We start from the raw sequence: 143,154 nt of genomic DNA on the forward strand, positions 1-143,154 counted from the left end.
TTCATTTATTTTCAGGTTCACAAACATTGAACCCGCCCGAGTAATATCATCGGCGTTTAAATCATCGATGGAGATTCCATTGTTTCAATGGAGTCAGATATCCAAGCATCCTGAATGGATGCCTCAAATCAATACATGGTTTAACAGGTTTGAGGTTGGTATTAATTTATAATTTTCAGCTTATTAATATAATTGTAAATAAATTATTATTTTTATTTAAACTTGTTTATTTATACAAAGCACAAATTCTGCTGGGACATTGAGCATAACGCTGTTGTGAGGAGGGTGTGGGAAAATCACGCGGCAACTAGGTAAGATCGAAAACAATACAGGATTTTTTTTAGACAAAAATTTATGTTTCGAAATGTAATTTTTGGTTGCGTGAAGCAGGTTGCGTGATTTTTGGTATGAAGCACAGAAAAAGGCAAAAAAAAACCGCGAGGGATAGGGGTTTCCAAGGCTGGAACGATGTTGCGGTTTGGAGGGATTTCAAACCGATATACATCCTGGAAGATATACGGCCGCACTATCTTGAGCACGTGACGTCTGAGCGGTTCACACGACGCTCACAGTCCGGTGCTGGCAACCGGAATCGGCCAATTCATGGCGGGGTGACAACTCACACTGGCGGCTCCGTTCCGTTTGCTGCACATGCGAAACGGATGGTAAGATTAATTTAAATGAAATATATCGTTAAATTCAGTTGTTGTTAATATATCTTTTTTCATTATAGGCTGCGTCTCTTGGACGTGAGCCGAGCCCGATGGAGCTGTTTGTGGAGATGCACGTGCGGAGTCAAGACCGCCAGAAGGGGGCGCAACAGTTCGTTGATAACCGTGCTCAGTATTTCGTGGTATGTTTGTTCAACCATTTTATTTTGTAAGTTATTATGTAAGTTATTATGTTTATTGTATTGAATATGATGATTACTTTTTATTTTTATTTTCAGGAGACCTATAATAATCGGTTGAGGGAGAGATACGGGGACGATACTTTGACCCATCCGGAATTCGATCCGGATTTGGGGATGGCGGTTGGCTCGTCAGGTGGACCCGATAAAAATTGGGTTTACAGGCTCTCCAACACTACGGCCGACAACTTGCGGTCGACCTGTAGTTTTTCAACCGTTGGGAGCTCCCAATCAATATCGAGCTCCCAATCTAAGGAGTTTGTGGCTTTGCAGCAACTCACCGAGAAATACGATAACCTACAAGCGGAGTACGCACAACTCAAAGCGTCTCATGCACAACAAAGAGCGGAACAAAGAGCTGAGTCTGAGCAATTCAAAGCGTCTCAAGCACAACAAAAAGCGGAGTATGAAGCGGCTCGGGAACAGCAAAAAGCGGCTTATGACCAGCTTTACGAAATGATTATGAAATTGTCAAATAGCGGAACATGTGCGCCTAATCCTTTTTGGCCGTATAACCACCAGCCTCCGCCAGGATCTCCTCCTCCTCCTCAAGCTCCATCATCTTTATATTAATTTGTAATCAACATTATTTACCTTTAAAACTTCATTTATTATTTTTCTTGAAACATATTCAGTTTGTAATGAATATTATTTAACTTTGTTTTTTTTTTTATGTTTAATAAAAAATTTATTTGCATAATTTGTTTGTATAACAATTAATTTATATAGTTTTATATTATATATCCTAAATAATTTTTTAAAAACAAACTAAGAAAAAAACTATTACCAAGGATTTTACCGACGGATGAATTCGGTCGGTATTTTAAACTTTCACCGACAGACTTACCGACGGAATTAATCCGTCGCCATTTAACAGTAGCTTCCACCAGTACCGACGAATTTACAGACGGACATATTCCGTCGGTATTTCATACATTCACCGACCGATGTAACGACGGATATTTTCCGTCGGTAATTTCAATGTCACCGACGGAATGAAAATCCGTCGGTATATTTCAAGCGGGAATCTTTTTTTTTTGGCGCGCACGTTCCGTCTGTAAAACCGTCGGTAAATGGTTTTTTTGTTTTTCCGACTGATATACCGACGGAATGGGGAATCACCGACGAAGGTAAAGCCGACGGACGTATTCCGTCGGTGATGACGTCGGTAAAAAAATCACCGACGAACTTCTAATCACACACCGACAGAATTTTTCCGTCGGTAAAACTGTGAAATCTTGTAGTGAAAGTCCAAACGATACCATGTATATCGTTTATGATTAAAAATATAAGATACAAATTAAAATTGATATTTATTCTAATATGTTTAAATTGAAAACAAAGAAAAAACATAACATAATATAAAAATTAGAAGAAATAAAATTAAGAACACCCCAAATGATTAAAACCTCAAAACTTAGAAGCAAATTAATGTTCACACTCGAAGAACGTGATGAGTGCTTGACTCATCAAAGAAAATAAAATAAAGCAGCTATTTTATTTAATGAGCTCCATAGTTTAAACTTTATCTTTGTATATACTTTTTAATTAATTTGATATGTATTATATTATTTTTTATAAATTATTTATTCATATTCTTAAATATAAATGATTTAATACATATCAAATTAATATTCTTAAATATAAATGATTTACATGATATTATTTAGACCTTTTAATCAAAATTAGAAGATTTTATCTTGTTAAGTCATTTACAAAAGGTTCTATTTAATAAAATTTTAAGAATCTAGAGTCTGAAAAATTCTATTAATTGATTCAAGATTAATTAAAAGTCCAGAGGGGATAATTGATATAATCAAAACCTCATAAAAGAGAAACTAGATTAATCTCAAATCTTAAAAAAAAATTAAAAACATATAAGTTTATTCTAACATCATGGTACAATTAATAGTTATTGGAGGGCTTATGCATCCAACATTAATTGAAGATGAAAGCTTACCATATATATATATATTCTGGATTAATTAGTAGTTAAGACCTGAGACCATTAAATTATTTTATAATTCACTTTCATTGTTATGACATAGTTTTTTAATTTCTCCAATGATGCTATACATTCAGAAAATAAATCTTTTAAATATTAATTTTAAGATTCGAATTCGGAAAATCAAGAGATAGAAAAAACTATTACAAGAAATTTATCCAATTTTAATGAAGATAAAAGGTTATTTTATACAAATATGTGACATAAAAAAATTAAAAACAAAATCGTGTAGAAAATGGTCAAGCATGAGTTAATTTTTTTTGTGAAAATTACTTTCTGCATTTTCTCTATAGCAAAAAAAAAACAAAAAAACAAAAAAATTAAGAGAACATCTTTCAATCAATTTATTAATAGTACTCATTAAAGAAGATATTTTAATATAGTGGAAAATAATTTCCACGAAACTACGTGCCAACTGATCATAATTTGTTGTTAATTCATTGCTTAATCACCTCAATTACCATTAATATCACAGCAATTACCTTCTCATTGCTAGCTGTCATAATTCATACCACTGTTTTGTTTGTTAAAGTAATTCAGATGAAACATAAAAGGAGGCTAGAATTCTCAATAATATGTTTATTATGAGTACTTAAGTTAACCTAAATACAAAGGAATTATATATAGGTTAAACTGAAAATACTATTCTACCCTTAATAAATAAAACTAGATAAATATTACTTAACATCTCCCCTCAAACTCACGATGCGGCATCTACAAGCATCGAGAGTTTGCCAACTAGAAAATGAAAACGAGATATGGAATGCGTCTTGGTAAAGAAATCTGCAATCTGCAAGGAAGAATGAACAAAAGGCAAAGTAATGGTGCCATGCTTGAGATGATGACGAGTAAGATGACAATCGATCTCAATGTGCTTAGTTCGCTCATAAAAACCGAGTTGTGAGCAATCTGAATAGAAGTCTGGTTGTCACAATTCATAGGAGTAGGATGAGAAAAGAAAACTCTCATATCAGCAAGTAACCAACGTAACCAAACAATCTCTTTGGTAGTAGATGCCATGACAGAAGCTGAAGGAAAGTCGAAATACCAGATTTTGCAGAAGCGGAAGACAAAATATCACTCCAAATTTTTTTTGCAGAAACTTAACTCAAATACCAAATTGCAGAAACTGAAGAGAAGACGAAATACCAAAACAATTGCAGAGACAGAACAAAAATACCAAATTGCAGAAGCTGATACCAAATTGCAGAAGCTGAAGAGAAGATGAAATACCAAAACAATTGCAGAGACATACTGAAATACCAAATTGTAGAAGCTGAAGGACAGTCGAAATACCAGATTTTGCAGAAGCGGAAGACAAAATATCACTCCAAATTTTTTTGCAGAAACTTAACTCAAATACCAAATTGCAGAAACTGAAGAGAAGATGAAATACCAAAACAATTGCAGAGACAGAACAGAAATACCAAATTGCAGAAGCTGATACCAAATTGCAGAAGCTGAAGAGAAGACGAAATACCAAAACAATTGCAGAGACAGAATAGAAATACCAAATTGCAGAAGCTGATACCAAATTGCAGAAACTGAAGAGAAGACGAAATACCAAAACAATTGCAGAGACAGAACAGAAATACCAAATTGCAGAAGCTGAAGAGAAGACGAAATACCAAAACAATTGCAGAGACAGAATAGAAATACCAAATTGCAGAAGCTGATACCAAATTGCAGAAACTGAAGAGAAGATGAAATACCAAAACAATTGCAGAGACAAAACAGAAATACCAAATTGCAGAAGCTGATACCAAATTGCAGAAGCTGAAGAGAAGACGAAATACCAAAACAATTGCAGAGACAGAACAGAAATACTAAATTGCAGAAGCTGAAGAATCTTAAATAATGTTTCAGATATTAATTCTTCAGCCGCAAGCACAAAACTTGATCTTCATCCTCCATCTTTTAATAGGTCAAACAACCCATGTCTGATGTTTTGAAAAATGAATCTGAAGTTAAGCTTCAAAGGAATGCATTGAGCGTGTTGGAACATCCTACAGGGAATGAAGTGGATGATGATAACGATTTTGATACAAGCAGTGGCTCTAACATTGGTGAACATGATTTCTACAAGGGCAACGAGTTCCATAAAATTAACAAGCCAAGGGTTCGATCAACTAGGCTCTGATACCATGTTAAAGTAATTCAGATGAAACATAAAAGGAGGCTAGAATTCTCAATAATATGTTTATTATGAGTACTTAAGTTAACCTAAATACAAAGGAATTATATATAGGTTAAACTGAAAATACTATTCTACCCTTAATAAATAAAACTAGATAAATATTACTTAACATTGTTATCAACGTAATCATCACTGATAATTAATGAATTTTAGAAATAAATCTACTAATTTCTGAAAGCATGCATAGTGTTAAATAGAAATAAAAACCTCCAAAACCCCTCGCCCAGTAGCTGTTTCACTTACTGATACGGAGAAAAACAAAAAGAATTCAGGCAATGAGCTTTCCTCTTCGGTGGATACCAATAGAGAGACGCCAAGCATCAAGAACACACTCTGGAAGCAACCAAGCAAAGCACCATTGAAACGAGTGAGCCCAGTAGGGAGCGCACCGAGCTTCATAGCCTATTCGACCAATCGCAGACTTTGCATAATCTTCTGGTGCTGGTATGAACAAGGACGATCTCCCAATCGAAGCTACTTTTGAGGTCATTTTTGTTGCGACATATAGTGGCACCTGAGGAGGAAGCCTTAATCACATCAGTTAATTCATGAATATTGAAATTCTTCTCTTTTTAATTGGTTTTTTAAAATTTTCAATTATACTTTATGGACAGAAAGGCCAATAGGCCAATAGACAAATTAAAAATATTAATATTTAATTGACCGTAGGGAATTCAGTTAGTAAAAAACTGATACACATATTCTTGGCGCTTAATTTCACATATACTCTTAGCCTAATCTAGTGTTTTATTCTTATTTTTAGTTTATTTTTGGTGTAATTTACTTGTTTCTCATCTTTAGATGTAGGTACAAATAGGTGAATGGATGACCTTAAGAGATGTTTCAATATTTTTGCTATAGAAGGAGTTACTATCTTAAAATGTGGTCTTCAACAAAGTTTTAGAGGACATCTCAAGTTTTCCATAAAGGTATTTAACTACTGGTGTATGATGATTTGGGATCATATGAGGAGGCAAACAATGGAGTGAGCTTAGAATTCAAGCACTAGTTGATCTGTCCTAAACAAGCCTGAGCACTGATTGGTTTTTGGATTATAACAGGAGTTATACAACTTCGTTTCATAGGTTTTCTATCTTTTTGAAAAGCTGAGATATATGCTTCAAATTCTTATGAAGATAAAAGAATCCAGTTTTGTTGTTTAGCCTAAAGAGCGAGTCGAAATATAGAGTCCGAACTAGACAAGGAATCCCTACGACCTATAAATTGTCTTGGTTGGCCTATCTCGAGTTCCAAATGTTAAAAAATTGCAAGGAAAATGATTCCAAACAATTGTGCCAAACATAGAGAAGTCTCAATTCACATGTTTTCTATCCCAAAATTGACCTGTAATATCAGAAAAGAAAATGAGTCAGAATCCACGGTAGAGAAGGAAAGTGATTTCCTTTCCTTTAAAGGATAAAACCAGACTATAAAAACCCTTTTAGGTAGCAACTAAAAGGAGTTTTGAAGACCCTAAACATTCAAGAAAAGAGAGGAGGTGACGTCTAAAAGGAAGGTTTGGAAGAAACAAATAATCAAATTAGGTTTTATCTTGGAAGCATCAAGCTATTACTATTTACAACTAAAACTTTTATTGGGTTATTAAGGGGACATTGTTATGAACTCTAATTGAATGATCATTTTATTTCATATTTCATTTCATTAGTTGATCTTAATGTTTGATTGCTTATGGGATTAATTAGGCTAGTATCTTAGTTGATTATGATTAGTGATTGATTGTGAAATTTGAATTGATAAAAACATTATTCTCAATTGAAATTTGAAATAGAGGAATGAACTAATATTGAGATTTAAAATTCGTTGCTAAGATTGATTGCTTGTAACAACTATTTTGCTTGATTGCAGTTGTATCATCAGCCCGAACATCTAACGAACTTGACACAACCTATACGATTGGACTATATGTCAGACTTGAATTAAATTAAAATCAATAGGGCCGGGGGATTAATTAATCATAACCGAGATATCCAATATTTGCTAAAATTGTTTTCTTCTCTGATTGTTTTCAATCCATACCCTTTTTTCTTGAATTATTTAGTTCACTTAATTTTCTGTTAAGCAATTTGGTTGATTTGGTTAATTTACTCTACTAGCAAATCCTTAGGACGATCTTGTGGGTTTAACTTGCCATATATGCTATATGTGATACATGCATTTACAGGCTTTATAAATTTAAGATTTGTGTGCATGATTTGTGAGCATAAAAAACCCTTTAAATTAAAAGACAATCCAGGTATGACAAATCATCGACGAGAGTTTTTTTAATGGAGTATTGTCATTCGCGAGCCCATTAGTAAAATTTATACTGACGAACTAAGAGTATAAATAGTAACATAAAATTTCATCGATAAATCTAAAGATTCTGGTAGTGATATCAGATATATAGTATATGATAAAATAAATATAGATCAAAGAAAAAAGAAAAATTCAAGTGGAAAAAGGGTGGACACACAGTATGTTATCAATCTTCAACATTTTTCATTATTCTCTTCATGATATAAGATACTCCTTTTCCTCATTTTAGTAAGTTAATCATCGAAAGGACTCTTATCCATATAGAGACCAGCACGAAACAGCCAAGTCCAGGCACATCAACCCATCAAAACACTCGTGAAAAACCCTAATTCATTTGAAATTTTCATGACTTCACCACACATTTATTATTAGTCAGGTCATCTAACCTGATTTAATTCTTCAGAAACTGTACTGATGTAGTTATTATCTTTTACTTTGATTTACCAGACAAATATGGGTTATGGAGATGTAGCAATTAGCAAGAACAGAGATGGAAGTTACAATACCTGACACTGCACATGGATTCCATAACGTTTGTACTCCACGTACAGACATCTCGATAACTGGTCAACATATCTGCAAGGGCTCAGCACAACTCGGTAGAGTAATTAGAGATTACTCCTAAGAGGAGATCATATTGCTACTGTAGCAATTTCAAAACCAATGAGAAGTAATACAATTTTAAAAGAATATATAAAGATAACTATTAAATCATGAGGAGTGTAGCTCAACTGGTCAGGTTTTAAGTTTACTTTTTAGAGGTCACCAGTTCGAGTTTCATAAATCTCAGTGCCACTGAAGGTTTACATAATCGTTAACTTCAGGGCTAATGGAATTAGTCGAGGTGTACGCAAAAGAATACGAGAAATTAGCAGTGCCGATTATAGATGATTAAGCTGGAGAAATTTCTATTTAATTATCCCAAAAAAAGAGAAAGCTATGTATTTTGATTTAAATTTCATTATTAATTAATATCTTTTTCAAAATATTTTCGTATTTAATCACAACATTTATTTTTAAAGTAAGTATAATTATCGTTATATATTTTTAAATTAAAACATAAACTAATGATTACACTCTTACTATAAACATAATTATGTATGAATATCTTATTGGTGTATATCATATTCGATCGTATGTAAACAAAGAAATTCATAGGAAAAAATACACTAAAGAATACCACAAAACATGGAATAGGCTCCGACTAAAAATTAACCACCTGAAAACTCTTTACGGTGTACCGGCCATAATTAATAAATCATGATGAGAAATGCGGTTGGTTGGTTCCGGTGTAAAGAAGTCTTCAATTCAGTGACCTAATGTCCTGTAAAATCCTTTATATTTGGCCTCCCTTGAAAAACGTTGGAACGAACAGTCAAGATATATGTAATTAAAGTTCAGTCAACTTATTTTTCTGCCCTTCTAAATAAAACATGAAAGAAAAAAAAAATCAAAAATCACCAAAAATGATAATAATATTTTCAATTAGGCTAAAAATATATATTTTTAATTTTCTTCTCTTCCTTTTGTATCTGTATGATCTCTCATATAGAGTACTAAGCATTGATGATTAATTTTCAAGTACTCTAAAATTTCTCGAGAAAATCATATTCAAACCTACAAAAATATTTTAATTTTTTTTTAATTCTCTAACACTTCTATGTTATATAAATAATTTTCCTTTAGTACTCTAAAATATCTCTCATCCCATCTTTATTAGTTGTTTAATTAACTAATTATGATCAAATTTAAATAATTTATATTATTAGGAGTACCAATATAAATAATAATTATTAATTACAATCTAATATTTTTTTTTTTTTTTTGCCCTTGATGCTTATCAAAATTTAAAGATAGAAGAAAAAAATCAATATAAACACCAAAATTTAGAGTTAGAAATTGAAAATCAGTAGTTGAGAAACAAAGAGGATGGTTCATGGTTATGCAATGCTTACGCTTTGGTAGCAGCATAGATTGTGAAGAGGGGATGTGAAGGCATGACACTAGAAGCTCCAGAGCCAATATTAACAATGGCCCCTCTTTTCCTCTGAATCATCCCTGGTAAAACTGCTCTAGTAACTCTACTAGTGCCCTCCAAATTCACTCTAACAATGTCCATCCAAACTTTCTCATCCACCTCGTGGAAAAACCTGGCTGCGGGGTATGTGATTCCCACGTTATTTATCAACAAACCAACATTTAGTCCCTCTACGGCCTTTTCCATAACTCCTTGGATAGTACGAGTGGAAACTTTGCTTGAAAAATCAAACACCACTGTCTTAATCTTGGTGCCTGGATGTTCTGCTAGGATTTCACTCGAGACTGTTTTGAGCTTGTTGGGGTTTCTACTCACTAATATAAGGTTTAGACCCTTTTGAGCTAGTTGATGAGCAAAGGCTTTCCCTATACCGTCTGTAGCTCCAGTGATGACAGCCCAGGAGCCATAGTCTTTGAGATCCCTTTTTGGTCTGAGAAACGTTGCATACACCCAGTTGAGAAGAAGGGTTGAGGTTTTGAGGAAGGAGATAAATCCAAGGGATGAGAAAAGAAGAAGCCACATGGGCTGGGTTAAGAGGTGGTTGGTGCATGCTGAGAGCATTCTTCTTCTTCTCTTTTTCTTGGTGCTTTTGATGAGAAAGAATATGATCTATTTTGCTTGAGTTCAAAGACATGCAAGGACTTTCGGCTGGTCCCTGGTATTGGCAATGATATATGATGATCAGCTAGCAATATTGACGTTTACGCCTCAGCTGTCAATTTGGCCATGATTCGTGTGGGTGCATGTGGTTGTCACATTATAGCTGTGAGGTCACTCGTACCTTTCTCTCGAATGCATGCCAGTACAGACGGCTAGCTGCAATGAACAAACTAGCTAGTTGCCGGAAAGGAAGAGTACTCGGCATGCAAGAGGTTCAGTTTTCTGGTTTAAAAATTAATCTGGCGCTAGCTAACTGTTTGATTAACCCTTCAAACCGAGCTTCATGGCACTTGACACAGAATAAGGTTTGGTCCACAGCAAAGAACGGGTCATTGTCGAGTGGCTCAGGTCTGGCTCAAATGGTCTGCTATGCAAAGGAATTGGGTGTGCTTTTAAATAATGTCTGGTCCACGTACAGCTGCCACTGCCACTGCCACTGCCACTGCCAGTTGAATAAAAACTTATTGATATTTTTCTTATATTTGCTCCAAGGGCAATGTTAATATGAATAAATGGAAGATCTTAATCGGGTTTTACACAATTATATAAGTTAATTAAATTAATTAACTCCCAAAATTGAGCTAACAGTTTGATAGAAATTTTTTTTATCAGTATTTACATTTTTATCGGTATTTACATTAATTAACTCCAAGGGCAATGTTTGTGATTATTTTACAGACAGGATCACGGACGAAAAATATCCGTCAGAAAAACACTCGTCTGTAATTTCTGGTATGTCATTTTGTCTGTCATTAATAAAAAATATCAATGACTTTACAGACAGACCATGTGCGCAAAAAAAAATTACTCGTTTCATTTCGTCCGTAATTCCCTCGATAATATTTAACATATCACCGACAGAAGAACTATATGTAATTTTTTCGATGAGTTAACAGTTACAGTGACATTTACAGTATTTCTTTTCTAACTTTCTGGAATATACCGACGTACTGATTTTGTCGGTGAGTTAACAGTAGTATTAGTATTTACTGTAATTCTTTTTTAACTTTCTGAAATATACCAACCGAATAAGTCTATAGATAACCCCATCAATAATCATTTTAAAATATTTTTGAAACCAAGTGAAACCAATTCTGAAGAGTCAAAGATGGAAATCGATGATTGAGGTGTAGATGGACGAAATTGAAGGACACTTGTTTGCATTCATCTACATTAATCTATTGATAGTATCTTAGCGAAGCAAGTGAGTTAAGAGGGAGAGCATCAACTAGGTCACATGTTAACGGGGCAAGTTGGGAAGGAATTTATTTTGTTCACGGGGTTCTCTTGACATAACTACTTTGCATTTTCTAGACGAGGTACGTACGTAGTCAATTAGGTTGGATCTATTTATAATTTACATGACAAACGGTGACATCTAATGTTCAGTACAGTCATGAATGTTCAGTACAGTCATGAATGTTCAGTACAGTCATGAATATCCATTGAATAAAAAAAAGATGTCTTTTCTAGTACTAGCTGAGGGTGCTATGTAAGCTCCGATATCCGCACTGCAACAGTCCATTGTTAGAAGAAATTGAGTAAAATTAATTGGGTTGTGGTGAATATATTGTTTATTTGTAAGTTTAAAAATTCTTGATAGTCTCTAAGAGAGGTGTTCCTGAACTTTAAAAAAGAAAAAAGGGCACGCAGACACGGGAGAGAAACCAAGGTTAGCCACTAGTCACCACCAATTTTCACATTCCTCTTATCACTCACAAAGCTATATCTCAATTTTTCCTACAAAAGGGTATAAACAAACGTGGATTATTTTCCACAAGCAGATTGGATTCTCTGCACCCTAAAATATGATGGCAGGGGATCAATGATGGTAAAGAATTTCAATGTGAACAACAATAACGAAAGGAATGGGGTAAATATCTATGATACAAGTTGCATATGCTGACGCTTAAGGCTGTAACTGTGGTCCAGAAAGGAGATGGTCACAGACTTTGTCACAAAATGGTTCCCAAAAGCCATATATGCAAGAAAAGCCAATAGGCAATAAGGCCTAGCCTCGCCCTGGGACGGCTCATTAGTACTCGGCCGCCAGATACCCTGCATAGGTAGAAAGCAGCTTAGTTTCAAGTTGGTTCACTGAATTGAATCCCACTGACAATAAAAAACAGGTGAAGACTGATTAATACATATCCTCATACCCACCAACTTATAAATTGATCACATTGAAAGTGCAATACGAAGAGTTAGAAACAGCAATTTGAGCTTTCCTTATTTTTTCCCTTACTCCCTAATTATTCATTTATGTGGTTTTAGCACTTTACCATATGCTGTCGATTCGATCTGCAGCTGACTTTCCTTGTTTCGGAATGAGACCTGATGTGTTAAGAGACTTGAAAACATGACCTGTCATAAAAAATGATACAAGATAAAGTTTTCAATCCAAGAAACTTCTATCCAGGAGAAGGAAGCCGTAGAATGCAAACCTTTGTCCTCATCAGTTTCCTCGTGGTTGATCAGACTACCAGATTCCAGATCAACATTGAGTGCAAGATGGTCGGTTGATCCTTTTCGCATAGTTCGCACATGAGCAGCTGAGGCAGTAGATGAGGCAACAGGAGATATTCCATTCTTTCCAACTGGTCCCTGAAAAAGCATCAGGAAGAAAAAGGTTTAATAGAGGCCGCTTCTGAAAAAAGTTGACAAAGCATTATGAATCTCCCAAAGCAGAATTTAGAAACAGAAAGGCTAATCTTATTTAATAGGATCAGCAAGTAACTTATGGTGTAACATGATTACTCTTCCTACTGAATTACTTTATATGCACTTAATATTGGCCTAGAAAGAGAAACTAGATTCGCACAAGAGAAATAGATTTTGTACGCACATGAAATTGCTATGCATTGCAATTGCAGTAGTGGTATCGTGCATTTGAAATGGATTTTTTCAGCCAAACTGTCAGCAAATCTAAGAAGTTCCTGTGGTGCCCACAAGGGACAGCATGTTAAGAAATTGAAATGCACAACAACAGGCGTGTTGCACTTGTCAGAAGAATCTGTTAAAAGCTCCATAATAAGTTAAAAAACAAAAAAAAATTGCTGGAAAGAACAAGTCAGCAGGAAAACAAACCATCCATGCCAGCATATCACTTTAAGAACACATATTTGGAAAGATGCGATGATAAATTGCACTTTGATCATATGGGCCATCACTAAATTATTGATATATGGGGTAACAAAATCTCTACAACTAAAACAAGATGCTAAATTCTTGCTAGTGTCAGGAACAGTAACAGGAAATTCCAAAGGACCACATAACTGAACATAAGGAAAAAGAGGGGAAAACCACTGCATGTGGGAGAACAGAAGCAGGCATGCATATCAAGGTCTCCATTTATTTTGGGACTTCTCTAACATGATATTATCTTCCAGGGAAAGCAAAGGCATCCCAAATGTTTCACTGCCACTCAGTGGACATAGAGTTGTAAAAGCAGAAGGAATGTTCATGGTGTAGTAGTGCACATGTTCATGCTGTAGTAGTGCACCCCATGTTCATCTCTTATGCTTTGACTAAAACAAAAATGTAGAAGTCTACACCTGTTGGCAATTTATCTGGAGTCCACAGTTAAGAGGCCCATAAAATTAAATTTGTCTTATTAGGTAACAAAACATATATCAAGACTTCGGCGGCTAAGTGATAGTGGCGTATCAAGAAAGTCCGTCATGGAAAACATGACATAAAGAGTATTTACCGCATCTTCAATTTCAGATATTTCTGAGACAGCAGGTGGAGGTGCCTCAAAGATGCTCCTTTCCTGAACAATCTCTGGCTTAGCAGCTCTACTTTGAAGTGAATCTTCAAGCACTTTAATCTTGGATGACAATTCATCTATAATTTTCTGGCTCCCAAGTAACTTTATATCAAGTTCCTCAGCATGGGAATTTGAATTATCAACTTCCAGGAGCAGGGCCATGATCTGTTTTTCCAACGCTGGCAGCAATCCCTGCTCACCGGAGGATTTTTGTTCCCCAACAAATCCATGATCTCCAAATATATCAATAAGCTTCTCTAAACCAAAGAATAGCTCAGACATTTCATTCTTCATCTTTTCGTAGTCTTGCCTATTTCTAAATTGGGTTTCAGTTTCCTCTTTCAGATTCTCAATTTCAAGAATCCTTGTTGACAGCGTTGATTGTAGCTCTTCTTTGTCATGAGATAATGTATTTAATTGGTTATGCAAATCACTTATGCTATCAACAATGTAAAACAATTTCTTTACATCAACTGAACTATGAGGTTCCAAACCTCCTACTTCTGAATCTTCAAAAGGAATTTCAATTATACTTATCTTCTCAAAAAGGGTTTTCAATTGCGATGCAGACATGAGAGGTTCTTCGGCCTCTGGAACAACAAGCATTCACAAATAAGTTAGTAGAGAGCAAAACAGCTAGTTAGATTTTAAAAAAATTACCAGAAATATTCACCTTGATCTTTCACCAACAGATTACCTTGTAAAGCTGACAGTTCAGCTTCCTGTTCCATCAACTTTTCCTCCATAGCTTGGTAGTCTTTTATTTTGAGTCTCAACTCTTTGCATGAATTTTGTAATGCTTCGACATCAGTCTCAAACTCCAAAACCCTATTTTTTAGTATAACGCATTTTTCTGTGGCTTTTTCTGAAGTTGCTGTGCTTTCCACCAATTTGTTCTGCAAGTCTTCTATTGTTGCAGCTGCCACATTACTTGAACTCTCAAACAGTTTAGCCAGATTTTGCACTCTTGTTGCAGCTAATGACAACTTCTCTGCTATCATGGCATATTCTCTTTCATCAAGCCTTTGCTGATGCTCTGTGTCCTCTGCACCAGCTTCACTTGCTTCTTGAATGGGATTACAGTTCAACTTTTCAAGCTCAGGAATAGAGCTTAGTTCCAGTAGCTTGTTCGTAACTTCAAACTGCAGTTCTCTAGTGGCATTAGTACAAGCAGATAGCAAAAGTTTTTGATCTTGTTCTAATTTGGCTATGGTTTTCTCATGTTCCTCTTTAAGCAGTTCCAAATTCTTCATTTTTTCTTTCAAAGACCCCATGTTTTCAAAAACAGAACTTACAGCATCCCTGCTTATCCTTAATTTTCTCAATAGTGCTTCAATAAATTCATTTGTGAAAATTGAGAAACCTTCAAAATTTTCTGCAAGATTTTTGTTTCTCAACTGAAACTCTTCAACAGTCTCCTTAAAATACAAGGGAATGTTATCAACATCCACTGCATTCACCTGACCGTTAACAATTCCACTGTTCACCCTATTGCCAAGGTCATATGGAAAAGGTTTTGTCACACACGAATCTTCCTGGAAAAGAATTCAATTTAAAAACATTGATCAGAAATAGCCCAAAATCCTTCAGCAAAACCAAAAAAATAGGAAAAAATGAAAATTATTACCTCCATCACATAGTAACTTTTCAGTGCTTCCAGATCTGTGTCAACGAAGTGTACTGTTATGTCATTGAGAATGAGATCAATATTTTTCAAGCTCTCAAACTGCTTCTCAAAATGTTGTCTGACCATGGACCATAAACTCTCATTTTTCATAATAATTTGAAGATCACCAAGGTGATGCATGAGCTCCACAGACCTGCTTTCTAAGCTGCCGCTGGTTCCAGCTAATTCATCCATGCATGTGTTCAACCTAGAGTTAAGCATAGAAATCTTCTGCTGGGAAATCTTCTTTTCATCTTCTAGCACAGCAATATCATTTGACGCCTTCGACAATGCATCCTCCAGTGATTTTATAGTTGACAAGGCAGATGTCAGTTTGCCAGTCTGGGAATCAGCTTCTTCTGTTAACTTCTTTAGCTCGCTCTCCAAATTGGATCTGTCATCGTGGAAACGATTGTTTTGTTCAGTCAGCAAAGAAACATTGGTCTCTGCCTGAGACAGTGCATCTTCAAGAGCCTTTACAGTTCTAAATGTCTCAGTAAGTTTGCTAGTTTGAATGGTGATATCTTCTCTTAGTTTCTCTAGTTCAGCCTCGGTAGAAGCTCTGCTCAGTTGGACCTCTTCTCTCTCTTTGGTGATCATAGAAATATTATTTTCTGCTAGTGACAATGAATCTTCAAGTGATTTTATAGTCGCACAAGCCTCAGTAAACTTGCTAGTTTGACTAGTTGTTTCATCTATTGCCTTTTGCAGGTCCAGTTCAACAGTTCTTTTTGCAACTTCCATTTCCCCTTTCTCTTCAGATAGTTGAGAGATTTGGTTCTCTGCAGCTGATAATGCATCTTCAAGTGATTTCATTGCTCGTTGGGCATCTGCTAACTCACTAGCCAGAATATTAGTTTCTTCCTTAACTTTTTCCAAATCTTGCTCCATGTGGATCTTAGCCTGCTGGCATTCATTCAAGTACCCTGCAAGCCAGTTCACCTTTTGTACAGGCTCTTCAAAATCAGAAGCAACAGGAAGAACAATACCATCAATGGATTCGATAACTCTCTGTAACATGTTATTGCTCTCCAATAAGAATTGCTCAAGTTGATTACGTTGATCTTTGGCAGCAACAAGATCAGCCTCCAACTTTGGGATTTGCTCTAAATCAGCAGACAATCTATTTATCTCATCCCTGCAGTCAGTAACCATAGATTCTTGCTTCTGTAACTCGAGTTTGAAATTCTCAACTTCTGATTTCTTCTCTTCCACGAGAAGTTTCAGGTTTTCTCTATCTTGAACCAATCCCTTGCCTTTCTTAACTGCCAAGGACAACTTCTCCCTCAGTAAAGTAGATTTCTCCTCCGTACGCTCAAGATCTTTCTGCAGGGTGTCTTTTTCCTCCTTCAATGCAGAAAGTCCTAGAGATGCCACTTTTAGCTCACCGGACAGATTAATCACCTCTGATCTCACCAGCATGTCTTCTTCAAGAAGTTTCTCACAAAGCATCAACTCCTGATCCCTGACATACAAGAGACTCTGCATACTTTCGAACACTTCAGCAACAGCAGAAGTGTCAGAAGAAGAATTGCTTTCTTCTTTTATCTTCCCAAAGCATCTATCGACAAGCATGGGCAGATCAGAATAAGTCTGATTGGGTTCAAGACTGTCTGTTGTTATTCCAGAACGCTCTAACAACATCTGCACCATCTGATGCTTTTCGGATGAGGCTTGATGGACCTCTTCAAAGTTGCGTTCTAAGACATCCAACTCCATTTTAATATATTCCTTTTCTTGTAACTCTGCTGAAAGCAAAGCACTTAACTGGTCAATCTCATTTTGTGCAGATGTCTTTGTTCTAGCAAGTTCTTCCCGCAACTCATTTATTTCACCTTTTGATTGGTTAACTGATTCCTTGAGCCAACCTATTCGAGTTTTCAAGTCAGAGGATGAAGCAGTTTCAGGTAGGTCAATTAAAGACAAGGCATCTTTCAATTTGTGGAATTCCAGCAAATTATCCTTAAGTGCATTTCTCTCCTCGACAAGCCATTTCAACTTTTCAACAGTATCCACTGACTGAAGTTCCACAGGCACACTTATCTGAGAAAAACTTTCTTCAAGATAGTCAATAATTTTATTCCTTTGTGAAAGAGTTTCCTCGAGTGACGAAGTCAAATTCACATGCCATCTCAACTTCTCAATAAGATCTGTTTCCTCCTTGGGAACATTATTGTGCGACAGAATTTCTTCAAAGTTCTCAAAAATTGCATTCTTTTCTGAAAGCATTCCCTGCAGTGATGTAACCTCATTTACTAACCATTTCAATTTCTCTACAACATCCATCGTTTGAAGTCCCTCATGTACATCAATCTGAGAAAAAACTACTTCCAAGCTTTCCGAAACTGCATTTCTTTGTGCAAGCGTTTCCTGCAATGATGCCACCAAGTTCTCACATTTGACCAACTCGCCCTTAAATAGCTCTGCGGTCTCAATGGCACTTGATTTCTCTTGCAATTCAGCCAGACATTTGTCAAGCTCACTTGTTTTCTCAGCCAGAGCATGCTTTAGTGAATCCCGTTGCTGAACCAATGCCTTTCCCTTGGTCACGGCCATGCTAAGCTTATCCTTTGTATTTGCAAACCTGTTCTTTTCCTGCTCAAGTTCCACCTTCATTCTTCCAAGTTCTACATTTGCTGCCTCTGCCATCATTTTTTCCTTCTCAACCTGTTCAACCAATTTCCTACTTTCATCCTCTAAATGGCCTAGTTTTTCCACCATCTCTACTTCCTTTCTCTTGAGCTCCACCAACTCACCACGGGCAGCAGCAAAAACCAATGCAGGCCCAAACAGCTCCTGCCCCTCAAAATTAAACCCTCCCTCAGTTAAACACGCCCTAAGCTGATCAATTTCATAGAGCATCCAGCTATAATGCTCAACTAACAAAGAGCCACTTCTCTCAACATGAGCCAGTTTCCCCATAACTGAATAATCCAACAACTCTCCAGGATTAACCACCACGCCAAGTGAAGCCAACAGCCTGTCTGCAACAACCTCAACACCCTCTTCCGCCTGAGCCTTCACTGTAAGATCCTCGATCTGTTGATTCAGCTCTCTTATCACCCCCTCAGTCCGTAAGCGCTCATCCAATGCAACCTTGACAAACTGAGAGCACTCACTTAACATCTCACGCAATAAGGAAGTATCATTACCGGCCACCATTTCCTCCTGATTTCCATAATCAGCAGACAAAGACTGTTTATCCGCCAAACCCTTAAGCTCATGGCATAGAATAGAAACTTCTCTCGCGATGCTTTCCCTTTCTTCCTGATCAAAAAATTAAAAAAAAAAGAAAACCCAAAATATCATTTACAAATCAATAACGTCAAAAGGGATTGAAAAAATAAAAAAGAAAAGAAAAAAGAAAAAAAGGACCTTTAATTCAGTAGAGAGGGTCTGTTTTTCTTGAAGAGTCTTGTCAAGGATTGCTTTTAATTCATCAATAGAAGGAGAAGAAGTAGCATGTTCTTGTAGTAGAGTAGCATCATCGACAATTTCTTGAAACTGATTCTCTTCAATATCATCAGTTGCATCTTCGAACATATCTTCTTTGCTTTCAACATGCCGCATCTCTCCTCCTTCCTGCACGCATTTCCTCTCTCCCTCAAATAATAATAATAATAATAATATGCAAAATTCAATCCATAAAAAAAAAGTGAAACTTGAGAGATAACCAGTGATTACCTGGTTGGTATGAGCAGCATCAACTCCATTTGATTCTTCATCTTCCGCTGCTGTCACTCCATTTTGCTCCTTTGATTCTGACATTTTCTAATTAAATTATAACCTAATTGCTATCAGATCTGCTAATTAAATTAAACTATTCAAGGTTGGAAAGAAGGGTAACCTAAGGGAATTCGAGACTGTTTGATTTGGGGATTTGAACAGACGGGGAAATAAAGGAAACGCAGTTGGATTTGAGTTGTGGAGGAATTAACGGTGATTTGTCCGTTGATTGTTAAGTGCGGAGCAGAGAAATGTTTCCCACCCAAACCTAGAATTTGGCGTTACTTGCTTTCATAGATCTGCGTGCCTCTTGGTTTCTTTTTTTACAATCGCGAACGTGGTGGAAAAAACCAAAACGGCTTGGTTGTGGCGCGTTTTCGTGAAGTTGACTGCGACGGTGTCGTTCCTATGTCTCCCGTTGGCGTTGTTGAGCTTTCAGTTTGGGTAAAAGTTATTTTAGCTAGCTAGTAGCTATGATCATATCCATGTTTTTAAAAAAATAAAAGGTCATAAGTATTTTATTTTTTATTATTCAAATAATATATGAGATGAATATTGGAGTGTATATTATTTTATGTTGTTGATTGCTTTCAAATTATATTGATAAATTTTTGAATTCTTTAACTTTTATTATAGTAGTAATTAGAAATAAAATGCATATACTAAAAAATAAAAATTTAAAAATCCTGAGGGGTGTAGTTTAACTGGTCAGGCCCTGAATTGCTCCCCAGAAATCACCAGTTTAACTGTCACAAACCTCAGGGACACTGGAGACGTACATAGTTGTTAACTTCAAAGCCTCAGAAGATTAGTCGATGTACGCGTAAGCTAGTCCAGACATCAACAGTCAACAAAAAAAATTTAGATAATGCATACTAATTAAAATCATTATTTCGTTGTCTAGCTAATATTTGTATTTGACGATACTCATAATATTCGATCAAATATCGAGACATTCTAGTCATATATATTAACATTATTCTCTCCACTTATTATTCTTGTTTCAATAAAAATTATTCTTGTATCATAACAATCTTGTCTTTTTCTATCTTTGCCTTTTCATTTTTTTACCTTTGCTTTCTTTTCCTCTAAAGCTTAAGATTTTTCAAAAAAATTCCATCTATTTCATTATCATTTTATGATCTTTGTAATCCTCTAGGATCGATCTAACATGCAAAATTGTGTTACCCTTGTCTTTTTAGCCTACTTCTTTGTCGCCTTTTTACATGTCGATCTCTTCATATTATCATTATCATCAAGAACATCATCTTCTTACAAGTGAATTGAACTTTGTGTAATAGAAAAATAAGCTATGAGAGTTGCATTTCTAATATTTGTTTTTTACTTTTTTCTTTAAATTCTCAATTATCCATTTAGGTTGGCTCTTCAATTTATCTCAGCAATGTTGAAATGAAAATGATTGGTCTTGAATTTTTTTTATACGCAATCTTCACTTCATTTACGTAATACTAAAGTCACATTGAAATGCATTACTTAAAAAAAATAATAAATTAAATTAATTTAAATATATGAGTTTTATATATAGAATACCTTGTCTTCATAGGTAAGACCACTTTGATTTTATTTTTTATTTAAGCATAGGGCAAAAAAAACTTATTCATCGCTAATTGAATGGTTGACCAACGAGAACTTGATATATGCTCTTATACAAACTTCTTATTTTTCTTGAAGTTGACCATGAATTACTTTCTAATACACCTTATTTTTTTAATTTTTTTTTCACATATCAAATCCGTGTTAGTACTAATCCATGCCTCTACAAATCTTTTTCATCTCTAAAGTTGCTTAATTGCTTTATCTTTTTAGTCATGGATGGATTTTCACATGGATCTTGAGATGGCACGACAAATTGATTGGAGTATTGAGCAGGTAGATCATAAACTCTTCTTTTTTTTTTTTAATGAAAATCATGTATTCAAATTCAGACCTTTCATACATGATGATAGTGAAATAGCCATAACCTTAAGATTCCATTGAAACTTTTTAAAGTAATTGTGATTGCGAAAGAAATTGAAGTCAAGGAAATATAAATGATAATGTGTAGAGAATAAAGTTGAAAGATATTGATGCAAGTGTAAATTTTCAATAAAAAAAGACTTCATTTTATAGAAGGATTTGGATTAGATATAAATTATATTGTTTATCTTAAATGGTAAAAGTTTTATCTTTTTATCTATTAGATTCAAATGACATTTTTAAATGTAACAAATCTTTAATTTATTGATCTCTACGAGTTACAAACAAATAACTCCTAGAGTGCATTTGTTTTTAAGGTAACTTTTGTGGTTGTGGTTTGAAAAAAGTAAGTTTTAAAAAGGTGTGGTTAGTTGAATTTAAATGCGTGTTTGGTAAAAATTATGGTTGAGGTTTATATACAGCAACAATCATGTAAAAAATGTTTGGTAGTTGTGTAGTTGTGGTTACTTTTCAAAGTGCTTTTTTATTTAGAAATGCATCAAAATAATTTTTTTATATTTTTTAAAAATTATTTTTGATATCAGCGCATTAAAATGATATTAAAACACACAAAAAAAATTAATTTGAAGTGAAAAAAATAAATTTTTCAAAAGCACTTTTGAAATGCAAAAACAAACAAAGTTTTACGAAACTCAGTTACAAAAGTATGTAAAAACTGCTTCTCAAAAACTGCGTTTCAAACTCAATTTTTTAGTGGGCTCCACGGTAAAAAAACGCAGTTTAGTGTGTTACCAAACACCTTACTGTGTTTTTTGCACCGCAAACGCAAAAGCTCCAAGTAAACAAACACAACCTAGATCATGTGTCTAAAAATTTTATTGACTGGGTTGTCTTTATAGGCTCTTTAAAATTAGCCAATACATGTCGGGGTCCTAAACTTCTAACATCGATGTAATTCAAAAGTTGTTCCAAATCCTACTACCAAATGGAAATTTTAACATCATTGGGGAGAAGGCATATAAAAATAGTGCTTAGAATTCAATTAGATTTCAATATGTTATGCATCTGAAGGAACTCCTAACAAATTAAATTAAAATAATAAATAAAAGATAAGGATATATAATAGCTTGAGATCTCACTGGGTAGTCTAACAATAATTTCTTCCCTTATATGAAACAAAAAAGAATTATTAGGAAAATGAAAAACAACAAATTATTAACAAGGAAAAGGGAATGATGTTCAAGGAGTTCCAATACAATACTTTTCAAAAGAATTCCTTGAATTAAGATCAGTAGATTGAAACATAAATGAAAATAAAAATTGATTCAATACAAACCAATATGTTTATAACATACTCATCTCCTTCTCCAAGTGGTGTCAATACCAATGAAGAGAAACAATTAACTGAGGATGAAAAGTAGAATATATGTTATGGCTAACTAGTTAGAGATACATTAATAAGAAAAAAGTCTAAAACTTTTCTCAAACCTAACCCATGAACAATCCCAACTAGAAGCAGCCATCAAAAAACAAAATGAATATAATTGAAACCAAGTTATATCTAAAATAAAGTTGCATAATGTTGTAACACAAAATTATCACCAATGGAGTTAAACATTGAATCATGTTGACGATTGACCTTCATTTCCATAATATCCAAACTAAATTTATTATTCGTTGAAACATGAATTCTACAAAGTTAATTGTCTGTCTAACTTCTTCAAACAAAAAGACAAGACCACTATTCTTTCTTAAATGCACAAATCATATACCTTAGACCTCCATGTTAATGCTAAAATTACACTTTTAATCATTCACTTGTGGATTTCATGTATAAAGCAATATTCGATAGGGAAATGAAGGTGCCATCATGTGAATTTATGATAATATAACTTACATTGCTCAAACTCTACTACTAAGCAATAAGAATTTTTCAATGACAAAAATAGGTTAGGTGTTGTGCAAAAAGTTAAAGAATACAATTTGATCAATAACATCCCTGGAATATTATGCAAAACCATTAAAATATCATTATCTAATTCATCTTGCTAACCAAGAATTTCTCTTCTAATTTTCTCTTCCCACTAAGTAAAAACATACCATCATTGTTTGCAATTCAAAATAGTTCACAATCATTTAGGATAAATGTTAAACTAGAATATTTCTTTTTTATCTGATAAGTTAGTATTTTTTTGACTCAATATTTTTGTGACTTAAAAGCCCAAGACAATATGGGTCTGGTAATATACTAGATCTAATACGCTTGGGCTCCGCCATCAGCCGAACCCAAGATAACTTGGGTCTGACAAATTATCAAACCCAATACCTTTAGGTTTCGTCACTAGCTAAACCCAAGGTAAAGTGGTTGTAGCAATACACTTGGGTTCGGCCATTAGTTCATGCCAATATACTTGGATTCAACCATCAGCTAAACATAAAGTAAAGTAGGCCTGATAAATCGCCAAACACCATGCACTTGAGTTCAATTGTTAACTAAATCAAAGGTGTTATTAATTTGATGAACAACTATGACCTTTTTATTTGAGTTTTTTCACATGTTAGGTCCAATTGGCATTAGAAATCCAGAACTATGGAGCTCTACTTTTAGATTAATTACATGAATTATTTAGAGGTAATAATCTCCCTTCATCTATAGATGAGCAAAATGCCTCTAAAGGGTCTTACCATCTCATTAATGACATGCAAAAGATATTTATTCCTTATTAATTAAATTCAAATGATATTTATTTCTCATTAATGTCATTAAAGCAAAGAACTTCTCAATTCTTCTTTTCCCGACGACAAGGTTCCAATTACTAAAAAAAAGAAAGAAATACTAATTTAAATGTGTTATTTGACCTTCATAACCTCCATTTTTTATTGTTTTGAAAATGTTTAAGGTTTTGAATTGATGGGTTCTTTTATTTGGGTTTGTGTTTGAATTTTTAAGGTATTTAGATTGATTTTTTTGGATTTATTTATATTTAGCATTATACTAAATCATTGGTAAGCTCTATGCTATTGTCAAATCAAACTCTTTTCAGCATAAAAAAAATATCCAGGCATTATTGATGTTTTTTCCAAAAAAAAAATTTAAAACAAGTAAAGGTTGACCTAGATGTGATTCAGTCGACTTGGCGGATAAAAAAAAACTTAAACGATCAGTAAAAAAAGAGTTTGACTAAAAACAATTCAAGATGACATCCTTTAAAAAAAATAATATGGAGACGACAATATATTGAATCGACCCAGGTCATGAGACTATAATAACCTCATATAAAGCAAGTTGAAACAAATTATGAATCCTAATTCCTAATTAACCTAGTGTTGAATGATAAAATTGAAAAAAAATCAATTAAAGAAAGGACAAAATAAAACTGACTTGATTCAACCTAGGTTAACTAGCCAAATCCATAACTTGAGTCATGAAATCAAGATAAACCCATATAAAGTAAATCAAAACAAATCATGAAACTCAATTCTCAATGTTGAAGGATGAAATGAAAAAAATCAAAAAATAAATGATAAAAAAAATAACTTGAGTTTGATACGTTAACCTGAGAGTCATGAGATAAGGATAATCTCATAGAAACAAATTGGAAAAACAACATAAGTCAAATCAGGTTAACTTGTCAAACTCACAACTTAATTCATGAGATCAAGATAACCCCATAAAAATAAATTGAAACAAATTATGAAGCAATATTCCCATCAATCTATTATTGAAAAATAAAATTGGAAAAAAATAATCTAGAAAAAAAACATAGTAAAACGACCTAAGTCAACCTAGATTAACCTGTAAAACTCGTGATCTGAGTCATGAAACTAAGATAACCTAATATAAAGTAAACTAAAACAAATCATGAAGTTTAATTCCTAAACAACTGAATGTTTAATGATGAAATTGAAAAGAAATATATCAATTAAAAAAAATAAAAAACTCGAGTCAACTAAGTTAACCTGCCATATTCGCAATATGGATCATGAGACTTGAATAACCATATAGAAAACAAACCCTAACAAACCATGAAAACCAATTTCTAATAAATTAAATGTTCAAATATGAAATAAAAACAAAGTAAAAAAAAAAACTATTACAATAAATAGTATTTTGTAAGGTGATATATAGTAAACACCACCTCTTTTAGTTTTTATTTTTGTTAATGTTAATAAAGGTTTGAAGTTTTTTCCCACCTCTTTATCACTTATTTTATCATAAATAAATTATAATTTAATCCTTAAATCTTTTTATAAATTTAAAATTATTCTTCTAGTTTTGAAAATCCTAAACGTATAAATTAATAATGTATGAGAAGAAAAACATGAAATTATCATAGAGAAAACTAACAAAAGAATTAAGTTACAAACAAATGACAAATCACAGGGATTCAATATTGAAATTTTAAACTAAAGGGATCAACTTATTATTTTACTAATTTCAAGCATCCAATGCTCAAATATTCTTAAATAAGATTCTAAAAAACATATCTTTAAATTCTTTTTTTTTCTTTTGTTTTTCTATGATAATTGGAGACCATATCATTATTTTATAAAAATGCTGGTTTGGCTTCCAAATCAATAAATTGAACTATCCCAATTGTTTGGACAATAACTAGCAATTTTGAGTAAAAAAAGTCAATTGTTTATTGTCATGCTACATGGGAGCCTATTTAGGTAGTATTTGTTTTTCCGGTCGAATCGTGTTTTTAAAAAAAATTATGTTTTTTTCTTTAAATTAATTTTTTAGGTGTTTTTAAATCGTTTTAATGTGCTGATATTAAAAATAAATTTGAAAAAAATAAAAAATATTATTTTGATGTATTTCCAAGCTAAAAGAATTTTGAAAAGCAACCACTATCACAATATTAAACACTATCTTATTAAATTCAGCACCACGAATCGACTTGGACGTGAGTTGTGTTGAGTTTCATAATAAATAGAGAGAGTTGACCTGGTTTGACAAGTTAATAATCTATAGATCGATTAGTGATCCAGTCAACTCAATAAAAAATAACATAATAGTTTGATTTTAATTTAAAAAAAAACAAAGTTTTTTTTAAATATTTTTTTGAAGTTAATTGGCCTTGTTCATGACCCAAATCAAGTCTATTTTCGGTTCAAGTTTAATAACTATGAGGCTAAGCAGATCTCCATCAGCACACTATACTGATAGCGATTATACAGTCACTATCTTTTAATTATATTTGGTATTGTGGTTGCTTTTATGGTTGTGGTTTGAGAAAAATATTTTTTGAAAAATCACTTTTTTATGTGGTTTCTTTACCTAAATTATGTATTTGGTAAAAATTATGGTTGAAATAGCTTCTTCATCAAAAGCATGTCATTAGTGTTTAGTTAAAATTACGGTTGAAATTGTGGTTGGACATGAAATGACCAAATAAGACATTATTTTTTCAATACATGAAATTGAATAATTAATACATATTAAGATTAACTACTTGTAAAATTAAAAACTCTACAATTCTCCCATCAAACTTGAAGCAATTCCATCTTGAATATAATCCATATGCAAAGTCTTGTTACCTCCATATATTTGTGATCGTGGAATAACATCACATAAAAAATCCAAAGGCACAAAATCAAGACAACATTCAAACTCATTAAAAACAACATCTTGTTCGAACCTCATTCTTATGTAATTATGAAGAGCTATTGCTTTTATGGTTATGATTTTAAAGTATTGTCATAAAAGTTCAAGAAATTAGAGAATCTACATCTATTGAGGAATCAATACAACAATAGCATTTTTTCATCTCTAACTAGATTTTCTACTCTCAAGTCTTTAAATCTATCATAGAATCAGTTGGTAGAATCAAATTATTTCTATGGTATCAATTAAATTGTCTAGCTTTGGATATTTTTCTTTTCTCATGCTTCTTTGATTTTTTCTATGTTACCAATTATTTTCTTCTAGTAATATGTGGGAGATTGATTATCTAGAACTTAGACAGTCACTCTTTTTTTTTTTTTTTGAATAGCTATGCTTAAGACCAAAAACAATTTAGGTAATATGGGATCAAAACCAATATTAGTTTGTATTGAATTTGTGTTGCATCGATATTGGCTAATATATTTAAGCAAATACTCATTTTCTCTCCAATTTAGTTTGGTTCCCATGTTATAGTATCCATTACTTGATTTTAGTTTCTTGCACCATATTAATCCTACTAATAATTTTTATGAGTATTTTTTTTTTTAGGTTTTTGTTCTATCCTTTCTACATCATTTATAAAATCTTAGCTTTTTACATCATTTCAACCATATATATATATATATATATATATATTGAACTCAAAATAATTGAAGCTACACTTTAAACCTCTGTCTATTTACTTTATGAAATCAAAATCAACAAATTTATCAATCTCCTAAGTAATGAAATTGAGAAAGAAGAAAATTAGAACCACAAGTGTTTACCATAATTATCAAAAGCGGATCAACGGTTCCTACAATAAATAGGGATATAGTTTCAACATTGAACAATATCCGGTTAAATTTGAAATTTTAAAAAACATGCATAGTTGAAATTGAAGAAATATTAAAATCGAAAGTTACCTAGATTTTTCTGCAGAAAACACTTGCTTGTACACGAAAAAAGGATTACAGGACTTAAGGAAAACATATATGGTGGTGGTTTTTGTAGATCTTGATCGTGGATGGTGTTTTATGTAGATCCAGTGTTGGTTTGTGGATTTTGTAATCGTTTGTGGCTACAAAAAAAAAAAGAAGAGAAAAACAATGTTTGTAAACAGAAGTTATTCAAGAATGGAAAGAGGTCGGTGAAGATGTTGAAAAACATGAACGATGAGAATAATCATTTCATTGGGTTCTCACAAGGGAAATGAGGAAAAGAGAGGATAGATAGATATTTTGGTCAATAAAAAATTAAATAGTCTTTTAACTTCAAAGCAGATCAATCATGCTTTTGATTAATTTTTGGTTAGATCATAGTTTTGACATGTATCCCACTTTCTTAAACCTGCATTTTAATGTTTACCATACACTCATTTATCATTTATCATGGTCAAACCACATCAAATTTTCTGCCACAAAATTTTGTAGTTCATCACTGTTGTCAGCTTGTGAAGTAACCTGGTTCAACTGCTCCTTGAATGATAATTCTGTCTCAATTCTCAAAGCCCACATTTTACTTTCCCTTTCCCTTTCCTTATATTTAGATAAAGTCAGATCGGTAAATTAATCAGGCTCATTGCTCTACCTTCTTCTTTCTCTCTCGATACTTACAAGAAGTTGCTTTAACGGGCTCTAATCTGGCATGGTTATTATTCCTCTTCAACTTGGCCTAGCTAGTCACGTTATACTATGATAATTCTAAGATGAACTAAAATTTTATTTATTTTTATATTTTAGTAGTGTTTTAAAAAAAATTGAAGATTTTTTATTTTTTTTATTTCAAATTAATATTTTTTTGGTATTTTTAGATCATTTTAATATGATAATGTCAAAAATAATTTAAAAAAATAAAAAAAATTATTTTAATGCATTTCCAGATAAAAAACACTTTGACAAGCAACCACCACCACCCACTCCACTTGTAATAGTTGGAATGATCAGTTAAACATAATCAGCTGTTCCTGACACCGTTTACTTCAGATGTTTCATTGAAGTTAATCGGGCATGAAAATCTAGTTTTAGCAGGCAGGATGGCTGGATGGAAGGGGAAGAATAAGATGCTTCCTTCATTTGATCGGGTGGAAGGAGACCCTGATCAGCAGGAAAGAAGAGAATGACCTCTCCTATTCATCCCTTACTGGGTTTCCGTCCTAACACAAATTCTCACCGTCCTTGCTTTCCTCCTTTTCATCCTATCGACTAAACAAAAAGCGTATAGGCTATTAAAGCCAGCCATGGAAATGGATATGAGCTTTTGTGACGGTGACAGGCTGAAGCAATTCTCACACAACTCCATCTTTACGAGCAATGCAATATATCTAGGACTTTCAATTCTATTTTTTTTCCCATCATCATCATCATCATCATCATCATATTCTACTTGATTGAAATCACTGCAGGACCCATTTTCCCGCTAGTTTCCCATGCCAACTCGTTTAAGCAAAACAGCACAGGCATAGCAAAAAAACTTGGTTAAGAAAAAGGCCAATGGAACCTGGTAATGAAACCAGAATTGTAGTTTGCTGCTTGCAGTAGCAGAAGCAGTATGGTGAGTACGTAGGAAACCCAAACCAAAAAAAGAAAACTCTGATTGAAACTCATAATACCAATGCTATTATAATCCATAAGCGAGTTGAAAGGGGTAAAACAAGATGAACAATGCACAAACTCTACTCTAAATCCATTTCATTACAAGAAACAGATCATATGGCATGGTAAGACAAACAAATGTGAAACGAAGACAACCTCAAGCATACATTTGTCTAAATATTGTTATTGTAACTGTTAGAAAGGAGAAGCACAACAAGGGTATTGATGATAAGTAAGTATAAATGTGCTGCTATATGTTCTAAAAATAAACTTAATTTTCACATATTTAGAGATTACATTTATTTATAGGTTGCTGATGCTCAAGAACTCAACATAAGATGAGATTGATTATTTTGTTTAAGAATCAGGGACATTAGCTCTTACCGGACTCTATTTACATTTCGAAGGTCGGCATTTTCCCTCTATACATCATTCTTCTAATTTACTTTCAATTCATATTAGGTACTCATAATACACTAAGAAAAGAGCATCAGGATAATCTTTTGGCAAGCTGTTGATGTAGAGGTAGAACCGCAACAAATCCTCTTTGGAAATCGCTTTTGTGTCAACAACTTCACTGTTACAAGTGAGAACCCACAAGTCTTCCGAGTTAACTCTCTTTAAGCTGCCACGGCAAAAAGGGCAGGACTCCGACCTTGTGTTCCTGCAATTGTGAAAAAAACCAAATAAGTGAAAATAATGGCAACTCTCTTCGATATCAAGTATTCACAGAGGAAAAGGGCATGATATTGCAGTAAGATTTCGAGGCTTGTAGTTACCAATTGCGGTAGCATTTGATGCACATTGCATGACAACAGTTAGGCAAGACCATTTTGGTGCAGGGCTCCAAACAAATTCCACATTCATCTTCCCTCTCTAAATCAATATTGGCAAGCCTGTTATCTCCTTCCACCTTCTTTTTGCCCAAACTCTCCATGCCATAATTCTCTCCCTTAACATCCCCCATCTCTTCTAAGTTACTATTAAGCCGTTGAAGATACGGCAATATAACACCTGCCATTCATTTTTATGAAAACGAAAAAAGTCAAATAAAACATACAATCAGAATGGTTGCAATTTAGTTTTAATGCATTTATAAGTATAGTCTATAGATTAAGAAAAGCCAAAAAAAAAAGTAGATAATTTGCATACCATAGAATTCCTGAACTGTTGCTTTCCTTCCATGCTTAGATAGGCCTGGTCTACCATCAGTATACACCTGCAAGGCATTAACGAGCAAAAAAATTTAAGAACTTGCCAACTATATACAGCAACATGCAAGAAATGGAAACTTTAGCAAACTATCTTTTAAGAATCAACGGACCAAAAAGAGAACTGACCTTATATACTAGTACATGAAAGAAATTTAGATATCTGGGGAGCAGGCAAAAATAAGAACAATCTATTCTTTGTAGCAGAAAGAAAAAGAGAGGAGCCCAGTGATTGTAAGCTAATTTCATCCGCAGGCGTGCTCCACCCTTGTCCTTTGGAATTGCAGCAGCCCTAATACACCATAATTCACATCATGTAATAAAATTAGTTAAATTGAGTCACACTATTTGGCCCAAGCATAATACTGGTCACCAAAAGAAGAACGAAACTTTAAAAGTTTCAACTCATTTTTTTCTGAAAACAGAGAAGACATTATAAGAGAAAGAATCCCAATTCCCAACTATCTCTGCTTATTAGCACTTGGAATTTTATGAAATTTTAGTCAAAGTTGCTCACTTTAGCTGCAATTGACTAGGCAGACATTGCAATACCAACTCCAAAATCCATTCTTTGTGTGTACTGTACAGAAATATACCAATCTTTTTTGATGTTTAACTAATATAAAACTCAACTGATACATTAACTCCCACTTGAAAACATCGTTCTACAAGCTCAAAAAATCTAAAAATAGCATAGCACAGATTAAAATTGATCATAAAAAGCAAGAAGATACAGACCAACTACAACAAAATTCCTATCCTCTTTTCCTCAAATTAATAACAAAACAACCTGTGTTCTTGTTGATCATAACAGAACAAGTGATTCTTAAAATCCCAAGAAGAAATAAAAATAAACAAAAACAACCCATCTCATCATCAAAAGAGAAGTCGAAAAAAAAACATAAATTTAACTCACAAAGCATTAGCATGCTGGATATCAGCCTCCAAAACTTTAAGGGAATCTTGGTAAGATGAGTTGCTCAGCTGATAACACATCATCTCCATCTCCCTCAAACTGAAAGCCCCCAAAAACCAGTAGCTGATGTTTCAATAAAGAGAAAACAACATAAGAAAAAGGTCTATGTCTCTAGCTTTCTCTCTGGGGCGGCTTTGTGACGCTAAGTGGTTCGGTTTTATTGATGGTCAGAGAATACTTGTGTATAATTCTGAAGAGGTGGGTGGCTGTGTGTTGTTTGTCTGTTGAGGATGCTCTCCTTTAATCTTTTTTTTTTGTGTTCTTATCTACTAATCTTTTGCTTTTAGTTGTTGTCCTCCTTCCTGTTTTTTTCTTATTCTTTCAAATAACCTTTCATTTCATGGGTTCTTTATTGCCTGGCCTAGCCTTGCCTTGCCTTGCCTCTCCTCTTTATGTTTCGAATTTACTTCCCGTGGATTCCATGTTATTCGTGTATGACTTATTGGGATTTGTACAATCAAATAGCCCTCCAAGAAGAAGCTAACAAGACTTGGTGGGGGGTTTTGATTGAGTTTTTAAGGTATTATTTTTGTTAGGTAAACTATAGCAGCCTTGCTTGAGTTGGCTTTTTTTCTGTGGCTTGTGAAATTGGTGACAGCTTGAATTTTAATTATAGAATAGAAACCCCTAATTTAATGGAGTCGAATCATATTATATATATTGTCACATGATTGGATTTTTTTGTCAAAATTTTCCAGCTCCTGTATGGAGGCTTAGCTCCTCCCAAGATTAGGTTTTTTTTATATTAATTTACTTGTGTTTATCTAGCAATTAAATATTTATTTTCATCATTTCTCATATGTTTTTATATTATAAGACAAGCAAAATATATAAGTAAATGATACGATATATATAAGCACTCAAATTATTACAAAACATTATTGTTTACCATGCTATTTATTATTGTTATTAGTTTAATTAGTATAAAAACAGTATTTGAGAACGCGGTTGATATTATATTTTTTAAAATTTTAATTTTTTAATTTAAAATTAATTTTTTTATGTTTTCATATTATTTTAATATGTTGATATTAAAAATAATTTCTAAAAATAAAAAATTCTTTCAATTATAACAACTACCTGACTCTGGAATAAACCCAAAACAAGTGAAGGATAAAGAAACTATTCACACACGCCACCAAAAATGTGGAATCAAAGCAAAATAGGTCAACCAAGAGAATTGGGAGGCAGCCAAATCTGCTTGGGGCACAAGGCTCTCCCTCTCTCCACCTGTTTGAGAGGGCAGGCAACACAATCATTACGTCTTCCAGAACGTCATGCTATTAAAATTTAAATAGCAAAGTTAGTCTGTTCGAAGGTGCTTCTCAATTGTTATTTTCTTCTTCTTCTTTCTTCTAGTCAATTAATTTATTTTGACAGAATAATTGTGGCCCCCTCAATTTTATTGTATTGTAACATTTAATCTAAAAAAAAAGTACAAAAAACAACAAAAATCTGTGAATATGGTAAAGAGTATATGTTACAGATAAGCAAAGGCTGCTGGAAAGAAAATTATCTGGCTGCTGGGACAAGGCAACCATTAGATAAGTCAGGGCTCTGGCTCTCAATCTCAAGAAAGCTTGTAAGTAATGTTTTCCGGGAAGATTGTGCCTTTGAACTACCAGAAGGTAGTTTTTGACTGCCATAAGTTCCCTTTTCAATCTTGTTAGCTTCTTGTATTGCCAAGATTATTTCTTGCATCCTTGGTCGCGAAACTGCACGTTGTTCTACACACTGGATTGCAACTTCAGCAATCCTCCAAATGGACTCGATCTTCACATTTCCTATTAGGACAGGATCTACAATGCTCATCGCATCTCCTTTACGAATCAAGGCCCTTGCCTACACAAGATCGCAGCACCTCAGGATTATTAAGTCTTAATTTGATTTCATAGACAGCGATCAGCACACGATGATTAGAAGTATATTTGCTCTGATTCAAGAAAGATGCTTATATGTCTTTGGAAAGAATGATGACAGTGAAAATGCATACCCAATGAACAATGTTCATCTCAGCGCCAAAATCTTCTGTCGAAACAGGTTTTTTCCCTGATAACAGCTCAAGGAGAACTACTCCAAAACTGTAGACATCACTTTTTTCAGTCAATTGCTGATTTGCATAGTACCTGGAGAAGCAGTTACATGATTGGTTAAGCATAAGCAGTAGAGGAAAATGATGGTTACGCACACCAGACGAATGTGCCTTACTCAGGATCCAGGTAGCCGACTGTTCCTCGTGCCACACTTGATACATGGGTTAAATCCTCCTCTGCTTGCCTTGAAAGCCCAAAATCTGAAACTTTTGCTCTCATATTGATGTCTAGGAGAATGTTGCTTGTTTTAACATCGCGGTGTATGATACTGGGGTTGCATCCAGTGTGCAAGTATTCAAGTCCTACAATTATCTAAATATATGTTTATTCTGTGAACTTGTAAAACAAATACTAATGCATAAACAAATGAAAAGTTCTAAATTAACCTTTTGCTGAATCTTCTGCAATCTGCAGACGAGCAAGCCAATCTAAGCGCTTCTGGTTGACAGAACCTGTTCAAAGGTCGTCTCATTGATCTTGATTCAAAATGTTACAACTAAAGAAACAAAAGGGTGGAAATTGAGCAATTATCATGTGCGGATTGCAAACCATGTATGTGATCGCGCAAAGTTCCATTGTGCATATATTCATAAACCAGAATACGTTGATTTTCTTCTTCACAATAGCCGATCAAAGGAACCAAGTTCCTGTGATGAATTCTTGACAAGAGGGCAACCTGCAGGTACGTTAATGTAGTTAATTAACCAGCCCTTTGGAGTTCATAACAGTGGGCTTCGTGGTCTGGTCTTAAGCTAACAAAGTTTCTTGTTCTTTAGCCCTTCAACGTTTCAAATCTAGAACTCAACAAGTTATGTTGGCTGAATATGATGTTACCTCAGTCACAAACTGCTGGGTCATATGAGTGGTTGAGTCACCCATTATCTTGACTGCCACTTCTTTTCCCTCTTTCATTTGGCCATAGTAGACAGTCCCAAAACTTCCTCTACCAATTTTTTTGGAAAAGTTTTTGGTAGCTTCTTCAATCTCAGAGAGCGGAATATAGTATGAAACTCCTTCATCCATCATATGCCAACCCCGTGATACAGAATACGCAGTTGAAGGTTTGGCACTAACACGCAAAGAACTACCTGATGGACTCAAGAACACTTAAGAAATGCAGAGATTTTTGCTATGCAATAGGAAGATAACTGAGGTATACAGACCTTGGACTGCAGTTTTTTGATGAGATGTCTTTCTTTGAAGATTACGCAAAAACAGTAAACTTCCTATCAGAACAACTAATAGTGCTGCAAGTATGCCAATCGAAACTCCAAGTATCAACTTAGAATGTTTCTTTTTCCCTGCCTCTTTATGTAGTCCAGGATTATGTTCATAACTGCAAGAGAGTAATATTGTAGCTCTTTATAAATGTTCTGTGCTACACAGTATATTTCATTCTCCACACCAATTTCATATCAGACAACAGCTCGCCACCTCTTTTATTATCATACAAGCCAAAGGGTAAACAATGACACACAATAATTTGATATACTCACTTGATAATAACTTTTCCAGTTAGCAACCCTGAAGGTATTTCCCCACTAAAGTAGTTGTTCTGTATGTACCTGCATGAAGGCATTTTACAGCACTGAGTATCGGAGCAGTGTCATGGAAACATGACTGCATAGGATCAAAGGATTGATTGTACTTCATTTGCAATCAAGAGTCTGGTGAAGTGTGAATCACCACATATAGTATATAGCGACAGTTAAGTACGTCAAGAGTGCTACTTACAGCTCTTGTAAGTCTGGCAAACTACCCAGGTACTTGGGTAATTGACCACTCAGTTTGTTGTTCTCCAGATGCCTGGATGGCCATTAAATAGAGCAGGAAATGGACTAGTCAGTTTTTTTACAGATGACTGTAAATCCGCCGAAATATGAACTAGTAATCATGCTTTTTTAGCATAAACTTGTGAAATGTAAGCCATGAATTTCGAAGCTTACACTATTTTCAAATTAACAAGATTGCTTATACTAGGGATTGGCCCTGTAAGGAAGTTACCATCCAACCACCTACAAAAAAGAAAAGGATTAAGATAGAGAATAATATGAAGTATTTCAACTCGTATATTGCATAATATCACTTACAATTCTGTCAATGTCTCCATGTTATTAATCTCAGGTGGAATCTCCCCTTTCAGGTTCTTTCCTGACAGTGCACTGTTCAGCATGTCAGCAGAGTCACGCTTATAAGGATCTTAGCAAGTTCGAACCATAAACTTCTTAACTAAAGTGGCAACATTTCTGGAGTCCAGCGCAAGTTAGCAACACCTTTTTATATTGTATAGAAGGAAAATATTGTGGCCTTTCTTAGCATAATTGATTTATTTTTTCTCCAAGTTGATGACCGCAGCATGCAGTTAAACATGGCAAAGCAAGTACTCTAGTTGACAAATCAATGAACAGATATGAATGGAATAATAAGTATTCACTCCAACTGCAACTACCTGCTTTTTTCAAACACAAGAGTCTAAAATGCAATTATGCAATATACTTTATGAAATATATGAACATGATCTGGAATTAACCAAGTGAGAAGAAGTTACATTTTAGTGATTCTTGGTGGTGTGGTTGAGGTGCAATTAACCCAATCCCAGTGAGCAGGAACACAAGGATCGCCTTGTTCATTTGTCCAAGCACTTTCAGCAGACAGAGAACGAAGGGCATTGAGAACAGTCACTGCCAGTGAAGTTGTAGTTATTCAACACAGCTAATATTGGCCAAGCATATTCTTTCTCATAATGTTAGGAAATATCAAGAACAGCATAATGATTTGGAGCTCTGCATACAGATGGTTTTTACTTTTTAGGATTAGATAAACTCCAATATGCTGAGATTTATACTTACCATCTTGGCTGTCGGTCCTTGGTTCAATCTTTAGGTATTTACTAATCTCAATCGCATTTAAGAGTGGTCCTTGTGTAGAATCTCTGGTCTTGACAAAAGAGAATGAAAGGACAAAATCCAGAGTCACATTCATGTAGCTGGGTTCATAAAGTGTGTGGCTCCCATTGGCATTTTCTGCAATATTTACCACTGCGTTGCTGTAGTCAGGAAAGTAAGGTTGCTGCAATTTGAATTTCCGAGTCTCATTTGCTCCCAAGTCTTCAATTTCGGCAAAATATGCATAAGCTCGAGCATTGGCAGGGAAGTCATCAAGGTTCAACCTATAACTAAGTATCCCTTGAGTGCCAACAACAGCTGTTTGCATTACTTTAACAGGAGGGTATTCTCTAGTCCTAGTGTCTATGTACTTTGATGTATTGATTCTAACTGTGCCAGGGGCCACACCTACAAGGTAGTTTTGCCTCTTCTCAAGATCTGAATCCCAAATTCTGTCATACGGATCATCCGGGTACCTGAGAGAGGCAAATGTTATATATTTTGACATCTTTGCATGTTTCCCAAGAACTTGATTTAATACAGAAGTGAGTGGAAAGCTAATTAATGAAGTGCTCTATTAACTCTACGCTATCTTTCTATAACATTTGGAAATCAGCTGACCTTATGACATCCTTGCTCAGAGCCCCAAAATTTACTCTGGCTGCTACCTCTAAGAAGAAATTATCCTCGAAATCAGTTGCATACATTGAAAGGTTGAGAGGTCGCAATTCTAGAGTGGATATGAAGGGAGAACCAGTTGAAGCACAGCATATACACACATCAATTGAACTTGAAGGAGCCCTGATAATCATTTCCTTCACATACACTCTTGAAGCATCCAATACTACCACAGTCGACCACTTCGTTGCATCCAAGTAGAGATCAAATTTGGGGTATGCATCTCCATTTCCTAAGATTCCATACTGAAATGTGGCACGGACAAGATACCGACGTCTCTCTTTGGTGCCAAGAGTGTAACAATACTTCTTGCTGTCTATAGGAAAGTCTCGCCGTCTTCGATACTGCATATTTCCATTTGGAATTTCTACCTCTGCCGATTTTCCATAGTTCATGATGGCGCCATTGTCTGAAACCCATGCAAGTCCAGTTATTGGATCTGTGTAATTACTTGTGCCTCCACAATCTATGCTGATGAATTCTGCATGTTGAACAGCAAGCACACACAAAAAAAAACATCATTACCATTCTATTGTTTTCTTTCTTATTGTTTCTGTAGTTAATAAATTAGGTGACTGTGACTTGGCTTGTATCCAGCAGGCAATCGGACAATGAGAAAATCAATGATTTTCATTTCATTTCTTAATTTCATATACTTTCTCTTACTGTTGTCATCACTAGTGTAGAAATTGCAAAAGCATGGAAAAATACTTCAGATTCCGACAGGAAAACAAGTTGGTATGCTACTCGGTAACATGGGACGACATTTTACTTAATCCTGATCAAACAGGGATTTGCTTGAAGACCAAAGAAATTAAATGAAAATATTCTTAGAATAACAGAGTTGCAGAATCAAGAACTCACCTGTAACTTGGCATATAACAGAAGACATGAGGAATAAATAGAGAAGCAGAAAATGGGAATGCGAAGCCATTGAGGAACAGGAAGACAAAAACCAATCCTATGATCTTATTGTTTTAGTGTTAGAATTTGTCAGTGATTGATGAGCTCCATAACTGTTTGTGAAGTCGAGCATCTAACCTACTTTCCTCCACTGCTCAGAACTTGCCTTTCACTCTCTGTTTCTTCTTTTGACTGATGAGGGTGTGCGATGTTCACTCACGTTATGTCCTCCTTTTCCCTTTGGAATCTTATTTTTGGAGCAAATCAAAAGATCTCAAGCTCTGCTTTATTTCCTTTGTTAAAGAAATCCAACTTGTACTAGCAGTTTGTTTGTTCTGTCGAAGAACAGGAAATCTTGTTTCTCTTGTTGACAGACAAAATAACGCGTGCACTCATCTCAAATAATCAAGTTATTTTTGTAAATATTATCATTACATGATCAAAGTATGAATATGGAATTTCATTAATTGATGAATCAACAAATCATTAAGGCTTGTGATCCCTGTCAAAAGGGTCAGTGGGGATCGGGAATGAAACACTAGCCATGCATAAAGCATCCCTAAAAGCAGAGAAAAGCAGAAGGATTACTGCTGCTGCGGAATTTAATAATCTGCTCTTACTTTAGCTTTTGTGGAGCACAAAATCTCCTTTTTCTGTCACTTTGGACCAACTTGTCTTTTGCTTTTCAAGATTTTCATATTGCTAGTTTGAAAAAAATATACAAATCAGTGTCTGTTGATTAAAATAACATATTATTTTTTTAATTATAGCACATAAGTTACAAAATTCAATTTACCACTGAACTCAAACCAACGAATCTCAAATAAATTCTAACATATAAATTATACATTAATATAATAATTTTTCAGAAAAAAAACTATAAAACTTATAAATATACAAATAAACTATAGATACTACAAAAAATAATAATAAATTAACCAAGTTACAAGGAAATATATGATTTAAATGTTAAAATAAATCAATTTAGAGTTGACGTAATTTAATCTCTTAAAACAATTACTTCATTGATCACAACTCAATTTGGTATTTTAAAAAGGTTATATATATTTTTTTAATTAATATAAATATCCAGATTAATTTATATATATCTTAATTAATTTTACAAATATTAAAATTAACAATTATATAATCTGGTAGTAGTCATTTTATTATCACCACGTAACTCGAAAATGAGAAGATGAAAATATATATTTTTAATAATATTAGTAATAGGGTTAACCGAGTGAACGGATTAACTTTGATGTGATAAGGGCAAAGATCTGCATTGGTCCCACCAAAATCTTAAACAACAAGAGAAATGATCGTCTGACTTCGGAAGTCTCAGAACATTACTAAGCCGATGACATGGCATCTTATTAGCCATTAAATTTCATCGATAGAGGAGAGAATCTAATGTCCATGCAAAACATTAACACCAAAAGTTGGGTATGGTGAAATTCTATCCATTAAAAGAATACAGAAGAACTCCAATCAAAACGGTCCATGAAATCTGGCTTGTTTTTATAATTGATTGTGTTTTCACTTTTAGTTGGTCGGTCGGTCGATCGGTTGAAAGTTGAGATGTACAACAAGGATGACCCGGTTTCATTCTATAATAATAATAAAAAAATTAGTATTGTTGATTATGATATCCAAAAAAATGCAATATATTTAAGAAATTTGATGTTTATACGGTGATTAATTAAATATTTATGTATTCTTTTTTTATAGGAAGTGCAAAAATTAATGAGACTAATCCAATTATTAGCCAAAATATTCCTAATAAGTGAGATTTAAAAATCATCAGATAATAAAATTAATAACTTTAAATGAGATGATAATAAATAAAAAAAGCTTTTAATTCTAAAAATAAAGGTATCTGTTCTTGATATTTTGTGATTAATGTTATGAGATATATAAGTTTTTATGATATGAAAAAATAAACTTTTGTCTAGATGGTTAGAGAATATTTATAACTCCTGGACCTTGTTGTTTTTATGAAAAGTTTTTGCTTTCGAATACATCAATAAATGATAAAGAAACAAAAAACTGGTTCATCAAAGGTATTCTATTTCTAAAAGAAATAATAAATAAATTTTCAAAATAAAAAAGAAATCCAATTCTATTATTTGGATTTAGAGAAGTATATGAATTAAATGAAACTAAAAACGAAAAAAATTCACCAATCAATAATCGGACTATTCATAAATTTTCCACTTCAATTCGATCTATGGATTGGATAAACTATTCACTGACAGAAAAAAAAAATGAAAGATCTGAATGCCAGAACAAAGACAATAAGAAATCAAATAGAAAAAATTACAAAAGAAAAGAAAAAACGATTTCTAATCTCAGAAAGAAATATTAGTCCTAACAAACTAAGTTATAATGCTAAAAGATTAAAATTAAAATCATCAAAAAATATTTTACAGATATTAAAAAGAAACAATGCTCAATTAGTCCGTAAATCATATTTTTTTATCCTACAAATATATCGAGATAAATAATATGATCTGGCTCTTAGATTTATTTATGGCCTTCGAGGAGCCATATGAGGTGAAAATCTCATGTATGGTTCTGTAATAGCGATGGGAACAGTGATGTCATCACCGACTATGATTATCTAACAGTTCAAGTACAGTTGATATAGTTGAGGCACAATCAAAATATGGTTTGGGGGGATGAAATTTGTGGCGTCAACCTATAGGATTTATCATTTTTTTCATTTCTTCCCTAGCAGAATGTGAGAGATTACCTTTTGATTTACCAGACTTAATTGTATATACACAAAGAATGTATATAGAATATAGAAAAAAAAGCCAGCTATCGGAATCGAACCGATGACCATCGCATTACAAATGCGATGCTCTAACCTCTGAGCTAAGCGGGCTCACATAACAGAAATTGTACATGCACAGGAATTTAGTAAACTACTGGAACCTTAGCTATTCACTTTTCATTCGTAGTAATTCATAATTAAATTAAATGAATATAGAAAAATGAATTGAATAAAAAAAAAAGAATTGATCGTTCGAGTATTCAAAATTGCACAAGAAAAATGATTCGAAGAAAAACATATAGAATAAATGTGGTATATATGCATCTATATTGAATTGCGGATACATAAATGATAGAATGATTTCTGATTAGACCAAATAGGGGTCCAAAATAGATATGAAAGAGGCTAGACAAGAAATCAAATAAAATATTAAAATATAGAGGAAACACTTTTTTAGGAATATAGGAATCGGTATCTAATGACTTTAACAGTTCCAGTAGAATAAAAATGAATGAAAAAAGGGAATGACATAATAACATAATAATAAGATCTGAATCTCAAAACACAAAACAAAGAGGGGATATGGCGAAATTGGTAGACGTTACGGACTTAATTGGATTGAGCCTTGGTATGGAAACTTACTAAGTGATAACTTTCAAATTCAGAGAAACCCCGGAAAAAAAAGGGCAATCCTGAGCCAAATTCTATTTTTCGAAAACAAACAAAAAAACAAACAAAGGTTCATAAAGACAGAATAAGAATACAAAAGGATATGTGCAGAGACTCAATGGAAGTTGTTCTAACAAATAGAGTTGACTGCGTTGCATTAGTCAAGTAAAGGAATCCTTCTGTTAAAGTTAAAATTCCAGAAAAAAGAAAGTTAAAGTAAAGTATAACCCTTAGAAGATTTAGCTTGTATAAATCGCTATTGGTTTGATACCAATAATGCTAGTCGGTTTAGTATGATAAGGATACATATATGTCCACGATTAAAAATTCGGTAAATGTCCATTTGTCATATATATCCCATAGCATATCTAATCTAGTATATGAAATATATGAAAACAAGGAGAGGTATATATACATTGTTTTACATCCCATATTCCATTCTGATACATGGAATTCAATCAGAATTGAGCATATCATTAATCCCTAAACCCAATGTGAGTTTTTCTATTTTGACTTGCTCACCCTCCGTTATGATCGAATAAGAATGGATAAGAGGCTCGTGGGATTGACGTGAGGGGGTAGGGATGGCTATATTTCTTGGAGCGAACTCTAAGCGAATATGAAGCGCATGGATACAAGCCTTGAAATGAAAGACAATTCCGAATCAGCTTTGTCTACGAACAAGGAAGCTATAAGGACAAATATTCAATTTTGAAAGAACTTATTGTCAACCTCTTTTGGATATTAATCTATCTGATTCAGAAGGGAAGAACTTGCATCAGTATCTCAATTTCAATTCAAACATGGGTTTGATTCACACTCCATGTTCTGAGAAATATTTACCATCCGAAAAAAGAAAAAAACGGAGTCTTTGTCTAAAGAAATGCGTTGAAAAGGGGCAGATGTATAGAACCTTTCAACCATCGAGGAATTTGTTTACTTATTTCTTTTTTTATTTCTGTAGATTTTTTTACAATTTTTTTATTCTTGGAATCCACTATAATTGCATCAAATAAAAATTTTAAAATTCTTATTCGATCCTCCATTTTTGGTTCAAATTCTTGATAATTAGAAATAAGAAGGATAAGATAAATTTTATTTATCAAAAGCATCTCTATGTAATTTTTTATGGAAATTTCATTTATGATTGAGGGTGAAAAAAAAAATTGACTTTTCCACGATAGAGCCCACTAAAAAAAGGATCTTTATTACATATCATTAGTCAGATAAAAAATATGGTAGATGTTTTGAGAGATCTTTTATAATTCTATAGATGTTGGAGGATAATTATCTATGATATGAATATCTCATATAACTAATTTGAAGATAGAACTCTAAGATGGATTTTCAAGTTTAATTGAGTTTGACGTGTAGCTAAATCTAGAAAAAAATAGGTTTAATGTCCTGCCAGACCTATAATAACTTGGGCTGAACTTATAGCTGAACCCAAGTATGTTAAGAGGGTGTTTGGAAGTGTGGTTGTGGTTGCTTTTCAAAGTGCTTTTCACTGAGAAAAGTGTGTCAATAATATTTTTTTTATTTTTTAAAAATTATTTTTGAGATCAACACATCAAAATGATTTGAAAACATCAAAAACATATTATTTCAAAAAACAAAATTTAAATTTTTTCAGAAACGCTTTTGAAAAGCACTTCCAAAAAGACTCGTTTATATATTTATATATTTAGACTTTTTCAAAGCACATAAATATTAAATAAAAAATACAGAATCATGAGTTGGGGTCGTTTTTCTTTTTTTAATAAAACAACGTTATTTTAAAAAAATTAAAAATTATTTATCAAATCATGATTCGCCAGGTCACAATCCGGATAACTTTTCAAATGGCTAAAAAAAAAAACCCAAAATGTATAAGATCCCAGATGAACAGCTTTGACAGGATTCTCGGCTATTATCACCATCAACACCGCCGCCATGAAACTTAGCTTCCGTGATTCAGAGGGCCAGGTTTCGTCAAGTGCTCATAAATACATCCATGGGGAGGTTCAACAATCTGGTTGTTGGAGAAGCAATGAGAACGGTCTTCGGTCTGCAACTAGCTGTCTCATCGGGCTTCACTAGCCTGATAGTTGAATCTGATCATCCACTGCTCAGCCAAGCTTTATAATGCAGGCACGAGTTGGGCAATTCCTGTGATGATATTAGCTTCCTTAACCCAATCTTTTCAGGTACACAACTTTAGGGTTAATCTTAAGAAATAGCAATCAATTTGCAAATTGTTTGGCGTCTTTTGCTAAAACTTACAGGGAGGAGTGTGATTTTATAGAGGATGTTCCTCCTATTGCTTTATTTTTACGTTACGCATGATGAACCATCTTTCTCCAGACATTATTAACTAACGAAAGGATTCTTGGGTTCCTAAAAATACAGTCGAGGTTAGTATGAAAACTGAACATGAAAAATATTATTCTCACTTTATGTTTTTTATACTTTGATTGGAATATTCAATATCGAAGAATTAAAAAGTTACATGAAAAGTTTATTTTTTTCAATTTATAAATTTGTTGAGTGGCAATAACAACAAAAAAAAGAAAAGAAAAGGGGATAATGGCAGCCTCGAAATTCACTTCGAGGGTGAATCTATAAAATATACACGAAGTGCGTAAATATACCTATGTTTGTTTTTGAGTGATAATTTTTTTTTTTTTTATAGTTTTAATGTGATAATATAAAAAAATATTATTTTAATTAATTTTATTTTAAAATAATCATCACTATAACACGAAACAGTATATTGTTCACTTATTTTAAGGTTGAAGTTTGCACATATGTCAAAATCATAATTTGAGCTTGAATTTATAGAATATTTAAGAGTGTGGTAGTAATTATTTTTAAAATATTTTGTTTTTGAAAATATATCAAAATAATATATTTTTAATTTTTTAAAATTTATTTTTGACATTTGTATATCAAAATAATTTAAAAAAATCAAAAAAATATTAATTTAAAACAAATAAACAAATAAATAAAAATTTAAAAATATTTTTAAAACACAAAAATAAACTATATCTAAATTATATAACCAAGAACACCCCCGGCAGGAAAGAAAAGTTGTGAAAAAAATTCTAATTTCGGATTGGTAATTTAACATTGGGATAAATGTATTACAAGTACACTCATATTTAGTATTTCTCTCCTTTTTTTGTCATTTGAGTATATCAACTTTTTTAAAACCACTAATCAAGTATTTTTCGTCCAGTTTTTATTAATTGTTTCATCATTTGATGTGTTCTTTACCTCCACGCTATTAAACTATAATTCTTCTCTTTCACCCTTGGAGGGAACCTTCCCTCCCAAATTACTTTCCCTACATGACACGATTGAGAAATTGAGAAGATTATTTTTATAGAATTTTTCCAAGAACAAAGGTGTTTAATTGAAGAGGATAAGGAGGGAGGAAAGTCAACATCAACAACAAGATGAGATACCTTAGCCCAAGTTTTGATTTATATTTGTTACAGAAAAATAATGAATGCAAAGGAAAGGAAAGATACATTGGACAGACAGACAAGGTATCTCTTTCTTTTCTTCAACTGTGGAAGAGGTTTGATCACTAAGCAATGCCTCCCTCTCTCTCTCTCTCTCTCTCTCTCTAAGAGTCTCCATCTTCTTTTATCCTTCTTTCCCTTCCAAGTTCCAACATTCCCTCAACAGAACGAAGCCATACCAACTTCCTCAAAAGACATCCTTTTCTCATCCTTCCACTCTTTCTCTCTCCCCCTTCTCAGGAGTCAAAAGAAGAGAACCAAATGTGGCAAAAACAGCCCAGTAAATCATCCTTTAGAGAATCTCTCAAAGTTCTTGAAGCTGATATACAACATGCCAATGCGATGTAAGGCTTACAATTTTATTCATTCCCTTACTCCTATGCTGATTTTGATATTTTATCAGTAATTGGTAAAGAACCCTGCTTTACTTTCCTGGACTTGTGTGATTGCCTTCTTCTGTTCAGTTGAGGTATGTGGGCTAGAAATCTGTCACAACAAAGATAGAGTTGGTGAATTTGAATATGAAATTGGGTTATGATGGATGATATGTGTCTTTCGCCTGTGCTTTTCTAATTTGGTTACAAGTGCTGTAATTGGAAATGGGGCATATCCTTTAACAATGTTTCTTATTTTCTAATACATTGTGGTTCTTATTTTCTTTTCGGGATTCGTTTAGACACAAAGTTTGACTTTGATCATTTTTCTAGTTTGCATTTATTCTTCATGTAATATTCCTTTTCTATGCTTGTTGTGAACTGTTAAGGGTTCATTAAATTGAGGTTTGATAGGGGTTTTTGCAGGGCGGCTGCTCTCCCAGGAGATTGTGGTGCGAATTGTGTGCAAATGAGGTTGTCATATAGCTCCTTTGCCCCCTTCATCTTGTTTTTGGTGGAATGGATGGACTATAGTTGTACAGATGCCCTCCCTAGTTATTTAGGCCTTCTCCACATACTTGTATATAAGGTAGGTTGGTGTTTGGTTCAGCTTATACTTAATCACTCCTTCTGAGTATTATTTTTGGAAGAGATTAGAGGGCTTAATTAGAGGGTTGTTTGTTGAAATGCAGTTCTGAGGGTTTTTTTTTTCTCTTTCATTTTCTCCTTCTTTTTTAGTAGCTTTAAAACACTCGAATTAAGTTCATTTTTATCTAGGTATATGTTGATGGAATGCCATCGTTGTCCTCCAAAGAAAAAAAGGCCAGTTTAAGGGAATTTTATGGTATGTACATTTCAAGGACCTTTCGCTATTGGCTTATTGTCCATCTTCTCTTCTTTCTTGTTTGACCTCTGAGCGCTTTCAATTCACCTATCCTTTCAGCTATCATATACCCTTCTCTGAGACAGCTTGAAGGTGAGTTTATTGAAGTGGAAGATAACCATAAGAGAAGCAGCACTGATGTTTTGAGCAGAAAGAGAATGGAAGACCAGAGGAAGCTATCTGAAAGCGATTTTGAGAGAGACGAAGAGTGTGGGATATGCATGGAAAATAGTGCAAAGATGGTATTGCCCAACTGTGGGCACTCCTTGTGCATCAGCTGCTTCCATGACTGGTAAGTCAGTTTGCAATTATTCATTTACTTCTTGTAGGTTGCTTCTTAGCATAACGATTAGGAGCTGCACTTTCTGATTCTTGTATCTGCGAAGTAATGTAATCAAATTTGGACAGGAATGTGAGATCTCAGTCCTGCCCTTTTTGCCGTGGCAGCCTAAAGAGAATGAGCTGTACAGATTTATGGGTTCTCATTAGTAATGATGATGTTATCGATACAGTTGCTCTTGCCGGGGAGAATCTAAGGCGTTTCTACCTTTACATGGACAACCTGCCTATTCTAGTGCCTGAGACTCAAGCGATTCTGTTTGATTACATGATCTGATTTGTAGAAAAAGAATGCAGTGAATCATACAGACTGCCAGCCATTATTGTACATACTAGTATACGATGGAGTAGTTCGATTTCATCCACCATGTGGCTGGTTAAAAATGACGTTTCAGTGGTAGCTGTATGTGATCAACTAAATTGCTGGATACTTCCCCATGAGTTATGAATCAGGTGGCTAGCAGGTGATGTGAGAACTCAAGAAACATCATCGGCGGCGCCACAACATGAAAGGTTAATCCCTGCATGTATATGGGATGAGCAATGCATGTAATTAGTAAATACGAATAGAAAAGATAAGCATGGCATTCAACTCAGCTTTTTGGAACCTGAGTGTTGGAAATGAAGAAGCATAGAAACTTATTGCTTGTGTGAGTACTTGGCCTATGTTTACCACGCTGTGTTAGTACGGCAAACATCATGGATCAAATATATGATATATGACATGTTCCTTGCTATCATGAGATTGCTTAAATAATCAACGGGCCTGCCTGTTCATGTCTTTTCTGTGGTTCAACCTGTTTGTGACAGCTGAAACTTTCCATGGCTGGTTTTAAATAGGAGGCAACTTAATTTAAACCCATCAAAATATTATATTCTCATCTTAACATCACTCAGATAGCAGACGTTTCAAGGAGGTGACTATTCTGAAACTGCTGTTTGAAGGACGGCAGGTGAGAAATTGTATAGGGAAAGTAGTAATTAACGATATCTATTTCCAATTCTTCATGGTTTTGCAAGGAGGGGGTCAAAGAAAAACACAGCATTCTCAAAGTTTCTGCTGCGATCAGCATCAACTTCCTTAGCTTTTTCCTGCAATCACCAGTCGGGCTTCAGGTTTTTCTCCTTTGGTATCGTTTCCTCTCACTTTTGCTTAGGAACATAATCTCGTTTATCTTCCCTAAAGATAATGTATTAACAGAGAACTTAGTTGAGATTCTCCAAATGATCTCGAATCCAGTTGTTAAGTATATCCAAATTATGAACTGAAATTATCAAGGGCATGTGCGCTTGAACTTAATCTCCTTAACTAGAAGAATACAATTACTTCTTATATATGGAAGTCATTATTATTATTCTGAGAATTACTGCTTAACCTTCCTGCAGTGATGGGGCTGTATCGTATCCAACAGGGAGGTGGCCCGTTTGGCCTAGTTATCGTAATCCAATCTGTCCGGTGAATCTGAAATCAGCTCCATCTCACACACCACGCTCCAGGTCCAGTGTCTTGGACCCAAAACTGGTGGCAAAAAATAGGATTAGGGGTGATAATCACGGGCGCCGAATATCACTTGCAAAACAGAAGCTCGATTTCATTATTCTTTCACAACAAGACCATGCCTTGGGATAATGTCAAGCTTGCTCAAACACAATGATAAAATAGAAAAAATAAAATAAAATCGTGAGACATTATTTTAATGTAGAATCTAATGATGAATCCAACTACTATTGTAATAACTTTTGAGTTGTTAATTTTATTTTAATATTTAGCATCACGAGGTTGAATAGGTTACTTTAGTTTTACATGAACTTGTAAAACCAAAAACTTACAAAGACAATGGTGCCACAAAACCCCCCCGCACTTCATTATCTGCACAAAAAACTAGAGGTATTTTTATATAGGATATTGTGATACATGATTTTTTTTAATTTTTTAATATTAGTACATTAAAACTATAAAAAAACACTAAAAAGTACGATTTGATATCTTTTTAGGTAAAACACACTTAAAAGCAGAAGCTACCAAACTATTAGAATAAAACCCATGCTTAGGCACTTCATTAGCCGCGTCAAAAACTAGATTAGGGCATATTTTCGAACACATTGTTCATTCCATTATTTATTTAGCATCTCCCAGCAGGTAATTAGAAGATTAGATAGTGAGAAAAATAATGAATGCATAAAGTTCAAAGAATAAAAAGATATAAGATTTAAGCATCATAGGAGGGAATTAAGGGGAGAGTTATATTCTAAACTTTTAATTAAACAAATAAAAAGCAACACCCCACTTAAGAGAAATTCCCTATTTGTTGCTTACCCTCTTTTTTAGTATATAATTCTCTCTCAAATAAAGTAATTGGTAGTGGGCATTTCCTTTTAGAGTTTTCCTCTTCCTTTTAAAATCCTTTCCTACCCCACTCTCAAAAGGTAAATAATCTTTAATTAAGCATTGATTGTCGAGAGCTTTCTTAATCACCTATATAAAATCATTAACCTAAGAGAATAACCAGCAAATTACTCTAAGATTGGTCTAAGGTTAAAAGAAAAGACGTTAGACCCACTAATGGGGTTCGAGATGTACTTACAAATCAGTACTTTGGTATGTGTTTCAGCTTGAAGAAAAGCGCAAGTGGCTGGTGATCAACTTCTAATTGCTAATTAGAGGGCTTAAGTGATTGATTATTGGTGCTAAAACGGTGATTAATTAATGATGAGATGCCCTCTTTTTATCAGCACCAAGTTTGGAGCAAATGGCACTACTAATTGTGGCCTCAAAATCTCTTGCTTTTCGTAAGTTGCTATCGTGGCCTCAATCAACGACATCTAGCTCTAGATTAAGATACCGATTGCCATTAATTCCTTTCACATCACAATCACACCATGAACGATTGAGCATCATTCTATATATCCAGCTATAATAAGAAATTAATCATGCGAATCAACGGTTAGTGAGCTCTTGAAACGTTTTCCTTTTACGTGAGAGTGCTTAGGTCACGAGCCTGCATGTCATGTTGGTATTTGTTTACATTACTTGGCGAAAACCATCAGCAGAAAGAAGCTCAATTACTCTGTGGAAGGCTTATAAATCCCGTTGCGTTGAGTGCTGTGCGTTCCACCATCACAAACAACGCAGGAGATAGAAGAAAAAGACGTGAGCAAAACTGGTGCGCTGAAAAAACTTTGATCTCATAGCTAGAGCTAGGTAGAAATTACGTTGGATTCCCACTTCTAGCTAGGTTTTCAAGCTCAACACATCATCAAAGCGTGGAAAAAACGACCCAATACATGCGTGACAGCAGCCAGTGCTAGCTCGAAAGATGAGAGATTTCCAGCTTGACATTGAGAGGAGGAGTTCGTGCCACTTAGTCATTGGAATTTGCATGTTTAAAGCTTGTTGAATGCAGCTCGTTGAGCTCCAACACTTCTGGTTCTTGCTGGGTCATATGATTGTGTACCCTTTGGACTAAAATATTACAGAACCTTACACAACCATGCATGTATGCACATAAGGATGTTTTAATATATAAGAATTATTGAGAATCCATATTCCATAGGTTTCCATTCTCCCACCATTGATAATTTAATATAGAGTTCTTTCCCTTTCATGTGTGTGTGTGTGTGTGTGTGTGTGTGTGTGTGTGTGTGTGTGAGAGAGAGAGAGAGAGAGAGAGAGAGAGAGAGAGAGAGAGAGAGAGATTAACTTGGCTTGTATTTATATTTTAGGTCTAGTCTTCAATATATTTTTATAAGCTTAATAGTTTTCAATTTGTTTTTATATTTAAATTAATGCAAAACTTTTATGTGAGAAACTCAAGTTTAATATAATTTTTTCTAGTTATTTTTTATAAACTAGGTCGGTTTGAGTTTATGAGCATTTCAATAAATCTTGATAAAAATATTAATAAAACAATAATGATTATATGAATAAATTGGATTTAATTATATTTACAGAGATATATTAACAATTGAGCTTAATATATAAGGATAGATTAAACCAATTCCTCTAAGAAAAAAAAAAGGTTGAGGGAATGCTAGGGTTTAACACTTGGGGTTAAAAAAGATCATAAATACACATGCCCGCCACTAGTAATGTTTTCCATCAATAAGAATAGATTACAAGAAAAAAAGTGATTAGCCATTCTATCCAATTAATCTTTCCATCAATATCGAAATTATTGGTGGATTCCACCAATTTAATTCCACCAATATCGAAATTACTGAAGGATTCCACCAATTTAATTTATTAACATCACTTCATCTTAATTTTGTTTTTGGTTAAAATGTCCCACAACTAAGATTGGCTGTGGATAGTCGCAACTATTAAAATTCTGATCAAGGATGCATAGATGGATTAATTAATGTTAACCTAAGTTAGGGTAACTTCAAGTTATATAACAAAACCTCGGATAGTCTCCAACTCACATGAGACCAGCCTCACATATAGACCAGAGAGATAACAGCTACTGGGGTGACTAAAAATACAATAGATGAAAGTTTGGGATTAAAAAATTTGCTTTTTTTATAGTTTCAGGTTCGAGCCATGTGGTTGCTTATATGATGGTCACTGGAGGCTTACATGGTCGTTAACTTCAGGGCCCGTGAGATTAATCGAGGTGCGCGTAAGCTGACCCGGACACCCACGTTAAACTAAAAAAAAAAATACGATAGTTGTGATATAGATGTAATGTGTAACTTAACTGGTTAGTTTTTAGATTTGCTGTCTAGAAGTCACCAGTTTGAATTTCATAAACTTCAAGATCACTGTAGGCTTATATGTTCGTTAACTTCAGGACCCGAGAGATTAGTTGAGGTGCGTTCAAGCTCATCCGGACATCCATGTTAATAAAAAAAAATACGATAGTTGCTGTTTTTTTAAAGTATATTTTATTTGAAAATGTATTAAAATAATATTTTTTTTATTTTTAAAAGTTATTTGTAATATTAATATATTAAAACAATTCAAAAATATATATATAAATATTAATTTTAAATTAAAAAAATAATTTATTTTTAAATACTGTTTGAAATGCAATTCCAAAATGCCTGTTATCCTCTACTCAACATTAATCTTTCCCTTAATTATTTCATTAAGAAATTATTGGTTCAGATTATATATATATATATATATATTGGAATGAAGATTATCGTTAATCCAATTGGATTAACTTTTAAAATTCCTTGAGATGCCTATTTTTCCATTCAAACATTCTTTAATTCCACCTCAGGTTCTATATATCTTTACTAAAAAGTAAATTCTACGTTAGATTTCTCACAGCTAATTCCAAACTTTTTTCCATTTTGAGCTGCAAAATGAACATAATTTCCTCCATCTTTTATTGCCATGAATGATCAAAGTCAAGCCGAAAGAGAAAAGTGTTTCATTTAATTAATTTCTCCTTAACAATAAAGTTATTCATAAAATAATTTTGCATGTTAAGAAATTACCCAATATACGAGAACAATACTCCACAAAAATATGAAATTTATGAATTATTTTTATAATAAATTCTTGTTAGGAGAATACGAAATATAATTCCTACCAATCATGCCTCATAATTTCTCTCGTGTAGAACCTGTAAAGTGCTTAGAGAGAGAGAGAGAGAGAGAGAGAGGGAGGGAGGGAGGGAGGCAACTTGAGGTGGCTAAGAACTCAACAGGAACCGTTAAGCTGAAACCTAAACCGGCGCCAAAGACAATATTCTGTTGGGTGCTTTCTTTTTCGTAACTTTCTCAACAGTGCATGTCTCTCTGTCTCTCTCTGTCTCTTCTTAAAACCCAAACAAACAAACAAACCCAGTTTTCACTTTAAAAACCCAGACAGGTTTCTCTCCTTGAGGACTGCTACTACTCTACTCTCTTAATTCTCACACTCATTCATAGTACTGACTCTGTCTCTCCGTCTCCTTTTCCGTCCCTGCCATGATGGAGAATGGTTTCTCCTCTCCCCGGAATGATTCGTTTCCTGCTGGTCTCCGTGTTCTCGTTGTCGATGATGATCCCACCTGGTTAAAAATCCTTGAAAAGATGCTCAAGAGATGCTCTTATGAAGGTTATTAACTATTTTCCACCTCGGTTTCTTGCTAGTACTGCTCTTCTTAGTTGCTTCTTGCGGTTTCTTTTTCACTTAAAAACTGCTGTTTGTTTGTGAACTGGGTTTTATTTTTGCTTCCCATGGTTTCATTTCTGTCAGATGGTGACTTCTACTCCATGTTTCTTAATTTCCTGTTATTTGGTGTTTTCTTTCAAGGGATATCTTACTTTCTTTGTTATAAGCTAGTCCATGGAGAATTCGCAATTTTTTTTGGTTTTTTAAGTTGAGCAAGTGACATGCCACTAAAGGGATCATGCTAAATTGTGCACGGAAGGTTATTCTATTGTTTTTAAGCATTTCTGGGGTAAATTGTTTCCAGGAATTCTTCATGTCACCTCAACTAATCTAATCAGAAGCAATTTGTTAAGTGAAAGCATTTCAAGTTCCAAATTTAGAATGTGTGAATTTCATCTCTGTAGACTGGCTCATATGTTATTGCAAAAGTGGAGTAATTGTAAGGGGTTGGCTCACTTGTGGGATTTTGACTTAAAAGTCTATAAAAGGCTAAAAGTTGTCTTTGAGTCGATTAGGAAGTGCTTTTATTCTCCTTCTTGAAAAAAAAGAAAAAAAAAGTGCTTTTATCCTCACACTTCTTCTGTGATCTGTTGCTTCTCTTGATTTCAAGATTTCAACTCTGGAATTACTTTTTTGAACAGAAATATGCAAGTTCATCAATGATGTTGTGCTACTCTTTACAGATTTGTCCTTTTTCTTTTTTGCAGCTGGTTAGAGTAATTAGAAGGTTTATTGATGTTTGCTCCACTTGCCAACTAAACTAATGAAAGTATGATACACAGAGACAATGATTATATCTTCCAAAAAGTTGAGTCTGAACTCCACGGAGTTTTATTATTCTAGGCATTAGATGATGATAACACAAGTATGATTGATGGTTAGCGCAGATTTGTTTACTTTATGAGACAGCATGATTAGTAACTACAATCATTTTGATCTGCTACAACGTATTTCAACGAACTTCTTCAATATGTAGCACTATAAGGAGCAGTTAATGGTAGGAATTAATGTGTTGGATTCTTGATGGAATGTTAATGTATCACCAAACCTATTGAAACGGCACCAACTTGGCAAGGAATTAGCTCATCTCAACTTGTTTAATTTTTATCTTCTGAGGGTATTTAATTACCTCAGCTGTAGTAATCTCAAGTGTGATGAGATTGAATAGTCTGTCTGTCTGGCAACGTTGTTGGCTTTTATGTGTTGATGGTTCTGGTCATAGCTATCATTGTAGCAAATGTTGTTGCCAATTATATTTGCTGTTTAAAGTGATTCTGGTGTTGAAGACCAAAATAATGATAAAAGAAAAAATCATGATTCGATTAACACAAATATTAATAGATATAAAATGTATGAAATTACAAGATTTTTAAGGATATTTAACAAAAGAAATTTGTTTCACCACAGAACTAATGAGCATCGATTTCCGAATTTTGATTTCTGGCCATGTAAACTACTTCCGTGGCTGCTTTTTCTTTTGTTTTTTTCCCTTACCAAAAACTTAATGGAAGTGTAGTGGGTGGAAAAGCACCTCCATTGCAGTTCCAAACACATGCTAAGCTGAGCTAATCATTTTACATGCTAGCATTAATGTGCCCTGGCATTTTCATTCTATCTAGAAGGATATGCTTCATTAATGCAATTCCCTATAAGTTCTTAAGCACTTAAAGTCAACCTGGTTTATGGTTTTTATGCCTTTAACATCATGATGTTCTTCTTACTTTTTTAGTATTTCATATCCTCGCAGTATTATCTTGTTCAGTGAAAATATCATTCTCTTATGCTGGATTTGATTCTATAGCAAGATTCTTGGCTTTTGACCATATGTGGAGTGTTTCACATTTTCATTTGGAATGCTTTGTTTAGTGACCACCTGCGGTTTGGCAAGAGATGCTTTGAACCTACTTCGTGAGAGGAAAGGTGGATATGACATTGTAATCAGTGACGTCTACATGCCTGACATGGATGGTTTCAAACTGTTAGAGCATGTTGGACTGGAGATGGATCTTCCCGTAATTAGTCGGTTCCTTTCTTTTACTTAAGGAATTTCATTTCAAAGCCAGTCTTTTATATTTTATGTATACATGTATGCATGCGTTACATGCACTGTATATATAATGGAATGTTGCTTCGGCTTCTGACTAGATGTGCTTGTCACCTAACAGTGATGTCTGTTGATGGAGAGACGAGCAGGGTGATGAAAGGTGTCCAACACGGAGCTTGTGATTATCTTCTTAAGCCTATACGAATGAAAGAACTCCGGAATATATGGCAGCATGTATTCAGAAAGAAAATACACGAGGTAAGAGATATTGAAATTCTCGAAGGGATCGAAAGTTTTCAAATGACTAGAAATGGATCAGATCTATATGAGGATGGCCATTTTCTCTGTGGAGAAGACCTTACTTTGATAAAGAAAAGAAAAGATATCGAAAGCAAGCACGATGAAAAAGACATTGGTGATAATACTTCTGCAAAGAAAGCTAGAGTAGTTTGGTCTGTAGAACTTCATCAGAAATTTGTCAAAGCAGTAAATCAGATAGGATTTGATAGTAAGTATTTATTCGAAGTTTCATTTCAGAAATTTGGTGATTGGATCATTTCAGGAATTATGAATGTTCATATAATTTATTAAAACTTGATAGCATTGAATTGTCTGTATGTGGTTTTCAATGATATAGCCACATCTTTGTCATGCTTCTACAGAGCAATGACAAGTAATGTCTGTTTGGCAGAAGTTGGTCCAAAGAAAATACTTGACTTGATGAATGTGCCGCGTTTGACAAGGGAAAATGTCGCTAGCCATTTGCAGGTATAAGTCAAGAAAATCAATGGAGGAATATTAACATGTTTCTGTCATTTTTAAACTCAATATGTTTTATGAGCTTTCTTGATTTTTGAGCAGTACCGTCTTCCTCACTGGAAAGGCTTTCTTCCATGCAGAAATACCGTCTCTATTTGAGTAGATTGCAGAAAGGAAACGATTTTAACAATCCCGTTGGTATGATAAAGCAGTCGGACTCACCTTTGAGTGATTCTGCTGGAAGTTTTGGCTCTCAGAATTCAATCAATTTGCAGCCAACTGATGTTTCAAATGGGTGCTACGGATTTTCTGTCAGTAGCTTGGTTCTTCACAATGTGGATCCCAGAAGCCACAATGGTGATAGAAAGATACTTGTTACAACGCCTGTGGCAGAACCCAAAAGAGGCGTAACAGTTGATGCTCCCAATCCTCGTAAACCCAGGATTTCACAGATGGAATTTGGCCATCCCCTTGCACCTCATTTTAATGATGGGTTTAGCCACCTACCAATGCCTGGTCAGAAGCAGCTTACACGAGCTGATTATCCACAGCCTGCTCGAGCCATCAGTTCTGCACATTCCTTGACAGAAAGAGAAATTGGTTGCCCTGTCAAAATTAAGCCTTCACGTAATGACTACGGCAGCAATGCCAGCCATGTAAGTTCAACAGCAAATGCAGTTGACTCTATCCCTCTTCAAACGAAGACCAACTCGACAAATCATCAAGTGTCAAGCACTTCTAGTATGGAAAATCAAGGCTTGAATATGAATTGCCTTACAGATGTGGAATCTTCCAGAAAAAACATAAATTTGGGAATGCCGCCTTTCGCTCCTTTGGATGAGGACTTGCAAGTACGTTTTGTTCCAGGTGATTACTATATGAATCTCGGGCTCCAAAACATAGAGGTTCCGGAATATTTTGACCCAAGTCTTCTCACAGACGTACCGATACACTTGAATGATGGGCTGAGGTTTGACTATGAGTTCTATGACCCCACAGAATATTCTCTAATAGATCAAAGCTTGTTTATATGATGATCTCCGTCTCCCTAAAATGATGAAGGATCACCTGGCTTATCTTTTTCTGTACCAATATATTAGAGGGGTAATCTAACTCTGGGTTGGGATCTTATAGTTTCGATCGGTCTGGTCTTGCATGTTGAAACATGTATAAGCATAATAAGGTTCCCTTTTCATGTCTGGCTCAGCTGGTACCTGCATTACTCTCTGCTGCATGCTGCAACTCTCTTATTCCTTGCAAATTTTGTAATTACATGTTATTAGCTGCTGGAAGTTGAAATATGATCTTCGCACATCTCATTCTGATGCTTTAACTGGAATGGCTCTGTGTCCATTCTATGCTCATTCTGCTTGATTAATGTAGAGCTAACTCAATTGACGGCATTGTAGAACTCTCTCCGATAAGGTCCAACCCTTCGTTCAGTGGTGGCGCACACTTCTTTCGCCGCTAAACTAAAATCAACTGCTTTTGTACGTACTAAATGGACTGGTCTGTCTATGCAGGTTTTTAATTGAAATTGTGTCAAATACAGCAGAAATGAACAAAAAACAAAAAGAGGAAATAATAGTACAGGGAAAGGAAGATAGCCAGTTTCTATTAGAATTTTAGCTCTATTCAAACACTAGAAAATTTTGCTCAAGTGCGAAACCAGGCAACACATTATGCAAAGCTAATATTTGAGAAAAAAACAGAGATTTTATAGTGGTAGTTTGACATAGCAGGTGACTCGGGGCAATAAATAAATAAAAATAAAACTAGGGAAAGAAAAAAAAAAGATGCAAGGAAATAAAAGCCACGAGGAAGAGACAATTTAGAGGAGGATTAATATGTGATTTTTATTCTATTCATCAAAACTGTTTCACAAACTCAACGACTAATATATAAGTAGCATAACTTAAAATATTCAGCTATCGGGCAAATCTCATCAATAAAAAATATTTAATATAAATAACTCAAATAAATAAAACAAAAACAATAAAATAGACTCAAATAGGTTCGGTCTCCTAAGCAAAGAGTAACAATCTGGGTCATCCTTCGTCGTCTCCATCTATAAACTCATGTAATATATGGTGTGAGTCTAGTGTCCCCACCAACTCTCCTAAGGTTGGAGAAACTCGACCCCATCAAGTATAGCTCTAAACGGCTTTAATGGTACTCCCAGAGATCTTGATCAATCTACTGCAATATATCTCTAGTAATCTAAATGCAATTTAAATTAGATTGGCCTACCCAACAAACTAGAAACCATTAAACTCCATCATCCTTAGTAAAAACAACTTGTTTATCCAGAATAGCATCAATAATATCATTTTATGTTGATGTCAAGATGGATGAAAAGGGTAGAGATTTCAATAAGATCATCAGGAGAGGAATTAAATGGCATTTCAAAGGGATTATTTGTAATAAGATGTGGTTTTTGATATGTAACTAGATCCTCAATATTAAATATGCAGCTAATGTCAAAATCAAGCAGTAAATCAATAACATAAGCATTTGAACTAACCTGTTATAGCACTTTGAATGGTCCAGCACTACGTGCATGCAATTTTCGATTAGTTTTCGAAGGATACCGTTTGGGTCTAACCTGTATCATAACATAGTCCCTAACATTAAATTCATTGTGTCATCTATGTAAATCAGCTCAAAGTTTATATAGTACATTACTTGCTTGAATCTGCTTAGTGATCTCAACATGCAAATCTTGAATTCTACATATAAATGACTTGATTGACCCACATACACCCTAACATAAGGAGACATGAGAAAAAGGTCTAAAGGCTTACCATACTTGTAACCATGTACAACTTCAAAGGGACTCATGTCTATCGACCCATTAACAAAGCTATTATAGACAAACTAGGTTGTAGGAAGAACCAAATCTTAATTTCCAATATGATCACTTACTAGACATCTCAAAAGGTTACCTGAACTCCTATTAACCACCTTGATTTGTCCATCACGTTGGGGGTGGTGAACACTAGAAAACTTCAACTTAGTTCCCACCATATGCCGAAGGTTTTCCAGAAATAAGTCATAAATCTAACATCCCTATCTGAGACTATGGTTTTGAGAAGACCATGCAACTTGACAATCTCATCAAAATAGAGTTCCGCAACTCTAGAAGCATCTTTGGGTCTTAGTACAAGGGATAAAATAAGGTCATTTTAGAGAAACGATCAACAACCATAAAGATAAAATTATGCTTCTTTGTAATATGTGGAAGCCCAAACATAAAATCCATACTTACATCTTGTCAAGGGCAAGTGGGGACATGCAACAGGGTGTAAAAACCAGTGTTATGTTTTCTATGCTTAACTAGTTGACATGTTCGAAATTGACCTCCAAACTTAACTATATCTCTTTTTAAGTTAGACTGAAAGAACTAATGTCTTATCTTTTCAATTATTTTATTTCTTACAAAGTGTCTTGAATGACCTCCAGCATGAATCTCTCATATCAAAAAATCATGCATTGATGTCTTCATGATACAAAACTTATTATCCTAAAACAAACACCTTTCCTAAAGGTAATAACCATCTACAACATGGTTACTTTCATCTCTCAAAGTCATATTTCTCCAAATTCTAGACAAGATTCATACTTCTTTTTAGTTCTTTTAAATCTAGTAACTTCAACACTCATTACGGATAATAGTGTTACCCAGCGATTTAAGGCATCTACCATCTTATTCTCCATTCTATATTTATGTTTCAATACAAATGAATAGACTTACAAATATCCAACCCAACAACCATACATGTGATTGAGCTTCTTTTGGGAGTTGAGATAGTGAAGGGCTCCATGGTCGAAGTAAAGAACAAACTTATATGGTAGCAAATAATAGGACCAATAACGCAAAGTCTAATCTACTATATAAAATTCTTTATCATAGATTAAGTATTTTTGTTTGGCCTCGTTAAGTTTCTCATTAAAGTAAGCTATAGGGTGACGTTCTTGACTAAACACTCCACCTATACCACTTCCCTGATGCATCATATTCTACTTCAAACACCTTAGTAAAGTCAGGAAGATGCATTATTAGGGCCTTTGTCATCTTCTTCTTAACTTGCTCAAATGTCTTATTAGCTCCTTTACTCCATTGAAACTCACCTTGTTTCAAATAATTCATAATAGATAATATGATGGTGCTAAGTTCCTTGATGAAATGATAATAGAAAATCGCAAACCCAAGAAAACTACGAGCCTTATGAATATTCTTATACTTAAACCAATCTACAATCATTTGGATTTTTTAGGGATCAACAAAGACTTCCTCACGTGACATTATAAACCCTAAGAAAATCATTCGATCCTTGAAGAAAGAACGCTTGAATAAGGTGATCTAAATGTTCGTCCTTCGTTTTGTTATAAATAAATATATCATCAAAATACACCACCAATAATTTTTCCTATAAATAGCCTAAGCACCTGTGTCATTACTTTTATAAAAGTACTTGGCCAAAATACATGACTAACCATTCATATAATTCATCCTTAGTCTTAGAGAAAATTTAGGCATCTGCTATCATATCTAACATTTAACCCAGTCGAGAAATTGGAAAACGATATTTTATTATAATCTTGTTGAAGATGTAATTATCTACACATATTCTTCATGGTCTATCTTTCTTAGGTGTTAAAAAGGTAGGTACTGCACAAGGGCTCAAAATCTCTAGTGCCTTTTATAACAATTCATATACTTGTCTTTATAATTTAACATGTTCATTATGGTTCATCCTATAGTAAGGAAAGTTTGGCAATGTGGCACTAGTAACTAAATTTATAGCATGTTGAATGTCACACACAAAAGAGGTAAAACATCAAGTAGCTTAAAATGAAAGACATCTAGAAACTCTTTCAACACTTTCCTTACCTCTTTAGGTGGTTTATTTGAATAATTTTTTCTACAACCTCTTTGGCCACTAAAACAAACACAACATACTTTACACAAACCTCCTTGTCAAACTCCTTATGACTTATTATGTTGAGCCCCATCTTTTTCACTTTTTCCTTCATCTTGTTACTATTATTAGGCTTTGGTGGTAATCTAGTAAGTTAAATCTTTTTACCATAAAAAACAAATGAATATGAATTTGATCACTCAAAGATGGTAATGTTCAAATCATATAACCAAGGCCTATCTAAAATGATATGTCCTATATCCATAGAAATTACATCACGCCAAATCTCATCATGATAATCTAAGATCTTTATAGGAAAAGGATATATCTTCTTGATTGTTGTGGATGTATTGTTAACTCAAAGCACATTGTATGGTTTAGGTTATGGGATAGACTTTAAGCCTAAATGATATATGCTACCAAAGGATATTGTATCAATACAATCTTCGCTATTTATAATGATCTTGCAGGATTTATCTCCACATTTAATATAGGTGTAAAAGATAGCATTTCTCCTCCAATCCTCGATTCCTTTAGGTTGTGTTAAGGCACATCTAATTACACTTAACCTGGTTGTCTCCTATCCTGCAAAGTCTTTCTTGATCTGAGCAGATATTGATCTAACACATTCTAATAAGTTGGACTCATTCTCCTTGACATCTAGGTCTCATTCTCCTTAACATCTAGGTCTTGAAAATTATCGGGATTATGTTCATACACTTTATCATCATAATTATCTTCCTCACTCATATTCTCTTAATCCTTAATTAACAAATCCTTATTAGGACAACTAGAGGAAACATGACCAAAACCTTGATACTTAAAACACTGAATCATTGAGGTCATCTTAAATGCTTCATGAAGAATACCCTTACCATTGTCTTCCCTAGGTATCTCGGCACCAATAGGATTAGGTTTACAGGGTGGAGCACCCAATAAAGAACTATTATTACCAGGTTAGAACCTAGAAGGGATACTACGGTTTTCCTAACATTTCGTACACTGACTTTTTATAACCAACTCGTTGTTTTGCACTAGGGTATAAGCTTCATTAAGGGTGGACACACCTCTAAGCATAATCTCTCTTTTAAGGTCATCATTCAAGTCTTTTAGAAATCTAGAGTCATTATCTCATCCTTCCTAACCATTCACCTTTTCCTATACTCATCAGTTATATCATATATTTATTAGTAGGCTTACTTCCTTACTTGAAGTTATTCTATTGGTCTAAGAGATTTTTCTTATAGGAACGAAGTATGTATTTCTCTTGTAACTTAGTTTTCATCTCAACCCAATTAGTAATAGGAGATTGATCTATCTTAGCCAAATACTCTTTTACACTTTCCCAATAGAGTTAAGCAATACCACTAAGTTTTATTTTTACAAACCTTACCTCATATTCTTAGACAAATCATACTAGTAAAAGAATTGATCCATGTTATAGACCTAACTATCAAAGATCCATGAGTCAAGTTGACCCTTAAAAGTCAAGGCTTCTACCTTGATATGTCTCATGACTCGATCATCAAGGTCATCATAGTCATGGTGACCCTAATTGTGGTTATATTAGAGATTCCTAAGGTGCATCGGTCTTTGATGATAATTTTTAAAATGATTAATATTATTAAGGTTATCAAAGTCATTGTGGCTTTAGTGGTGGTCATGTTGGCAGTTTCTAGAGGGAGTTGTTCTTCAATTATTCATATAGTTGTCATTAGAATGCTCACTCTCACTAGATAACCTTATTTGTAAAGTGTTTATGGGTTTTACTCTCTCATAAAGGTTGTTCATTTATGTAGATATTTTGTTCATATCAGCTCACATAAGTTGTAATTACTCTTGAATATTCCTAAGAACATTACTAAAGGTTGGGTCTATGGCAATTATTGAGTGTTAGATTTTGTATTAACACCACTCTGTAAATACATGCGATATTAATCCTAAAACTATTATTGAGATCACAAATGACACTGGTAAGTAAAATGCAATATAAAATTAAAAATAATATTTAATTATTTGTTTATCTTGAAGACCATGCAGTTTATCTTGGAGACTAAGCAATAATAGATTAAACTAGGGGAAAATAGCACGCAAGCAATGTTAGTCTTTTAAATACACACAAGTAGTCTAAACACAATGTTCCAAATTTCCCCACAAATTTAGCAAAGCTCCGTAATTAATTAAGAGGATCGAATATTCAAGATAAATGAATCAATAAGCCAAAAAGTTATGGTAGCTCAAATTGCAAGACATTTTATATATTTTTATAGTCAAGCGTAAAAAAATATTATCAATGTTAATTCTTGTTCAACAAGTGCAAAATATACCAGGAATAATGATATTTAATGGTTAAAAGAAGTTTGTAGAGGCTTATTGACCAGATTGTAATGGAAATATGTTGAAATTCACTACAGATTATGTAACGCTGACGTGGCAAAGACTAACGACATGGAGATGACATTGGATTGGTGAATTAAAATTCCTTAAGAGACTTTTTGTTGGTTTCTTTGTTGCTGCTGAAGACAAGGATCTATTATGGCTGTTGAAAGTCTATGGTATCGATCTGTTGTTAACGACTGAAACTGAGGTTACGGTGGTTGGGGGGTGGTTGGGGTGGCTAACTGGTGGTGTAGATGTACTAATCTATTGGTTAGAGCGTGGCTGGATGAGATTGGTTCTTCGTTAATGGCAGGATGAAAGTATAACATGCTGGAGGCGCTGGCTAGAGGACTGTTATGGTGGCACTGCTGGAGAAGCCCAATTTACTCCAGTGGCTGCGTGGGGGTGGATGGTGGTCATTTGGCTAAGAGCATAGTATGTCTAGGGTTTAGGAGTGCTAGATCTATGTTAAAGATGAACAATATATTTTTTTTTAGTTGTAATGAGAAAGGCTAAAGGTTTTTTTATCAAGTCTACATCAATAGTTAATTCTGATTCAATACAAGCCTTAATAGATTAATTAATTGATTAATTAATTGTAAGAATAATTAAAAGTCTATGCTCTAATACTAAAGTTGATGTAGGACAATAAATAAATAAAATAAAGCTGGGAAAAAAAGAAATAAGCCAAGAATTAAAAGTAATGAATGAAAATCCAAGAAAAAAAGAGAGTTTAGAGGAGGATTAATTTGTGATTTTTATTCAATTCATTAAAATTATCTTACAAATTGAATAAAAAATATATAAATAGTATAATCCTAAAATATCTATTTATTAGAGTTAGCCCATTAATTAAAATTATATAACATAAATAGCCAAAATAAATAAAACAAAAACAATAAAATAGGCTCAATATTCCAAAAGTTGCTGGAGGGTAAATTTTTGTTGTCTCCGTCTATGAACTTGCAGCATGTCAGGGAACAATAGTGCCAACCTTTTCAACGTGGAGTGAAAGAATAATGCCTTCTATTCTATTGTCAAACCTCTAATTTATTACAACATATTGCCAAAACTATTAACGTCCACAAAGAAACAGAAAAAAGAACTGGTATAAAAATGCTACTTGATGTTGAAAGCAGCCCTCAACAAAAAATACAAACTCCCCATCAATAATACCCCCCTAATCTAAATTCCGCTGCCTTCAGTGGATTATTTTCCTTCTGTAGAGTGTAATTATAAATGATGCAAATCTTCACAATCACTAGCTGGGTTGATCAATTCTTCAAAAGAAATACAGTGCGGATGTTCATGGCACCCTCACTTTAGGAGCTCACCACAGGATATTTGGAGAAGCATTCTCAAGTGCTTTCTTCTTTGGTAGCAAGTTGACAGGGCAAGTTGAGCTATGGTTACTTTTCTGTATAAAAGGCTTGGAAGTTTCAGCATTGACTGAAGGTCTTTGATGAAGTTGAAGACTTGCTTCCCGTACCGCATTGGGGGTTGACTTCCTTCCAAGTTTTGGTGATTGAGGTCGTGTCAGAGGGATCTGCAAAACATGATTGATCTGTAAGACTAAAAAAGTAATGCATCTAAGCCCAGATCTTGAACAGTATCTCTACTTGTTTTCACCCCTGGCCCTATGAAAAGGGAAAACCTTCTCCTCCACGGAAGAAATACAGGAAGGATCAGATTTTCCGTGATTAAACTTCTCAAGTAGGCCAACGTAGGAAGTTATTTCCAATGACTGAACTTCTAGATTATACCTACTTAGCAAGTTCGTTTTCAAATTTCATAGTATTAGGTTCTTCTAACTGTTAAGCTTATGCCATAACAGTTCTAAATTACAAATTACAGCAAAATTTAGCTTCTCGATGCACCTCCCATTGACCATGAAGTCAACTTTATCATATTGAGAAGTTGGGGAAATAGATATAAGACGAACCTTCTTCATTGAATTGTATGGAGAATGTAATCCACGATGCAAGTCATCACTTGGTTTCCCTCTGAAGACAGCACTCTGTCTTAGTTTCTTAAGGTCATGCTCTGCCTTCTCCTGGACAACATTAACGGGAAAGATAACTTTTTGAAATTGACTTTATCAAGAAAAAGGATAAAATTGAAGTCCACAGTTGTAAACAGAAAACAAGTTCTAAAAAGAAAATATTGCATGGATTTGACAACAAGTTTGTAAAAAAAAAGGATTTTGGCTTATATTTCAAAAATACCAAAAATTTTGGTTGGAATCATTGGGTACCAAAGGAAACTGATCATTTTAACAGTGGTAACTCACACCACCGTACGAACACTACAATAAAGTTATGTGAGATGACCTTAGGTCTTGCATGCAGATGCTTTTTTTCTGTGTCCTCCTTTGCATTGTTTTTCTCTCCTAGCTTCTGAAAGAACTAGAACAGCCAGTAAAACGAGATATCAAAACCATGACATTATTGCAAGTAAGGAATTAATAGAAAAACTACAGAGATTAATCTTGCCTCTTTTCGTTTTGCCACTCTTTCTTCACTTCTAAAGCTAAATGGAGAGGATATAAGTGGAGGTCGTGATTTGCTTCCTTTTGCACTTGATGATTTCGAGCAGCTGTAGTTCTATAAGTTTAGAATAACGTTGAAACATAGGAAAAATGGTGCTTCTCTGTTCTAGTTACTAATTATTCATTCTCCATGTGGAATGAGCAATCAAGATGAAGAATGCAAGACTGCCACAAACTTAAAATTTAATTTTATGTTTTCAGCTATGAACATAAATTATCAATGATGCATTCAGTGTGTTATACTCTCTAGTTCAGTAGAAGCAAACATGACTGTGGCATGAGTAACATGGTACAGACAAAAAAGAACCATTCAGGAAACCCAGGAGCAAAGTCCTTACTCTGAAGAGAGGGTCTGTGATATTTCACCAGGTGTAATTTTTCCTGAAACTGACTTGTTGAGCTCTGACTTACTTCTGCGAGGATAAACTGTGTCAATGATAACAATTAGAGAGGGCCAGCTACTTGTGTTTGTAGAGACAAAATACCTTCTATCTTGTGAATGCCGAAATATTAAAGGAAGAAGCTTTGATACACCATGAACAGATCCCTGCAGTTTAGACAAAATTCATCTTGGTGGGTTACAAGATTCTTACTGGTGTGAGTAATAATTGAAGTGTGTGCACACATGAGTGTCTATACTGCATAAAATGATTAGCATCAAATAATCATGGTATGAGGAATGGAGATACCCTGGTTGGATTTTCTGGAGTAGCGGACCTGTCTTTAGATACTCTGACATAACTTTTGTTGGTGTCTTGCAAGCGAGAAGCAAAATTGATTGACACATGGATAGATTTTGAAGTTGCTCTCTTTTCACCCACCAATTCTCCAGCAGACTTCTTACTGTTTGGAGTAGCATTTAGTCTTGTGGAACTTGACAGTTTGGCAGAAGACTTAGGAAGTTTCGATGCTCTACTCTGACTCAATGAGTTTGATAAAGAACTCATTTGCCTTTTATTATTTGGTAAAGCTACATTCTCCATTTCAGCAGCTTCCTGATTGGGATGGTTGTTTACCTTATTGGGCATCTTCTCTTCTGGCATGGCCACAATAATGTCACAGTCGTCAGCATTTTCAATCTGCTTTGAATTTGCCACGTGAATAGAGTTTTCCACCTCAACATTCTTTTCTTCTACCACTTCATCTCCTTCCACCTTTGCATTTTGTGAATTATCCATTCGACCATCAGCATAAAATGCATTTGCATCAGAAGAATGAACTAGGCCAGCATCAAAAATCCCCTCATCTTGTTCATTGATGATCACTTCATTGGTTGCTTTAGAAAACTCCAAATTAACATGAGAAATGCTGGGAGCCTTGTCTGCAGCTTCTACTTCAGGAACATCCTTAGATGCGGCGTTTGCTTGCTCAAGCAAGGCTGCTGCTTTCATGGCTGCCCTCTTCTTGTAATAAGCCTCGAAATATGCCTTCTTCTGGGCAACAGAACCTGGCTTGGAAAACTGCTCAACTTCTTCTAAGAAGCGATTGTGACTAAAGGTTGACCACTTCTCCCAAGCCAAAGATTCTGACATAAATCTCCCGAACGAGATTGATTCAGTCAGGGCTAGAATGGGATTGCCCTGAAACTCAAAAATATTTTACATGTTTGCTCAGTGATTTCTTTAATGCAACTCATTATTATCTATTTCAAACCAATGATATCCATAAAACAATTAACACAAAATGCAAAGAAACTCCAGAGACTCGGTGTCTTCTTTATTAACTGAAACAAAAAAGAGCCATAATCTTGATGAATGCCAGATATATTAAAAAAAGCCATACTCAAGTCCAAAAGAAGTTTCAACAATGGAAAGAAAAAAGGCAATCATCAACACGAGGATGTCCGAAAATGAGATTTAACGAAAGCCAATCAAGGCTGCATTTAATCAAATATATGCAATTCTCCGGAAAATATTAGCAGTTACGGAAAATAAAAGGAGAGCTTAAATTACTTTCGTTTCAAGTGTTCAAAGCATTGAACAAAATCAAGAACAGCAGTAATTAATTCAATAAAAACGAGTAAATCCTCAAAGCATTATGGTCTGTTTGACAACCCAAAAAGCAAAAGGAAAATGAGCAACAGAATCTCACAACAGCCATTTTTCCATTTCACCAAAAACCCCAGTAGTCATAATTTTTTCAAGATGTCTCAATATCACAGGCAAAATCACAACAATTGAAGCAAAACCCACAAAAGATCGCTAAAAACAACACCAAAACAGAAAAACCATTCCTTCAAACCCCAGAGCATGATAAGACAAGACATGAAAAAAATAATAAAGCAATAAAGCTTGAAGGACTAACCTCTTTGGCTTCTCTGGAAGCACTAGATGGATGAGAAAAAGATCTCATAAGACAAGCTGATTCTCCCATTTTTCTTTTATCTATCTATACAAAGAAAGCGAATCCCACAAACAAAAATACTCTCTTTTTTATTCAAAACCCTTTTCGCTACCGACAGCAGGTACGTAGAGCTTATCTTAGTTTTAGTTTAGTTTATGGCAGAGTCAATCTCTGGTCTCCCTTTAAAATATGAAAATCAGGGTCTAGGCTCAAATGGGTCCATCTCATTTCATGTCTTGCAGGCAACAAAGGCAAGATGAGAGCGTAAGAGGCAACTCAGTTCTTCTGCAGAGAAAGGGAACCTTCTTCCTCTGTCAGCGAGTGAGTGAGCGAAGAGACCGTTGTTGTTGTTGGGTTGCCTTTCTTTCACTTACTCTTAACAAAGAAAAGACTGAATCTTTATATTTTGATTGATGGATAGATTTCTTGGGGACCTACCTGAAAGAAGCTCCTAACGTCTAGTTTCACTTCTAGAAAAGCAATCATGTGAGAGAGGGGGAAGGTGACAGATAAACAGAATCTGATGGATTTTATTTATGTTCAGTTTGGTTGAGTCCATTAATTTGAATTTGAAGGAAGGGGGGGATTATTAAAAATATTAAATATTTTTTTTAAAAAAAATATTTTTTATATATCATATCAAAACCTTTTAAAAACCAAAAAAATAATAATTCTAATCGAGAAGGTCACTTAGATCTCATTTAAAATTGAGATTGAAATTTTATTTTTTTTTTGTTAAAATTTGATTTTTTTTATTTTAAATTATTTTTTTTAGTGTTTTTAAATAGTTTTGATATGCTAATATCAAAAAACAATTTAAAAAAATATATATTATTTTAATATATTTTCAAGCGAAAAAAACTTTGAAAAACAACATCTATCATACTCTCAAACACTTTCTTAGAACTCGTTTGGTATTGTATTAACGGTTGTTATTCAAAGTGTTTTTCGCTTGAGAATGCATCGAATAATTTTTTTTTACATTAGCACATCAAATCTAAAAGCACCATAAAATATTAATTCGCAAAAAAAAAATAAAAAAATAATAATTTTTTTTCAAAAATATTTTTGAAATACAAAAACAAATAAGCTCATTAACAATAGTTTTTGTCTACAATTAGATAGTGTTTGTGATTGTGATAACGATAGTTTTTCAAAGTGTTTTTTACTTGGAAATATATTAAAATAATATATTTATTTATTTTTTAAAATTTATTTTTGACATTAGCTTGTCAAAATAATACAAAATCATAAAAAATAATTTAAAATTCAAAAATTCAAAACTTTTCATAAAATAATTTTAGAAAGCAAAAACTTATTATACTCTTTTAAGGCCTATATCAAGGGACCATGTTTAACGAATTAATTAATTAATTAAAAACTTTTTTATTTATTTTTTTCTAGATAATCATTTGCACTCCCTCCTTCACTCACTGGGTAGGGATTTTCTTCGTTATTGGTAGCCTCTCTCCTGTATTTTCATTGGCAGATAGTGATGCAGTCAACAATTTACTAAAGAATTAACAGAGAAACTTTATTAATATTATGGAAAGGAACATCTCTAAACAACACAATAGATAGATAAAACAAAGAAAACTAGAGTTTTTTAATGGTTTATTTATAGAAGCACTCATCTACCTAGTAATTGGTTATTATCTAAGGATAAAAAAGATATAGATAATTTAAATAAAAAGACATGTTTTCTTGTTTTTTTATTTTAAAATTATTTAAAAAAAGATTTATTTTTATATCTTTATCCTCTTTATTTTAACTTTTCTGTATATTTTATACTTATCCATTTTATTTTAAAATAATAATTAAATATAATATGTGTTTGGTATTGTGATATAATGAGAAATTTTATGGTGTTTAGAGAGTAACTAGTGGTATGATATTAATTACTTCTTTGACTTATTTTTTAAAAAAATAAGAACAATTAAGTGAGAGAAATCCTAGGTGGAGATATTCTTATCATTTTTTATGGGTTATGAGTTTCATTTATAGAAACAAAAAATTTCTACTGATAAAATTTCACCATGTGTCATTTTTATTTTATTTTATTACAAAAAAGGATAAAATAAAATAAAAATAAATGATATAAAAAATAAATAAGATTTTATATATTTATTGGTCAATGAAATGTTGATACATGAGATGATATATTGAAGATATCTTGTTATAAATACAAGATGTCATCGATAAAAATCAACTAATAAAATAATATCACATGGCATTGAAAAAAAAAACTTGAGAACCCCTATAAATCTCTATAAATAGAGGGTCTCACTTTAGACAAAAAGAAAAAGAATTCTTGGAGATACAAAATTTTTTTCAAGACAAACACTTCAAGCAAGGAAGCTCTTTCAAAACCTCTTAAGCCTCCTTCATCTACTCTTGAAGTTTACAAAGAACGAAGCTCTATTGGGTCAAGTCTAAACGTCTTATAAGAGTTCTTCAATGACACTTTGAAGATAAATCAAATGTACTCTTCAACGCATCAAATCACCAAATCTCGCCGCGCAATACACGCTCAAATTCACATTCTTGCAAAGCACATATCTTGGCTTAATTTCACAAATAAATCAAGTCACCACATATCAAATCCAAAGGAGGAATCAAAGGATTGTTTATTCTTTTGTAAGAATTTTTTAAATAGAGATTATACCTAGTCATATATTTTAATAAAATCAAATATTTGTAAACGTGTGCTTATCTAATTTCAGATACTTAAAATTGTGTTCATAATTTTCTAGCGACTCCACTGGGGAATCTCTACCTCACATCTCTTCCCTTTAAGAAAGAATTTTCAACAACCTCTCAATGATAACTAGAAAGAACATGATCACCATTGTCGCTTCCAAAAGCAATAAGGGTACTGATTCAAGTTGCCGACATGCTATTGAAGATTCTTCAACCTCGCCATTGAAAAGAAAAACCATCACTAAGTTGTATGCACAAACTAAGCCGATTCTTGAGCTAATGTCAACATCAAATGCAAAAAAAAGCACGAGAACTCGCTCTAAAAATAAAGTTACAAGTAACTCCACCATAAAAATCAAGTGGGGGCACATGAACTTTTCTTCGACACTCAATATGACTACTTCAGCAATTCTCTCATAAAGATCTCTCCATGTCGATCACCAAGTAAGGATTCGGGTTTTGGCACCATGTTATTGATGACGACTGAGACTACATTTTTGGAGGATCAAGTGGTTAACTTGACAAAACTCATCAATAAGCTTTCAACTTCACTCGAGGAAAAAGACCAAGAGATAACAAAGCTAATGAACAAACTTGAGAGCATGAATGAGCGAGACCAAATTTCGGTTACCAAGGCTTTGCAAATGGATCAAATAGATGTCATTGAGGATTCTATAATTGGAGCTATAAGGAATATTCATGGTATTACCAATGGCTTTTTCACCATGAATAAACTGAAAGAACTTATCAAGGAAGCCATCATGGACCAAGTAGAAAGCTCAGTTCAACCTTTATATTTTTATGTGAAGTCGTACACCCAAAAAATCAACATGCTTAAGATGCATTTGAGCTATCAACCACCAAAGTTTTGATAATTCAATGACAAAGAGAATCCTAGGCAACATATAGCTCATTTTATGGAGACTTGCAATATGTCAAAATTGATGGTGATCTCATGGTAAAACAATTCATTCATTCTTGAAAGACAATGTCTTTGACTGGTATATTAACTTGAAGTCTGGTTTAATTGATAGTTGAGAGAAATTGGAACATGAGTTTCTTAACTGCTTCTACAGTACTCGTCGTGTGGCTATCATGATTAAACTCACCAATACATGTCAATGGAAAAAGTAGATTGTCATCAACTATATTCATCGGTGGAGAAACCTTAGCCTCAACTTTAAAGATCGGCTTACCAAAACTTCTACGCTAGATATATGTATTCAAGTGATGCATTGGGGACTACACTACATATTACAAGGCATTAAACCAAAATCTTTTAAAGAATTGGCTACTCGAGTACACGATACGGAACTTAGCATTGCTGCAGCTGAAAACTTATCATTACCTATGCAAAAGCCCATGAGAAATAAGATTAAAGGTCATGGATTTGGAAAGAGTGCTCTAAAGATTGAGGGGAAACAATATTTTGTAATTAATTATGCTTCTATAAAGGTACCAACCAAAGTAAAAAAAAAATGATCGTACAACACTGATTACTTTTCAAAAAGGTAAAAGAAAGAAGTTAACCTTGAAAAGACGATAAGAAAAAAAGTATTCATTCCCTAACTCAGACATATCAAGAATGCTAGATGATTTACTCGAAGCAAATCTTTTCGAGCTACCAGAGTTGAAACGGTCCGAAAAAGTAAACCAAATGGACAATCCAAATTATTGCAAATATCATCGCTTGATCAATCATCCCGTGAAGAAGTGTCTTGTGTTGAAATACAAGATCATGAGGCTACATGAGAGTGTGTATATTTTTTTTTATGATGAAATAACATCTTCTAATATCACAACCATTGGAAATTTAGGTTCACACCAATCGCTCATAGCAGTAAGTTTCGACTCTTTTGAACTTATGATACTTGACGTTCTTTTGCTTACGAGCTTCACCACATCCTTGAGTCAAGCCTTATGTATAACCATTGTATAAAAAATTAGTAATGTGAATCCTGGCTCATCTAAGAATTGCAATAGTGAAGAACGAACTGTAGTCACTTGTAATAAAGGAAGAAAGAAGCGCACACGTATGAAATACTACTTTGATTAATTTAATAAGTATCACTTTAATATTTTTAAAATAAAATACTTTTTAAAACTCATCCAAAACAAAATCTACACACTCCTAAACACTCATATAATTTAGGATGGAGAATCACTTGTAGAAAAAAGGATCACTCCTTCTAAAGAACACGAGGTACAAGAAATTCTCCACTAGGTAAATGTTTCTATTTTCTTTCACTCATTCCCTTCCTATTCAATCAATAAAATAAAATATATTAAAACTCAAAAACACATTAACAATAAACTATAAGAGCTCACCAATTCATTGTTTCAATTATTATAACTACTCATCCAATAGAACCCAATAACACCATGTATTTTTTTTCATGTTATTTTTTTTATTTTTATCCTCATGTGCTAATTTTTTTCATGATTGCCTAAGTATTTTGTTTTTTGCTTGCTTGTCGAGGCCTTACTTAGTAAAAAAAAATCTTTTCATTGGTTTTGCACTCAATCTTGCAACAAACTATTTTGATTTTTTATATTCTAAAAGATTAAATCTAGAAGGATTGTAATTGACAATTAGAAAAAAAAAAAGTAGCCTTTAAAGAAAAAAGAACATGAAATTTAGTTGTGCAATCTAAAGGTGGAGAGAGAAAAAAAATAGTCATTGATGCCACGTAGTCAAGAAGTGGCCAGCACGTGCTACCTTAGAAGGAAGACCCTATCGAGACGAGTTCAAAGACAACAATGAAGACCGCCTTTAGATGTTGGAAGAAGCCACATGCACCATCCCAATATGGCAGCTCTTCTCACATGTTGGCACGTGCATTGCACGTGCTATATTTTTTTTACCCTTTTTGTTCATTCAATCTTATATTCTATATCAACTCTTTAATTGAATCTTGAATCTTATCATACTCAGCCCAAATCATCTTCTTTCAATATAGTCTTTGTTTCTCGAATAACTCTTTAATTTAGTGTTGAATTTGATCTGACTCAAGTCCAAAGAAGGCTCAACTAGGAAAAGAATAAAGAAATAAAAAGGAGAGAAACATTCACCCGATCGAGTTAGCTCACTATGGTTGTGTTCAATATGGGTCATGAATTTGGTGATTAACTCGAGTTGATAATGTGTGATCTATTATGTTATCATCTTAATATTAAAAAAAATCATCTTGATTTTTTTCAAGTTAACTCATATTTTTATTAATTATTTAGATTGTATTTTAACTCATTAAATTAATTCTGTCACGCTAGTTGTTTTTTAAAAAAAACTCTTAAAGACATTGTTGAGACCTGAATCCACGCCTACAACGTAAAGCTGACAGTCTTGAAGATTTAGTATTCAAAGCAGGAAATGTTAGAAATTTTCCCACGTAAATTCATAGAGACTTAGACTCACTGCATCATCAAATAGGTTATGGGTGATATATTATCAATTTTTTTTTACCTCTTATATTTTTTTATGGTTTTTCTAAGTATTTATTGAAGATAAAGTTAATTTAGCCTAGATCTAACCAGAAATGAAAATTTTTTATCGAATCTGTATCACATGATCGTATACAATCAATTTTGAGAGTTTCACAAGAGAATTGTTATTCAATTATTTGTCATTACACAACAAGTTTCATTCATCATACCATATGATTAAGGATCAATCAATTGTCATGCTGCTTAAATTTTGTAATTTATTAATTATCGAGAGGAGGAGTACCTTTTACACATATGTTGTAATCAAAATTCTAAACCATTGTCTTCAAGACTCTATTTAGTTTGTGGCGATCAATTTCCACAACTTTCATCATAGTTTTGATCTTATCTATCTGTTTATTGCCATCCATTTTCAGAGGTGATAAAAATGAAAAATGCATGAAAATCTGAATTTCATCTTCAAGATTCATAGCAGAAGTTCTTCTACCAACTGTTCTTTCAATCTACAATTTTCATCCACAAAACTTAAAACATAAGCTGACACCAGAGGAAAGAAGAAGGACAAGCGAGGAGCCACTTTCTAAGCAATCACTGAACATTGATATCATGAATCTTGGCAGTGGCACTAGCTTTAGGTATAGTTATATACAAAACCCCATCTTTAACTTCAGCAGTGATCTTCTCAAATTGAATATTCTCTGGCAGAGCAATTCTACTGCTATACCTGCCATAACTCTTTGCAGACCACTCTCCCTCCTCTTCTTCTCCATTCTCTACGCCATTCACCGTCTTCTGGGGCACCTTCTCAGCCTTAACAACGAGCATCTTCTCCTCAACCCAAACTTTCACATCTTCTTTAGTCATTCCTGGCATATCAAACCTCATCTTGTACTCATCTTCACCCTCTTTTATCTCCCATGGTGTCCTTCCTCTGCTGTACCCACTCCCCTCTACAGGTAATGGTGATGGCCACCTACCTGAGTAGACAAATGGGTCCTCCATCACCCTCTCCATTGTCTCCATCATCTGCTGCACTGTTCTTGCAGTAGGAAACCTGTCCCATAACCCTGCCAGGAAAGAAACCAACAAATTCAGTGAGCGTCTCAAGGTTTCTTACCTCCTAGTTTGAATATTGTATGGGATATAGTTATTGATTGATTACCTATTGGTGCAGCAGGGGCCACTCTTTTCTTGTGTTGAGATTGTTGAGGGTTCTTCCTGGCTCTCTGCAAGTGGTCAAGATTCTCTCTGCTCTCTGCTGCCATGGCCTTCATGTTGTTGTTGCTCTTGTGGTTGTGGTTGTAGCTAAATGCTATGCCATGAAGGTTTCTTGAAGAAGCACCCTTCATTGATGGCAGAGGAAGAGAGAGGCTTAAATTTGACAGTGCGTGAGACATTTTGATCATTGCTCAAGAAATATAGCTATTGATCAGCGGAGATTTCCAATTGGCCGTCGATGTCAAGCAATCAAGATGGGTAAAAAACTGAAACTTGTGAGGAATTTATCGGAAGAGGATAATGGATGGAGTGATACTTAAAGGAAAGAGCAGAAATTTCTGGAGAACGTTATGTGACAAGGAGGTATGGAATTGGGAGCTGCAGGGATTTCGGTAATCTTCTGGAGTTCTCCAGAAAGTTTTTTTTTTTGGCTGAGATCATGACTGGGCCAAAGATTAACGAAGTGACATCTTAACCCTTTCCTTTGCCCAATGTCTGCCCTAACAATTTTTTATTTTAAATTGATTATTTAAGGAATAATGTTTTATTACTGTGAATTTATTCAACATTTTATCTAGGTATTTCAGTATATTTTAATAAGTGTTTTTTTTTTATATTTTTTGATTTTGACTACAAAAATATATTTAGATTAGCTTTTGTACACAAAAAAACAAGTTCTTGTATATTCTAAAAAATAAATTCATATAGCATTAGATTAAGGTTTTTTTATTGCTTACAAAAAAGATGTTTGAATTAAAGGTTTTTAATAAGATGGAGAAAACATTACGCTTTATTACCCATTTTGGGCAGCATGAATGGATCATTTTGATTATTATTTTTTTTATTAAAATATTTTTTTATGATACTAATATTGTTGTTATTAAAGTTTTAATATTTTATTGAGATCTTTTTTTTTCTCTCTCTTATCTTTTTTTTATTGTAATTTATGTTAGTTTTTTAAATAATTTATTTGAAAAGTTTTGTTTCACGCGACATCTTAAAATATTGTGTTTCAAGATCTTGCACAAAACTTTTCTATTTCACCAAAAATGTTTTAAACTATGTTACTTTATTATATTTTTTTAATGCAGTATAAAGACATGATATGAATAATATAAAATCATTATCATTTTAGAATATTCCGATGCTTTTTTAGTACAAAACAGGGGTAATATAAACTTTCCAATTTGGTAGAAAAAAAGAAAAATTATTGTGAGCATTTTATAGTTTGGTCTTTTGTTTACTATGCAATCTAGTTCTATCTAGTTTTTAATTTTTTTTTATTAATATCGGTGTCCAAGCTAGCTTGCGCGTACCTCGATTAATCTTACAGGCCCTGAAATTAGCAAACATGTAAGCTTCCAGTGATCATCATATTAGCAATTATGAGGCTCGAACCTGAAATCACAGAGAAAACAAATTTCTTGATCTCAAACTCTTACCACTGGATCTAGTAGCAGATGTTATAGCATGGAAAATAACTATTACCTCAAAACTCTTTCTTTCTCTTTATGCTAACCTTTTTTTCTTTCTTGTGCTCTCTCTGTCAAACACAAATCTAAAAAGAAAAAAAAAAACAAACCCTCTCTCTTACACGACCATTGACATGAAAAAACAACAAAAAAAACATCTGTTTTTGAGTTGATTTGGTGCTACAACTTTTGAGTTTTCTTCAGGGAAGGGTTTGACCGGGTTTTGATCGAGTGTTTCGGGTATGATTTGTGGTCCAAATCAATTGGATTCCGAGTTTAAACTAAGGCAAATGGAGGTTGTAAAATTGATTGGGTTTCAAGTTAGAAAAGGTGTGGTTTCCGGTTAGATTCAAGGTTAAATTACTTACGAAGAACAAGGGTTTTGGCAGAGCGATCTGCGATGTTAGTGACTATGAAGAGTGAATAGGGATGAAATAGGCGAAGAGATAATAAAGAATATGTTGGAGGTGAATGACAACTCTAACGAATGTGGGTGTGTATATATATTGCCTTAAATCTCCCAATTTTTCTTGTTCATTCTCCGCGAGAGAACTGCAATTCTTAACAGTGTAGTGAGTTCATATAAATGTTTTTTGTTTAGTCGAATCAAGTACTGATATTTTTGAGTCATCGCCTGTCATTAGCTTTGGTGGACTGTGGACTGTGGACTGTTTTAGCTGGAGACAGATATGGGCATATTAATGTGGGCTAGTTTCTTGAAAAAAAAACAAAGAAATTGTGCGCAGATAATCAAGCATGACAGATTTGATTCTTTGGATTTAATGGCATCATTTCACCATTAAGATTATCCGGGAAAAAAAGAACAAAGAAGAAAAGGAGAGATGCGGTGGATATCATAGTTTTTTTTTTTTTTTGGACCTGATCTAGTGGTCGGTCCGGGTTTTAGGTTTTGACCGGGTTATTGGGTTGCCCGGGTTAAATTTTTTTTAAAAAAATCAAAACGACGTCGTTGTAGTAAAAAAAAGTCAATGGGTTGTAACCGGATTTTTTATTAGATCTCCAAGTCAACCTATCAAGTCAGCCGGATCACACCAAGTTTTTTTTTTCCTGTTTTTTTAACCTGATTCGACCCGTCAAGTTCGATCGAATTTTAAAATTATAATGGAGATGGTAATTAACGATAGAAAAGGATGGGGAGATGGCTGCTTTTTTTTTTCTATTTTTTTTCATGCTTTTTAAAAATACTTTTATTGTTTTTAGTTTTTTATTTTTTAATTATTATTTTAAATATTATGATAATTTTATAAATAAATAAATATTTTTATTGATTTTTGTAGTGCTAACTTTCAAGAATATAAAGTGTTATCCACTTTTAAATTTCAAGTTTTAAGACACCATATTTAAAAATTTAGTTGCAAAATAAATAAAAAAACAAACCATAAAATACTATAGTAATTTTCTTAAAAAAAAAACATTAGATTTAGAAAAACCAATTTGGAAGTGTGTAATTGAACTCACAAAAATTCTAGAAGAATTATGTATGTTTACTATCTATGTTATCATCAGATACATCAACGGCTGGTGATCAACCCCTGACTTATCATCACACATACACACTATTCTATTTATTTTTATTTTAAATAATTTTTTTTATAATATATAAAAAAACATTAAAAATATAAAGATTTTTTTTTTATGATGACATTAAAAATTGATATATAAATCAATCTTAAAACCTTTCATTTTAGTTATTTAATCCAATTTAAATTGGTTGATTTTATAAATAAAAAATAATTTAGATAATTAATAAAAATATAATTTAATTTTTTAAAAAATTATAAAACAATTTTTTAAAAAATATTAAAATAATAATAAATTTGATGAAGTTCAGTCTTTTCAGTTTTCAAATCATGAATTTTATTTTATTGGATTTAATAACACTTTTATAATGTATTTTTATCAATCCCGGTCCCTCCCTCCGCTCTCAATCATCCCATCTGCGAATCCGTATCACTGCTTTGTCGTTTAATGCATCTTTATTCGGTCAATAGAAAAGTGTGTTACCGTACTGCCTCTATAATGGCTACCGAGGCAACTGCAAAGCAATTATTAAATTTAATTTTACATTTCTTTTTATTAATTAGTTCACCTTATAATTTATATAAAAAAAAAACCCTAAATAAATCTCGCAATTAATAGAATCATCAATGCTCGCAGTGTGTTGTCATGAATCCTCTAAACACTTTCCTAATCACGTTTTCTTGATAATTAAATGTTTACAAATTTAAATGTCTAATAGTTAATCTCAATTATGTCTAAAAGTTTTAAAAATTCTTAACACTATCTTTTCATCCATGTCTTATCATGAATTTCATCATAATTGAATTTTGTTTTTTTACAAACAATTTCATTTTGCAAGAATTCAATCTTTTCTGATAATTACCCCATTTAGAAAAACAAAATTACTTGATGAATAAAAATTTGTTGTATAGTTTTAATTAATGTTATTAAATTTGATCTGACGAGATGAGTTATCTTAATAATTTATTTTTTAAAAATTTAGTTCAAGTTGTTTTTTAAATAAAACTAGATATGAGTTAATCTAATTAAATTTGATTGATTTAAAAAGTCAACGTATAATACAATCATAAACTAATTTGATGTATTTTTTTTAAAAAAATATTTTAATTTTTTTAATATTAAAATCATTTTATTTTAAATTAATTAGGTTTAATCCTTTCTATTACCCATACTTTAGATTGATTTAATAACTTTGATTGAAAGAAGGTTTTTTTTTTAATATATTAAAATAATATTTTTAGTATGAATTTGTTAAAACAATCTAAAATTAAAATAAAAATTAGTTTATTTTAAAAACATTTTTGAACCACATAAACTAACAGAAGGATTACGCTGTGCCAAGCTAATCCGGTGAAGTTTTTTCAAGTGGAGAAGATGTGGAATCGCGTCGCTTCTCATCACATACACAGATTTTTCGATTAAACAACGATTGATGTGTGTCTGTCACTCATCTTCCTTCATTCAATTACTAATAAAATACTTAAAATTTCCCGATATTTCCATTTCTCTCTCTCTCTGTCAACTGCAACAACAGCGACAACAAAAACAAGGCCACCACTTTTCGCTGTGGCTTGCTCTTCCTTTCCATTACTGTTGCTAGGGAAATCTCACAAGATAGACAGAGACCTACTTTTGCTTAGCTTTAACTTGGTTCTACTGATCGAAGTCTATTTCCTCTCTTTGTGCCTGGATTCCAAAATCCTAACAAAAATCCCACATGGGATTGGGGCTAATTGGCAAAGCAAGGTTGACACAGAAGAACATTTTCAAGTCTCAACAATCAGTATGGAATCGCAGCTGGCTCTAATTGAGAAATCCTTCAACACCAGATACTCTCCCTGGGTCCGAGAAGCTCTCGAGGAATTGCCCCACAATTTCACCATCACTGACCCCACCATTTCGGGTCACCCTATCGTGTTTGCAAGCCCTGGGTTCCTGAAAATGTCGGGTTTTCGGAGAGACCAAGTGATAGGGAACAACGGCAGGATGTTTCAAGGTCCCAAGACGAATAGAAAAACAGTAATGGAAATCCGGGAGGCAATTCGAGAGGAGAGGGCGGTGCAGGTCAGTTTATGGAATTATCGTAAAGATGGGACGCCCTTTTGGATGTTGTTTCAGATGAGCCCTGTTTTTAGCAAGGAGGATGGCAGGGTCATTCATTTCATTGGGGTTCAGGTGCCTATATTGAGAAACAAAAGATCAACCGATGATGGGGCCGATGCTGCTTGGAACGAGATTGTTTTTGGTTCCTGCAGGAGAGAGGTTTGCTCCGACTCTTTGGTGGAACTGGGACGTGTTTTGGCTTTGGATACCTATACCAACTGTAGAGGTTTGTTTTTGTGCAATTGTTTTACTTTGTCATATCATTGTATAGCTTCATCATCAAACTTTTTGGGTGCGCATTTCAGTTTTTTGAGATGATTTTCCTCTGTTTTGGTATTTTAGTCTTGCTTCTTTAACTTGCAAAGTCAGGCTTTGCACTGCTTGGGCACTATAATGTCTTTTAGCTTTCCTCCATTTTGATTAACAATCATCGTCCTTGTTTATTTACACCACAATTTTCTTGTTCAGGGCTCGTAGGTTCCTGATTTGGTCTAATCCGGACTCTTCTCACTAGTAACTTCTGGTTCTGGCTTGGCTAACATTTTATTAGTCTCGATTTATAGGAGTAGAGACTGAAGAGCCATGGGAGGCAAGTGACCTAGAGAAGCAAAGAGCTGCAACTACCATTAACAACATCTTGTCCGTGCTGACCCACTACAGTGAGTCTACTGGCAGACTGGCGTGTGGGAAAAGATGTAGCTCACCTGCGGCAGGCCTCATTAATTCATCTTTAAATATATCTCTTGGTAGAATCAATCAAAGTTTTGTATTGTGAGTTGTTGCAAATTCCTCGTTTTTATTTTTACGAGCAGAAAATGTCTTAATGGATATTGCTAACCTCCTTGCTTTGTGTTTCTTGCAACATATATCTGCTTCCTTTTCAGGATAGATCCACACCTGCCTAACATGCCTATAGTTTACGCAAGTGATGCCTTCTTAAAATTGACAGGTTCTTAAATCTTATGAATCCATATTCATCACACACAACCCCATATTTTAATTTCATTCATTTACCTAGATCGATCATACCATTTAGTTTGTTAATATCTGAACAACACAGGTCACTCAGCTACTTATATCGCTTCTTTACTTCTATAGGTTATGATAGACATGAAGTGTTAGGGTGCAATTGGAGATTTCTAAGTGGAGTTGGTACAGATTCCTCGGTTTTGAATCAGGTACAAACTTTTTCCATATGCTTGATGACATGGGATAGAGGTTCTTAATACGAGCTTGGCAACAGAGAAGGGTTAGAGAAATGTATGTTTGCATTAGCAATGACAATGGTATAAAGCATGTGCATGGGTTTATATAACCCAGGATATGAATCATACAAGGAAAGAAAATAATCCTAAATAATTATATATATACATACATAGGTGCCAGTTGAGCTATAATCTCATTGGCCCTAAATAATTACATATTATCTCACAATTATCTTGGCTGGATGCCAACCTAAGATTATGCTAACAGCTGTATTGACCGAAAAGTTTTGATTTTGCTAACTGTCCTCCAGATACAGGAAAGCATGCAGGTTGAGCAAGCATGCACAGTGTGTTTCTTAAATTACAGGTTGACACTTGAGTATTCTTTCAACGTGTTTGGGAGGGACTGAATTTTATTGATTGCTTCTAACTAATAGTTTTCCTCTTTAATATTAGGAAAGACAAGAGTACGTTTTGGAATCTTCTTCACATGTCACCTGTTCGCAATGCTACCGGCAAGGTACTTCTACATGGACAATTCAACCGATCTATTATAATCCTCTTTGACGTATGCATACACAATTATTACTAGTTGTGGTGAGCTGAACTATCAAAATACCTATGATCAAGCTTGGTTCCAAATACAACTTTCTTTCTCTAAAGAAGACTTGCCATCACCTATTTCCCGTTTCTGCCTGTATCATATCCAAGCACTGATAAAAAATGATCAGGCATCAAGAAGGGGTGAAAAGAATGCTCAAAATCTAGTAAAAGCAGGTCAAAACAAGCACTAAGCAAGCAACATAGACTGATGCATATATGCTATACCCAAGCCTGCTCTACTAGTTGATTGCATCTCCAGGCTCTTTGAGAATCATTATTGTTTTATTAGTGCTTGCAATACCTTAAAACTAGAGATACATATGCGGTTTACCTACAACTGGAATTTTACTAGACTAAAGCCATGCTCTTGCGTAGTTTTATGACTATGGAGGATCAAAGTTTCCATCTTTATGGTAATAGAGATGTGCTACTAGATGAAAACCTGTAAAGAGAAATGTAGTTAATAAGCACTAACAATTTTCAAAAAGAATTTCAGCTTAGCCTTTGGGAACTTTTAGTTTTAGACCATGATTCTTGGTTGTATGGCTCAGTCTTGAACACGGTGAAAAATGGAAAGGAGCAAAGGCATCCAATGATAAATGAAGTTGGAGGAAAACAAAGGAAAAGATAGGCGCAAGCAACTGCTTAAAAAATGATTGTTGGCAAATTGAGTTCATTCTAGATTTCAAGTTGTCTAGATATGCTCTGGCCATGTTTTGGATCCACTTGTATCGAGTTTTCATATATTTTTGTTTTGATATTCTAATTCATACTTAATCGAAAAATCGTGCATTCCAGCAGATGCCTACACCAAATTTGAATATTGAATGCTAAGCTCGTATGCAGTGTTTTCTAGGTGTATTCCAAGGCTACAACCATGAGCTACTTGTAAATAGTAGTTTCTTGTAAGCTGGAAGTGTTAGTGAAGGGTGCCCGAATTTGTAATTGATTAGCACACTATGAGGAATGTTTCTTGGACTGCAGATAATGATCACTTACGCTTTGTTTTCTTCTTTATCATGAATGTCAGAGCCTGCATGATCTTAGGTCAATCTTCATTCTTGTTTCACCAAGTGCTTTATTTTGGTTGTTATCTCTACCATTTATCAGTATCCAAGCTTTGGAAGACAAAAAAAAATAAAAACTCAAAACTCTTGCATGCAATCTTCTCTCACTGTGCTTATCAATGTTCAGATAGCATACTTTGTGGGTGTTCAGATGGAAGAAAAATGCAAGAGCCAGGACAGACATGGGCTGAGCCCTGAGACTAGGCAGCTTAGTGCTGTTGGTGCAGTCAAGGTAGCTGTAAGGAGTTTATCGATGGGTGCTGGCTGCTCCAAGTCATCAGATCGTTTCAATACACTTTGAAGCAGATGCTTACCAGATGACAAGACTCCCTCACCATGGTCCATCTTGTTAGCTGTATAATTTCGTATAAAGCTAGCTGCAAAGGTTGAAATTAGGAAAATAATTTGTTCCACGGATTGACGTTTTCGGACACGCAAATTGTTCATATATGAAAAATATCTTGAATCAAACAGGTGACTTTTGCTCCAACTTCTCAGTAATTTCCAAATGTATTGTCAGTAGCGTTTGCCAAATTCTGAGGAACATTTGAGGACAAACAAAAGTGTCTATCAGCGTAATAGAGGCGGAAGATCCCATGAGAAAGTTAATATTGAATACGGTTATCATATAAAAATACTAATTTGAAATTATTACTTAATGTTTTTTTTTTTTGGTCAAGTAGTCTTCTAAATTATAAACAAAAACACTTTATTTTATAATGGTTTAAATCTAAACGAAATAAAAATAAAATAAAAATCCCTAATAATCAGAATATGAATAATAAAACCAACATAAAAATATTTTTTAAAATTAAATAAGAATAAAAATAACTATAGAAACAAGTAAACTTCACCTAAAAATCCTCCCAGTCTCTTCGAGTTGAAAAAAAGTTCAAATTATTCTTACTTTGATTTTTTGGATGCCAAATCAATACTCTTCGATCCCTTTTAATTAATTTGATCAAATCCATCATTCAACCAAACTTTCACTAAATGCATAATAAAAAACGGAGTCGAGTTTCAATTCCCATTGTTGTTACCCATTCCTCTATAAATATATATAAAAAAATCAGAAAAGAGAAAAACAAAAAAATAAAAAAAAAATCCAAAACATTTGAGAAATATAAAAGTGGAGAGAACACGAATAACATCTAGAAAATTACAAAAAACTAGTGAAGGACTCAACTGAGAAGGATCAAAATATGAACTAATGAAGGCCCATTGAATTAGAAAATTGAATTTGGAAAGGAAAACTTTAAATTAAATGTTTAAGGAATGAATTGGAGTTTTTTATGGTTTAATTAAATTTACTAAGAGCTTAACTGCAATGAGTTTTATCTGAAATATTATTTGGAATGATGCAGTAGCCAAAAATTTCAAGTTTATCCTGGAAAAAATCTCAACAATAATTAAGGATATTTCTACCCATGTTTCTTGGTACAAGAGTAATGGACATTTGAAATACCAAAGTAAAAGGTGAAATTTCAATAATCACCAAATCTCTTTGAATTTCTAAACTTTAGCTCCTTCATAATACATGAGTTGTGAATGAGCTTACTTTCTTTTTATATCTTTTTAAGTCGGGATCTTTTAGACCAAGTTCTTGATCTAATAAACTAAGATTTGTTTATTGTAGTAAAGTCGTTATAATAGGCTGACAGAATTTAAAAACACCATCGGACCATAATAATCACAAAAAAAAAAACGATACAGTTTACCTCAGATAAGGCATACTAGAGGTGTCAATATCTTTTTTTTATGCAACTAGTCTATTCCCTAGAATCTCTAAAGATTAGTCAGGGTTTCTAATAACTATAATACTAGATAACGAGTCCTTATTCAACTAAAAATCATCCGAACCTGCCTGAAAAAGGTCCCCGCGCTCTTGCAAAGGGTACAAAACCTATTGAGGTTTTTCTCATTGTTTGAGACTCTTAGGTCGCCGCCCAACCATTATATTTTTTACTCAAAACTTTTCCTCTCATGTTTTTGTTGATTCATCAAATGCGAGACACTTAATAGCTTGATTTTCAATTTTTTAAAGTAAAAACTATTTGAAAAAAATGAAATTTTATTTTTAAAAAATTAAGAAACTATTAAAAAAAAAGTTATTTCGGTAAATACATACAACCAACTCCAATCCTTTTACCCATTAATATTTTAGAAGATTTCACAAAACCTTTATCACTTAACTTTCAACTTTTTGAAAATATATTAGCGAATGAATTAGTAGTTGTTGTTCTTGTTTCTTTAGTGATTCTTATACCTGTCATGTTCCTTGGATTATTTACAAGTGGTATTCAAGCTGTTATTTTTGCAGCTTTAGTCGGGGCTTATATAGGTGAATCCATGGAGGATAGATGGGGCGATTTAAGTGAGATCCAATGTAGATCCAACTTTCTATTCACTCGTGGGATCCGGGCGGTCCGGGAGGACCACCATGGCTCCTCTTTTCTTGAGAATCCATACATCCCTTATCAGTGTATGGACAACTATCTCTCGAGCACAGGTTTAGGTTCGGCCTCAATGAAAAAAATAAAATGGAGAACCTAACAACGTATCTTCACAGACCAAGAACTACGAGATCGCCCCTTTCATTCTGGGGCGATCTTGATTTTTTGTATAAATCTTTCTCCAAATTAATTAAGAGGGTGACGCGGTTTAACCGTGCTTTTAAAGATTTTTTGATTTTTTTATACTTTAAATTAATTATTTTAATGTTTTTAAATTTTTTTTATGCATTTATATCAAAAAAATAATTTAAAAAATAAAAATATTATTTTAATATATTTTTTAAAAAAACTTTGAAAAATAATCTTTCCTACTTCTCAGGCACCGCATAAGCCTTCTGGGAACCAAAACAGAACAACACCTTGCCTTCCTTTATCTAGAAAGACAATATGGAAACTTTTAGTGACACGTTCGTCACTGAAACTGATACAACATCTGCAACTCTAGAATGAACAATGACAGAGAGGCACCCCAGAGTGATGAAGACGGCCTAGAAAAGGTTCGTAATGTAGCATCTAGCCGAGGAATAATTCATGAGTGTGATCTCCAACACCTTCATTACATGAAAGCTGTCATAAAGGAGACAATGAGATTACACCTTGGGCTTCAACTGATAAACCCAAATTTATCAGATGCAAAAATCCTTTAAAAACCACATCTTGGGCTCAGTTAAGAAAAAGTCTCAACCTCTCTTGAGCTTAGTTAAGGAAAGAATTCAACCTCCACTCGCATCCTTTGGACTTTTCCTAGAGAAAAAGCTTAATTCTACTAACACAATTACATTTTGCATCATACAATCTCTATACCCTTAGATGTATATAAACCCACTATGTTTCCATCAATATTAATATTATATAAGAGATAGTATATAAAAATTTTCTAAGAACCTGCTATATTTTTATCAACATTAATATCTATGTCAGAGATATTTTCCATCAACATTAATATAAGCAATATTATACTTTAGTCCTTCTCCTCCATAAAAAGACTTATAAGCTATAAATAGATTATAAATCCTTTAACCATAAAAGATTTGAAATCTCTATTCTCCACTGTATATTTATTTCCAAAGTATTTCTCTGTAATATTATTGCATTTTCTCTAAAAACTTCATTGATTTGATCCTCAAATTTACCAAAGAACTTTTACTGGTATCTGACACCTGCCTCCAACCACCTTAGCTAAAAAAAAAAAGATTAGATTACCAGAACTAAAGATTAACCGATTATCCAAGATATAAGTCTTGCCCCCAAGCTATTTGGATTTTTTTAGAACATCATCGGAAAAGAAAAAAAAGGTTATTTAAACAAAAGAAAAAAAAGATATTTAATAGAAAAAAAAAAAAAAACACAAACTCTTTCATAGAAGAGATCATGACAAGTGGTGAGTTTCTAGGCTCTCGCTAATAATCATCATCGTTGTATTCTTGCGCTCATATGTCCATAATCAAAGGTATTTTCATCAAAGATGGAGGAAAACACAAGAGTGTACCCAATTTGCGGAGATCTTTCAATATCGAGATATTGCATACAAGAGCAGAAAAGCTAAACTGAATTTAGATGCTTCTACAAAATGATATATAAATTCCAGTTTACCAACAGAAATCTTTGAACCCTCTTACCAAAGCCATTTTGTATGTATTGCACGACACTTTTCAAATTCAAAGAAGCAATTGTCTCTGCGATTGTCAAGAGTTTGGTTTCTTCACCTTCTGCCTTTAGCTCTGGCATACAAAACAATCATACTTGTAAACCGTCGTAAAATTTTATATTTAAGACAACAAGTAGGAAGTAAGAGAACGGAGAGTGTTTTATTAATGAAAGTATCAAGCTAACATACGTTGGCCTTTTCTTTTGAAACTTCTTCTTCTTCAGTTGCAGTTGAGTTTAGTGCTGTAAGCTTCCCAAAAGATTCTTTTGCATCGCCAAAGAAGTCTTTCACTTTATCAAGCACTGTTTTTAGTTTGTCTTGAGTTGGAAGCTGAAGAGTGGATTCAAATGTGCGAGGATATGCAAAGATAAGTCCATCGATACACAAAACAATCAAAACCCACAAAGCATATGGATCAGGGCTGGAAAAGGATCCCAGATAAGAATAATGCTAACCTCAATGACATCCGTTATGGAAAGAGCAGCTCTCAAGTTACCATTTTCCTTCATATTCAACAAAAAAAAAAAAAAATTAGGCAATGAAAAAGTTGAACTCTTCTTTATTGTTCTACAACAACATAAAGATGTTCATGAAACCTTACAACGAGCTTGTAACCATATCTGAATTCAGTTGCCGACCGCAATACTCGATGCTGCTTAAATGCTGTTTTCTGTATCTCCTTCTCATCCTATTTGAATTACAGTTTAGCAGTCAGAAGCACATAGGAAGAAAGATGGAGAGCAAAGAAAAACTAAAACTAAAATAAAATTAAGACACCTCAGTCAGCACCACATGGAAATGTCAGCCCATCATTATGATTACAGAACAAATTCCATTTAGTTTTGTTTTCTCTGTTTTTTTCCTTCCAAAACAACATTTTGGTGTGGTTTTGTGTCCCCCGAATCGCCATTAAAACTGGTGAGAATAGTCTTAGGGAGGCGAGGCAAACCACCAAACACTAATGAGATTATGAAAAAACATTAAACAATGCAAAGTTTGTCGCAAAGAGGGGACTATAGTAAATCATAACGTAAAGAGTAAGAGTTCCATAGAAGTTAGTGTTAGAAATGTTTGCAGATTCCCCCCTACACCCTAAAAAACAGCTCATTTGGAGAGGCATTAGCAGTTACAAAATCTGGAAGATGACGAAAGAAGATCACGAAACATTAATGAGTCGAGGATTTCCTCACAAATTAGAAACATCCAAACAGAGGAAAATAAGTTCTACTACTTGACAGGTAAGTAAACCCCATGTAAGAAACAAGAAGGCCAAGAATGAATTGTTCAGGAAATTTTTCCTCAAATCCCAGAAGATAAATCGTGTGATAAAAAATCAACAGAACTTACTTTGTAAATAACTGCAGCAAGATTTCGAGCAAGAGTATCTTTGTAGATGTACTTTCCCAGAAAATTATCTTTGGCAGCAACCATGATTTTGGCAGTGGTACCACCTGTTATAAGACTAAGCGGGTACCATAGATAAACCTGGAGACAAGAAAACAAGAACATAACCATAAAACATACATTTATACACTCTATTGTTGCATTGAAATGTCAAGCATATAGCAAAAGTGTAAAATTGAAACAGATATCATTATTATAATTACATAATTCAGGAAGAAAAGGCCAAGAAAACTCATTGAAAAAGTATCGAAACGAAATGATGTAGGAAACTTCCAGTAACAGCAGTAATCCAGAGTTGGAATAAGGAGAGAGAAAGAAAGAGAACAAACATTGGCCACGCGAATGAAGATAAGAAATTTGGGGTTGCCATCATCTTCAATCTTGGGCAAGGAAAGTGTTGGAGGTGGTCTTTGAAACTGACGTGTTTGCATTCCTTTCTTTCCTTTGGCTTTAACAACCAGTAACATGTGGCCTTGGCCTTGCTTCTTTGGAGATGTTTGCGCCGTCGACTTCCTAGTAGAGAAGAGTGTGTGCTTGAGTAACCCTCCTCCATCTTCGTGCAGTAACATTGTTCTTGATGACGGAAGCCTAACCAGAGCGTTTAGAGACATGCCCACCTCCATTTTTCACTTCGCTTCTATTTTAGCACTCCTCTCTTCCCAAAATCAGCAAGTAAAAAGCTTGCTCTGTTTTCAGTTCTGTAGAGGGAAATCTTATCCACGGAAACATGAGCACGCACCGCATCCCAGAGACACACACACGGATGACGAGGAGCCAATGTCTGCCTTACATGTGGCGGAGGTATGGCCTCTATTTAGCACCTGGTGGTCTAAAACGGTGCGTTCCATGACCATATTATTATTATTATTATTATTATTATTATTATATAGTTTCATGTTATATTTTATCATGTTAGTTGAGTTTAAATTAAAAAGGCTATAATTCAATACATTATGTTACGTGAAAAGAGCCAAGAAAAGAAGATTGAGCTTGGAAACTTGGAAGCAGACAGAGAACAATCGAAGTACGCTCTTATGAATCTATTATTATTTATTTTTAGTTTAAATTAAAAGGCTATAATTCAATACATATCATGTTACATGAAAAGCGCCAAGAAAAGAAGATTGAGCTTGGAAACTTGGAAGCAGACAGAGAACAATCGAAGTACGCTCGTATGAATCTATTATTTATTTATTTTTAGTTTAAATTAAAAGGCTATAATTCAATACAAATTATGTTACATGAAAAGCGCCAAGAAAAGAAGATCGAGCTTGGAAACTTGGTAGCAGACAGAGAACAATTGAAGTACACTCTTATGAATCTATTTAGTTTTTTTTTTTTTTAAAAAAAAAACTACTGTGCTTGTGAAATATGGAGAAACTGTGGCTCTCCTTCATCCAGGACATCTGCAGATACACATACATAACCAGCAGATTAAATGACCTGCCAGTCAGGAGCTATTTTTCTGCAATAATAATTTATACATGATGATCTGTATGCAATGCTATGAAATGCATGTGCAGTGCTCGGCAGAAATGGTACAGCACAGACATGCTCTCTTATATTACTAATTAAACAATCAACGTGGATAACATATCATTACCAGCTTGGCACCAGCAAGGCGGCGATATGTGCATCTTCACCACTGGATCAAGCTTTCATAAAAGTAGCTGGACTCACATGTGAAACTTCGGATCCAAACAGTGCGATTCAAGAATCAATCAAACTTGCATTATTGCTCAAACGTGTACAACATATATATTAACATTGGGCATAGAGTCGAACCAAAGCATGTTCCTCTTTCTTCGATTCATTGACAGAAATGAAGGCATTATGGAGATAAAGAAAAAAGAAAAGAATACACTCTTCCCTGACTATCCCAAAAGAACAGTCCTACAATGGCCACGCACTAGAGAGAACTGAGACGTGAAGTCACCGGCACGTAGAGGTTTCAGCATACAGCAATAGAGGAAGGTTTGGTGGTGAGAACCAACAGCATCCAGACAATAGCAGCAGAATATAGTGGTAAAATAAAAATCTGCATTACCATTCAAGAGGAGTAATGATAGCAGCAACTTTTAGACATTGTTTATAGCAGTATACATTCAGAAAACATGTGTTAGATACAAGAGAGAGCCCGGCAGTTTAAAAAAACAATGGTACACACAGCAAAAGAAATTAAGTGCGCAAAGGAGCAATGTTTAGGAATGTGATCTGTAATGAAATTTAACACCAGAAGGATGTGATCTGTGATGAAATTAACACCAGAAGGGACAAGATGAACCTGAGTTTGATTTATGAAGCAGAACTGGCAGGAGCACAGAACAAGGTAACTCCAAAGACAGCAGAAAGGAAACAGCATATAGAGGCAATGCTGAAGTCCTATGAGCATCCTCGGAGATAGAGAAGGCCAACAAATCCAAGAAGACATGAGGTGTGGCAAGAAGCTGATATCAGAGTATCACTGCAATTCTACTGTTTACATGCAAGAGGCCTGAAACTGAGCTCACAAAGTAATGTTCCTTTAATATCCAATGAATAATATTTTCATCAAAATTCAAGTTAGTCCTGCACTCAGACAAACACAGTATACTTTACAATAAGAGAGAGAGACCCTTCGCCTAAATAGAGAACTTGAGAAATGAAATAGAGCTAGAAGCTCTGGCTCTATTCCTCGGTGTACAACAGTGCTGATATCTCAAGGGGGGAAAAAAAGAAAAAGAAAAGGAAAAGAGGCAGCAGAAATCATAAAGACGATGATCCTGCATCTACTGAACACCTCTTTCCCCTTCCTGCTCACTTTCTTCTTTTCTGCTCTATTTAATAAGAAAACTCATGGCCTCTGAGTGATATGTACTTCTTGACCCATATAGAGACATCCTCTGCACATGCCTGGGCCTGTGGTGTCTGGAGAAGCACATCAAGAGTAGCAAACTCATGCACAGCATCCTTATAATCAAGAAGAGGCGCATCCACATTAACTTTCCGTAGTTCCTCTGAGTAGGCAATGGCTCGATCTCTCATAAAGTCATGCTCAGCAACAACTGTTATAGTCGGAGGCATACACTTAAGAGGTGGCTGCCTCCCGGCAATAAGAGGGTTAGCAGCTGGGTGATCTAGATTGAACTCTTCCTTAGGTAAGAAGAGTTTCCATGCCAGCTTGCACATGGTTTTATCATAGAAATACGTGCTTGCCAGCTTAATCTCAGAATGGGTGGGAGTTCTTCCAATAAAGAAAGGAAACATCAGGATTTGTGCCACCACCTTAACTGGATCCAATCGCTTCCCAGCCTCTACAGCCTTTCTTGCCACATAATCGGCTATGTTCGCACCAGAGCTCACCCCAAGCAATACACATCTGTTCTGGTACCAAAACAAAGTCAGGGGAGACTGCTTCATTAAAACAGAAGGAAAAGGACAGCCATTGAAAAAATTTTGAGCGACCAAAATGATATTTGGTGATAATTAGTATTGTCTAGCCAGTGTGATTTTGCTGAACGAGCACAATAGTGAACAACTTATATTAGATATCAGGATGGATTCGTCTAGCAAACAATGATCAAGTAGCTTCTAGAAACTCTTCTTACAACAACAATGATATGTTAAGCATGATCAAGAGTTTTTGATTCTTGGGAAAATTCTGCCAAAAACACCAAGGCCCCAAAGACACTCAGACAGTTCACATGTATTTCAGGTACAGAAGTAGTACAGTCACCAGATCCATCTGATACCCCATAATTTTTTCCCTCGTCGATAAAATCAGATCCACATTCTACAATATTCTCCAGTATAAAAATAGGTCTACATTGTATCATGGAGCTATGTACAATTGAATGAAAGAAGATCTTTTAATGATGTTACAATAAGACCACTGTATCCTGTAAAACTTGCAAACCTCTTCAGCAATTTAACAATACCACATCCCTTATTCCAATGCAGAGCTGGCATACTCTCAAGCAACAAACCAATGCATAAACAATATAATTATTAAATGAATTCAAAACATACCCATTTGCACACGATGCTTAGTTAACAAGCAAACTCAATCTTTATAGAATTTTTTTTTTTTGATAAAAAAGAAACAAAATGAGTACCTGGAAGTATCTCCATGAGCAGCCAACCAAGGCTCCACCATGGAAGCACCGAAGCTATCAAAGATATGGTTCTGAGCACCCAATCTCCCACAAACAGCCAAATTAGACTGCTTCGCTAACCAATTCAAAACCTTGAACCCATCTTCGAAAGCCCCCGGATACTTAGTCTCTGGTGCCAATCTATACCCAACAGCCACCACAATCACATCACACAATTTCGCTATTCTCCTGCAAAACGCATCATTTCCCACCGATTCATTGCTCCCGCTCACAAACCCACCTCCGTGAAACTGCAACATCACCGGCAACTTCCGGTGAGATCTTCCTTCCACCGGCGAATAGCCACCGTAATTGGGAATTTGATAACTAGAAGCCAATGAGGAGGTGACAGCTGTATCGGGAAGGAAGATCCGGAGAGAAAGAGAAGAGTAGGGATTGGCACGGATGTCTTTGGTGGCTACACCATCGGTAAATGATGGGTTGCTAGCGGCGATGGATTCGTGGGGCCTAGAAGTAATGCCAAATGGGTTTGATTTGTTGGATTCAGGGGTTTCTATCAAGCCTTGTAGGAGATGTTTTTGTTGATATTTGAAGATGACACTATAGAGTTTTACCATTAAGCTTGGCATCTCTACAGAGAGACAGAGAGAGAGAGAGGAACCGCCGGGATCTGGATTTGTTGTTGATTAATGAAGATGATGGAGAAGCGGGCTAATGAAGTTCCAGTCCTCCAGCTCTCCTTTGATTATCAACCAGGTCTTGCAAAGTGTTTTTTCTCATTCTTTCCAGTCCTTAAATCTTGCTCAATTTATCTATTGAGTCCAATGCTAACCCTTTTTTTCTTTTTAAATTCTCTTACATGTTAACCACCTGTGCTAATCCTGGAAAAACACAATCAAGTTCTTGGATTATTTTTTAGGGCATGGTTGGAAGTATTATGATTATTTTTAAAATATTTTTTATTTAAAAATATATTAAAATATTTTTTTTAAAAAAATCATATTTGATATTAACGATTAAAAAATATCTAAAAATACTAAAAAAACATTAATTTTTATAAAAAAATTCAATTTTTTTCAAAAATATTTTCAAAACGCAAAATCAAACAAAACCTATACAATTATGAATATTTTTACATTGACCATAACTTTTTTTAATTTTCATTGAAAATTTCATCTCAAATCATGATAAATACTTGGATTTGAGAAAAATCTATAATATATTTATAGTTTTTTCTAACTTGTCTTTTTAAATTATATCCGTAAGAATTATTATAATATTAAATACGCTAAAATATATAATTAATTATAAGATTCAATTCTACATCTAAGACTTGAATTACCAATCAATTCAATTCCAATTATAATAAGAAATGATCCATCATAACAAAGAAAAGAAAATTCAAAAAAAAAGAAAGAAAAATGCAAAAGAAAAACATCAGATCTAGTATAATTAAACCCTGGATATGTGATTGGACTTAGTTCGGTGTGCATAAACATAATAATCTCTTTTTTATTTCATACATTTCCTTGAAGAAAAAAATGTCTGGTTAAATTGGAGATAATACAGTACTCTTTGTCCTTATTTGATCCACCGACCGTTGTGGCTTTCTCTTTTTTATTGCTTTGCTTGTTAATTTTCTTTACACATGTTCAAATCATCACCATAAAAAAGTACGAGGAAGTGTGTGTGTGTCTATATATATATATATATATATATATATATATATATATATATATTGAGGTTCCAAGCATGTCTTTTCTAGTCCATGGAGGAGGAAATCAGACCACCTTGAATCTGTGAAAACCTTGAAGGTTACGTTACAAGGAGAATGAAGAATATCGAATACATGAAAAAACGCACAAATATGAGATAATAATCTCAAATTTATCAAAGATTCATGTGAATTCAATAATTTAAATTTTTAGGTGTGAGATTTCAAGATATAATTTATATTATTTTTTAATTTATTATCTCAAGTGAAAACTCTTTAGACTTGAAATTTATATATATTCATGTTATCTTGTACTTATTTTTTATCAAATAAATAAAGAATGAGATTCAAGCTCGTGATCTCTTAGCATCAAGACTCTGATACTTTGTTAAAAAATTATCTCATCCCAATAAATTAAATTTTTAGGTGAGATCTCAAGATATGGTTTATATTATTCTCTAATAAAATTATATTGTATGATTTTATTTAACAATTTAATTTTTAATATATTAAGATGATTTTCTTGATACAGCTAGAGCCAATATTTAAATGTATTATTATAAAGTAATGTAAAAATATATTTTGATGTAAATAAAAGCTTAGCATCCTAACCCTATTTTATGTGCGAGCATCCTAAAAAATGAGAGCATAATGCTGGCAGACGCATCGAAAATGATTAACAAGCTGTTCCTAAAGAAGACATGGCAGAAGTGTGAACAGTGTGTATAGTAGATTAATTTACTATGCACTGTGTACTTAGAGTGTGTTTGGTGTTGCGGTAGCTGTTGTGGTTGTGGTTTAAAAAAATTTGTTTTATAAAAAGTACTTTTAGTTGTGGTTGGTTTGAAAAATAGGTGTTTAGTTAAAACTGTGGTTGAAATTGAGGTTGAAGAAAAAGTAGTTTAATGTGTTTGGTTAAGAATGTTTTTGAAATTGAGGTTATAAAATAATTTAAAAAAATATAAATTAATATTGATGGTTTTTAATTTAAATATTGTGGATTTAACTATTGCGGTAATATCATGAAATAAATCATACTTTATATAAAAAAAATTTATTGTTCTATTAAACTATCTACAATTCTATTACGTACAAAATTTATCTGACAAGAACTACAGTTTCCATAATTTTTTAGCGTGTAATAAAATTAGATAAAATATTATCATGTATAAAATTCACTCTAAACTAGTTTTTTTAAAAAAAAAATTAACAAAAAAAAAATTAACACACTAAAAAAAAAAAAAGTCCACGCAGTGCAAGTGAACAGTGTAACAAAATTGCATTGTTCACTATTTTTAACATGAACAGTGCATCCACTTTGCACTGTTCATGTTAATTGCACTGTTCATTGAACATTGCAATTAACACCACAGTGCAAGAAAAGCATGTTACACTTGCTTCTTCCAATCTTGCGTTGCAAACACAGAAAGTGATGGCCCCCATGAACAGTAATTAATGGTTTTTTCTTTACCAAACGCTTGGCTCCTGCGTTTTGATTGAAACGCAATCTCTACCGTGTAAACAAACGACCTCTTAATAAAAGTAAACAGTACCGGCAAAGCAGGTTGATCTTGTTTTTGCCGAAATTGTCTTTATGTGCCTTTTTTTTTATGAGTTTCTTGTTTTAAAAACACTTGTTATTATTTTAACCAAACATGTATTTTTTGTGGTTTTTTCATAACACAACCGCTGTCATATAAACAAATACACTCTTGTACAAAGCTATAAAATGCATGCTACTCAAGTAAAATATGTAGTATAAACTAACATCTATCCTTGATATATATATATTAAACCTCATGGAACCAAAATAGGCAACCAAAACAGGCAATGCTGGATTCGATCACAAAACTTCCAACTAATCGAAACCGTTAAAAAGTTATCTCAATTTGTTATTCTTTAATGAAATGAAAGTTTTTTGAATTTGAAACTTGTATAAGTTCATATTAATTTGTGTTTAATTTTTATCAAATAAACATGGATAATAAGATTCAAATTCATGAGCACTTGGTCATCAAGACTTTAATATTATGTTAATGTTCCATTTCAATCAAAAAATTTAAACTATTAAATAAGATTGAAAACATAATTTATATTATTTTATAATACAAAATGAACTAAGATGAAAATATATACCATCCAATTCAATCCAACAAGCACAATATTATGAATATATCCAAAATGGGAAACATAACAAAAGAATGTTCTCAAATCTTGAAAAACCCTACTATCAGACAAACACTAGATCATGATTTGCAAGAGAAGAAGATCAAAACCTTCTTCCTAAGTCCTAAATAATCAACTAATTAGGATAATTAATAAGCTGGAAGCTATGGTCCCCGGAATAGAAAAATAATGCACATCGTAAAAGGAGAATGAAATAAGAAGAAACAAAGGAAAGAAGGGGGAAAGAGCTGTTACTTGAATATATTAAGCTGCCCTTTCCTCTCCTAACCTCTTCAATATTATTTTTCTTCCTTTTGGCTTGTATATGGTCTCATACGAAAATCAACTCATGACCTCCAAGGGATATATACTTCTTGATCCATATATATAGCTACATCCTCTGCACATATATACCTGGGCCTGAGGTATCTGGAGAAGCATGCCTAGTGTTGCGAACTCATGCACAGCATCAATCCTTGTAATCAAGAAATGGTGCATCAAGGATATAATTTAATAGATCAAACTTTGAGTTTATTTTTTAAAAATCACTAATTTAAGTCTTATAAACTTCAGAATCACTAGAAATTTATATAATCGTTAATTTTAAGAGCCATAAGATTAATCGAGGTATATTCAAGTTAACTCAAACACCTATATTAATAATAATAAAAAAAAGTGTTGCATCCACATTAGCTAATATTAAAAATTATTTTTAATATTAGCACATTAAAACAATATAAATAAATAATAATTTTTAAAAAAAATCAAAATTTAAAGAAACACGATGTAAATCAAGTTTCGAAACAGGCTCTTATCATATAAGTATGAGATTACTGGTTTAACCTGGAATGTCTGGGAGTGCTTCCAGTGAAGAAAGGAAGCATGAGGACTTGCGCCACCACCTTAACAGGATCCAGTAACTTTCAAGCCTTTCGTGCTAAATAATCTGCCATGTTTGCACCAGAGCTCACTCCACGCACTATTCATCTGTTCTGGTATCAATACCAAGTCAGGGAGACTGCTTCTTTAAAACAGATGGGAAAGAAAGCCATGAAAATATCACCAAAATGAACTTCTATATTGATGCAAACTGAAGGGATTCTGAGCATTAGGATGATTATCAAACACAATTAAATGAGAATCTTACCTAAATATATTATACAAATAACCTAATAAATATTTTATAAATAAGTGAAATAGGTTTAATTGTATTTAAAAAGAGATCCAAACATACTAAAATTAAGTTAGCATTTTAAAATGAAAATATGAAATATTCAATTGTTAGATTAAACTCAACTCTAATAATTAGATGAGAATATGATCTAAATATATTATATAAATAACCTAGCTGATGTTTTATGGATGAGTGAAATTGATCTAGTTAGATATAAAAAAATCTGTTAATAGCTTAAAATGAAAATATAAAATATCTAATTATTGGACTAAGCTTAACTTTAATATTATTTTTTTAAAAAAATTATTTAAAACAATGCATTTAAAAAAATAAAGTAATGTAGTTTTGGAATAGTAATTTATTAATCCATGAATTGACCTATAACAAATATAATACTATCTTTAAACTTATTTCAATCTTTTTATTATTTAAAAAATATATATGATAGATTAAGATTATAAAACTCATATTTTTAATTGTTATTCAAGTATGAAAAACTCAAGTGAGACTTCTCCGATTCAACTCCAATAATATTTTTTTTAATTTTCGTTTAAAATAACATTTTTTAAAAAATATAAAAAGGTATGGTTTCCATCAATCCCGAATTGACAAAGAAACCTGTGAAAAATATAAAAACTCTCTTAAAACTTATTTCAATCTTTTTATATATTTTTTTAATATTTTGTGAGGATAATTGAAAAATACTACGAGTACTCTTGACTCTTGACTTACACATAAATTGGATCGTTATCCAGTTATATAGTCTCCGAGACTGGTTCGTTAAGATTCCCAAGATCCAAAGCATGAAATTTCAGCCCCGACACTAGGCGGTAACAACAAAAGACTTGATCCAACTGTCAATTTAGCCTAAGGCTTAACCCCTAAAATATCGTTTCAAGATTTCTGACATTGTTTCGGTGAGAAAAAGATCGGATTCTTCTTACCACCTTCGCACGGGTTAGACCCGGATTATCAAATTGACTCGCTGGACTATGCTAAATTTTATAACTATAGGCCTGTTATAAAGAAAGTTAAATGAATTGGGAATTTCACTGTAGCTTCAAATACATATTATTGTAAATTGTGATAGTAAAATTTTCATGGGTATTATGTGTAATTAAGAGGACTATAGAAACGTTTTAGTATTTTTCACGTTGTCTTTTCTATTTTTTATTTGAAAAGTTGTTGGCGTGCGTTCCACACGCTCCAACGAGTGAACGACGCTCATGTCATTAAGGAGGCGCATGAGACGCCTGTCGAAAGCCAAATCTAGCCATATGTTGTCTAGATAGATGCGTAGACATGCTCTCTTTCACATGGTGCAGCGCGTGTAGACAAATCATGGTTGAATTGTCGCTGGTGATCGATTGTTTGTGTTTTTTCTCTCTCTCCTGACAACTAAAATGCACAATTATTCTCTGTTTGTTTGTTGTTTGCTTGGATCTGGCAAGAGTAGGCTCTTGAGTCTTCATCGCAGCCAAATTCAAGTCGCTTGGATCTAGCATGACTGCCAGATACAAAAAACTTAAAATATTATCTATATTCTTAATATTTTTTGATAATTTTAAAGAAAATGATATTGACCCGCTATTATTTAGTATTAAAACTCGTTGAGTGGTTGGATAGTGTGGACTTTCACATTTTGGGTGGATGGAAGGAATGATAAGCATATATATGTTAATACAATTAATGAAGCGAATTTCAGGATATATAATCTTCAAACTTGCAGTATAGTTCTCAACCGTTTTAATTATATTGGTCCAGCACAAGTTCTTGACAAGGAGTACAAAGGAATTCTAGCAGAAGAATAAGTGGAGCAGGTAAGACACCAATTCAAACAATATTTTTAATTTCTCATGCCTTGAGACATGGCTGACATACTGTGTTCAGACATTTTGGAAAATCTCTTTTAATATTCCAATTTGACATACTGTATATATATATGATAATCACTACAAGTTAGATCGTCAGGGATGGAGTGAATAGAATAAATTCTGTAAAATAAGAAATCTTATACCGTACGTTTATTTGAACAGTGGCACCTCTGCCCTATCAGAATCTTTCTTGTTCCCTTTGCCCTATCACATTCTTTCTTGCTTCTCTTAATCAAAGATTTTCAACGTGATTTTTTCCAGTTTCGAAAGAAGTGTATATTATTGTCTATCATAGTGAAAAAGACCTCATCTCTACCATATATATATATATATTTCATTATTTTACGAAATTAGGAGACGAGTTAATTTTCATGGTAGGAATTAGCAGCTCTATATAAGAGCTTCGCAACGAAGGTAGAATTCCAAATACACAATTGATAACTACACACACTTCTGGGAAACGACCAAGTTAATTACCAGCTGAAATGAAGATTGAAATTGAAGTAATCTCCAACGAGATCATCAAGCCATCTTCTCCAACCCCAGATCACCTTCGCCATTACCAGCTCTCCTTTCTTGATCAAATCTCTCCCCCAACCTATAACCCTTTGCTCCTCTTCTATCCAGCAGACGGTGATGTCAAGATCAACAACATAGAGAAACCTAACCAGCTCAAGCAATCCTTGTCTGAGGTCTTAAACCTTTACTATCCCTTAGCCGGACGTATTAAGGACAACCTTTTCGTAGAGTGCAACGATGAGGGCATTCCATTTTTCCAGGCAGAAGTCAAGTGCCGACTTCCACAAGTTGTTGAGAATCCAGAACCTAGTGAACTCAACAAGTTGATCCCATTTGCACTAGATGATGCTGAAGAACTGCCTCTAGGCATCCAGTACAACATCTTTGAGTGTGGTGGAATTGTTATTGGTCTGTGCATCTCACACAAAGTTGGAGATGCATCATCACTGTTCACGTTTATCAAATATTGGGCTGCCACTGCTCGTGGAGAAGCAGATCACATATCAAGACCAGAGTTTATCTCTGCAACTCTCTTCCCACCTATCAACATATCAGGGTTTAAACCAGCCACTGGTATCACTAAAGAAGATGTTGTGACAAAAAGGTTCGTGTTCCGCTCCTCTTCAATAGAGCTGCTAAAAGAAAAATGCAGTCCTGCAAGTGGAAGCTTGGAAAATCAGCGACCACCATCACGTGTTGAGGCCTTGTCAGTATTCATATGGCAACGCTTCACAGCTGCCACTAAAGTAGAATCAAGACCTGAAAGAATTTACTCCATGGTTCATGCAGTGAACCTGCGCTCGAGGACGGAACCTCCGCTCCCAGAATACTCCTTCGGAAACTACTATCGGATTGCATTCACAATTCCATCCATTGATACTGGCGAGGAAAACTACAATCTTGTTAGTCAGATCAGAGACTCAATTGGTAAAGTTGACAAAGAATACGTGAAGAAACTTCAAAAGGGCAGTGAGCACTTGGGCTTCATGAAAGAACAAGCTGCAAGATTTCTCAGAGGTGAGGTGGTTTCTTTGAACTTCACAAGCTTGTGCAGGTTTCCTTTGTATGAAGCTGATTTTGGGTGGGCGAAACCTATATGGGTAGGCTCTCCAAGTCTCACCTTCAAGAACCTAGTTGTTTTCATGGACACTGCATCAGGTGATGGAATAGAAGCACTTGTGCACTTGAAGGAGGAAGACATGGCCAAATTCCAAGAGGATGAGGAGTTGCTTCAGTATATTGTACCAACCAAATGTTAAACAGACTACATTAATTACATATCGTTATTAGTATATTGGTAAGTACTTTCTTAATGTCCTTATGGTGGTTTCGACTGTGTTGAATCAATCTGGGTAATATTATAAGCTTTTCGATGTATTATTAATTTAGTATGTAAATTCAACAAATTAAAATAAAAGAAGAAGAAGAAGAAAGAACGACATGAAAATCAAAAGGGACCCGTTGAAAAGAGATTTGGATCCTACATGTCCGTTCGATTATGTTTCAAATTTAGCTATTCATTGTGAATTAAATAATCTGAATTATTGGAGAAAAATAAAATAATAAAGATTATGTTTTAAATTGTTACCGTTTATATTATAAACTGAATCTTGTCTATTCAATTTAAATTTAATATTTTAAATTTAACAAATATATGATTATGTTTCCTAGAAAATAGAATATCTCAATTCATTTAAAGGAATGTCTTGAATTTGTCAAACCCTCCATTCGATGCACGAAGAAGAGGTTAATTGCTTGAAATTGGTTGGTGCAGCTTGTGGAAGAAAGAACATGCGCCTGCAATGCAACGTGCCTTACCATTTGTAAATCCAACAAAACAAAGAAACGATACTAATTATTCTAATATGTTGCAAGCAGCTCCTTATTTCTTAACAAATTTATAATAATATAAACAAAATTAGGATTATAAGAACGAATCCAAAATACAACATTGAGAAATAAAAAGCGAATAACATATTCTCAATCCAGTATAATTGCATCAAAAATTAATTAGTACCTAGAATGGCAAACCTTTCATTAAAAAGTTTATGACAAGCGGAAAAATTAGAGAACTAAAATGCATAAGATTGGTAAAATTGGCAAGCCAATTTCTACTGAAAAAAGCTCCACTAGTGAAAATATTTTTATCTAGGGTAAAGAAACACAAATTTGAATAGGTAAGGATTCAATGAGAATTGAGAAAGGCTTAGTTAATTTTATTGAGGACTTAATTGGAAGAAAAAAAATTATATTTAAAATCAATTTTTGACTTTAATTGGAGGAAATTAAAGTCTGGAGGTCAACTTGCAATTTTAAAGAGTTAATTTGATCAAATCATGAGCTTAATTGCATAAATATTAAAATTTGATGGGAAATTAGAGATTTAATTTGTCATTATAATCCCCAATATTCAGTCGTAAAAAATATAGCTATTCATTTTGAATTAAATAATCTGAATTATTGGAGAAAAATAAAATAATAAAGATTATGTTTTAAATTGTTACCGTTTATATATATTATAAACTGAATCTTGTCTATTCAATTTAAATTTAATATTTTATTATGTTTCCAAAAAAATAGAATATCTCAATTCATTTAAAGGAATCTTGAATTTGTCAAACCCTCCATTCAATGCTCGAAGAAGAGGTTGCTTGAAATTGGTTGGTGCAGATTGTGGAAGAAAGAACATGCTGCAATGCAATTTGCCTTACCATTTGTAAATCCAACAAAACAAAGAAAAGATACAGCAATAGCAATAGTTATCGTAGCATAACAATATACAAGTAGTCATTATTCTAATATGTTACCACTACCAGAAATTCGCTTAATACCAACGGAATTACCGACGAAATAATTCTGTCGGTAATTTACAGTCACAATTACCGACGGAATTTTTTCTGTCTGTAATTCCATCGATATATACTGGCGGACTACTTCGGTCGATATTTATTGACGAAATGACAGACAGAATATTCAGAATTAAAGAAAAAGGGTGGTTCGCTGACGTGGAAGTTTTTGCGGGTGATTTTACCGACAGAATCACCGAGGGATTCAAAACGGCAGCTCCGTACGGTGACGTGACCAATTCACCATTCGAATTGCCGACAGAATCACCGAGGGATTGAAACCGGAATCTCCGTATAGTGACGTGGCCTATTTACCGTCAGAATGGCTGACGGAATCACTGACGGAATACATCCGTCGGTGAGTCCGTCGGCAAAAGTTAATAAATGACCACTCTGTCGACCCTCTCCTCCCCTATTTTTCCTTCTTTTTCCTCATCCCAACTCTCCTATACTGCAAACAACCAGCCCCACCCCCCCCCCCCAAAAAAAAACTCCCTCTTCTCAGCACAACAAGTCATATTTCTTGAAGTTTTGTGGTCACAACATCCGTGTTCTGATTTACCGATGAATTTTATCAGTTTTTGTAAGTAATTCTATCTTTTTAATTTTTAACATTTAAATGTCAATTTTATTGTTTTTTTAGTATATGTATTTTGTTAGTATATGTACATGTTTTATTGTTATTTCTCAAACAAACTTGTAGTATATGAATATGGTTTGTTTTAGATTTTGTAAAATTGTATTTGTTTGTAAATTGTTGAAACTTTATTGAATTACCGAATTACATGTGTTGTTTTGAAATAATTAATAGCTTGTTTAACAGATCCGTTTTAATTTTTATCAATGGTATTACGGAGTTGTAATTTCCGTAAATTTATATGTATTAATTTGTATGGACGTTGATAATTGATAATGAATATTTAATATTTATGAGAAGTTGTAATTAGTTTGTTGGATAATCTCGAGGTATACCAATATTTTTGCAAATTTATTTACCTATCATAGTTAATTAATACTTGTCATCATAATTTTATAAAGGTTCAATAGAAGTCATGGATGACCGTTCATGGATGTATCGAGATTCACCCCAAGGATTGCGGAGGATGAATTATTGTAACGGGGTTCAGGGTTTTATTAATTTCACAACATCTATTCCCAGAAATTTTACCAGAGGCGGTATTAGGTGTCTATGCAGGAAGTGTCAAAATAAAAAGTATCTGCATCCAGATGTTGTAATGATGCATCTCCTACACAAAGGGTTTATGGAGAATTACTGGTGTTGGTATGCACATGGAGAAGTATTCGTTCGTAATAAGAGAATGGGAGAAAGGGTGGTTAGGTCAACTTCTAGTGCTAACAATGTGCATGAAGCAACAAATGACAACACTAAACTTACAAGAATATGGTTATGGATGCAATGAGAATGAATCAAGGTAATATCAGTCAATGTCCAATCGTAGAAGAAGAACCTAATGCATATGCAGCTAGGTTTTTTGATTTGTTGAAAGATTCTGACGAACCATTATGGGATGGCTGCACGAACCACAGTAAATTATCGGCCGTAGCACAGGTGTTCACCATCAAGTCAAATCACGGGTTGAGTGAGGCCGAGTATGACAAAATTATTGAATGGGCGAGAAGCATTTTACCTGAAGGGAACAGGCTGAAAGAGAACTTCTATGCTGCGAAGTCCATGATGAAACCCCTCGGTTTAGGATACTAGAAAATTGACATGTGCCCTAACTTCTGCATGTTATACTACCTTGAAAATGCTGAGCTGACCGAGTGCATGACATGCGGGCATTCCCGTTACAAACCCAGAACTGGTAGGGGAAAGACTCTAGTGGCATTTAAAAAACTTAGATACTTCCCAATCACACCTAGACTACAGAGGTTATTCATGTCACCAAGGACTGCTGAGCATATGACATGGCACCAATCACATGATGCGGTTGATGGAGTTATTGTGCATCCTTCTGATGACGAAGCGTGGAAACACTTTAACAGTGTGCATCCTCACTTTTCAGCTGAATCAAGGAACGTGCGTCTTGGGTTGTGTACAGACGGATTCAACCCATTCGGGTCATTTGCTCCTCCTTATTCTTGTTGGTCGGTCATACTCACGGTTTATAACTTGCCATCGGGAATATGTATGAGGCCGGAGTTCATGTTTTTATCTACTGTCATACCCAGTCCAAGCAGCCCGGGCTGGATTACAAATGTTTGTCTTCGACCGTTGATTAATGAGTTGGCGTAGTTGTGGTCCTCCGGAGCTTTGACTTATGATATATCGAGGAAAATTTTTTTTGTTATAAGGGCGACTTTGATGTGGACTATCAATGATTTTCCAGCTTATAGAATGCTTTCTGGTTGGAGTACGCATGGGAAACTAGCATGTCTATACTGCATGAAAAACAATAAGGCATTCACGCTAACAAACGGAGGTAAAGCTTTTTTTTTTTACTGTCACCGTTGTTTCTTGCCACATAATTACAGGTATAGAAAGAACAGAAAAGATTTCTTTGTCGGCAGAGTTGAAAAGGATGTTGCATCCTGATTAGTACTTAAAAGTGCATTTTTATCAAGGTTTTATATCATCATTTTACACTTGAAGTATCAATAACTCGTTAGCTAGAGCATGTTTTATAATAACATATCTAATAATATAAGATACCTTTAATTTATGGTAAATGTTTATCTTAAATGCAGGCCTATCACATAAATGAAAGGATTGATTGATGAGTTTAACTACTGAAATTGAGAAGACAAATAAAGGGCTAAGCTTAGGAAAGAGATGCTGGTTTAGTCTAAACTGGAACACTGTTCAATCATTGGATCATAACTGGAGCTGTAGAACTGGGATTTAGGTCTGCTCTATATGGATGGAAAGCTAAGACATAGGCCTAAAACTTTCATGAGGATTTCAAGATTCAAAAAGGCCATTTTCAAGTTCAAATTGTAGCAACAACGGAGAAGTCCGAATCTATCCTACAGCCCAGATACTGTTTAGTGTTCAGCCCATATCTCGAGTTCTAGAAGTTCAAATGCACCGATTCTTTTTTAGTTGGAAAGCTGAGATATTTTCCTAGAACTTTCATGACAAAAATCTGTTCAAATTCTGATGTAAGCAATGACATTTTTTTCAGACAAGAAGATAAGGATTGTCACCAAGTCAAGATGTGGCTACCCACTCAACAATTAGTCATCAAATCAATAGTTCCAAATTTTGGCCTATAAAAGGAGGCATTTGCCATGCATTTAGGCATTTTGGTTGTTCAGATCAATATCTTGCTCTTGCTATTTTTTTTTGTATTTTGTAATGTTCAAGTTTTATTCCATGTTATATTTTCCTTAATCTCTTGTTTATGGTTTTCATTTCCTTTACTATACTTAATAATTATGATCTTATCTTGTTTATCTATGTTTCTCTTCTTTATTATGTTTAGCTAAGTTCATTATGTCAAGGTAAAAAGGTTTCAGTAATGGTGTTAGGATAAGTATAATATAAATTCAATATGGACTTCAATGCTTATATCCTAAACAACTTGCTATTAACATGTCTTATCATTTTTTTCTTATTAATTCTTAATACCTTGCTTGTTAAATGGTTAATCTAGATTTGTGTTGTATAACACTTGGTACAACAAATACTTGACACTTCATAGCCAACCGTATGGTATAACCTACATCTGTGCTATAAAAGGAACTTGATTTGTTGTTAACATAAGTTAGCATCATGAATTCCTGACAATATTTAAAAGTTTGGTGATACTTAAATAAGATAATTAATATAATCATGTTAATAATTTATAATGAGCTATCAATGACAAATCATTCGATTGGAACCTCCTTTGTGAGTAGTTTCTAGTTGAGTAATATAAAAAATTTATACTATACTTATTTGAAATACCATTAGTGGATCCTCTAACTTTGACAACTGTTTTTATCATTGTTTAATCCTCACATTAATCTTACATCTCAATGTCCTATTTACATCATCATCATCATCATCATCATCATCATCATTTATAATTTATATAATTAACCTCCCTGCGGTTCGACCCCGGTCTTGCCGGGTTATTTATTACTTCGACACTCCTACACTTGGGAGAAGATATCAATCTTTTGGTCGTGTCAAGTTTTTGGCGCTGTTGCCGGGGAAGGTAAATTACTGTATAAATTATATATTTTATTTTATTGTCTTTTCTTTTCTTTCCTTTTATCTAACTTTTCTTTCATTTGTTTTGTTTTGTTTTGTTTCTTTTCTTTTCTTCCATTTCATTCTTTTCCTACACGTGCATGACAGTTTGGTCACGTACATTAAGTGGTAGACTTCTAGGGAATCCTCATCATTTTCAGAAAACATGGCCGAAAAGGATAATCAATCGCTTCATAATGAGAATAATGAGAATAATCGAGTTAGAACACTTAGAGACCACATGAATTCTACAAGAACAAGTGTACCCTCATGTATAGTTTTTCCTCCTGATGCATCTCACTTCGATTTTAAGCCAGACATTATTCAACTTTTACCTTTTTTATGTCTTAGATCTAGAAAATCCATACTTGCATTTGAAAGAATTTGAAGAAGTCTGTAACACCTATAATGACTTAAATTGTAGCATGAATACCATTAGATTAAAGCTTTTTCCTTTTTCATTAAAAGATAAAGCTAAAACATAGCTACAAAATCTTAGGTCAGGATCCATTCGTGCTTGGGATGAAATGTGACAACAATTTTTAAAAAAGTTTTTTCCATCTCACAGAACAAACTCTTTCAAAAGACAAATCACCACTTTCACTCAAAAATCAGGAGAAACATTTTACCAATGTTGGGATAGGTATCGAGACTTGCTTAATACTTGCCCTCATCATGGTTTTGAAACATGGAGATTGATTTCATATTTTTATGAAGGGTTAACACCTAAAAATAGATAAATGGTGGAATTGATGTGCAATGGAACTTTTGAAAATAAAGACCCTGATGAAGCAATGGAGTACCTATACTTGCTAGCTGAAAATGCTCAAAATTAAGACACTACAAGCGCTTATGAGGCACCAAGTAAAACTCAACCTCATACATCTAGTGGAGGTATGTACAACCTTAGGGAAGATCATGACCTCCAAGCCAAATTTGCATCTTTAGTTAGAAAAGTCGAGGCACTTGAATTTAAAAAGAGTGGTCAACTAAAATCTGTTCAAGACATTATGTGTCAAATCTGTGAAACTAATGAACATTCAACCAATGATTGTCCAACTTTGCCTTCTTTTAAGGAATGTCTCCATGAACAAGCCCATGCTTTAAACAGTTTCCAAATGCCCAATCATAACCCATACTTAGGAACATACAACCCTGGTTGGAGAAATCACCCAAATTTCAATTGGAAAAGTGATAACAATAATGCACAAACTTCACAGCCACCGTTTCAAACACACTATAATTTCCAAAATTCTCATGGATATGCACCTCCTTATGCTCCACTTCCAAGAAGAAATCTTAAGGAAACATTGCATGCATTCATTGAAAAGCAAGAGACAATCAACACTCAACTTGCTCAAAGCATGACAGATTTTAAAGATACTCTTGCAAAATTGACATCTGCTCTCAGTTTTCAAGAGAAAGGTAAGTTTCCATCTCAACCACAACAAAATCCAAAAGGGAAATACAATGTAAATGCAAGTAGTTCTGGAAGCCAACACATGGATCAAGTCAAATCAGTCATCACTCTTCGCAGTGGTAAGGTTATTGAAAAACCCATTCTTGAACCTTGTGAGAAAGATGATGAGTCAATCTCTAAGGGTAAGGAAGGGGTTGAATCTGAATATTGCAAAGAAAAGATTGATTCCCCGCCAACACTTCCATTTCCTCATGCCATGACCAAACAAAGGAAAATCAATCACAACTCTGAAATCTTTGAAACTTTCAAGCAGGTAAGGATCAATATACCTTTTCTGGATGCTATTAAACAAGTTTCTTCTTTTGCTAAATTTTTAAAAGATCTATGCATTGTGAAGAGAAAATTGAATGTGAAAAAGAAAGCCTTTTTAGCCGAAGAAGTGACATTCTTCAGAACAATAATGCTTTGAAATATAAAGACCCTGGTTGTCCTACAATTTCTTGCTTTATTGGAGAATATAAAATTGAAAGAGCTTTACTTGATCTTGGAGCTAGTGTGAATTTACTTCCATATTTGGTTTTTTAAAGTCTTAATATAGGTGAGTTAAAACCAACTTCTGTAACTCTTTTACTTGCCGATAGATCTATAAAAGTGTCTAGAGGAATAGTTGAAGATGTGTTAGTACAAGTTGATAAATTCATTTATCCTGTGGATTTTAGTGTCTTAGACACACAACCTGTTGAAGCATGTAATTCATTTTCTGTTATTTTAGGACGTCCGTTTCTTGCAACTTCTAATGCATTGATTAATAGTAGGAATGGACCGATGAAGCTATCTTTTGGAAACATGACATTAGAGATGAATATTTTCAATATTTGCAAGCAACTTGGAGATGATAATGATTTATAAGAAGTAGATTTCATTGAAGAATTAGTTTATGATCAATTTGAATCTACCTTGAGTAAAACTGATTTTGATGAATCTGAAGAATTGCAAATGATTTATTCTCAGGAAGAAATCACAGATGAAAAAGGCACCAAAAATGTTGTCACAGATCATTTGTCAAGATTGACAACAGATTTGACATTTGACATCACACCAATCGATGATTACATTCCTGACGAATCCTTACTTTCTCTTAGTTTAATGCCTTGGTTTGCTAAAAATATCAATTTTCTTGCTTCAGGAGATTTGCCAGCTCATTGGAATACCGAAGACAAAGGAAAGTTTTTGAAAGAAGTGAAGAACTTTTAATGCGATGACCCCTACTTATTCAAATATTGTCCTGATTAAATATTTCAAAGATGCATTGCGGACAATGAGGTAAGTAGTGTCATTAAACTTTGTCATTCTGAGGCATGTGGGAGTCATTTCTCGTCAAAAAAGACGACTGCAAAAATCTTACAATGTAGATTTTATTGGCCCACCATGTTCAAAGACACACATGTGTTCTGCAATGCTTGTGAAAATTGTCAAAAGTCTGGATTTATTTTAAAACATAAGGAATCTTTAGATAATCTTCTATTGACTTTTGAAACATATTCTAGTGGAGATGTGCATCGTGCAATTCATGATTTATGGCCACAATTCCATAAAGAACATGATCGACTTAGTCTTGGGAATCTGACTATAAAAGACCCTGTTTGCCAGTTTTTAAAAAAACTGGATAGGAAGCCTATCCTCGACCCATAGAGGGCGTTTAAGCCGTTCTTGGATGTAAAACCAAGGGAAGATGTGAGCCACAATCACAACTACCTGTACATACACATGTTTTTTTTTTCAAAATAAATAAATAAATAGAGAGAGAGAGAGAGAGAGAGAGAGAGAGAGAGAGAGAGACTCCAGTTGGCCTACATATAGGTGGTATAATTGCATTTTCAATTTCTCATCTATAAAATCCTCTCTTCCTTCCTTTCATTTATACTCAACCCATACATTCAACAAATATAAAAGTGTGTAGAAATGGCAGGTTCCTCAAGTCATCACATAAGAAATATTTGTGCTTTCGGTAGATCCAGTCCTGGGAAAGAAAATGATTTTTTAGAATCAGCAAATCATCTTAGTCAAGTACTAGCTGAGAGAAAGATTCATTTAGTGTATGGAGGAGGCAGCCTTGGCTTAATGGGGGGGTGTGTCAATAGCTGCATTTTTAGGAGGCAGTCAAGTTTTGAGGGTCGTCCCCAAAGCTTTAGCAAAAAGGGACATCATTGGAAAAACAATTGGAGAGGAACTACAGGTCTCCACCATGTCTGATCGATTGAATGCAATGTTTAACCATGCTGACGCCTTCATTGCCTTACCAGGTGGTTTGGGCACATTGGAAGAGATCTTTCATATTTCCTCTTGGGCCCAACTGCACATTCACCATAAACCTATAGGTCTGTTAAATGTTAATGGTTTTTATGATAATTTGTTGTCTTTTCTTGATCAAGCTGTGGAACAGGAATTTCTAACATCTTCGGCATGACAAATCATAATCTCTGCTGCTACTACTGAATAATTGATTGACCAACTACAATCTTTCATCCCTGTAATTGATCCTTCCATGAGTTGTATAAATTGGTCAACTAAGAAAAGCCATAAAAAGCTTAGATTAGATTTGAGCCTTCGTTTGTGAATCATTGTGTCTTTTGGTTTTATTAATAGCATATTATTTTGTTTTGTTATTTCTTATATTTGTTTAAGTGTGTTTCAGGTTTGTCAGTGTTCGCTGCTTCAGGTGATGACTTCTATACTCTATCTTTCTACCTTAGAACATTGAGGAAAATGTCTCGTTTTGGTTGGGGGGAGAGGGTAGTAGTTGACAAAAAAAAACCTAACCAACTAACTGTTTTTGTTTTTAAAACCATTTGGCAAAACTGTTATTACTAGGATGGCAAAGGAGGAATTTTATTGACTCTTGAGACACATCTTAGTAAACATTTTCTAATGGTTATTTGCAATATTCATAACAAGGTCTATCAGAATACTTCTTGAAATATTTAGGTTTACAAACTCTCGTATTGTTATCACTTAATTCTGCTCATATACTCATTTAACAAGTATTCTTAAACCTTCATTTTCACACACACACTTTAACATATGATTGTGGGTTGCAAATTGGATTATTATTTATGTTCTTTTGTTAAAGGTAACAACTAAGGGAAAGGGATAGTATATAATTTGCAAAAAAAAAAAATGATAATAATATAAACGTAGATAAGTTTGGTTTCGTAGCCTCCCTAACCTAAGCAATTAAGCCCGAAGCGTTGTTTTAACACCTAATACCCTAAAGTCAACTATCTTGGGAGCTATTGGCCCAAAGCTTGTTACATGGGTTGAGGAGAAAAGCTTAAGGGAATCAAACATTGCACTATCTACGTATCAGTATCTGCAACCCGAGTTACTAAGCTCGAAGGGGTGTCTCAACACCTAATGCCCTAAGACCAACTGGTCTAGGAGTCATTAGCCGAAAGCTCGTTACATGGGTTAAAAATGCATTGTATTTTAAGTTATATGTATATATATTTTTAAAAAAAAAGAAAAAAAAAGAGAGAAAAGAAGAAAAAAAAAAGATAATAATCCCAACCCAAGGAAGTTAACCTTAAACATTAGAACATAATATTGTTTTCTTCAAATAAAAGCCCCATCATCTATGTTTTCATACATTGAACACATAAAAAGGAAGGTTTATTAATATTTTATTTAAGAGGTATTGAGCAGATATATAAATTTAATGAGAGTTTGTTTATCTAGATAGATTAATGGAAGTTGAATGATAAATGCCTTGCTTTGTAGAATTTTCAAATTGTTTTTCTATTTTAACGCTTTGATTACTAGGGACTAGAAATAAACTGGTTGGGGGGTGTGATTAGTACTTGAAAATGCATTTTTATCAAGGTTTTATATCATCATTTTGCACTTAAAGTATCAATAACTCCTTAATTAAAGCATGTTTTATAATAACAAGTCTGATACCATAAGATACCTTTAATTTATGGTAAATGTTCATCTTAAATACATGCCTATCACATAAATGAAAGGATTGATTGATGAGTTTAAGTACGGAAATTGAAAGGACAAAGAGAGGGCCAGACTTAGAAAAGAGATGCTGGTTCAGTGCAAACTAGAATACTGTTTGGTAATTGGGTCATATCTGGAGCTGTAGATCTCGGATTTAGGTCTGCCTTATATGGATGGAAAGCTAAGACATAGGCCTAAAACTTTCATGCGGAGTCCAAGATGTAAAAAGGCCGTTTTCAAGTCCAAATTGCAGCAACAACAGAGAAGTCTGAATATGTCCTGCAGCCCAGACACTGTTCAGTGTTCAGCCCATATCTCGAGTTCTAGAAGTCCAAATGAGCTCAACGTTTTTTCCTGGAAAGCTGAGACAACTTCCTAGAACTTTCATGATTTAAGTCTGTTCAAATTATGACGTTATCAATTATGTTTTTTGCAAACAAGAAGATAAGGATTGTCACCAAGTCAAGATGTGGCCACCCACTCAATAATTAGTCAACAAATCAATAGTTTCGAATTTTGGCCTATAAAAGGAGGTATTTGCCATGTATTTAGGCATCTTGGTTTTCAGATCAAGATCATGTTTTTGCTCTCTCTTTATATTTTGTAATGCTTAAGTTTTGCTTAATCTAGATTTATGTTGTATAACCCTTGGTACAATAAATACTTGGCACTTTCATAGCCCAACCGTATGGTATAACCGACACCTGTGCTATGAAAGGAGCTTGATTTGTTATTAATATAAGTTATAATCATGAATGCCTGACAACATTTACAAGTATTAACATTATTCGAATAAGATAACTAATGTAATCATGTTAACAATTTATAATCTGATTGGAACCTCCTTTGTGTGTAATTTCCAGTTGAGTAATAAAAAGAGTTTATAATATACTTGTTTGAAATACCATTAGTGGATCCTCTAACCTTGACAATTATTTTATCCTTGTTTAATACTTACATCAATATCACATCTCAAAACTCTCTTTAACTTATTATTGTTGTTGTTGTTATTTATAATTTATATAGTTAACCTCCCTGTGGTTCGACTCCGGTCTTGCTGGGTTATTTATTACTTCGACACTCCTACACTTGGGAGAAAACATCAATCTTTTGGTCCTGTCAATTTTCATTAATTTTAATTGTTATTCTAGAGTTTTTTTTTTTGAATTTATTGGCAATATTTTATTGTTTGTATTGCCATAATAATTGAATAATTTGTTGAATTGTAATTGTTAATGTTGAATTTACCTTGTAATTAGTAATTGAATATGTTGGAATAATTAGTAATTTTACTCTATTATTGCATGATTTGTGTTTAATTATTTCCATTAATTTTAATTGTTAGTCTAGAGTTTTTTGTTTTTGAATTTATTGGCAATATTTTATTGTTTGTATAATAATTGAATAATTTGTTGAATTGTAATTGTTAATGTTGAATTTACCTTGTAATTAGCAATTGAATATGTTGGAATAAATTTAATTATTTTCTCTCAATTTTACTCTATTATTGCATGATTTGTGTTTAATTATTTCCATTAATTTTAATTGTTAGTCTAGAGTTTTTTTTGAATTTATTGAATATATTTTATTGTTTGTATTTCTATAATAATTGAATAATTTGTTGAATTGTAATTGTTAATGTTGAATTTACCTTGTAATTAGTATGAATATTATTTGTATAGATGTTATGTTAAATACAAGATTAGTATAGATGGGGTCAATTGGTTATAACTATTGTCAATATTTGCAGGTTTGAAAAGTTTGGGAGTCTCCAGTATAGGGGAGGTGCTGCCGAATTTTTTTTAATATTCAAATTTAATTATATAATTATTCGTATAAAATTGTGTAGATGCGTAGAACGAAATCCATAGCTCGTCGTTCACGTATGGTTGTAGCTAGTTCTTCCAGCAGCGAGGATGACATATCCTTAGGTGCCTGTCAAGAAGAGGCACTTGCGTCGTCAACCGATGCTGCCTCTTCCAGCACGGTTTCACAACACAGAGGCAGCGTGCCTTTGTAGCGGAATCAATCACCCGCAAGTACGAGGCACAGTGGAAGGATAACCTTTCAATGTAAGTTTGTTAAGGTTTTAGTTTTTTTTTTTAAATTATAACATAATTTATGAACAACTAATCAATATTTCATTAATTTAATTTATTTTCAGGTTCACAAACATTGAGGTCGCCCGAGTAATATCATCGGCGTTTAAATCATCGATGGAGATTCCATTATTTCAATGGAGTCAAGTATCCAGACATCCTGAATGGATACCTCAAATCGATGTATGGTTTGACAGATTTGAGGTTGGTGTTAATTTCTAATTTCCAGCTTATTTCTAATAAATTATTAATATAATTGTAAATAAACTATTATTTTTATATAAATTAATTATTTATACACAGGACAAATTCGACCGGGACAGTGCGCATGACACTATTATGAGGAGGGAATGGAAAAATCACGCGGCAACTAGGTAACATAAAAAACAATACAGAGAGCGGGAAATACCAATCGTACCGACAAATTTATAGACGGAGTATTTCCGTCGGCATTTCACAGTAGCTTGGTGCAAATGCCACAATCATCGACGAATTTACAGACGGATATATTCTGTTGGTATTTCACACACTCACCGATAAAGTTATCGAGGGCTATAGTCCGTCGACATTTAACCGAGAGCTGAAAAATATTTACTGGATATGCCACTATCACCGACGGAATCAATCCGTCGATATATTTCAAGCGGGAATTTTTTTTTTTTGGCGCATAATTTTCGTCTGTAAAACTATTGGCAATTGTTTTTTTTTACCGACCGATGTAGCGACGGAATTAGGTATTACCGATGAAAGGAAAGTCGACGGACGGTTTCCGTCAGGGATGTCATCGGTAAAAAAGTTACCGACGAACTCTGAATCATAGACCGACGGAATAGTTCTGTTGGTAAAACTGTGAAAGCTTGTAGTGTACAAGCTCCTTATTTCTTAACAAATTTATTCTAGTATAAACAAAATTAAGATTATAAAAACAAATCCAAGATGCATCATTAAGAAATAAAAAGCAAAAAACATATTCTTAATCCAGTTTAATTGCATAAAATATGAATTAGTACCTAATATGCCAGATAATTCAAACTGTTATATAGAATAGTCCTTGCCAAATCTTTCATTAAACTTTTTCTTTAATCATTCTTATGTTACCCTTTTTTTACCACACATAATGTCACACCTGACATTACGACAGCCTTAAAAAATTTTCGATGAAAAGAACTAATTTCTGGCATCTTGTTTTTTAATGGGGAATGGTCTTGTTTAAGGAGTAGCCACCTAGTATTATGGTCACTAGAAACCCTGACTGGTCAACAGAGATTCTATGGTACGGGACTGGTTACGCAAAAGGGAAGATATTATCACCCCTTAAACGTCATACATGATGCAGGTTGCATTGCTGGTTTTGTCATAAATTGCTAACATTTGTTGGTTTATGCTATGATGGTTTGCGTGTAATATTCCTGACTCTGGCGCCAGTGAATATTCTAGATTGGCCCAGCCCGAATAGTTGGGTCTGAACCAAAAAAAAGGAAAAAGAAAAGAAAATTTAATTTTTTTTTTGAAATTGTAATTTTTCCGTGTATTTTTCTACTAAATTTTGCTTAATATTAGTTAGTATTTTTATACCGTAAAAATACAAATCTGGTATTAAAATACCTGATTTTCGTCAAAACATAAAAAAAATATTTTTGTTTTGTGCATACGGCCAAGTGTCTTAAAGCTAAAAAATCATATTGTGTTTTTCATACACCAAAAAACAATGTTTTAGCATGCATTTTTGCTTTAATAACCAGTTTATTAAAGTCAAGAGAACATTGGACAAAATTGCAAAAATTCCAAAAAAAAATATTTTGTTTTGTTTTAGTATCCGGGATTACGAATTTATACGTAAATATATTCCCGATATTAAAAAGATATTTCTTTTGACGACATAAAACAGTTAGGTTTTTACCTTATAAAATAAGGATCTCCTTACAGAGGAGGACTTTTCTTAAACCATAGACAGACCGACAATTAGAAACCACAACAAGACCTTAGATTTTATCAGACAATAAAACAATGCAGCTTACCTTAGGTAGGGCGTAGTTGGGGTGCTAATACCTTCCCTTTACACAACCAGTCTCCGTACCCGATCTCTGAGACCAGTTAGGGTTCCTAGTGACCAGAATACTAGGTGGCGACTCCCATTCAAATTTTTCACTGATAAAAGACAAGAATTTGTTGTCTCCCCATATTTGCTAGATAGACCTTTATAGTTTCCTTGAGGTTGGACGGTTCACCTCGACGCCGCACACGTGCGACAGAATGACGACTCCACTGGAGACCTTGTGGACTAAGCTTTGTTTTTGTTTAATTATTATGTTTTATTGTTTGGTTTGTGTCATTGTTAATATGTATTTCCTCATTTGCTCATACACTTTAATTTCATACATATTTGTTTGCATTGTAAAATTGCTTCACGCATCATTAGCATTTTTGTACGAGTTACATTGAAAACTCTAGGTTAAGTGGGGGACTAGAAGCTTACCTTACGACTTTTTGTCAAGGTTTAAGTTTGTGTAAACCCCAACTCTTCGCTGAGTGCTTAGACTGGTAATGATTGGTACACATGCCATCCCATTACTTGCTGAGCCCCCATATTGCCTTTACGGGGCGATCACTGGGACAACAAGAGACCCTTTTGAGACCAGGTAGCAAGTCACCCATCATGTAATGGCCCAAACCTAACCTTAGATTATGAACTCTCTACAAGACATATACATCCATTTGCATCAGACATATACATCCAATCATTGTAAATAACGTGCATACATATAGCAGGTTGAAATATAGGTCCCCTACGAGTCTACAACACCCGACTTAGAGTGAGAAGCATGGAAGATGAAGAGTGTGCTCACCGTAACATTCATTTTCAAGAAAAGTTGGAGTCTATAAAGACAAGTGTGGCTCACCTCTAGTTTACTCGAGCAAATACTGGGAAATAACTCTGGTGAAGTTCCTTCGAATCCACCTATCATCTTTGTTCAAACCCCAACAACGACTCATCCAGAAGAAATTGGGAGCAAACATGGTCAAGAGCCTCAACACAATCCAACATTTCTGCAAAAGCTTTTGTGGGAAGGCTAACCGAAGGGGAATTGCACCACAGTTGCAGAATGTAGCCTGTTCTTGTTCTGTCAAAAAATAACTACCTCTGGTTGATCATGCCTTCAAAGCTTCTTGATTTTTTGTTTCAACCTGTTTCAGTCTTGTTGGTAAGCTCATAATGCCACAAGACTTTCTCTGTCAAAAGAGTCTTCCTTATTAAATAAAATCATGTGTTTTCCTGTGTTCATATCCCACTCCTTTTTGTTGTTATTACATGTAAATAACATTTTGAGCACAACTTTTGCTCACAAAACTACAACACAAAGAATCCTTCGGTGTTTTTTCTTTTCTTCCAAAATCTATACATGTTCTCATATGTTTTCAAGGATTTTTTTGGGACCTCCAAAGTTTAATACAAAAAACAGAAATCATGTTGGTGTTTGTCCAAAACAAACGAATTCTAAAAATTCAAATGATTCCTTAGAAGGGTAACTATATACCTAGAAAACTTGAAAGAAAAAGACAAAACAAAGACAAAAAAAAAAACCCCATGAGGTGACTCAAAAGCTGAGTTTTATTTGAATGAATAAATCACTTTGCATACGTGCATGAAAGCAAGACCTATCGATCCTCAATGTATGAGTTTGAGATGAGGAAGACCATCTTTGATAATCCTTTCACAAGGCTGAAATATATCCTTTGCAATCCCATTTTGAGCCTATTACATTTTTGAAAATAACATTGACTAGGATCACACCCCACACTGGGGGGGTGCGAAAAAACTCAATGATCAAAGCTGCCCACGCAAAGCTGGGGCATGATAAAGAAAAACCAAAGGATCCAAAAGATTTGAGCTTCTCATAAAAACAACTAAGGTAATTATGCTCAACCAAACAAAAATGAAGAAAACAAAGAGAAAGAGCCTGAACCCGACACTAGGGGCATGACAAACCATTTTGGAAAGAAATTCAAAAGAAAAAGGTCAGGAAATAAGCACAAGTGATCCTTAGTCTTAAAAACCCTCAAACACCTTTTAAACTTGTGAAATTTCTTTCTTTCATAGCCATGAACCATAGCCTACATTATGTGCTTCTAAAAGCCCTTTTTGATCAAGTAAGCAATTTGAACCGATAAATGACACTCTCAAAACTTGAAGAGCTTTTCCATAAGCTACTTGTTATTATGCATGCTGATAAAATAAATGCTAAAAAAGGAAAACACCCTTCCTTGATAAAGCCTCAAGTTTTGACTTTAGCATGTTGTTTTTTTGGAATATACAGAAGGTCACCTCATCACAAATCATCAAAAGAGGTATCCAAACTCAGAGTCTAAAATGGATACAAAGAACCATGAAAAAGCCATTTTAATCTGACAACAGGTCAATTTCTGTTTTCAAAATACATGACAATCAAAGGACTGTATATTTTGAATAACGTGTGTTAGGCTTTTTTTTTTTATCAAAGAAGCTTGATTTTCAAAATCTTTTCCAAAACTGACATCTCTATGCTTTCATTTCAACAATTAGACTTGAATAGACATTATCTTTGAAATATGAGAGTTGATTCCAGAACAAGATTGTCAAACACGAAGAACATTGACCGAATTTGCAAAATCCTTGACAGAAATTATATTGGCACTTCTCGATACTCCTTGAAAAGTTGAGCAGCTAGGGGGCAATATAGTGGACTCTGAGAAGGAAAAACAAGCAATATTCAGACCAGCTAGGGGACAATGAAAGATGATTAAATGATAAATCAATGAACTGAGGGCAATGTGGTTCAAAGAAAGATAATCAATGAACAAGCATATTTAGATCATACTGGGAGCAATATAGTTCGAAGACAATCATGATCCAAGTGAACGTTAGCCGCAATTGAGAGCAAAGATGTGCCTGAAGGATATCTTCATATTGTCATTTGGGTTTTCCCTGTGAACATGGCTATGACTCCTAGAAGATGTTATCACATAGCTATTTTTTTAATGAATGTCGGAAGGATACATACCACCAAGACTGATTGTGGAACAATGCTGCACTGGAAGGACATCTTCATATCGTTATCTTAGGTTTATCCTTTGAAGCATGACTACCGACTGATGTGAACATGATTGAATGTAAATGAATGTTGAAAAGATGCAAATCACCAAGACTGAATGTGGAACAAAGATGCACCTGTAGGACATCTTCACATCGTCACTCTTCAAAGCATGGTTATCGATTAATGTTGTCATGACTATATTTGAATGAATATTGAAGAGATGCACAACATCGAGACTAATTGTACAACAATGCTGCATAGAAAGAACATCTTCATATCGTCATCTAGCTAAAGACGCACTTCACTGCCTGAATATGAGTGATAAAAGCAACATCATTGATGAGGTCGAGATATTTCTTTTCACAATCTGATTAGATGAGCTGAGAAGAATTTGTTGAAAAGAACATTGAGCATACAACGATGAGCCTTTTACTGCAAGCTGTGAGATGCATATCTAGACGACTGGATAGTTTCCAAGAAGACTGATGATAACATATACTTGAAGAGTATTGTTTTCACTAGAGGCAAGTTCATGACTGATTGGCAATCTCAGATGAGGTCGACAATAGAAAACCTCTTAATGAGTGTTGGCACGATGCGCACAATCAATGAGAGAACAATTTCTCAGGAGAATCCAGAAGATGAATGATTGGTTAAGCTCATTCATGATGAATCAAGCAACACCACACTTGGGGGCACGGTCATGCTTGGTAAGGAAAGAGAGCAGAAATCATCGCGGACAACCTACGATAAACACTGCATTTATAATTGAATGGATGGCTGGCACACTAATGAGCTGGCACAAAAAAACAAGGAAGGCTTCGAAAAGTAAACAAATGAGTGTCAGAAATGGGGGACCTATATTTCTCAGGTAAGTATACATGCATATCAATCATAATGTATTGCTTTCATCATTGACAGATTGGTGTTACACCATCACTTCTCGGGTAGTGCGTTTTATAACCCTACCTCATTTTGAGTGCGTCTTTGTGCCCTCACCTCCTTTTCAAGTGTGCCGTTGAGCCCTCACTTCCTTTTCGAGTGCGCCGTTGAGCCCTCACTTTCTTTTGAGTGCGCTTTTGAGCCACCATCTCTTAGGTAGTGCGTTTTCTAACCCTACCTCCTTTTCGAGTGCGTCGTTGAGCCCTCGCTTTCTTTTGAGTGTGCCTTTGAGCCCTCGCTTCCTTTTTCGAGTGTGCCTTTGAGCCCTCACCTTCTTTTTTAGTGTGCCTTTGAGCCCTCACTTCCTTTTTCAAGTGCGTCTTTGAGCCCTTACCTTTTTTTTTAGTGCGCCTTTGAGCCCTCGCCTCTTGGGCAGTCCGTTTTCTAACCCTACCTCATTTCGAGTGTGCCTTTGAGCCTCGCCATCCTTTTTCTGGGTAGGTCACTCATTACAATGCGACCATTCTTCATATTTTTTTTTTATTTGGGTAGGTCACCCATTACAATGAGATTATTCCTCCACCTGGGTAGGTCACCTATGACAACAAGATCGCTCTTCCTTTTTCCCATTTTTTTGGTAGGTCACCCATTACAATGAGACCATTCCTTCACCTGGGTAGGTCACCCATTATAATAAGACCACTCTTCCTTTTTCTACTTGGGCATGTTGCTCATGAAAATAGACCAAGGTAAGTGTGAGTGTGTGGGTTGGTCGCCCCTAAAAATAGACCACTTTGAGTATGTGTGGGCAGGTCGCCCATGAAAATAGACCAGGGTAAGCGTGAGTGTATGGGCTAGTCGCCCCTGAAAATAGATCACTTTGAGTATGTGTGGGCAAGTCGCCTGTGAAAATAGACCGTTTTTTCAAGAGGGCAGTCGCCCGTGAAAGCAAAGCAATTTTCTTCAAAAGGGGAAGGTTGCCCAAAATAATGTGATCGTTTTCCTTTTTCTTCTTTACAAAGCTTACAATTTAAAACCTCTTGCGAGATTTCGATCGTAAGCATTGTAAAGAGGGAGGCAACTGTCATAACTTATTTTTGGGTTATTCCCCAATTCATATTTTTTCTCTCTTCAAAAAATACAAAAAAATAAAAAAAATTATCAAAAAAATATAACATTGAAAAGAGGATGCCAGAACGCTTAGAAAATGGTTAAAAATTGGTTGAGAAGGTTTCAAAATACAAAGATTGAAATTTGACGGTATTTTGTTGACTGATGAGAGTCTTGTTGACAAAGAAAATTCAATTTGAGGAAGAAAAGTCCAAAAATTAGATGTTTATGGACTCAATTAAATTTTAGTGAAGGTTTAATTGTATTTATGGAGGGTTTGATTGCAAGAAAAATTGATTTTGAAGTCAAGAAAAGGGAGGAGATGTGCCCCTTGGGTGGTGGAGGGGCGGCAGCACAATAGCCGTCCCGGCCTCTCTCCCCCCTGTTTTTTGCCTATAAATACAGGGGAGACAAGGAGAGAAAAAAAAGGAGAAGAGAGAGAGCAGTGGAGGCTCTAAAGACCGAAGGAAAAAAAAAAGAGCTTAAGACTAAAAGAAAAAAGAAGGGGGAGAGGGCAGTAAAAAAAACAGTGAAGAATAGAAGGAAAAAATAGGAGAGAAGAGAGAAAGACCGCCGCCTGGAGCAGCCACCATTTCACCGCCAGCATCACCGTCACCAGCTAGCACCACTATGAGCCTCCATAGTAGCCACCACAGGTCAGTTCCCCCGGCTCTCTCTTCTTCCTTCTTCTCCTTTGTTGCCAGCCTCCACTGTTCACGTAGCATGTGAAAATTTGAGAGCCACTGTTCATGGCTGGGCCAGATTGGCCCAGCCCGAATAGTTGTGCCCAGCCCTTATATTAGTTTGTATTTTTATACCGTAAAAATACAAATCTGGTATTAAAATACCCGGTTTTCATCAAAACATTAAAAAAAAAAAATTTGTTTTGTGCATACGGCCAAGTGTCTTAAAGCTAAAAAATCATATTGTGTTTTTCATACACCAAAAAACAATGTTTTAGTATGTATTTTGGCTTTAATAACCAGTTTATTAAAGTCAAGAGAACATTGGCCAAAATTGCAAAAATTTCAAAAAAAATATTTTGTTTTGTTTAAGTATCAGGGATTACGAATTTATATGTAAAATGTATTTTCGATATTAAAAAGGTATTTCTTTTGACGACATAAAACAATTATGTTTTTACCTGATAAGATAAGGATCTCTTTACAGAGGAGGACTTTTCTTAAATCATAAACAGACCGACAAATAGAAACCACAACAAGACGTTAGATTTTATCAGACAATAAAACAATGCAGCTTACCTTAGGTAGGGCGTAGTTGGGGTGCTAATACCTTCCCTTTACACAACCAGTCTCCGTACCCGATCTCTAAGACCAGTTAGGGTTCCTAGTGACCAGAATACTAGGTGGCGACTCCCATTCAAATTTTTCACTGATAAAAGACAAGAATTTCTTGTCTCCCTATATTTGCCAGATAGACCTTTATAGTTTTCTTGAGGGTGGACGGTTCGCCACGACGCCGCACACGTGCGACATTTTGGTCCTCCGACTCTTATGGCTTTCTTTTTTTTATTGCTTTGCTTGTTAAGTCTTCTTACGTTTTCTTCACACATCTTCAAATCATCACCATAAAAAAGTACGAGGAAGTATATAAATTTAGGTTCCAAACATGTCTTTTCTACTCCACGGAGGAGGAAATCAGACCACCTTGAATCTGTGAAAACCCTTAAAGGTTACGTTACAAGGAGAATGAAGAATATCGAATACATGAAACGCAAAAATAAGAGAGAATAATCTAAAATTTATCAAAGAATCATCTCAATTTAATAACTTAAATTTTTAGATGAGGTTTTAAGATATGATTTATATTATTCTCTAACACATTCCTTAAATTAAAATCCTTTGGAGTTGAAACTTGCACAAACTCACACTACATTGTGCTTAATTTTTATCAAATAAATAGAGATGATAAAATTTGAACTCATGACCGCTTCGTCATCAAAGTTTTGATACCATGTCAAAGAACAATCTCATTCCAATAGCTTAAACTTTTAAGTGAGGTCTAAAGATATGATTTATATTATTCTTTAACAAAAATGTATTTTGTGATTTTATATAATACTTTAATTTTTTATATTAAGATGATATTTTTGATACTCGATTAGCTAGAGCCATATTTAAATGTATTATTATAAAGTAATGTAAAAGTATATTTTGATGTCAATAAAAGCTTGTCATCCTAACCCTATTTTATGTGTTAGCATCCTAAAAATGAGAGCATAATGCTGGCAGACGCATCGAAAATGATTAACAAGCTGTTTCTAAAGAAGACATGCATGGTAGAAGCAAGCTCGTTAAAAAAGGTGGATGGAGTCTGTTTGGCTTTCTTCAAAGCCACAGGATAACTTAATTTGCTCTATGATTTCAACAAGGCTTAAAATATTGGTAGAAGCAACGCTAGTCAAGTCACATATGCAGTTGTAGCAGTTACTGTGTATGTGGCTTAGGCAATACTCTTATACAAAGCTATATATAAAATGCACTGCATACTGCTCGAGGAAACTATGTAGTATAAATTAACATCTATCCTTGATATATATCGCGCCGGCAAGGAATATATATATCATAAAATCAAAACAGGCAATACTAGATTCAAACACAAAACTTTGAACTCATCAAACCCTTAAAAAGTCATCTCAATTTATTATTCTCAATTTATTATTCTCTAATATATCTTTTGAAATGAAAATCTTTTAAACTTGAAATTAACTTAAACAAGTTCATACGACTTTATGTTTAATTTTTATCAAATAAACAGGGATAATAAAATTTGAACTCATGATCACTTGGTCATTAAAGCTTTCATATCATATCAATAAACCATTTCAACCTAAAAATTTAAATTGTTAGGTAAAGTTTTAAGACATGAGTTACATTATTTTTTAACACAAAATGAACTAAGGTGAATAATTATGTCATCCAATTTAATCCAACATGCATAATATTATGAATATATCCAAAATGGAAAACACAACAAAAGAATGTTCTCAAATCTTGAAAAACCCTACTATCAGACAAACACTAATCATGATTTGCAAGAGAAGAAGATCAAATTAAAACCTTCTTCTTAAGTCCTAAATAATCAACTAATTAAGATAATTAATAAGCTGGAAGCTATGGTCCCCCGAGTAGAAAAATGATGCACATCGTAAAAAGAAAAATGAAATAAGAAGAAAGAAGGGAAAGAAGGGGGGAGAAAAGCTGTTACTTGAATGTATTAAGCGGCCCTTTCCTCTCCTAACCTCTCCAATATTATTTTTCTTCCTTTTGGCTTGTATATGGTTTAATTAATACGAAAATCAACTCATGACCTCCAAGGGACATATACTTCTTGATGCTATATATATATATATATATATATATATATACACATCCTCTCTGCACATATATACCTGGGCCTGAGGTGTCTGGAGAAGCATGCCAAGTGTCGCGAACTCATGCACAGCATCGATCCTTGTAATCAAGAAGTGGTGCGTCCGCAGGAGCTTTCCGCAGTTTCTTCAAGTAAGCACGAACGGCTGTACTTAAGAGGTGTCTAACTCTCAGAATTTAAAGGGTTGGCAGCTGGGTGATCTAGGTTGAGTTGTTCCTTCGGTAGGAAGAGTTTTCATGCCAGTTTGCACATAGCTTTAAGAGGATGCTTGGCAGTGTGGTAGTGGTTACTTTTTAAATAACTTTTTGTGTCGAAATGCATGTCAATGATGTTTTTTTATTTTTAAAAAATTATTTTTGACATCAACACATCAAAACGATCCAAAACGTACCAACCATATTAAATTTTAACAAAAAAAAATTAAAATTTTTTGGGAACGCGGTTTGCACCGCGTTCCCAAACATGTTCTAAAGTCTGTATGGATTATAATATATAGTGATTGTAATTTAAAATATTTTTTGTTTAAAAATGTATCAAAATAATATTTTTTTATTTTTAAAAATTATTTTTGATACTATCAAAGAACCATCTCAATTTAAAAGCTTAAGCTATTAGGTAAGATCCTAAGATATGATTTATATTATTCTCTAACAGATATTATCACATTAAAACGATCAGAAAAGATAAAAAATAATAATTTTTAATAAAAAAATAAATTTAAAAAAATACAATACACACCACGTTTTCAAACAGTCATTTATCATAGAAGTATAGGATTGTCGGTTTATCCTCAGAATGTGTGGGAGTGCTTCCAACGAAGAAAGGAAGCATGAGGACTTGTGCCACCACCTTAACAGGATCCAGTAACTTTCCAGCCTCTACAGCCTTTCGTGCCAAATAATATGCTATGTTTGAGCCAGAGCTCACCCCACGCACTATTCATCTGTTCTGGTATCAATACCAAGTCAGGGAGACTGCTTCATTCACTATAAGATTTCACAGTTTTACCGACGGACCAATTTCATCGGTGTGTGATTAGAAGTTCGTCGGTGATTTTTTTACCGACGGATTACGTCCGTTGGCTTTCCCTTCGTCGGTGATTCCCCCTTCCGTCGCTATATCGGTCGGAAAAACAAAAAAAATCATTTGCCGATGGTTTTACAGATGGAATTTGCGCGCCAAAAAAAAAGATTCACACTTGAAATATACCGACGGATTTTTATTCTGTCGGTGATATTGTGATTGACCGACGGAAACTATCCGTCGGTAAATCCGTCGGTGAGTGTATGAAATACCGACCGAATATATCTGTCTGTAAATTCGTCGGTACTGGTGGCAACTACTGTTAAATGCCGACGGATTAATTCCGTCGGTAAGTCTGTCGGTGAGTGTTTAAAATACCGACCGAATTCATCCGTCGGTAAAATCCTTGGTAATAGTTTTTTTCTTAATTTCTTTTTAAAAAATTATTTAGGATATATAATATAAAACTATATAAATTAATTGTAATACAAACCAATTATGCAAATAAAATTTATATTAAACATAAAAAAAAAAACAAAGTTAAATAATATTCATTACAAAATGAATATGTTTCAAGAAAAATATTAAATGAAGTTTTAAAGGTAAATAATGTTGATTACAAATTAATATAAAGGTGGAGCTGGAGGAGGAGGAGGAGATCCTGGAGGAGGCTGGTGGTTATACGGCCAAAAAAGATTAGGCGCACATGTTCCACTATTTGCCATGTTCATAATCATTTCGCGAAGCTGTTCATAAGCCGCTTTTTGTTGTTCATAAGCCGCTTCATACTCCGCTTTTTGTTGTGCTTGAGACGCTTTGATTTGCTCAGACTCCGCTCTTTGTTCCGCTCTTTGTTGTGCATGAGACGCTTTGAGTTGTGCGTACTCTGCTGATAGGTTATCGTATTTCTCGGTGAGTTGAGCCGTGTGTTGCTGCAAGGCCACGAACTCCTTAGATTGGGAGCTCGATATTGATTGGGAGCTCCCAACGGTTGAAACACTACGGGTCGACCGCAAGTTGTCGGCCGTAGTGTTGGAGAGCCCGTAAACCCGATTTTTATCGGGTCCACCTGACGAGCCAACCTCCATCCACAAATCCGGATCGAATTCTGGATGGGTCAAAATATCGTCCCCGTATCTCTCCCTCAACCGATTATTATAGGTCTCCTGAAAATAAAATAAAAGTAATCATCATATTCAATACAATAAACATAATAACTTACAAAATAACTTACAAAATAAAATGGTTGAACAAACATACCACGAAATGCTGAGCACGGTTATCAACGAACTGTTGCGCCCCCTTCTGGCGGTCTTGACTCTGCACGTGCATCTCCACAAACAGCTCCATCGGGCTCGGCTCACGTCCAAGAGACGCAGCCCATAATGAAAAAAGATATATTAACAACAACTGAATTTAACGATATATTTCATTTAAATTAATCTTACCATCCGTTTCGCATGTGCAGCAAACGGAACGGAGCCGCCAGTGTGCGTTGTCACCCCGCCATGAATTGGCCGATTCCGGTTGCCAGCACCGGACTGTGAGCGTCGTGTGAACCACTCAGACGTCACGTGCTCAAGATAGTGCGGCCATATATCTTTCGGGATGTATATCGGTTTGAAATCCCTCCAAACCGCAACATCGTTCCAGCCTTGGAAACCCCTATCCCTCGCGGGTTTTTTTGCCTTTTTTTGTGCTTCATACCAAAAATCACGCAACCAAAACTTACATTTCGAAACAAAAATTTTTGTCTAAAAAAAAATCTTGTATTGTTTTCGATCTTACCTAGTTGCCGCGTGATTTTCCCACACCCTCCTCACAACAGTGTTATGCTCACTGTCCCAGCAGAATTTGTGCTGTGTATAAATAAACAAGTTTAAATAAAAATAATAATTTATTTACAATTATATTAATAAGCTGAAAATTATAAATTAATACCAACCTCAAACCTGTTAAACCATACATTGATTTGAGGCATCCATTCAGGATGCTTGGATATCTGACTCCATTGAAACAATGGAATCTCCATCGATGATTTAAACGCCGATGATATTACTCAGGCGGCTTCAATGTTTGTGAACCTGAAAATAAATGAAATAAATTCAATAGTGATTACTTCATAAATTATGTTGTAATTTAAAAAAAAAACTAAAACCTTAACAAACTTACATTGAAAGGTCGTCCTTCCACTGTGCCTCGTACTTGCGGGTAAATTGATTCCGCTGCGAAGGCACGCCGCCTCTGCGCTGTGAAGTACCGCTGGAAGAGGCAGCATCGGTTGACGGCGCGGTGGTGTAGGTGCCTCTTCTTGAGAGGCACCTAAGGAAATATCATTCTCGCTGCTAGACGAACTAGCTGCGACCGTACTTGAGCGACCAGCTCTGGTTTTCGTTCTACGCATCTACACAATTTGATACAAATAATTATATAATTAAATTCAAATGTAAAAAAAAAATTCGACAACACCTCCCCTATACCGGATACTACCCAAATCCACAAACCTGCACATATTAACAATAGCCACAACCAATTTACCCAATCTATACTAATTATTCTAACATATTCAATTACTAATCCTAAGGTAAATTCAATATTAAGAATTACAATTCAAGTAATTATTCAATAATTATGCCAATACAACGAAACAATAAATTAAAAAAAAAACTCTAGAATAACAATCAAAATAAATGGAAAAAATTAAACACAAAGCATGCAATAATAGAGTAAAACTAATAATTATTCCAACATATTCAATTACTAATTCTAAGGTAAATTCAACATTAAGAATTACAATTCAACAAATTATTCAATTATTATGCCAATACAACAAAACAATAAATTAAAAAAAAAAAACTCTAGAATAACAATCAAAATAAATGGAAAAAATTAAACACAAATCATGCAATAATAAAGTAAAATTAATAATTATTCCAACATATTCAATTACTAATTCTATGGTAAATTCAACATTAACAATAAATATTCAACAAATTAACTAATAATAATTATGCCAATACAACAATAAAAAATATTCAATAAATTCAAAAAAAAACTATAGACTTTAGCAATGAATTATGCGAAAAAAACTATAAACTTTATCTACATTACAAAAAATACACCAAAACAAAAAAAATAACCAAAAAAATAGCAAAAAAAAAACCATTAAAGTAAAATGAAATAGAGGAAACACTAACCTTTTAAACTGATGGAGATTCACGATAAAAAAAGCTTGAGATCGCCTGAAGAACGGAGAGGAAAAGAATGGTGAAAAACTAAGGAGAAGAGAAAATGAACTGAAGAGGCGGTCGGAGGAGGTTAAATGCCAATTTTACCGACGGATTCACCGACGTCTATAAAATTAATTATTATTTTAATTTATTCCGTCGGTGAGGTGTTAAAAATCCATCGGTAAATTATGAATTTCGCACCAAATTTTTTAATGGCCCTCCATATTTTTCGCAGTCTGTCGGTAAATCCGTCGGCAATCTGACGCGGTCAGAGATGCATTTAATGCACAACCCTTTGATATTCGCGCAGTCCGTCGGGAATTGTGTCGGTAAAATTGACAACGTACCGAAGGTTATATATTCGTCGGTGTGGCCGTCGGTGATGTGGTGGCATTACCAGTAATTATTTTTGAACTCTCTGTGAAATGCCAATGAACTTACGTCCGTCGGTGTGGCCGTCGGTGATGTGGTGGCATTTCAAGTAATTATTTTCGAACTCTCTGTGAAATGCCGACGGAATTAAGTCCGTCGGTGTGGCCGTCGGTGATGTGGTGGCATTTCAAGTAATTATTTTCAAACTCTCTGTGAAATGCCGACGGAATTAAGTCCGTCGGTGTGGCCGTCGGTGATGTGGTGGCATTTCAAGTAATTATTTCATGTCACAAAATATATCATTCATGATCAATAATTATTTCAAGTAATTATTTCGTAATTGTGGCATTTCAACTAATTATTTCAAGTAATAAATATTTTGTGTTTCAAAATATATCATCCATAATCTAAATTACATGAAAAAAAAGGGGTTTTACATAGGGCTTCATTTTGGTAGTTAGTCAGAATTTTCTTCTTCTTCGTCATCAATTGAATTGTCATTACCTTCATCGCAATCTTCAATATGAATATCATCTTCTTCATCGACATTTGCTTGTCCGCAAGAGCTCAAAACAAAATTCAACTCCTCTGCGTCAACATCAACAAGACTATCATCGAAAACACAAAAATTTGAATTTTCTTCCAATTCAATCGAAGGAGCAACTCGATATGGTTCAACCACCTCACTAACTTGAAAGACTTCATCTCGCACACTTGTGTCTTCGTTCTCATCCTGAACAACCTCGACACGACCCCGGGGTTTCGTTTTTAAAACGGACAACCAATCCACTCTTGATCGATCCTTTCTAAATGAAGGGGTGTATGTGTAATAAACTTGTTGACATTGCTTTGCGAAAACAAAGACATCATTTATGTTGCGGAGTCTAGCTTTTGAGTTGATTTCGACCAGACCATAGTGCGGATCAACTCTAATTCCTCTGTTAGTCGTGTCATACTAATAGCATTTGAATAAAAACACTATATTCTGCTCGTTATGATATTGCAGTTCGACGACCTCTTCTAATCTACCATAGTAGTCAACTTCTAACTCACTACTAGTGGATCCCTTAACACAAACACCGTTGTTGTATGTCTTTCTTCCTTGCCCGTATTCTTCAGTATGGAAAACATATCCATTGATAAAATACCCGTTGTAGCACTTACATTTTCTTTCAAGCCCCAGGCTTAGTGAAGACAATGACTTAGGTGCACTCCTTCCCATTTGATAAACCTTGTATGTAATGTACATCAATAAACAGTAAATGAACGAGAATCTCGCAATGACATGCATACGTACAGTAATTTTGCAAGTTAGAATGAGTTTGTGATAGTCTTTACATGTGTTCTGAACCACGTGACAAACTGCTCATCTTGTAATTGAAAGATCTGGGATTCGGTCAGCTGTGAGTTATTGGAGAACAAATATTGACGATGTTGCCTGCAAATGATAATGAGTGTATGATATTACAATATATAATTAACAGTATATTACTAACAAAGTTTAATTAGTACAAACTTACTGAATAAAAGGTCTCAGCTCATCACAGTTAAATAGAACATAGTTGTGTGCTTGTTTGAACTCTATTTCCGACAAATATCTTCCTCTTACGGCATTTTTAGGTGTGGGTCGTCCAGTATTGGAGAATATTGACAAGTTCCCACTAGAAGGCACTTCACCGCCATCATCATGCCGTGGAACGCGATTGATTCTCGTTCTCAGATGAGGTTCGAAATAGTACGAGATAAATGTTGAGATCTCCTCAACAATATAGGCCTCACATATCGAAGCCTCAACATGCGCCTTGTTCTTAACCTTTTTCTTGAGATTAAACAAGTACCTGCATTGAAATATTAATCAAGTATTTTCAATTAAGAAAAACATATAAAATACTTTTATATATGAATTACATTGCAACTGTAATATCTAACCGTTCGAATGGGTACATCCATCTATATTGGACCGGACCTCCAGCTTTTGCCTCGAATGGTAGATGTATAGGGAGATGCTCCATTGAGTCAAAAAATGATGGAGGGAATATCATCTCAAGTTTGCATAGTGTCTCGACGATATTTGTTTGAAGCCTCTCAATGTGATCAACATTCAACTTGCTGGAGCATATATCTCTGAAGAAATGACTGATCTCCGTGAGTGCATCCCATATTCCCTTTGGCAACAAATCACGAAAAGCTAATGGGATGAGTGTTTGCATAAACACGTGGCAGTCATGACTCTTCATTCCATACAATCTGCAGTCCTCTATATTAACCAGCCTTGATATGTTCGATGCATGTCCATCCAAAAAACGCAGACTCTTAAGCCATTTGTAGACCAGCAGTTGTGCGTTTTTCTCTAACACGAAGCTTGCTCTTAGCTTTGCGACCCGTGACTCATCATAAACCAACTCCATATTTTTACGGTTACAGTATAAAGCTATATCCAATCTAGCATTGATGTTGTCCTTTGTCTTCCCCTTCACATCCATGACGGTGTTGAAAATGTTCTCATACATGTTCTTTTTTATGTGCATGATGTCAAGGTTATGGCGGAGCAGATTGGTCTTCCAATAAGGAAGCTCCAAAAAGATACTTCGCTTTACCCAATTATGGGTCAAACCAAAACCAGGAAACTTTTGCTTACCTGATTGAAGGCCAAACACAATGTCACCGTACTCTGAGACAACATCATGCAATTCTTCACCATAAAGACGCGGGGATGCAACATCTTTTTCAACTCTGCCAACAAAGAAATCTTTTCTGTTCTTTCTATACCTGTGATGAAGTGGCAAAAAGCGACGGTGACAGTCAAAAAAAGAAGCTTTACCTCCATTTGCTAGCGTGAATGCCTTGTTGTTTTCCATGCAGTATGGACATGCGAGTTTCCCATGCGTGCTCCAACCAGAAAGCATTCCATAAGCTGGAAAATCATTGATAGTCCACATCAAAGCCACCCTCATAAGGAAATTTTGTTTCCTCGATATATCATAAGTCAGAGCTCCGGAGGACCAGAACTGCGTCAACTCATCAATCAACGGTCGAAGACAAACATCTATATTCCGCCCCGGGCTTCTTGGACCAGGTATGACAGTAGATAAAAACATGAACTCCGGCCTCATACACATTCCCGGTGGCAAGTTATAAACTGTGAGTATGACCGGCCAACAAGAATAAGGAGCAGCAGATGACCCAAATGGGTTGAATCCGTCTGTACACAACCCAAGACGCACATTCCTTGATTCAGCTGAAAAGTGAGGATGAACACTATTAAAGCGTTTCCACGCTTCACCATCAGAAGAATGAACCATCACTCCATCAACCGCATGGTGTGCTTGGTGCCATGTCATGTGCTCAGCAGTCCTTGGTGACATGAATAACCTCTGCAGTCTAGGTGTGGTCGGGAAGTATCTAAGTTTTTTATATGCCACTAGAGTCTTTCCCCTGCCAGTTCTAGGTTTGTAACGGGAATGCCCGCATGTCATGCACTCGGTCATCTCAACATTTTCAAGGTAGTATAACATGCAGAAGTTAGGGCACATGTCAATTTTTTGGTATCCTAAACCGAGGGGTTTCATCATGGACTTCGCAGCATAGAAGTTCTCTTTCAGCCTATTCCCTTCAGGTAAAATCCTTCTTGCCCATTCAATAATTTTGTCATACCCGGCCTCACTCAACCCGTGATCTGACTTGATGGTGAACACCTATGCTACGGCCGATAATTTACTGTGGTTCGTGCAGCCATCCCATAATGGTTCGTCAGAATCTTTCAACAAATCAAAAAACCTAGTTGCATCTGCATTAGGTTCTTCTTCTACGATTGGACATTGACTACCATTACCTTGATTCATTCTCATTGCATCCATAACCATATTTCTGTAAGGATTAGTGTTGTCATTTGCCGCTTCATGCACGTTGCTAGCACTAGAAGTAGACCCAACCACCGTTTCTTCCATTCTCCTCTTACTACCAAATACTTCTCCATGTGCATACCAACACTGGTAATTCTCCATAAACCCTTTGTGTAGAAGATGCATCATTACAACATCTGGATGCAGATACTTTTTATTTTCACACTTCCTGCATGGACACCTAATACCACCTCCAGTAAAATTTCTGGGAATAGATGTTGTGAAATTAATAAAACCCTGAACCCCATTACAATAATCCATCCTCCGCAATCCTTGGGGTGAATCTCGATACATCCATGAACGATCATCCATGACTTATATCGAACCTCTATAAAATTATGATGACATCATGTATTAATTAACTAAGTTAGGTAAATAAACTTGCAAAAATATTACTTTACCTCGAGATTATCCAACAAACCAATCACAACTTCTCATAAATATTAAATATTCATTATCATTTATCAACGTCCATACGAGTTAAAATATATAAATTTACAAAAATTACCACTCCGCAATACCATTGATAAAACTTTAAACGGACCTATTAAGCAAGCTATTAATTATTTCAAAATAGCACATGTAATTCGGTAGTTCCATAAAGTTTTAACAATTTACAAACAGATACAATCTTACAAAATCTAAAACAAACCATAAAAGGTATAAAATTATACATTCATATACTACAAGTTTGTTTGAGAAATAACAATAAAACATGTACATCTACTAACAAAATACATATACTTAAAAAACAATAAAATTGACATTTAATTAAATGTTAAAATTTAAAAAGATAGAATTACTTACAAAAATTGATAAAATCTGTCGGTAAATCAGAACATGGATGCTGTGACCACAAAACTTCAAGAAATATAATTTGTTGTGCTGATATGAGGAAGATTTTTTTTGGGGGGGAGGGGGGGCTGGTTGTTTGCAGATGGGGAGAGTTGGGATTAGGAAGAAGAAGGAGAAATAGGGGAGGAGAGGGTCAGCAGAGCTGACATATATTAACTTTTTCCGACGGTTTCACCAACGGAAACTCCGTCAGTGATTACGTCGGTGATTCTGACGGAAATATAGACACATCACCGTACGGATATGCCATTTCAAATCCCTCGGTGAGTCCGTCGGCAATTTAAACGGCGAACCGGTCACGTCACTATTCGGGCTGTCGTTTTGAATCCGTCGGAAAAAAAATAACCCGCCAAAACCTCCACGTCAGCGACCCGCCTTTTTTTTAATTCGGAAACTTTTCCGTCTGTAATTTAGTCGGTAACTACCGACGGAAATTTTCCATCGGTAGTTACCGACTGAATTACGGACGGAAAATGGTCTGTCGGTAGTTACCGACTGAATTACAGACAGAAAAGTGTCCGTCGGTAATTTCGACCTCAAATTACCGACAGACATATTCCGTCGGTAAATCCGTTGGTATTTAACGAATTTCTGTTAGTGATTAAAACGGATGGAAAAGAAAGTCATGGAAATGTCACCAAAATGAACATATATGTGTGTGTGTGTGTGTGTGTGTGTGTATTGATGCAAACTGAAGGGATTTTGAGCATTACGATGATGGTCAAACATAATTAGATGAGAATCTAACCTAAACATACTATATATAATGTATAGATGACCTAACAAATAGTTTATAAATAAGTGAAATAGGTTTAATTAGGTTCAAAAAGAAATCCAAGCACGCTAAAATTAAGTTAATATCTTAAAATAAAAATATGAGATATTCAGTTTAGTCGTTAGATCAAACTCAACTCTAATAATTAAATGAGAATCTTATCTAAACATATTATATGAATAACTTAGCAGATGTTTTATGGATGAGTAAAATTGATCTAGTTAAATTTTAAAAAAGATTTAATCATGCTAAATTAAGTTAGTAGTTTAAAATAAAGATATAAGATATCCAATTATTGGATCGAGCTTAACATCAATATTATTTTTAAATTTTTTTATTTAAAACAAGACATTAAAAAAATATAAAGTAATGTAGTTTTGGGATTCATTAATCCACCGATTGACTTGTGACAAGTATAATATCATTTTAAAACTTATTTCAATCTTCATATTTTTTAAAAAAACATTATGACAGATTAAATTTGTAAAACTTATATTTTTAATACATGGATAGGTTGTTTTTCAAGCATGTAAAACCCGTGTAAGACTTGGCCGATTCAACTCCAATAAATTTTTTTAATTTTTTATTCAAAACAACGTCTTTAAAAAATATGAAAAGGTATGGTTTTAAAATAGTGACCCATCAGTCCCGAATTGACAAAGAAACCTGTGAAAAATATAATAACCATCTTAAAACTTATATCAATCTTTTTATTTTTGGGTGGATAGCGTGGACTTTCACATTTTGGGTGGATGGAAGGAATGATAAGCATATATATGTTAATACAAAGAACCGAATTTCAGGACATAATCTTCAAACTTTCAGTATAGTACTCCACGGTTTTAATTATATTGGTCCAGCACAAGTTCTTGACAAGGAGTACAAAGGAATTCTAGCAGAAGAATAAGAGGAGCAGGTAAGAGACCAATTCAAACAATATTTTTAATTTCCCATGCCTTGAGACATGGCTGACATACTGTATTCAAACATTTTATAAATATATTGCCTATCGTAATGAAAAAGACCTCATCTCTACCACATATATATTTAATTATTTTACGAAATTAGGAGACGAGATATATTAAGTTGTGGCTTCGATATAAGTGGGGCGACTCTATCGATCCAAATATGTGAGGATATAAATTATAGAATGTTTCCTATTAAACGAGTGATCATATATATATATTTCTAGATTAGTGATGAGGGTATCTATCTCTTATTCTTTATACATCAAAGACTAATATGGCATGATTAAAAAGTTGTTTCTTATAGATAATTTATGATAAAAATGAGTTAAAAGGACTTTAAATTATAAATATGTTTGATAAAAAATGATTTGAACCGATTTTTTAAAATTAAAAGAAATGTATAGTATTTGTAATCAAAATCTACAAGTTAAAAACTAAAAACTTCAACTTTTGATAAAAACAAAATTCTGATTTAAATTAAAATAAATATATTTATGACTTGTTTTAAAAAAAATAAGAAGTTAATAAACTACTTAAATTAATCATATAGAACATGACCTAAATATTTACCTTGATTGAATCTTAAACAAGCCATCAACACTGAAATTTATATATTCATGGGAAACTTTTTCCTTCTTTTAGAATTAAAGCCTTTTATGCGCCATGAGGTAGGGAACAAATCAACTTACTTCCAAGCACGTACGCATGGCCCACGAACCACAGTTGATGGATGGTTTTACTTATGCCATTTTCATGGTAGGAAGCAGCTCTATATAAGAGCTTCGCAACGAAGGTAGAATTCCAAATACACAATTGATAACTACACACACTTTTGGGAAACGAAGAAGTTAATAAGTAGCTGAAATGAAGATTGAAATTGAAGTAATCTCCAACGAGATCATCAAGCCATCTTCTCCAACCCCAGATCACCTTTGCCATTACCAGCTCTCCTTTCTTGATCAAATCTCTCCCCCAACCTATAACCCTTTGCTCCTCTTCTATCCAGCAGACGGTGATGTCAAGATCAACAACATAGAGAAACCGAACCAGCTCAAGCAATCCTTGTCTGAGGTCTTAAACCTTTACTATCCCTTAGCCGGACGTATTAAGGACAACCTTTTCGTAGAGTGCAACGATGAGGGCATTCCATTTTTCCAGGCAGAAGTCAAGTGCCGGCTTCCACAAGTTGTTGAGAATCCAGAACCTAGTGAACTCAACAAGTTGATCCCATTTGCACTAGATGATGCTGAAGAACTGCCTCTAGGCATCCAGTACAACATCTTTGAGTGTGGTGGAATTGTTATTGGTCTGTGCATCTCACACAAAGTTGGAGATGCATCATCACTTTTCACGTTTATCAAATATTGGGCTGCCACTGCTCGAGGAGAAGCAGATCATATATCAAGACCAGACTTTATCTCTGCAACTCTCTTCCCACCTATCAACATATCAGGGTTTAAACCAGCCACTGGTATCACTAAAGAAGATGTTGTGACAAAAAGGTTCGTGTTCCGCTCCTCTTCAATAGAGCTGCTAAAAGAAAAATGCAGTCCTGCAAGTGGAAGCTTGGAAAATCAGCGACCACCATCACGTGTTGAGGCCTTGTCAGTATTCATATGGCAACGCTTCACGGCTGCCAGTAAAGTAGAATCAAGACCTGAAAGAATTTACTCCATGGTTCATGCAGTGAACCTGCGCTCGAGGATGGAACCTCCGCTCCCAGAATACTCCTTCGGAAACTACTGTCGGATTGCATTCACAATTCCATCCATTGATACTGGCGAGGAAAACTACAATCTTGCTAGTCAGATCAGAGACTCAATTGGTAAAGTTGACAAAGAATACGTGAAGAAACTTCAAAAGGGCAATGAGCACTTGGGCTTCATGAAAGAACAAGCTGCAAGATTTCTCAGAGGTGAGGTGGTTCCTTTGAACTTCACAAGCTTGTGCAGGTTTCCTTTGTATGAAGCTGATTTTGGGTGGGCGAAACCTATATGGGTAGGCTCTCCAAGTCTCACCTTCAAGAACCTAGTTGTTTTCATGGACACTGCATCAGGTGATGGAATAGAAGCACTTGTGCACTTGAAGGAGGAAGACATGGCCAAATTCCAAGAGGATGAGGAGTTGCTTCAGTATATTGTACCAACCAAATGTTAAACAGACTACATTAATTACATATCGTTATTAGTATATTGGTAAGTACTTTCTTAATGTCCTTATGGTGGTTTCGACTGTGTTGAATCAATCTGGGTAATATTATAAGCTTTTCGATGTATTATTAATTTAGTATGTAAATTCAACAAATTAAAATAAAAGAAGAAGAAGAAAGAACTCGCAACATAGAAAATGGCAAAACATGAAGATCAAAAGGGACCTGTTGAAAAGAGATTTGGATCCTAGCTACATGGCCGTTCGATTATGTTTCAAATTTAGCTATTCATTTTGAATTAATTAATCTGAATTATTGGAGAAAAATAAAATAATAAAGATTATGTTTTAAATTGTTACCGTTTATATTATAAACTGAATCTTGTGTATTCAATTTAAATTTAATATTTTAAATTTAACAAATATATGATTATGTTTCCAAGAAAATAGAATATCTCAATTCATTTAAAAGAATGTCTTGAATTTGTCAAACCCTCCATTTGATGCACGAAGAAGAGGTTAATTGCTTGAAATTGGTTGGTGCAGCTTGTGGAAGAAAGAACATGCGCCTGCAATGCAATTTGCCTTACCATTTGTAAATCCAACAAATCAAAGAAACGATACAGCAATAGCAATAGTTATCGTAGCAATAGCAATATACAAGTAGTCATTATTCTAATATGTTACAAGCTACTTATTTCTTAACAAATTTATACTAGTATAAAGAAAATTAGGATTGAGAAATAAAAAGCGAATTTATAACATATTCTCAATCCAGTATAATTGCATCAAAAATGAATTGGTACCTAGTATGCACCCTTTTTTTACCACACATAATATATATATATAAGGATACACATGAAGAAAGCCCAGAAGATTGTCCAAGATTATTAATGGTGGAGGACCAAAATGACAAGTGAAAAAATTAGAGGACTAAAATGCATAAGATTGGTAAAATTGGCAACCCAATTTCAACTGAAAAAAGCCCCACTAGTGAAAATATTTTTATTTAGGGTAAAGAAACACAAATTTGGATAGGTAAGGACTCAATGAGAATTTTGAATGGCCTAATTAATTTTATTGAGGACTTAATTGCAAGAAAAAATATATATTTGAAGTCAATTTTGAGCTTTAATTGGAGGAAATTAGAGTCTGGAGGTCAACTTGCAATTTTAAAGAGTTAATTTGATCAAATCATGAGCTTAATTATATAAATATTGAAGTTTGATAAGAAATTAGGGACTTGATTTGTCATAATCTAATTTTTTGACAAAAAAAATTGGCAAAAAAAATTATGAAAATGAATGAAAAATAATTTGAAATTCAGGACAAGACAACACAAATTGTAGCTTTGATTTATTTATTTATTTATTATTTTTGTACTTTCTTCTTTCTATCTTTTTTCTTCACCTTTTTTCTTTCTACACAACTTTTTTTTTTCTCTCTTTGAATTTTTTTAATTTTCTCCCCTCATCTCTCTAAAAATCTCTCCTATTTACAGTTTAATTTATTTTGTCATTTTCTCCCAATTAATTGGATCAAATTTCAATTTAATTTCTTTTTTTTTTTCATTTCACTCACTTGTCTTCCTTTTTAATTTTTAATATTCTCATTTTTTTTTGTATTTTGACTTTTTTCGAAAAAAGATGTCAATAAAAGAAAAATAATAAAAATAATTTCTTTTTTTCTTGTTTTGTATTTCACTCACCTGTCTTCCTTTTTAATTTTTAATTTTTAATTTTTAATTTTTAATTTTTAATTTTTAATTTTTTAGTATTTTGATTTTTTCTTAAAAAATGTCAATAAGATAAAAATAACAAAAAAAAATATGAAATGGAAGCACAAGTGGACAAATTACATCAAAAATATGAATTTTTAAAAAAATTAATCAAAACATAAGGTGTGTGTCTGTGTGTGTGTCGAGTAATGACATAAATAGCAATAATGTTAACTAGTTATTTACTATATATTTTGTCGTTATCATAGGCAATCATGAATCTACTCCTAGCGCGGGTGTTCACTTCTAACTAATAGATGTTTGCTACAATGACTCCAGGGTTGACACAATTTCTGTTTTTATTTTTAAGTGTTTTTTAAAAGTATTTTTGTTTTGAAAAAGCATTAAATTGATGTTATTTTTAATATTTTTTATGATTTTGATGTATTAATGTTAAAAACAAAAAAAATCTGAAAAAATTCATTTTGATGCTTTTCAAATGAAAAACTATTTTAAAAAGCACTTTATACTACAATTCAAAACACCCCCTTCAACTCTTTAGTTATTTTATTTTTTTTACAGAAAAGTGAAAAAAAAACTGTATTTATGTAATTCAGGGAGAATGTTTTGAGAAAACCACCACACTTTAAGATGGAGATTACATTTTATTTATATAGAGAATGTTTACATGTATAGCTAGACTATTGAGAAGGAAATAATCATAACATAAATACAATATATTACATTCCTATAATTATGAGCTAAGAATCAGGTGGGGATTCTGGAGAATCCCCAACACCCCCTCGTGAGCTAAGCATAGGATTAGAGCACATACGTAGCTTGGATCGAAAAAATGTGAAGAGTGGCCTTGAAACACTCTTGGTAAAGACACCTGTAACTTGAAGAGTAGAAGGAACATCGACCACAAGTTCGTGAAGGAAATGATAGTCAAGATCGATGTGCTTGAAGCGCTTATGAGAGACTGGATTGGAGCTTAAAAAGATGGGACTCTTGTTGTCATAGAGAAGGAGAGGTCGATCTATACGAGGGATGTACAAATCACGTAAGAGATGGTCTAACCATAAAACCTCGGCAATAATGGAAGTAAAGGCATGATACTCAAATTCACAGCTAGAGTAAGATATTGTAGGTTGCTTTTTGGCACTCCAAGAAACAAGGTTGTCGCCAAGATAAATGGAGTAACTAGAAATGGAGTGCCTAGTGTTAGGGCATCTAGCCCAATCAGCATTAGAGTAAGCAGTAATGCGAGTGGAAGAGGAGGCAATAAATGAAAGGCCATACTGAAGAGTGCATTTGACATACTGAAGGATGCGCTTCACAACTTGAAAATGTTCATCAATGGGTGCATGCAAGTATTAGCAGACTGAGTTTACTGAATGAGCAATGTTAGGATGAGTGATGGTCAAGTATTGCAGGGCACCAATAAGAGAACAGTATAGAGTGATATCTGCAAACAGGGAACCAGTGGAGGAAAGATACTGAGCGACAACCATAGAAGAGGATACCGGTTTGAAATCAAGGAGTTGAGCCCGTGTAAAAATGTCGCGAGCATACTTGGTCTAACTGAGAAAGAGTCATGTTGAGGTAGAGGTGGCTTAAAGACCAAGAAAGTAGCTAAGAGAACCTCAATCCTTGGTGGCGAATTCTGAGTGAAGATGTCGAATAAAGCTACTGAGAAGGAGATAGTTATTGTTATCAATGAGAATAATATCATTAACATAGAGTAAGAGATAAATGATGTGCTGCTAGCGATGCAGAACAAATAAGGAGGCCGTATCAACTCGACTACAGGTAAAACCAAGTTTCAAAATAAATGAGTTGAACCATTGAAACCAAGCACGCAAAGCCTACTTTAGGCCATAAAGAGCCTTTTTAAGTTTGTAAACATGCTTAGAAAAGCGGGGATCAACATATCTAGGAGGTTGCTCTATATAGACATGTTCCTGCAAAATACCATTAAGAAAAACATTTTTAACATCAAATTAGCGAAGAGGCCAACCATGAGTGATGGCTAGTGAAAGCACTACATAAAAAATGAAAGCTTTGACTACTGGACTGAAGGTGTCAGTGTAGTCAAGACCAGGAAGTTGAGTGTATCCTTTGGCAATAAAACAGATCTTAAGTTGGTCAATAGATTTGTTAGACTGATATTTTTTATGAAAAAACCATTTGAAACCCACAATGTTTGTTTTAGAAGGTCGAGGAACAAGATCCCAAGTGCAATTTTCACGAAGAGCGTTGAGTTCATCTATAGCAGCGAGTCATGCAAGGTTTTTGGCAACAGTCTTAAATACATGGGGCTCAAATGTAGTTAGGAGGGCATATAAAAGACCCAATACATGTTGACTTAGATAAGTGGGATAATATGGCTAGAAAATGTCTGCTTTAGCTCGAGTGACCATCGGGTGAGAGGATGGAGCAACAGATTGACCATGATGATGAGCTTGAGCTTCAGAATGAAATGGAGCTTGTGCTAGAGGATCAGGCGCTTTAGGAGAAGCTAAGATTTGTTGTGTGGAAGACATTTGATCGGTAGAAACCTATATAGGCTCAGGTAAAGAGTCAGAACAGAGATGACATGCATGCGACTGAGATCGAGAAGGAGGATTAGATGGAGGAATCATAGGCAATGGGGCGGTAAATAATGATGGGTCATGGGCGTGCATGAGCTCACTAAAACTAGATAAATCTAAGGATGCAAGAGGTTGTGAGGTAGAGTTAGGTATTAAAGGGAAATTGAGTTCATCAAATTTGGCATGGTGTGTGACATAGATATGGGAGGTAAGAGGATCTAA

At 34.2% G+C, this 143,154-nt stretch overlaps 13 protein-coding genes and 1 non-coding gene across 27 annotated transcripts; 5 read left to right on the forward strand and 9 right to left on the reverse strand.

The window, feature by feature from the left end:
• Positions 1-5,100: 5,100 nt before the first annotated feature.
• LOC7477061 (very-long-chain 3-oxoacyl-CoA reductase-like protein At1g24470) lies at positions 5,101-10,333 on the reverse strand. 2 transcript variants are annotated; one of them, XM_002314535.4, is made up of 3 exons: positions 9,384-10,314; positions 7,935-8,004; positions 5,101-5,626 (listed from the first exon to the last, which is right to left on the reverse strand). In XM_002314535.4, exons 1-3 carry the CDS (start codon positions 10,025-10,027, stop codon positions 5,381-5,383), a joined length of 960 nt encoding a protein of 319 aa, XP_002314571.3. In that variant the 5' UTR covers positions 10,028-10,314; the 3' UTR covers positions 5,101-5,380. The 2 variants fall into 2 exon arrangements, with proteins under 2 accessions (XP_002314571.3, XP_052312253.1); XM_052456293.1 differs by lacking the exon at positions 5,101-5,626 and adding an exon at positions 5,742-6,456 and having other exon boundaries at positions 9,384-10,333.
• Positions 10,334-11,789: 1,456 nt separating this feature from the next.
• Positions 11,790-19,621, reverse strand: LOC7477060 (trans-Golgi network-localized SYP41-interacting protein 1). Of its 2 annotated transcripts, none has more exons than XM_024609362.2 (8): positions 19,246-19,621; positions 18,937-19,143; positions 15,523-18,828; positions 14,569-15,430; positions 13,836-14,485; positions 12,571-12,730; positions 12,409-12,490; positions 11,790-12,184 (listed from the first exon to the last, which is right to left on the reverse strand). In XM_024609362.2, exons 1-8 carry the CDS (start codon positions 19,327-19,329, stop codon positions 12,082-12,084), a joined length of 5,454 nt encoding a protein of 1,817 aa, XP_024465130.2. In that variant the 5' UTR covers positions 19,330-19,621; the 3' UTR covers positions 11,790-12,081. The 2 variants fall into 2 exon arrangements, with proteins under 2 accessions (XP_024465130.2, XP_024465131.2); XM_024609363.2 differs by having other exon boundaries at positions 14,593-15,430; positions 19,246-19,620.
• Positions 19,622-29,724: 10,103 nt separating this feature from the next.
• Positions 29,725-31,974, reverse strand: LOC7477059 (E3 ubiquitin-protein ligase AIRP2). Its single transcript, XM_002314533.4, has 5 exons — positions 31,597-31,974; positions 30,810-30,972; positions 30,622-30,688; positions 30,249-30,483; positions 29,725-30,133 (listed from the first exon to the last, which is right to left on the reverse strand). The coding sequence occupies exons 1-5, from the start codon at positions 31,683-31,685 to the stop codon at positions 29,923-29,925; spliced, it is 765 nt and encodes a 254-aa protein (XP_002314569.1). The 5' UTR covers positions 31,686-31,974; the 3' UTR covers positions 29,725-29,922.
• A 1,067-nt stretch (positions 31,975-33,041) lies between these two features.
• Positions 33,042-38,630, reverse strand: LOC7460726 (probable LRR receptor-like serine/threonine-protein kinase At1g67720). Its single transcript, XM_002314532.4, has 15 exons — positions 38,177-38,630; positions 37,256-37,793; positions 36,599-37,110; positions 36,298-36,430; positions 35,840-35,911; positions 35,696-35,764; positions 35,484-35,555; positions 35,246-35,314; positions 34,913-35,085; positions 34,584-34,837; positions 34,299-34,425; positions 34,136-34,201; positions 33,865-34,051; positions 33,650-33,782; positions 33,042-33,498 (listed from the first exon to the last, which is right to left on the reverse strand). The coding sequence occupies exons 1-15, from the start codon at positions 38,244-38,246 to the stop codon at positions 33,169-33,171; spliced, it is 2,805 nt and encodes a 934-aa protein (XP_002314568.2). The 5' UTR covers positions 38,247-38,630; the 3' UTR covers positions 33,042-33,168.
• A 2,402-nt stretch (positions 38,631-41,032) lies between these two features.
• TRNAT-UGU (transfer RNA threonine (anticodon UGU)) lies at positions 41,033-41,105 on the reverse strand. Its single transcript has one exon. It is a non-coding gene; the product is annotated as a tRNA-Thr (tRNA).
• Positions 41,106-44,684: 3,579 nt separating this feature from the next.
• LOC7460725 (E3 ubiquitin-protein ligase AIRP2) lies at positions 44,685-47,522 on the forward strand. Of its 2 annotated transcripts, none has more exons than XM_052456152.1 (6): positions 44,685-45,193; positions 45,410-45,513; positions 45,958-46,132; positions 46,321-46,387; positions 46,487-46,718; positions 46,835-47,522. In XM_052456152.1, the coding sequence occupies exons 1-6, from the start codon at positions 45,101-45,103 to the stop codon at positions 47,040-47,042; spliced, it is 879 nt and encodes a 292-aa protein (XP_052312112.1). In that variant the 5' UTR covers positions 44,685-45,100; the 3' UTR covers positions 47,043-47,522. The 2 variants fall into 2 exon arrangements, with proteins under 2 accessions (XP_052312112.1, XP_052312113.1); XM_052456153.1 differs by having other exon boundaries at positions 44,689-45,193; positions 45,970-46,132.
• Positions 47,523-52,374: 4,852 nt separating this feature from the next.
• LOC7477058 (two-component response regulator ARR11) lies at positions 52,375-56,975 on the forward strand. Of its 5 annotated transcripts, none has more exons than XM_024609705.2 (6): positions 52,375-52,814; positions 53,579-53,678; positions 54,738-54,890; positions 55,037-55,423; positions 55,553-55,683; positions 55,815-56,975. In XM_024609705.2, coding segments are annotated over exons 2-6 (1,566 nt in total). In that variant the 5' UTR covers positions 52,375-52,814; positions 53,579-53,677; the 3' UTR covers positions 56,709-56,975. The 5 variants fall into 5 exon arrangements, with proteins under 5 accessions (XP_024465473.1, XP_024465474.1, XP_024465472.1 ...); XM_024609706.2 differs by having other exon boundaries at positions 53,579-53,640; XM_024609704.2 differs by lacking the exon at positions 53,579-53,678.
• Positions 56,976-63,984: 7,009 nt separating this feature from the next.
• On the reverse strand, positions 63,985-68,346 carry LOC7477057 (protein WVD2-like 7). 3 transcript variants are annotated; one of them, XM_024610017.2, is made up of 8 exons: positions 67,828-68,346; positions 66,213-67,103; positions 66,009-66,070; positions 65,862-65,933; positions 65,468-65,570; positions 65,306-65,380; positions 64,918-65,028; positions 63,985-64,521 (listed from the first exon to the last, which is right to left on the reverse strand). In XM_024610017.2, exons 1-8 carry the CDS (start codon positions 67,894-67,896, stop codon positions 64,306-64,308), a joined length of 1,599 nt encoding a protein of 532 aa, XP_024465785.2. In that variant the 5' UTR covers positions 67,897-68,346; the 3' UTR covers positions 63,985-64,305. The 3 variants fall into 3 exon arrangements, with proteins under 3 accessions (XP_024465785.2, XP_052312133.1, XP_002314567.4); XM_052456173.1 differs by having other exon boundaries at positions 65,306-65,371; positions 65,862-65,936; positions 67,828-68,345; XM_002314531.4 differs by having other exon boundaries at positions 65,862-65,936; positions 67,828-68,343.
• A 6,088-nt stretch (positions 68,347-74,434) lies between these two features.
• LOC7460724 (small heat shock protein, chloroplastic) lies at positions 74,435-75,677 on the reverse strand. Its single transcript, XM_002314530.4, has 2 exons — positions 75,173-75,677; positions 74,435-75,077 (listed from the first exon to the last, which is right to left on the reverse strand). Exons 1-2 carry the CDS (start codon positions 75,414-75,416, stop codon positions 74,599-74,601), a joined length of 723 nt encoding a protein of 240 aa, XP_002314566.2. The 5' UTR covers positions 75,417-75,677; the 3' UTR covers positions 74,435-74,598.
• Positions 75,678-79,568: 3,891 nt separating this feature from the next.
• On the forward strand, positions 79,569-83,710 carry LOC7460504 (protein TWIN LOV 1). Of its 5 annotated transcripts, none has more exons than XM_024611365.2 (7): positions 79,569-80,571; positions 80,909-81,116; positions 81,230-81,294; positions 81,444-81,523; positions 81,862-81,917; positions 82,007-82,070; positions 83,372-83,710. In XM_024611365.2, the coding sequence occupies exons 1-7, from the start codon at positions 80,028-80,030 to the stop codon at positions 83,519-83,521; spliced, it is 1,167 nt and encodes a 388-aa protein (XP_024467133.1). In that variant the 5' UTR covers positions 79,569-80,027; the 3' UTR covers positions 83,522-83,710. The 5 variants fall into 5 exon arrangements, with proteins under 5 accessions (XP_024467133.1, XP_052312637.1, XP_024467134.1 ...); XM_052456677.1 differs by having other exon boundaries at positions 82,007-82,147; positions 83,348-83,494; XM_024611366.2 differs by lacking the exon at positions 83,372-83,710 and adding an exon at positions 83,000-83,170.
• Positions 83,711-87,219: 3,509 nt separating this feature from the next.
• Positions 87,220-89,514, reverse strand: LOC7477055 (protein HHL1, chloroplastic). The gene is made up of 6 exons (XM_002314529.4): positions 89,115-89,514; positions 88,729-88,866; positions 87,983-88,069; positions 87,837-87,884; positions 87,571-87,711; positions 87,220-87,454 (listed from the first exon to the last, which is right to left on the reverse strand). Exons 1-6 carry the CDS (start codon positions 89,406-89,408, stop codon positions 87,449-87,451), a joined length of 714 nt encoding a protein of 237 aa, XP_002314565.1. The 5' UTR covers positions 89,409-89,514; the 3' UTR covers positions 87,220-87,448.
• A 1,772-nt stretch (positions 89,515-91,286) lies between these two features.
• On the reverse strand, positions 91,287-93,703 carry LOC112325843 (probable carboxylesterase 11). Its single transcript, XM_024592959.2, has 2 exons — positions 92,880-93,703; positions 91,287-92,143 (listed from the first exon to the last, which is right to left on the reverse strand). The coding sequence occupies exons 1-2, from the start codon at positions 93,506-93,508 to the stop codon at positions 91,606-91,608; spliced, it is 1,167 nt and encodes a 388-aa protein (XP_024448727.2). The 5' UTR covers positions 93,509-93,703; the 3' UTR covers positions 91,287-91,605.
• Positions 93,704-100,200: 6,497 nt separating this feature from the next.
• Positions 100,201-101,834, forward strand: LOC112328871 (stemmadenine O-acetyltransferase). Its single transcript, XM_024610021.2, has one exon. It carries the CDS (start codon positions 100,293-100,295, stop codon positions 101,583-101,585), a length of 1,293 nt encoding a protein of 430 aa, XP_024465789.1. The 5' UTR covers positions 100,201-100,292; the 3' UTR covers positions 101,586-101,834.
• A 35,411-nt stretch (positions 101,835-137,245) lies between these two features.
• Positions 137,246-138,751, forward strand: LOC112328896 (stemmadenine O-acetyltransferase). The gene has a single exon (XM_024610186.2). It carries the CDS (start codon positions 137,338-137,340, stop codon positions 138,628-138,630), a length of 1,293 nt encoding a protein of 430 aa, XP_024465954.1. The 5' UTR covers positions 137,246-137,337; the 3' UTR covers positions 138,631-138,751.
• Positions 138,752-143,154: the final 4,403 nt, after the last annotated feature.

This window comes from Populus trichocarpa, chromosome 10 (genome assembly GCF_000002775.5).
Source record: "Populus trichocarpa isolate Nisqually-1 chromosome 10, P.trichocarpa_v4.1, whole genome shotgun sequence".
In the NCBI taxonomy this organism is placed as follows: Eukaryota; Viridiplantae; Streptophyta; class Magnoliopsida; order Malpighiales; family Salicaceae; genus Populus; species Populus trichocarpa.

Bases quoted from the DNA above. Each gene is read 5' to 3' on its own strand.
- LOC7477061 (XM_002314535.4), bottom strand. From the start codon at position 10,027: ATGCTCTCAGCATGCACCAACCACCTCTTAACCCAGCCCATGTGGCTT. The intron at 8,005-9,383 runs GTAAGCATTGCA...GAGCCCTTGCAG, and splicing joins ATCTATGCTGCTACCAAAGC to ATATGTTGACCAGTTATCGA. The intron at 5,627-7,934 runs GTATTGTAACTT...CTTCCTCCTCAG, and splicing joins GAATCCATGTGCAGTGTCAG to GTGCCACTATATGTCGCAAC.
- LOC7460725 (XM_052456152.1), top strand. From the start codon at position 45,101: ATGAGATACCTTAGCCCAAGTTTTGATTTATATTTGTTACAGAAAAAT. The intron at 45,514-45,957 runs GTAAGGCTTACA...GAGGTTTGATAG, and splicing joins ATACAACATGCCAATGCGAT to GGGTTTTTGCAGGGCGGCTG. The intron at 46,719-46,834 runs GTAAGTCAGTTT...AAATTTGGACAG, and splicing joins ATCAGCTGCTTCCATGACTG to GAATGTGAGATCTCAGTCCT.
- LOC7460504 (XM_002315605.4), top strand. From the start codon at position 80,028: ATGGAATCGCAGCTGGCTCTAATTGAGAAATCCTTCAACACCAGATAC. The intron at 81,117-81,229 runs GTGAGTTGTTGC...CTTCCTTTTCAG, and splicing joins ATCAATCAAAGTTTTGTATT to GATAGATCCACACCTGCCTA. The intron at 81,295-81,443 runs GTTCTTAAATCT...TTACTTCTATAG, and splicing joins TGCCTTCTTAAAATTGACAG to GTTATGATAGACATGAAGTG.
- LOC7477060 (XM_024609362.2), bottom strand. From the start codon at position 19,329: ATGTCAGAATCAAAGGAGCAAAATGGAGTGACAGCAGCGGAAGATGAA. The intron at 12,731-13,835 runs GTAAATACTCTT...ATGCTTTTTCAG, and splicing joins TATCTGAAATTGAAGATGCG to GGACCAGTTGGAAAGAATGG. The intron at 12,185-12,408 runs GTAAAGTGCTAA...CTACCTATGCAG, and splicing joins GATCGAATCGACAGCATATG to GGTATCTGGCGGCCGAGTAC.
- LOC7477057 (XM_002314531.4), bottom strand. From the start codon at position 67,896: ATGGGAGAATCAGCTTGTCTTATGAGATCTTTTTCTCATCCATCTAGT. The intron at 65,937-66,008 runs GTATTTTGTCTC...TTATCCTCGCAG, and splicing joins CGGCATTCACAAGATAGAAG to AAGTAAGTCAGAGCTCAACA. The intron at 65,381-65,467 runs GCAAGATTAATC...TGGCTGTTCTAG, and splicing joins GAGTGGCAAAACGAAAAGAG to TTCTTTCAGAAGCTAGGAGA.
- LOC7477055 (XM_002314529.4), bottom strand. From the start codon at position 89,408: ATGGAGGTGGGCATGTCTCTAAACGCTCTGGTTAGGCTTCCGTCATCA. The intron at 88,070-88,728 runs GTAAGTTCTGTT...TAATTCAAATAG, and splicing joins TTGCTGCAGTTATTTACAAA to GATGAGAAGGAGATACAGAA. The intron at 87,712-87,836 runs GTTAGCATTATT...TCCACTCTTCAG, and splicing joins CCATAACGGATGTCATTGAG to CTTCCAACTCAAGACAAACT.
- LOC112325843 (XM_024592959.2), bottom strand. From the start codon at position 93,508: ATGCCAAGCTTAATGGTAAAACTCTATAGTGTCATCTTCAAATATCAA. The intron at 92,144-92,879 runs GTACTCATTTTG...GTACCAGAACAG, and splicing joins GCTCATGGAGATACTTCCAG to ATGTGTATTGCTTGGGGTGA.
- LOC7477059 (XM_002314533.4), bottom strand. From the start codon at position 31,685: ATGGAGATGATGTGTTATCAGCTGAGCAACTCATCTTACCAAGATTCC. The intron at 30,484-30,621 runs GTATGCAAATTA...AATGAATGGCAG, and splicing joins AACAGTTCAGGAATTCTATG to GTGTTATATTGCCGTATCTT. The intron at 30,134-30,248 runs GTAACTACAAGC...TCACAATTGCAG, and splicing joins ATCAAATGCTACCGCAATTG to GAACACAAGGTCGGAGTCCT.
- LOC7460724 (XM_002314530.4), bottom strand. From the start codon at position 75,416: ATGATCAAAATGTCTCACGCACTGTCAAATTTAAGCCTCTCTCTTCCT. The intron at 75,078-75,172 runs GTAATCAATCAA...CTTTCCTGGCAG, and splicing joins GGCCCCTGCTGCACCAATAG to GGTTATGGGACAGGTTTCCT.
- LOC7460726 (XM_002314532.4), bottom strand. From the start codon at position 38,246: ATGGCTTCGCATTCCCATTTTCTGCTTCTCTATTTATTCCTCATGTCT. The intron at 35,912-36,297 runs GTAACTTCTTCT...CATGCTGAACAG, and splicing joins CCACCAAGAATCACTAAAAT to TGCACTGTCAGGAAAGAACC. The intron at 33,783-33,864 runs GTAAGGCACATT...CTGCTTCTCCAG, and splicing joins GTCGGCTACCTGGATCCTGA to GTACTATGCAAATCAGCAAT.
- LOC7477058 (XM_024609704.2), top strand. From the start codon at position 52,685: ATGATGGAGAATGGTTTCTCCTCTCCCCGGAATGATTCGTTTCCTGCT. The intron at 55,424-55,552 runs GTAAGTATTTAT...TCAATGATATAG, and splicing joins AAATCAGATAGGATTTGATA to CCACATCTTTGTCATGCTTC. The intron at 55,684-55,814 runs GTATAAGTCAAG...TCTTCCATGCAG, and splicing joins ATGTCGCTAGCCATTTGCAG to AAATACCGTCTCTATTTGAG.
- LOC112328896 (XM_024610186.2), top strand. From the start codon at position 137,338: ATGAAGATTGAAATTGAAGTAATCTCCAACGAGATCATCAAGCCATCT.
- LOC112328871 (XM_024610021.2), top strand. From the start codon at position 100,293: ATGAAGATTGAAATTGAAGTAATCTCCAACGAGATCATCAAGCCATCT.